This window comes from Mus caroli, chromosome 9, assembly GCF_900094665.2.
Source record: "Mus caroli chromosome 9, CAROLI_EIJ_v1.1, whole genome shotgun sequence".
Taxonomy (NCBI): Eukaryota; Metazoa; Chordata; class Mammalia; order Rodentia; family Muridae; genus Mus; species Mus caroli.
This window is the reverse complement of record NC_034578.1, coordinates 92,432,293-92,552,422: the sequence shown is the minus strand read 5'-3', so window position 1 is coordinate 92,552,422 and position 120,130 is coordinate 92,432,293. Positions and strand designations below refer to the sequence as shown.

General features: G+C 47.2%; 1 protein-coding gene and 1 pseudogene across 4 annotated transcripts; both read left to right on the top strand.

Annotated features, from left to right (window-relative positions):
* Positions 1 to 40,435: 40,435 nt before the first annotated feature.
* Pxylp1 (2-phosphoxylose phosphatase 1) lies at positions 40,436 to 106,312 on the top strand. 4 transcript variants are annotated; one of them, XM_021171888.2, is made up of 6 exons: positions 40,436 to 40,548; positions 72,740 to 72,871; positions 89,652 to 89,810; positions 90,570 to 90,696; positions 100,621 to 100,760; positions 104,044 to 106,312. In XM_021171888.2, the coding sequence occupies exons 2-6, from the start codon at positions 72,793 to 72,795 to the stop codon at positions 104,979 to 104,981; spliced, it is 1,443 nt and encodes a 480-aa protein (XP_021027547.1). In that variant the 5' UTR covers positions 40,436 to 40,548; positions 72,740 to 72,792; the 3' UTR covers positions 104,982 to 106,312. The 4 variants fall into 4 exon arrangements, with proteins under 4 accessions (XP_021027547.1, XP_021027550.1, XP_021027549.1 ...); XM_021171891.2 differs by lacking the exon at positions 40,436 to 40,548 and adding an exon at positions 40,598 to 41,043; XM_021171890.2 differs by lacking the exon at positions 40,436 to 40,548 and adding an exon at positions 66,287 to 66,406.
* An 8,530-nt stretch (positions 106,313 to 114,842) lies between these two features.
* Positions 114,843 to 115,695, top strand: LOC110302300 (annotated as a pseudogene).
* Positions 115,696 to 120,130: the final 4,435 nt, after the last annotated feature.

Here is a 120,130-nt window from a genome sequence, read left to right as displayed (position 1 = left end):
CCTTTCCCCCTTGATCACTAATTGAGAAAATGCCTTACAGCTGGATCTCATGTAGGTATTTCCTCAACTGAAGCTCCTTTCTCTGTGATAACTCCAGCTGTGTCAAGTTGTCACAAAACTAGCCAGTACATAGTGCATCTTGGGTCCAGTTCTCAGCAGGGGATCTAACGCCCTGTTCTGGCCTTTGTGGCACCAAGCACACATGTAATGCACACACATACATGTAGGCAAGAACTCAGGCACATAAAATAAATCTTCTTTAAAAAAAAAAAAAGAATGCAGAGGAACTGGAATAGAAAGTGACAGAGCTCTTTGCAGTTTGGCAATTTCTCAAAAACCGCATATCGTGCTCCCACAACGCATTGCAGTTGCACTCCGGAAAATCCTGTACATTAACATTTAGACAAGCTTTCCTTGGGAAGGTAAGCCGGGGTCCTATGGCGGTGGAAGTTTTAACAAACTGTGTCAATTCCCTAGAATACGGCCTAGCAATAAAAAAGGAATGAGCAACGCTACATGCAGCCACCTGAATGGCTCCCCAGAGAATTTCCTCTGCGGGAACGGCAGTCCTAAATGCCAGGCAACACATAGTTTCACTTATACAACATTGTTACATGACAAAAATCATAAAAATAGAGAGTGGTTTGGCATGGTGGCAAACATCTGTGACCCCAGCAGAAAGGAGGCAGAAGCAAGAGGCTCCTAAGTTCTAGACATGCCTGAGTCACATAGCAAAGCTCCGTCTCAAAAAAAGCTACAGCCAGGAGGTAGTTCAGCACTTTCTTAGGTGGTGAAGGCCCTCGGTTGATCTCCAGCACTGTGAGTAAGAAGTAAAAGAAGCACAGGAGAGGTTGAAGGTGGAGGTGGAGGTGAAGGTAGGTGGTGGGGGTGTGGATGTGGATGCAGAAGGGGCCATCCAGGATCCTGTGTGATGGACTTCTCTGTCTCTTGACTGTATTGTGGTATATTATGGATGAAAGAAGGCTACACCTTCACAAGCAGATTCCAGGAAGCACGGGCTCCCTCTCTTATTTCTTACAACTGCACACGAATCTGCAGTTATCTCAAAACGAACAGTTTAACTGATAAATTATGCATCAGCCTGCTTGTAAGGCCCACTAAGACTCGACCTTGCTTGTATGCCGGTGCCACCACCCAAATCTTGGAACTCATGCCTCCAGGTGACCAGAAGTGCTTGTGCCCCTACTTCCTGCCCAGCCCTGCATTGCTTCTCTGCTCGCCATCCTGTGCGTTTCCCTGCCCTCATTTCTACAGCTCTGTCAAAACCGAACACAGTGTTGAATCTGGCACTCCCTGCCTGCCCAGCTCTCTCCTTAGCGCAAAGAGCTCTATCCCCGACTGACTCCCCAGTTACTTCAGGGAAGACCTTTATTGAGGCTGAGCTCAGCTAACACTAACACAGTCACCGCTGATATCAATGTCACTTGGATGCCTAACTCATTCTAGTATCTTGTCCTTACTTCCTGAAGAGTCAAAACTCTTTGTAGGGATATCTACATGACATGGCTTTGTTCAGGGTTCCTGGCCCAGGGAGCCATGGGGGCAGACAGGAGGATCTAGTCCTTGCAAGATTCTGGAGCTGAAGGGGGTTCTTCCCACCAAGCATCACTGGTAGAGGATTCTCTCTAGACAGGAAGAGGGTTCTGATGATGGGTAGCCAAAATTACAAATGTCTAACCAATACCTCAAACTATCTGCAGAATGAAAATGTAGAAGGTTCCCTAATTCACCTCTCCCTAAAAGGGTTCCATTTCCTTTCTCTTTCATTAGGAATTTCTTGGCATCCCTCAGCTAAAACAGAGATACAAGAGGCCCATGTCTACAAAGATGCTGAAGAGCAAATGGATGAATGATAGAACTGTCCTACCTCTGTCAATCAGGGCCAACAGACATTGGTGGCATAGTGTTTCCATGGCATCAGAACCCATGGACCTTCTCAACCTTCTTTGGAGCTACTCTGGGATCACTTTCAGTTAGTCACTTAACTGTGCTGTCAGGATGAGAGGTTCAGGGGAAGGTGCTGGTGTTGGTGCTGGTAATGCAGGTGGCAGAAGCAGCATTGATAGTGATGGTGGTGGTGGTGGCAGTGATAGCTGATATTGGATGAGCACTTGCTATAACCCCAGCGTGATTCTAAATGCCTCTCATTTCTTTTTTGACTCACAAAAACTTCCATGGCACAGATACCGTTTCCACCCTCGCTTTGACGATGGGGAAGTAGAAGTCTTGAGCGGTTAGAGAGCTTGCCCGAGGTCAGTGAGTGAGGAGCTGAGATTTATCCTTGGCCAGCATGTCACCTTGCCCTTTGAGAGCAGTTGCAATATGAATCAAAGGCTGGAGCATGCAGGGACTGGGCCTGAGCCAGGTTTCTGTAGGATAGCCAAGTGCTTCTCGAGTTTGCATTTTAGGGAGACTCTACTCTCGCTAAGATGGGTCCGGCCTCCTCATCATGGAAGGGGATGAGTACTCCACCTTTTGTGTAGACAGCTGCTCCAGTTGTTTCTTGATCCTACACGCTCAGGCTTCTTAACTCTCTTTTACCATAGGTTAGAAGCCAGTTTCCTTGAATACAGGTGAATAGACAGGAGCAAACTGATAGTAGGTCTTCTTAAAATGTAGCAATCTCATTTGTTTCTAAGAATTCCTGCTCACCGGGAGCCCTGTGGATTGTTGTAGCCTTTGAAGAAAGTGGTAGGAGCCAGCCAGTACTGCATGTTTTAATAATGAACCAAGAGCCACTGCAACCCGAGCTTCTGAAATACCCTCACTGCTTGCAGGCATCTGGATCAAGGTGTCCACAAACCCTCCTCAGCTGTGGAAACCAAGGAGAAATGGGCAGGAGGGAGCCTCCAGATGGTGTGCCCTATTGACATCAAGGGATACCCTCAGGAAGGAGGCTTAGGCCTATTGCCTCCCCCTCCCCTACCACCCCATAAACCTAATCTTCTCCCGCTGCTCCTGTGGGAGCTGCTTCCATGTGCTGGGTATCTAACAGGAGTCGTGCACTAAATACAGCTGCCTCGTCTATTCCTCACGACCTCTAAAGTCAGATGTTTTGAGTCTTATCACGTAGTGAGATAGAGGCTTGGAAGCTTGCTGAAGCTCAGAGCCATCTAGAAGTAGGAGCTGAGCACACAGGGTTAACTCTGTGCAGGGATTGGGAGTGGGAGGTGTCTGGCCTTCATTGCTTCCTCTATAAGAAATGAATTACCCAGTATTGGTTGCTTTTTTTCACACTGTGGCAAAAATACACAGCAGATGCGACTTAGGAAAGATTTCGTTTGGCTCCCAGTTCAGAGGATCACAGTCCATCAGGGCCGGGAAGGCAAAGTGGAATGGCTCCATCCATGGTGGTAGGAGCTGAAGGTTTCTGCTCTTACCTTATGGCTGACCAGGATGGAGCACAGACAAGTATCACCTTCCAGGTTCTCCCCCAGTGACCCACTTCTTGTAGTTAGGCCCCACATTCCCATGGTTCCATGGTCTTCCCAAAAGCACGACCAGCTGGGGACCAAGGGTTCAAATACAGGAGCTTGTGAGGGACATTTCACATGGAAATCATAACACACACACACACACACACACACACACACACATACACACACTTGCCACCCATGGTGTATAGGTGAAATAAAGAGAGCCAGACAACAGGACAATGTGCCCCAGCGAGCGAATGGTCCTCCATCTTAGTCTGTCTTTGGTGGAGGATTGTACATCCTCTTTATTCTCACTAAGAATCTTCTGTAAAGATGCATCGGACCACCTCTGCCTTCCAAGAGTTAACGTGGTAGCTCAGGATTGGCTGAGACACACACAGGTGTCTGAGAAGTTAATTAAATCTGAGCCCTCGATAGCCTGACAAATTTGTTTTTTACCAGCTAGTATCTTACCTGGTAAAATGCCTGGTAACATCTTACCTGGAAAATGACCTGATAAATGAATAACTTCACTTATCCCAGTGGGCTGTGTATCTCATCAAAAAGGGCTTCAGACATGTCACCAGTGTGAGGCACAGGGCAGATTAACAGGGCCTGAGTTAACAGATGGTATTTTTTTTTCCCATAGCTCCTCCTGCCCATTCAGTGGTACTTAGATCTGGACACCCAGGACCCAGTGGTCTTCCCTTTCATAGGGTCCCACTGACTGTGGTGCTTCTGTGAAGGCATGGATGGTCCTCAATCAAAGGTGGACTCCTCAAACCTCTGGCTCCTGGAGTAACAGCTGCCCTTGCTAACTATGAAGGCTCCTTAAGTGGCTGGTGCTTGTCCCTGTTCCCAGCCTGTGTTCTCTAAGTTACAGGTGCCCTGGAGGGAAGGAGATCTCTGGCTCTGTGTTTGAAAGTCGCTGTGTTTGTCTTGACCCTGTCACAAGATCCCAATCTGGCTTTCCCTCTTCTCCACAATTTCACACACTCCGTGTCTTTAAGCGGGAAAGAGACACCTTTCACTTTCTTTCTGTTAATATGACTTTTAAAGCCTCCCTGTAGCCAGGTGGTAGTAGCACACACCTTTAATCTCAGCACTCGGGAGGAAGAAGCATTTGGATCTCTGAGTACAAGGCCAACCTGGTCTACAGAGAAAGTTCCAGGACAGCCAGAGAGACACAGAGAAATCCTGACTTGAAAAGCCAAAATAGGGGCTGGTGAGATGGCTCAGTGGGTAAGAGCACCCGACTGCTCTTCCGAAGGTCCAGAGTTCAAATCCCAGCAACCACATGGTGGCTCACAACCATCCGGAACGAGATCTGGTGCCCTCTTCTGGAGTGTCTGAGGACAGCGTACTTACATATAATAAATAAATAAATCTTAAAAAAAAAAAAAAANAAAANAAAGGAAACTTTAAAAAAAAAAAAAAAAGAAAAGAAAAGCCAAAATAAACCAAAACCAAATTAAAACAAAACCAAAAGATACCCTCTGATGTACCCCCTTCCTTTTCCCCCGCTTCCCCTTGCTGCAGAGATGACTCTTATTTTTCCAATTCCTGGACTGGCCCCTCAGGACTTCCAGAGGGCAACTCACTTTCAGGGTTGTGCCCGTACTTCAGGCTCCCCTTGCGCATGGCTCAGACTATTCTGTGATCCCCACCTACAGAAATGGGTGAGCATTTGCTCCACACCACTGAAGCACAAGAAACGTGCCCTGCTTTCTCCCCAAGGCCAGTTCAGTCTGACTTACCAAGGCAATGCTCAGTTTAACTCAGTGTTAAAGATGCTCTCGTTTCCCTAGAGTCTTCCCGGCCGGTGGTCCTGCAGTTTCAAGAACTCGGGAGAGCATCGCTGGTCTTCAGTTCATCACTGAGACTTTTCATTGTCCATATTATGCATTTGAAATTCCTTTCTCCTGACCACACATCTCTCTCCTACCTGAGTCTGTGACATCTCAGCGGATCCAAATGCTTAGAACCTGCTCTGCGGTGCTTCTATAAAGGCAAGGATGTTCCTCAATCAATCCTGACTATGAAGCAGGATTCAATCCTAGAGGCATCCTTTCCCCAATGCTGAGACTCCCCAAACGATCAATATCTCCAGAGGCCAAGGAATCCAGACCCAGAAAAAAAATGACTTTTTCTTCTTCCCAGAGCCTCCTCACAAGGAGAAGAAAAATAAGCAACATGAGACATCTTTGCATTCGCACTTTTCTAAGTCCAGCCTGAACCCAACCTTTGAAGGGAGGAAGCAGGGGATGGGGCAGGGTGGGGCTGCTGTTGATCCAGGTCCCAGGAGATGAAGTCAGCATCCAGGGTGTAAGAACGAGTCCCTGGGGAACCTGGTTGGGGTCACACATCTCATTCACAGTCTCAGGTACTTGGCGGGGAAATAGGAATACCGCAACTTGCTCCAGGTTAAGGTCCTACAGTCCAACGTCCATGTGGCCAATCACCAGCCAGCAAGGTCTACTGCCCTACTGTGAAAGCTGGGGATCAGAGAGGCTACTTGGCTATAGCATGCCCACATCGGAGAGGACCGATGTGTTTAAGGATTTCACCCAAGTTATTGATGCAGAGGGAGGCAGGCTGTGGAGCTCTTAGGAGGCGGGGACTGGCTTGTGGAAGTAGGCGTGGCTTGTGGAAGTAGGCGTTAGGCTCGGGACTTGGAAGATTAGACCCCTCTTGATTCCAGCTGGGGCTCTCTGACCCCTGGCCCTCCATGATGGAGGTGCCTCCTCAACACGTTCCTGCTGTCTTCTGAGTCTCCATCTTTCACTTGGCTTCGGACACTCTTAGTCTTTAATGGTGGAAGGGTGACACCGCCCCCTTCCCCCCCTCCCCCCATGACGGACTGTAGTTTCTGAAACCCTAAACTAAAAGAAGCCTTTTCTCCCCTCGCATTGTTCCTGTTAGTATTTCTGTCAATAGGATGAGAACAGCAACTAATACAGGAATCCACATGGGGTTCTAGAGAGCAGAGGGAACACGCTATCCCTGTGTTCGGGAGTCTCATTAGTGGGCTGAGGGACCTGCAAGCCTTCTCTTTATACTTTAACAAATAGAATGGGTCAAGTCACTACTAAGGCCCAGAGAAAGGATGTTTGATATTTTCCCCCACCCACCTCGCTTCTTCAAGACATTGTCTGTTTGGAGCTACGCGGCCCTGGCTTTCCCTTCCAAAGGCCAAGAGCTTGCAAACACTGCAATGTGACCTCTGTATTAAACTTTTATATACTAATATATATTTTACTGAACTTTTTAATAAGCCTGGGAGAGATGGCTTTAAATAATTCAATATGGTGTTGGCCTCGAGCTGAACTATGCTACAAGTAAGCACGTATAAAATATGACACTAATATTGCATACCTTAATATCATAAATGTTTATCTTGATAATAAGCCATTTGAATTCAAGCAATGTGTGAGTTACGGTTGCCATGGCATGGCCTTGTTAAGGTTTTAAATGAGACATCAACGGCAGCCGCCACATAAAGGCTGGCGTTCATCTACGTGCTGTTTATGAGGGAGCCGACTGGACGCTGAATAGCTTATTCATCAATAAAAGTTTGAAACGCCCTCATCGAATGGTGAGAGGAAGTTGCAGGAATGTGTGTTTTCCCTCAGAGCTGGCAGTTGGGACTTGACAGGAAGTCTGGCATGGGCCGGAGGTCACTCTCTCTACCTTACAAGGAGGTCTTTGTCAAAGGTGGCACTGACTCATAGTAGGTGTTCAGTAAATTCCTGTCATGACTCCTTGAGTGGCCGACGTAGGAAGGACAACTGAAGGATATACACACCCAACCCTGGCTGAAGATCAAAGTCATCAAGCTGCTGTGTTCAAAATGCAGATCCCCACACCTGCCCTGCAGGACTCTTCAGACCAGCAGCTCGGAATCTCGCTCTCCAATAACAGGAAACTTAACCTTCCTTACATCTCTATTAAAGCCCCAGGCGGAGAGTCTAAAGCTGAAAGAGACCCCGAAGATCACCTAGCCCAACCCCTAAAACCACACAGTGAGATGTGGAGCATCTAGTGGGGCAACCTAACACCCCACTCTAGCCTGGCGACTCCCAGAGCAAAACCCAAACCCCTCCCACTAAGTGTGTGCTCTAAGCTGGGGCCCATGTTCCCAGAGGTTTTGCCTCTTTCTATCTCCCAGCTCAGCTTTCTCTGGTCGGCTCATTATCAGGCAGCTTTTCCCTCCCAGAAGGCCTTGGAGTTCCCTGCGTCTGAGCTGAATAGGTCTTTCAGTTTCAGGAGCAACAGACATCCCAGCTGATGCTCATGGTCTCTGCCTGGACCATGAGCTCATTCCTGGAGGTGTCACTGTCCTTGGAGGAAAGGAACCTAAAGTGTCGGTGAGGATAGAGTGGAGAAAGCTGGTTCCCCCAGGGGAAACTGAGACCAAGAACCAGAAAAGATAAGGAGGGAGGGCAGGGAAAAAGAATAGAGTAGAATTCTCCTCCCCTGGCCCCCTCCAGCAGGATGCAGAAGCCAGGCAAACCCGGGTGTCTCAGCAGAAAGTAATTTAACACATCAATGCTACATTGAAATGAGTCCAGAAGTACAGTGCAGAGCCCTCATGAATTTTTAAGTTGAAGTAGGTAATTTCAAAGAGCCCTCAAGCTTGTAGCAGGCATCTGGGGTTCCTCGGGACTCCCGGGGCTCTCAGTAGAAGCTTGGTGGGCATAGTCATGGTGGGTCTGGGAAACCCAACTGTGGCCCTGAAGTTTTAATTATTCATTATTTATTCCCTTTGTAAGTCTAATCCCAGTTAACCGTGCGCGCGCATGCACACACACACACACACACACACACACACACACACACCTCGATCTTCCTTTGATTAGAAGGATCTGACAGCCCTACTCCCTCTATATCCTCAGACACTTGACCATGCTGGGTCTCACCTGAGAGTAGAGGTAGAGTGATCAGTGTGGCCCGAGCCAGTGTTGGGGAATCTGCAGGTCTGAACCAGCCTGAGTACCCAGCACTGTAGGCCAAGCCAAGTTTGTAGCTCCTGGGTCCTCTGTGTCGGTTGGAATGAGTGTCATGAGTGTGAAGCATCCATCCATCCCACTGAGAGCCCGATCCTGTTATGATGTGTATGGTGGCTTCCTTGCTCTGAGCAAATCATCAGGGCCACCATAACTGATTGTGCAGATTTTTTTTTTAATATTTATTATATGTAAGTAATTTATTATATGTAAGTACACTGTAGCTGTCTTCAGACGCTCCAAAAGAGGGTGCCAGATCTCGTTACGGATGGTTGTGAGCCACCATGTGGTTGCTGGGATTTGAACTCTGGACCTTCGGAAGAGCAGTCGGGTGCTCTTACCCACTGAGCCATCTCACCAGCCCGATTGTGCAGATTGAGAGCTGCCAAAGGCCACAACCCAGAAGACCAGCCAACACTTATTTATTTGAATGCCTGCAGATGCTGTCTGCCCAGAGAGAAAGCATGGAACCAGATCATGGGCTCAGATCCAATCCTGTTCCCAAGCTCAGAGTCAGATATGGGAAGAAAGCTAGGAAGTAGAACCATGGAGGTCTGACACATCAACATCCAAACTGGGTCTCTGAACCCAGCAGTGGGGGAGGGATGGGGTGTCTAAGAAGAACAGATGTCAGAATGCCCGAAAGCCCTGAGAGAGGAGAGATTCTGGGGGAGGGATGGGGTGTCTAAGAAGAACAGATGTCAGAATGCCCGAAAGCCCTGAGAGAGGAGAGATTCTGGGGCACAGTCAAGAGGAGGCTGACCAGTGGGAGCAGAAAAACTCCCCGTTTACCCTGCAGTCAATGCCCTGCCCTGCTCTGGCCACTCTGTGTTGCTGAAAACAGCCTCTCCTTGCTCCTGCAGCCTCTGTTTTTCATGATAGTGGTGTGCAAGCCTCCTTCCTTCTGTCCCTGCCTTTGCTCCACGCTGTTCACTTCGTTGTGGATAACCTTCCTTACCAGGACCTCTTCAGAACTCAGGTTAGGCAACACCTCTCTAGAGAAGCATTTCTCCCTCACAGACTAATCCATCCCTCCCCACCCTGGTCTTCTGGCCCTGTCCTGCAGAAGGACACTGTGGTTCATCTGCCTGCGTATCTGTCTCTGTCCCTGCCCTTTGGGTTCTGAGTGTCGAGAAAGCTGTGTTCGAGTCTTAAATCAGATTCTAGGAGCAGCCTGCAGGTGGAATGCTGTCCTAGCTCTCCACATACTTCACTGCAGTCACCAGTAGGCCATGTTTGCTTTGGGGGTTTTAGCACATGCCCTAGGCTGACTAGAAAGTTGGGGTGAAGAACTGCTGGTGGGAGAGAGGCCTGGCTACCCCCTCCCCACAGTAGAACCACCCTGGATCCATCCCCTCTGTTCCTTTGGCCATTGCTCCAAACAACAGGCATTTAACACATCTTAGACTTAATGATTTTTACCTGTCAGTTTCCTCCTAAGCCTGAAGTCAGACAATCATATATATTATGACAATGCATCTTCAGAGATAAAGATGGGACCTTTTTGCTTCTACTCCCTTCCATGGTGTCTCCCGACTCCTTAGTCAAAATATACTGTATCTCTCCCTTCCAAATGCTAGTAAGCTTTACTTGACATTTTCAAAAGAATAAATGAACCACAGCATCAGGTTCTGCTTCTTGTTTATAGGCTGGGTATAAAAATTAAGAGTCAGACTGGAGAGATGGCTCAGTGGTAAAGAGCACTGGCTGCTCTTCTAGAGGACCTGAGTTCAATTCCTAGGAACCACATGGTGGCTCATGACTCTCTATAACGAGATCTGGTGTCCTCTTCTAGTACGTAAGCATACATGAAGGCAGAGCACTGTATACATAATTAATTAATTAATATATAAACTGAATTTTAAAAACATAATAGTCAAGAAGCAGTGTGCAGTGGTTCTGGCTGGACAGATATTGATGACAGCTTAGCCAACTACTTTATTGTGTTGTGGGCACAATAAAGCTGCCTCTCTTGCAAGCTTCTTGTTTGTTCTGAAGTTTCTATTTGCCACCCCCACCACACACACACACACACACACACACACACACACACACCTTCTTTACTTATGTCATACCATCTTTTTGTTTTTTAACTCAGATATCAGATAGCAGAACCAAAGAGGTATTCCTTGCTTTGCCCACAAAGATGTGAACAGAAACATGTCAGATAGTGAACTGATGACAGCGGGCCAAAGGAATTATTCTACCCCATGTCTAGCCTGGTGACCAATGAGCTTATGTAGGTGACTCACAGGAGTGTAGATGATTTAGGCAGCATCAGTGAAAAGCCTGCCTTAGCATGGGTGACTGACTACTCATGAGTATTTGCACAACTTGCAGGCAGTTCCACCCAAGAGTCTCCTCCAGTGGTTGTTTGCTGATCATTTAACTCCAGGGAGGGACTCATAAGTCTTGCAAATTTTGTGAGCTTCCTGAGTCTTGTGAACATCACATCTTCCTACAGGAGGAAATGTTTCTATTTGGAAGAAAAAGCTACTCAACAACAGACAATAAGACTAAAAACACCAACCAAGCTAACTTGAGTCAGTATATGAAGCTGATTTACAGTAGTAGATGACATTTAGCTTCGGGTAAGCACTGTCATGCTCAAAGTCTCCTATTGCACCAGTCATTGACTTGTCAAAATCTGGGTCAGAGCAAGGTCCAAGAAAAGGGTGACCCATATTTGCTGCGATTTAACAGCTGTCTTAATTACTTCTCTCTAGCTGTGCCCAAGACACCATGACCAAGGCAAGTTATAGAAGAGTTACTGGGGGCTTACCATTTCAGAGTTCAGAAGTAAAAGGCAGAGAAAGAGAGCTAACTGGGAATGGCATAGGCTTTTGGAACCTCAAAGTCCTCCCTGGGACAGTAACACACTTCCTCCAATGAGGCCACACCTCCAGGTCCTTCCCAAACACACCAACTGGGGAAACAAGTATTCAAGCTATTGAATTCAGCTATTCAAGCAGTTTCAGGGAACTCTCTGAAACTGGCCAAATTCACTAGGCCCCTCCATGCCAGAGTAAGAAATAAAAGCTGAGAGTCCCCCTCAGACTGAAGGAAGCTGAGCTAAAAGAAGATTCACAGAGGAGAAAAGCTACAGAGAAGACTCAGGCCAGACCAGCTGCCTTGAGGTAGCAGAAATGTTGCACAGTTGCCCGGAAGAGGTTTAGACCAACGGAGTCTCTTGGAAAGGATACTCTCCCCAAGTGTTAATACCAAGGATTAAATAGCAGAACCTTTTGGGTCATTCTCATTCAGATCACCATACCAACCAATCCTGAGGTACTTTAATGTGTTCTGACTAATGTCAGGCCTGCTGACAAGTCATTCCTCACCCCTCCCCCAGCCCTCTCTCCATCAGCCATTCTGATGTTGCTGCCTCTGGACCTGATGCCCAGCAGCCTCCTGGCCTGCAGGACAGCCAGGTACCCCATATCTGAAGTTCCCTGCTTTCCTCTGTGTTTTGCCCCTCTTGTTTTTCTAAATAGCACACTCAGTTGTGCCATGTGATATTCATTTCAGAGGATGAAACATATATCACCATCGAGTGACAACTTTTATCACTGGGTATCTGATAACAAAGTTACACAAAGATCCTGATGTTTGAAAATCTTATTTTTGTAAAATTAACATCAGTGACATTCTGAAGTTGAAATTGGAAGACAACAGACAAGAACAGGGGCCAAATTAGTCCATCCGCAGCCTAGAGTTCCACCCTTTACTCAAGATCCCTTGGGGGCCAGGCTAATGCAGGATTTACAATAAGCTATCATTATCATTCTGGATATTAAATAGTAGGAAAGGATAATTATTTTCTTGTTATGTAATTAAAAATTAAGTGCAAGGAAAGCTCTAAAATTGTTCTCCAGCATCCTGGTGACTTGTTTTAGAGAATACTGAAGCACCCAGCATCCACTGTAAGAACTGATGCTTCATCTAGCAAGCACTTACTAAGTGTGTCCCATGCACTGGTCTCCCTCTCAGGGACCTGTTGTAACAGTTTCCTTAGAGAACTAAACACACCGACCTGCAGGGAAGCGCCTTAAAGCAAGACGTTAAACAACTTAAAAGAGCTTCAGGAAGTTCCTGAAACTGACCAGATTCACTAGGTCCTACCCTGCCAGAGAAAGGAATAAAATCTGAGAGTATCCCTCAGACTGAAGGAAGCTAAGCTGCAAAGAAGACTCACAGAGGAGAAAAGCTACAGAGAAGACTCAGACCAGACCAGCTGCCTTGAGGAACCTGGAACCAGAAACCAGTGCAGCTTCCTGGAAGAGGTTTAGACCAGCTGGGTCACTTGGAAAGGATAATCTCCCCAACCTGTTAGGCTGCCTTCAGGCTGGGCAGTGAACTCTCAAGTTTTCAAGTTTTGTGAATTGTCACCCATGTTGGGGTGGGCCTTGATGATAAAGCTGTCTTTGAATCATTTCTGCTCCTGTAAGCAACCCTTCACCCATATTCCTATAAGAAACCCCAATAAAACTACTTGGTTCATCAAGTTTAACTTTGATGGTATCAATACTTTGATCTATCATGGATTCCATGTCTGGGGTGAGTATTCATGTATGTTGCATCTCCCCAGGAAAAGTCTTATCACATGACAGGAGCTCTCTGTTGAGAGAGGGATATAGAAAACAGGACCGACCACTATGGCAAAAGTGATGAGCAATGTGACATAGCAATGTACAATGGCAGTGACAAGGGAAGCCCTAAGAAAGGCCCTCCTATAGAAAGAAGAGTCTAAGAAAGGACCTCCCTGCAGGAAGAAAAGCCTGAACAACTCATGGTAGATATGAAGGTGGATGGGTAGAAGATTGGATAGAGAGATAGATAGATAGATAGATAGATAGATAGATAGATAGATAGACAAATGTGGGTGGGTGGTTGGATGGATAGATGGATTCATGGGTGAGTTAATGAGTGGGTGGGATGGCACTGGTAAGTGAAGGCACCGGCCTTTGCCTAATTGGCACACACCCAAAGGTAGTGTCTAGCACAGGACTGATCCATGGTCACAGATTTTTGAGCTCAACACAACCTTTCTCCCTTTTCGGATCTTAATGTTTCCCTGTGGGAAATAGACCTGAAAACCCATGCCATCAGAACTGAGGATGCCGTCGGTGCTGCAGAAAGGACACTGCTCAGGGATCTGCATCACATTTCACTGTAACGGACCTCTGGGAGCTAGCATCCCTTCCTCCACCATGAGCACTCCACTCTCTAAGCCTTGTACATGATCCAACCTGGGACCATTTGCCTCGACTAAGCTCATAGAGGCTATTGAGGTGCAGAGAGTCTAAGTAAGTTTGAAGTCAGGCAGATTGGGCCAAATTCCTAGCTCTGCCCATAAATGTGCATGAGTTACTACTCTATCTGAGTCTCTTAAGAACCTAAAGGTGAAATCAGACAATGCCAAAAACACCCGGCCAATGGGAAGTGACTGATAATAGTGCTCTTTGTGGCCCAAGCTAGGAAGTTGCAGAAACTGAATTCTGTGTTTTCTACCAACCATGCTGGTATTTTTTAATTAAAGTCACAGGAAAGATCCAAAGTTATGGTTGGGATTCAATATATGCAGTGAAGAGTCCAGCAACCGTTCTGGAGTCTGTAGTGTTCAGAATTAGAGTGTCTACATTCTTCCTCAGCTCTAGCTGTGTGAGGCTCTTTCTCAGTCTTTGCTGGCACTGAGCCATTCGTTCTCCCCGCCTGCCCCCTGGTGATGAATGTGGAAATTGCAGCCTCGATATTCCACCTGCATCCCTTCGAGGAAGCCAGGCTCACGGTTACTTCACGATGCCATCTAGTGACGTCTGCTGGCATTTTTGCAGAACAGAAAAGGGAGTTCGTGCTTGGGAAAATGATTGAAGCTGCCATGGCTGGACCTCACTCCTCAGTCCAACATTCACTGGCTGCGTGACCGCGGGCATATTACTTCTTCAAATGCTAGTTTTCTCAAGGGCAAATGGGTATATATCTATCTCAAAGAAGTTTTATGATGGATACGATAACGGAGCTAAAAACACCTCAAAGGGTAGATGCTCTCTTTCTCGCAGGACAAAAATTAAACAGACCACGATTAAAGTTATCAAAACTGGATTTCTAAACTTCAGAGAAAATAAAAGGTCTTGGTAGACTAGAATAGGGCACAGGGCATGAAGAATAGTCGGCGGGATTGTTAAGCTATTCCCGGTGCAGTGAAGAAGAGTTAAGACAACATTCCACAACTGACCTTGACCTTCAAGAGTGACCTCTGCTTCTGTGGCTAGGACTCAGCAGACTGAAGATGGATATGCTGAAAAATGAGTGGATGAAGGATGGGTGTACTGCTGAGGCGGGGGAGGTATGAATGAACAGGAGAGTGGATGAGTGGACAGATGACCTAGTGGGTGGGTGAGGGGCTAAATGAGCAGGTGAATGGGTAGGTGGGTGGACTAATGAACAGGTGACTGAATGGTTGGGTAGATGGATGGGTAAATGAGTGGGTTGGTGAATGAAGAGGTAAATAGGTGGATGGTTGGATAGATGGATGAGCAGGTGGGTGAGTGGCTGGGTGGACAGGTAAATGGATAATGGTAGATGTTCTAGCAGGACCAGAAAGGACTGTGGGCTGGATGTTCTAATCAGAATGCTGTAGAAGAGGTATTAATTAAAGTGGGTTGGTGTTGTGTCCGGCCAGCAGATCACAGCCTGGGTTCTAGCCTGGAAAGGCATTTTGGAAACCTGGAAGAGAAGAGGGGCTAGGCGGCGAGAGAAAGAAATGCAGCTAAGACAGGCATTCTGATCAAAGCTCAATTTTACTGTTCCGCACGCAGTTATGAAGCAGGGGAAGGGGGCCCGATTCCTGCCAAATAATCTCGGGGTCCAGTAGCAGGGTGACCACGTGTATGGCTCCAAACAGCAAAGCGGCAGGTTCCAGCAGTGGGTGTGGCAGAAAGATTGAGCAGAAAGCTCCACCCCTGAGCAAGCAGGTTTCAGGCTGGGGGAGGGGAGACTACAGGTTGGGACCTGAAGGATGAAGAGGGACTTTGTTGAAGACCAGCTGGAGTCATGGTTCTCAACCTCCCTAAAGCTGTGACCCTTTAATACGGCTTCTCATGTTGTAGTGACCATAGCATTGTTTTTCTTGCTACTTCATAGCTATAATTTTGCTCCTGTTATGAGTCAGGATGTAACTAACTGATATGAAGGACATTTTATATGCATTTTATATTTCATTTTATATGAAAGGGTTGTTCAACATCCTCCCAGGGGTCACAATGCACAGGTTGGAAACTGCTGAACTTGAGCAAAGATGGGATCAGGGTCTTGGGCTACAAGGGAAGGAGCCCATGGGAGCACTTGAGCAGAGGCTGATGTGGAAAAAACACTGTGTGTGGAAGCTAGAATGGCTTCTGTGTACAGTCAGATGGGCCAGAAACCAGCTCAGGTTGGTCAGATGCACAAAGTTCAGGCCAGGGTCCGGGAAATCAGTACTGAGCAGACAAACGTAGCATCTCCTGGCATCCGTGCTTCTCAGCCGGCTCCACTGGGGAGTTCTCTTTCATATTCAGCCCATCTGTGTGAGACTGTATGAAAAATTAAATATGCTTGATCTCCTGAATTAGAGTCATTTCCTGGTCAGGGTTAGATGCATTTCTAAATTCTTTCCTAATTTAATTTTTTTTCAATGCTGCAAAGGTGTAACTTGCAGTAAATAACTTGTAAATAAGTAACTCACAACAAATAAAAGTGCATTAACGTTAAATGTGAACCTTTGGACAGAGGCTACTGCTCACAGATAGACGCTTTCCACCATATACAAGGTTCTGGATTCAGTCCCCAGCACGGGATAAACAAGCACCGGTCACATGACTGTCTTTATGCGTGGCTGCCCAGATTGTGGCACAAGCTGTCTGCAGCCTCAGGATGTTTCTTGAATGTCCCTTCCTAGTTCATACTCATTGTCAAGTCACATGCACTCTGGCCTTTGCCCCTGATATTTTTGCCTGTTCTTCATACAGGTGGGATGATTCATATATATGTGTGTGTTATGTTTACATATATGTACACATATTATGTAAATCATATGTATATGTCATATATACACATATAAACATCTCACACATGTTTACACACACACATACACACAAACACACACACACTTGGGTCTGACTTCTTTTGCTGATTATATATCTGTAAGATCAGTCCATGCTGGACATTGGGTTGCTGTCAGTTTGGGGCTACAGTGGAAAAGATTTTGATGAAATCACAAGCCAGTCTTTTACCAGATATATATACTTGTTTCTCTTGATTATATACCTAGAAGTGGAATCTCCAAATTACACAGTTGGACTTCCATAAGTACTCACCATTTTAAAAAAATTATACTCAATTTGTAAATAATACTTAATGACCTAAGAACCTTAGCTACCCTACAGGAGTGACATCTCTTAGAAGTGAACTTTCATGTATTGCTGAATATGTGAGGGAATGCCAGAACTCACACCCAGAAACTGCAGAGGGAAACTGATTTGGCCAACTTAGCGTTAATACAGACCAAGTGGATATGATTAAAGCTCCCTAAAATGGACAGCACCCAGGGGTTGGAGGGATGGCTTGGGGGGGGGGGCTTAGGAGCTCTTGCTGCCCCTGCAGAGGACCTGAGTTCAATTCCCAGCACCAATGTTGGGGATTTTATAGCAGCCTATAACTCCAGGGGATTCAGCTCCCTCTTCTGGTCTTCTAAAGCAACTGCACTCATGTGGTGCTTGCTCATACAGGCATACATACATATAAATAAAAGTGCATCATTTTTTAAGCAGACAATGCCTTTCAGAGTCACCAGTGTCTCAGCAGGGCCAGGCAGCTCTGCTCCCTCAAAATGATGCTTTTAGTAGTTGGCTCATGGTACCCCAGTCATAGGAGATCCATTCATATCAGTAGGGTCCCAGCTCACAACAGAAAGCCTTCATGGCCTTCTCAAACTTCCCTACTAGAGTGACAATACGCAAGCAAGGTGAAACATTCGTCATTCGTTCAGCCTCTCAGGAAGCCTGGCCTAGAACCAGAGAGTCCTAAGATGACTTCCCACCCATAGCAGAAACGCCTCTGTACTGGAAAGACCTCACTCGGACCAGGACCATTCTCCCTTGAACTATATAGCCTCTGTTGGATGTCCAAGTGTTCTCCACTGCTCACTTTTCTTCTTCTGTGTGTTTCTTGGTCTGGGTTCTTCATGTCCCTGAATTTGTACCATCTTTCCATAGCTCCAGTCACTAAGGAGTCATCCTTTGTGAGGCTTATCCACCAGAACATGGAGTTCTGGGGACCTTGCTCTTGCTGTAGCCATAAGAGTTTGACCTCAGGGCTGGAGAGATGGCTCAGTGGTTAAGAGCACCACCAACTGCTCTTCCAAAGGTCCTGAGTTCAAATCCCAGAAACCACATGGTGGCTCACAACCATCCGTAAGGAGATCTGACGCCCTCTTCTGAAGACAGCTACAGTGTACTTACATATACTAAATAAATAAATCTTTGACAAAATGAAAGAGTTTGACCTCAGATAAAACTGAGTTTCTTTTCATAATCTTAGTCCCCGAAGCTGCTATGGACACACTTCTGTATACTCTCTGGCTCACAGACAACAAAGACTAAGTCTGTTTCTCATAGCTCTGGAATTGGGAAGTCCAGAATCAAGGCGCATCAAGATATCTGATGTCTGGTGAAAGCCTGCTTCTTGGTCCAACCTTCTCTTGTGTCTTCGCTTGATCTTGTTAGCTCCAGTTAGGGCTGTAATCCGTTCACGGAAGCTCTATCCTCATTGGCTGTCAGTTCTCAAGGGCAGGCTTCCACATATATATTGGGGGGGGGTGCAGATGTTCAGTCCACACAAACCCCCTTTGGGACATTAAAGTTCATCAGGAAAACAAAAGCGAAGATGAAGCTCTGAGGAGATCTGGTTGGATCAGGATTCCAATTTGATGGCGGGATAGATGCACTCTGGGGGTAGAGAGTCATCCCTGGGCAATATCACAATTTGGGGGCAGAAATAGGGGAACAAGATATAGAAAGAATGTGCATGTGCATGTACTGTGCATGCATGAGCATGCAGGTGCATGTATGTGAATGTTCAGATAAAGCCCAGCAGACAATCTTGGGTGTTGGTCCTCAGGTTCCAGCTATATTTTTTTTCTTTTTAAAACTTGAACCATGGATTCTTACTGCCCTGGAGCTCATCAAGTAGTAGGTTAGATTAGCTGGCCGATGGGTTCCGGGGGTTTGCCTGCCTCTGCCTCCCCAGCGCTCCGAGTTCAAGCACATGCTGTCATACCCACCTTTTCACATGGGCTCTAGGGATCAAACTCAGTGCCTCATGTTAAGTACTTTACCAGCTGATCCATCTCCCCAGACCCAGCCACACAGTTCTGAGAATAACACACTCATGAATCCCTCTTGCCTGTATGTAGTCATTATTCAACACATTTGAGATCTGACCAGAAGCCCTTGGGTTATGATCACTGTACCTCAAAGAGTTTCCTGTGGTATATGTGGTAGAAAGACTTTGATCAGCTGTGGAGAGACTTTAGATCAGATATGGAGATTTCAGCTAATCAGCTCCAATTTGCTGTCCATCTCAGAGATGCAAAGGCCGGCCACGTAAAAGAGGGGAGCTTTGAGCTTTGAGGAAGCCTTTGGGATTCTACTTAAGAATACAGAGCAAGCATCCTGTATGTGTAGGGTGTGTGGAGTGCCTTAGCCAGGCTCATGAGAAGTGAGGGAGATGGTGTTTTTAACAAAGAGACTATGATGGTTGTTCTTGGTTGTCAACTTGACCACATCTGGAATTAACTAAAACCCAAGCAGCTGGGTCCACCTGTGAAGGATTTTTTTTTTTTCTTAATGAAATCATTTGAAGTAGGAAGGCCAGCTTTTAAATCTGGACCTTTTGAAGTGAGAAGATCCATCTTTAATCTTGGCCACACCTTCTACTGGTAGCCTATAAAGGACATGGAAGAAGGCTGGCTCTTTGCTTGCTCTCTCTCACTGGCAAGCCCATTCTTTCACTGGCTTTAGAGCCACTTCTTTGGGATTGTGATGTATACTAAAGACCAGCTGACACATCAGCTTTGTGGGCTGGACAACTACTGGATTCTTGGACCTTCCATTGGTAGACAACCTTTGTTGGACTAGCAGGACCAAAGCCTGTAAGCCATTCTAAAAAAACCACACACACATACATATACACATATGTGTGTGCATATATACACATATATACATATGTATATGTGTATACATGTATATTTTATATGTGTATATGTATCTATATTCATTCAATAAGTTCTGTTTCTCTAGAGAACCCTGCCTAATACAGTAACCAAACTTTGGGTGAAGAACAAAGGCTAGACTATAAGGAAACAGAGGCTGTATTTGGCCATGTTTGATGCCAGTAAACATAAATTGTTTGCTGAATAACTATCTGAATGAGTAAATGAGGAGATGGAGGGAGAAAGGGGTAAATTTACTTTTGAATGATGTTTTGTTTGATGATAATTTGATACACATATGGTGAATTTTAGTCCCATCATGTCAAATCCCTCTCATCCCCTCTTCCTTTTATTGATGAAACTTCTCTTTTTCCCAAGTCTTCTCCTATTCCTTCATCATTTTGTGTGTGTGTGTGTGTGTGTGTGTGTGTGTGTGTGTGTGTGTGAGTTTTGTTAGGCCTGCTAGCATGAGCAAGCTGGGAAGTTATTGACTGGGGCACGAGCTTCTTATCAGTGGCTACACTACCAAAGAGAATGATGACCCTTCCCTCAGGGGACCATTAGCTGCTGATAGCCCCTCAGTAACCGGGACCCAGACCTTAGCACAACTGCCTCCACGATGGAAGTACCATTCAGGCTGTAAATCTCAGCATGTAGACAGAACCACCTGCCAAAAACTACAAAGGCCTAGTCCATCAAAGTCCTTAGTTCCGAGAAAATCTAAAAATGTACTAACCTTGCTTTTTGGCTTCTGTAGTTCCACTTCTGGCTAACAGTTCTTGTTAACTGAAGTATGTTAACCCAGAACATGTTCTTTGTGCTTAAAAGCTCACCCTGAGAAAGTCCTGGGCCCACGCTGGGATCCTGACTACCCAATAGGATGACTTCCCATTGGCTTAAACCCATGTCTGAGCAGTGTTCATTGAGGATTACCCCACAACATCTCAGGGAGAGGTGAGACCTCTCCGAAACTTCAAAAGATGCCCATAAAAGAGTGGGGAGGGATAGGAAGAGGAGGAGGAGGAGGAGGAGGAAGGATTCATGCATATCTACTTTCCTTGGTTTCCCTTTATGCACCAGGACTGCCAGTTTGGTGAGTGGCATGTATCTTTATTATCCCACACTGGAAGTGGTATTCTTACTGGATGGACACTTTGCATTTATGAGGACTTATTGCTAGCCAAGTTAATAATGCATCTAAAGAAAAAAAGAAGCTTGTTCATTTGGCTAGAGCTTATTAATATGATTCAATTTTAAAAGGGCTGTTACTTCAGAGCCCTGATGTCTGGGATGCTGTTAAAGAACCGCCTTTTCTCCCTGCCCCCTAAGAGTCACCATGACAACAGAGAGGTACCTCATGCCCTGAGTCAATCACAGATTTGTCTACATAGGGGTTCAAATTATTCTTCTTTGCCTTCCTTGGCAAAAGTCCTGACTTCAGGTCCAGACTGAGCTGGAGTCTCAATCCATCAATATTTATGATGATGATGTCGCCATTCATTAACAGAAACTCAATTCGCAGACATGAGCTGATCCTGCAGGTATGAAGCACTCTGGGTACTTGGGCACCACTGTCTGGGAAGCTGAGGAGCCTCTACCACAACAAGTCATAGTCACTCGGAGTTGAAAGAGTCACGTAGTCAGCCTGCATGGAGGACCCAGGGCCTGCACGAAGATCTCAGGCGAAGAATCATGATACACATGCATAGACTTCATGGCTCTGTACTGACAAGCCATCCCAGACAGGACTGGGAAACCACAGTTGGTCTCAGTTTTACATAAATTTGACAAATTGCTGGGTCACCTTGGGCATGTCACTTAATTTCTCTACCCTTTACTCTTATCCTTATATGAAACGACATGAAGGTTTCTCCTTGTTGTGTGACAATACTTTCCCTGGGTGGAAGCAACATATAGGTCGACTCACCCCAGATAGAGAGCGCACAACAGCCCAAAGTACAGGTAATAACACACCCAGCTTGGTGAAGCAATAAGTTTTATTGGGGTTACTTGCAGGAACATGAAAGAAAGGTTACTTATAGGAACAGAAATGACCCAAAGAGAGCTACATCACCAGAGTTCACCCCAGCTCACAAAATCTGGGAACCTGGAGCTCACTGCACGACACTGCTCATCTGCAGACAGCTCAGGGGTCGGAGGATGCTCTTTTCAGGAGGCTTAGTGGGTCTGAATCTCTTCCAGGCAGTTCTGTTGGTCTCTGTGTCTTCTCCCAGGTAGCTGGGCTCCTCTCAGTCTCTACCTCGCACATCCTCTCAGAGAGCAAACGCTCAGCTGGTCTTTATTGTTTACTCTTGGAAGGGAGGAGCCCAGTGAACATATTTCAGTTTCAGGGACTTCCTGAAGCTGTTTTGAGTCTTTCAACTTCACCCTTAAGGAGTTTCGCTGCAGGATGGGGTGTTTCAATCTGGAGGTAACTACTGCAGGACACCACTGCTGAACCTTAAAGAATAGTAAACACCAAACACCAGGAAAATGGAGCTGTGAGTTGGGGGAGGGGAGGATAGCGCTCCTTTCTCAAGGCCAAGGAAGGTGGACATGGAGGTGGGTTCCCCTGGGCTGGGCAGAAGGAAACAGCTGAAGGGCCTTCCCAGCCTGGAGGAGCACAAGAAAGGAATTTAGGAGAGAAGCCAGCTGAGTAGTTTCCCACAGTGCTCCAGACCTGCACCAATGCCCGTTATCTTGAGCAAACTCACAGCAGCTGTTCCATGAGCCATCCATCAGCCTGTCAATCATGCAGGCACTCCACTGCCCTGAACCTCATGGTTACACCTTAAAGCAAAGAATTGCTTGATGTAGGATGGGGAATTGAGAGATACTGACAGGGACAGGCCTGTGGCTTCCTCTTCTTTGCTCCCTTCTGTCACTCTCCCCATCTCTCCTTCTGTCCTAGATTCCTGTTCCACCTCCATTTCTACCCCAACTTCCTACAGCTTCCTACCCAGTCAAATGACCCAGAATTTCCTTCAGCCATTTTGAGACCAAAGGCACCTCTGCTAGCATCTACTGTATGTTCCTGGCATGGAGCATTCACTATGTTGGGGAGCAATGTGTTTTAAGCCTACATTACAACTGGAACCATCCTTACACACCTTGAACTGGGTCAGCCACTCATTAGATTGAAATAACCAAGGTACATACATGCACCCCGAAACAAGGAGTCACCCAGTCTCAGGCTCTATGTCTGAGAAAGTAGGTTACTTATGCCCACCCCCATTCTTCTCTTGCCCTACCTGTGTCCCAGCCTCGATCCTAAAAGCAAATCTCTGTGTAGATGTGAAATGTGTATGTCAGCCAGTGCTCTGGGGTGGGAGCTAGCCTGGCTAGTGCACAAGCAGAACTTATAACTCACTGTCCTGTGCTGATGGGATCTAAGCAGGAGAGAGGAGAAGAATCAGGGGCTAGGAAAGGCTCAGCATTGAGGGACCTCATACTATCATGCCTTTAACCAATCAATAGGAGAAACGTTCAATAGAGTCCTTTAGGCAGAAGAAATGATACAAGGCAGAAGTGCCGATCTGCACCACGCATGTATAGAGAACACTAACAATAGCAAATATACATCTTGGCTGGCTTCTAGACAACTTACTCCACAGTTTTGTACGCAGGGAAGTTCAAGATCAAGGGACTAGCAGATTCACCGAGGTGGCTGGACTCATTTACATTCCCGCAATGTACAATGGGCTCTCTTGACCCCAGGTCTTCGCTAGCATCTATTTTTTTTTCCTTGATGTTAGACTTCCTAACTGCAGTGAGGTTGGGAGTCTCGATATAGTTTTTGTTTGTTTTTACATTTTTATTCAATGAAAATCGTGTACTTAGGGCTCACATGTGTCCTCTCCCTGTGTTCTTCCATGACAGAGGAATAAGGAAACTCTCGGTTTTGTATTTGTTTGGTTTTCTCTTTTATTTATTAGTGTATACTTTAGCATTATGTGTTCTGTCTGCATCCGAATCCCCACTACCCCATCTCTCTGCTCTGCCCATTTGCTGCCCCATCCCTCTCACTGCCCCTCCTCCCCCTCTGCTGTACCCTTCTTCCCAGATGTGTTTCTACTTTCATCTTTTTTTAAAAAAAATCTAGATTATGCATATTTGAAAACACACATGATATCTGTCTTTCTGAATTTAGCTTATCCCATTTAATCTGATGATCTCCAGTTCCATTCCTGAAAATGACATAATTTCATTCTTCTTTATGGGTAAATAAATCTCTGCATGAGTCTGTCTTGGTCTTTCATCTGTTGACGGACATCTAGGCTGATTCCATAACTTAACTATTGTGATTATTACCAGTGATGGTTAGGGATTTTTTGGTGGGTTTGCTTTTGGCAACTTGACACAAGCTAGGATCATCTGGGAAGAGGGATCCTCAATTGAGAATACACTGCTATCAGATTGGCCTGTGAGTGTGAGCATTTTTTTTTTTTGATTGGTGATTGGTATGAGAGGGTTCACCCCACTGTGGGCAATGATACCCTCAGGTAGTCCTGAGGGTATAAATAAAACAAGCTGAGAAAACAACCTTGAAGAGCTAGCCAGTAAGCCGGTTTCTTGGCTGGCTTCTGCCTCTGGTCTTGCCTTGAGTTCCTGCCTAGACTTACCTTCATGACTGTAACTGGGCAGGAAAGGGTTGACTTCAGTTAGTCATTTTTTTTTTTAAGTCACAGCAACAGAGAGCAAACTAAGATATTGCCATAACAAAGGAGCTATGTAAGGGTCTCTGTGATATGGTGGTTTGGAATCCTTTGGGTATATATACAGCATAGCGGGGCGCATGGTCGGTCTGTTTTTACAGTTTGGGGACACTTCCATATGAATTGCCATAGCAGCTGGATTGATTTTCATTCCCACAGGGTAGGAGGATTCTCCTGTCTTCACATCCTCTCTGGCATCTGCTGTTGTTTTATTGAGAAGCCTCTCTGGCTGGGGTATCTCCGATGGGAATCCCCATGGAGTTTTTGTTTGTTTTTTTAAATGTCTTTATTCTTTGAAATTTTCATTCGTGTAAGATACAATGTATCTTGAGCGTAGCCACTACTCATCACTTAGTTTCTCTAGCCTTTACTCTTATCCCTCTATGAAAGGACATGAAGGTTTCCCCTTGTTGTGTGACAAGACTTTCCCTGGGCTGAAGCAACATATAGGTCGACTCACCTCACAAAGAGAGCGCACAACAGCCCAAAGTACAGGTGATGCTCATCACGGCTGCTGGCCAGCTTCAGAGCCTCCTTTAATGATTTTTATAGATTTCTTTAAACTCAGAGTCCACTTAGGGATGCCCTATCTCATAAAACCAATAAGTAAATAATAAAAAAATACATCCTGTGGGTGTTTGTCACAGTGATGAAAGACTAGCACAGGGTAAAGGAAGAATGTTTACAGCCTAAAGACTCTCTGCCTGCCAAGGAGATGGCACCAACGGAGATGAGCCAACCTGTGTCCTCACTCAGCTGTAGACCATAAACCCTGCTTCCTGGTTTATAGCTCTGTAATAGTTCTCCTTCCTGTTCAGCTGTGTGCAATAATCTCACCTCTCTGTTCAACCAACCCTATCCGATAAACACACAGAACTTCCAGAGTGCCGTGCTTTCCCGATCTGAGAGCCCAGACCACCTGATCCCAGTATTTCAGTGTCTCTGTGTGTCTGTTTATCTTTTCTTAATTCCCTTGATGCCCCAGTAAGGTCCATTTCTGGATCCCTGAGGGGATGTGACAAGGCACATATGTTGAAGACTGGTCCCTAAGTAGTGACATTATTGACATCTCCTAGGTGATTGGAGATTGAGTCAAGTTGACAATGCAGATTAACAGTCACCATAGGAACATATTTATCATTTTATGAAACTGACTCTTTTCCAGACTGCTTATCCCACTTTATGATTCCATTATCAATGGGTGGGAATTCCTTTTATTTATATCCTCACTGGCACTGGTATGATTGGCATTTTTAATTTTAGCCATTCTGGCAGGTAGATAGCAGTATCTCATTATTGTTCTAATTTGCATTTCATCAATGCTTAATAAGAGGAGTGTCTTTTCATGTGCTTCTTTGCCATCTGTTTATCTTCCTTGATGAGGTATCTGCTCAAGTGTGCCTTCAATTTCATTGGATTATTTGCTATGCTAATGAGATGTGAGTGGTTCTTATTTCTTCTCCACCATCCGTGTCTGTCAGATATAAAATGTATTCTTTAAGCTTCTATCTTAATTTATACTAATATGTTTTAAAGAAAAAATAAGTTTTGATGATGTACTACTCATTATTCTTTGTATTTATGGTCCTTGACTTCTTTTTGCCCATTGAACAAATGTTTACTTAGCCATGTGCCACTAAAATTTTTTTTTTTTTCTTTCTGTGTAGCCCTGGCTGTCCTGGAACTCACTCTGGAGACCAGACTGGCCTCGAACTTAGAAATTCACCTGCCTCTGCCTCCCAAGTGCTGGGATTAAAGGCGTGTGCCACCACGCCCAGCTGGAAAAAAAGAGTGGAAGTGTATAATGCCACTAAAATCTTATGCTAATCTTTTCCAGGAGTTGTATAATGTTGGATGGGTGGTGATTTCCACCTGTATGGAACAGAAGGTGTTTGATCTTGTCTCCTGGACAGATATGCTCCTCCCCACAGCTACCTGGCAACAGCAAGATAGCCCAGCCCACTATAAAAGGGGCTGCTTAGTCCCTCCTCACTCTAGTTAAGCTCTTACCTTTCTTACTCTCATCTCTAGCCCTCCTTCTCTCTCTCCCTTCCCACCTCTCTCCACGTGGCCATGGCTGGCCTCTCTTTCTACCTTCTCTCTTTCTCCCTGCCTTTCTACAATAAAGCTCTAAAACCATAGACTGTCTCTGCTCATCAAGGCCTGCCGTGCTTGAATGATGGTATAGGCTTTTCCCTAAAGAGCTGTGTCTAACCTCCCACCAGAAGGCTTTCATGCACTCCAGCCATGGACCAGACCAAGGACTCTCACCCACGTGGGAACCCCCCAGCGCCCCCTCTCTCCGTGCCCTCTCCTCCCTTTGTCCCCTTTGTCCTCAGCTCTTCCATGGTGTCCAGCGGTGTCTGTGATGCCCAAAACTGAGAACTTGTTACCTAGAACTGCCCCTTGTCCACTCCCCAGCGAGCTGGGGTTCCGTGGCTTCCCACAGCCAGACACCCACCCAGGGCCACGTGGAAAGCGTGGGGCAGTCCTTCCGAATCCGCCCGCGCAGAGCACAGGAACCCTGGCAGGATGCGGGTTTTTTCCCACTCTCTTTATTCCCCCTCGCCCACTGCCCAACAATCCACTTCAAGTTAATTTTATGTTTAAGGTGTGAGTTAGAGCCGGGCGTGGTGGCGCACGCCTTTAATCCCAGCACTCGGGAGGCAGAGGCAGGCGGATTTCTGAGTTCGAGGCCAGCCTGGTCTACANGAGTTCGAGGCCAGCCTGGTCTACAAAAAAAAAACCCTTTTAAAAAAAAAAAAAAAAAAAAAAAAAAAAAAGGTGTGAGTTAAGGGTGGAGATTCACTTTTATATTTTGTTATCAATTGTCGTAGAGTCAATTATATGTAAACATTGTTTTCTATACATTAGTTTGCCCTTAAACCTTTGTAGAAAAATTAGATTTTGTTATTATATTTATTTATTGGGGGAGGGAGGAGACACGTGCTATGATGTACGTGTGGAGGTCAGGGGACAGCTTGTCACAGTCTCTCCTTCTACCGTGCGGGTTCCAGGAGTCGTATAAGGTTGTTGGCTTGATTTCAAGTGCCTTTTTCAGCTTTTGAGCATCTTGATGGCTCTCCTTTGTTTAAAAAAAAAAAAAAAGTAATTACCTCCCCTCCTGCTTTTCAAAAGAAACAATCTCTGGTGTTGCTAGTGCTGGACTTAATTAAACTGGTAATCCTCCTGCCTCAGCCTTCTGCTGGAATTATAGGTATGTTCTTACCATGACCAAGGCCAGCTGTCTTGATTGGACAGCATAAGTATTCCAATTTCATCTTTATTTAGAGTGATTCCAATTGTTCTAGGCTTTGGCTTTTTTGTTTTCATTTCCATATGAATTTTTAGACTTAGCTTCTAAATTCCTAAAACTTTCTTCCTAAGAATGTGGTTGAGGTTTGATGGACTTCATGGGCATTTTTCGAGCCTATAGTCTCTAACAGTATTGGTCCTCTGGCCTGTGGAGTCGTTCTTTTGTTGTGTCAGTTCTTCCCATATTTTTTGATTTTCATTGTGTAGGCTTCACACAGGTTTCTTTGATAAATTTACTACTAAGGATGCTGTTATCAATGATTTCTTGTTGCTATTTTGAGTCAGGGTCCTGAGTCACTCAAACTGTCATCAAACCCAATAAGTATATAAGGATGACCACTTAAAACATTCTTTTTGAGCTGGGTGATGGGGGTGCACACCTTTGATCCCAGCACTTGGGAGGCAGAGGCAGATGGATTTCTGAGTTCGAGGCCAGGATGGTCTACAAAGTGAGTTCCAGGACAGCAAGGGCTACACAGAGAAACCCTGTCTCACAACACAACACAACAAAACAAAACAACAACAACAACAATAACAAAAACCATTCCTTTTACTTGCTAAATGGCTGGATCAAAACATCTTTTTTGTTGTTATGTTTGCTTGATTGCTTGTTTGTTTGTTAGTTAGAGTGTGTGGCCCTGGTTATCCTGGAACTCTGTAGACCAGGCTGGCCTCAGACTCAGAGAGCTGCCTGCCTCTGTCTCCAGAGTACTGGGACTAAAAACCTGTGCCACCACCGCCTGACTCATCTTCATTTCTTAAGCAGTTAGTATCTTACTGTAAAGAAATGTATAGTGGAGCAAAGTCAGTACCACCAGTGAGCACTGCTTGTATATGCTAAGATGGCGAATTCTTCCCTGCCCCCTCCCCCTCTTCACGAGGGTCTAAGGGAACACAGAGATTATGAGCTGCCAGCCACTCTGCTCCAATATGGTACTGCTGGAAGCTCCTCAGAGGGCCCAGAGATGGAAGGTGGGAGAAATGGCCACATTGTGTATCTTCTTTTCTGGATATCTCTTCTTTCATGTAAAAAGATGGAATGGGAGGCAAGGCTCTCAAAACCCACAACTAAGTGGAGACTCTGGGGGGAACCCTGCTTTCTTGACAGCCATTCTGACTGGCATGTGAAGAAACCTCATCACTGGCTTGGGTTTGCCTTCCCCTAATGGCTAAAGCTGTGAGAAGCTCTCACTTACCCATTGGCTACTTGTGCTCCTTCTTCTTGAGACTCATCTAGACAGCTCATTTGCCCATCCTCCGACTGTATGATCTGTCCTTTCCTGATTAGTCTTTGAGTGGCATGTGTGTTTGACATATTACTCCTGGGTCAGATGACTAGCTTGCAGATGTTCTATTGTGTAGCGTGTCTTTCCAGTTGTCCCTGGCTCCCTTTACTGTAGAGAGCATTTTAGTTTGGTGTAGCTCATTTGTTAGTCCTTATGATTTCTTGAGCCAACAGCATCCTGTTGGGGAAGTCATTGCCTATAGCTATATCCTGAAATGTTTGCCCTACATTTTCCTGTAGTAGTTTCAGTTTCAGATTGACTTTTTCTCAACTTTCTTTTTTTTTTTCCAACTCTGTCAAGAAGTTGTAGATAGTGGGATTCATTCCAGGTCCACTCTTCTATGGTCTACCATGCAAGTATTTGTTGCAGATTTTTCACATATATGACAATTGCTTTATTTTTATTATTTTTTAATTACTGTCTAGTTGAGGTTTTATATTTCTTGTTTAAATTTTGGTAGGCCATATGTGTCTATAAGAATACCCCTTTAGTCCAGATTTTCAGACTTATTGGCATATAAGTGTTTTTACATCTATTTATTTAGTGTATGTATGCACACAGACATGCAGGCATGTTGCCACACTTGGGACTTGTAGATGAAAATGTGTGTAAATTGATTCTCTCCTTCCACCTCCACATAGGTTCATGGGATCAAATTCAGGTCATCCAGACTTATGATAAGTGCTTTTATCCACTGGGCCCTCTTTCCTACCCTTTGATTTTTTTTTTTTAACACAAAACCCTAATAGCTCTAAACTTTCCTCTTTTCCTTGCAGAATCCCCCAGATTATTATTATTTTTTTTGCTATCTTAATTTTTATTTTCCTTTTATCCTAGCATTTTTAAAAATTCCTACCCATTTCTTCAATATTGAAGAATCTTTAAAACAATATTGGGCCACTAAGAGAGCTCAGTTGGTAAAATACTTGCTGAGCAATTCTCGTGACCCAAGTTCAAATCCTCTAAACCCACAAAAAGGTAGAAAGAACTGACTCCACACAGTTGTCCTCTGACCTATACACACACACACACACACACACACACACACAATAATAATAATATTAATAATTCCAATTTTAAAATGCATTGCTAGTCTCCTTGTGTCCATATATTTATATAGTTTATACGATTGCCTTTGCTATCCATTTCTAGGTTTATTCTATTATTATCTGGTAATATTAGAGCACTTGCCAAGTCCGTTAGAATCTCTTATTGGGCTCACAAAAGCATCCAGCTTTGAATCCTTCCCTGTTCACTCTCCTTTGCCCTCCAAGGCTGCTCTGCAGAGTGATGGGCCCAGGATCTGCTTGGAGGCCCCTCAGTAGCTTTTGGAGCAGCTGGAATCAGCATGAGTCCCCCACTTTCCCCCCAGTAGCTTCTAGAGAGGCAGAGAAAAGAACCTTAGCTCTCACTTCCTTCTTAGGTTAAACAGTAGTGGTCCTGTCTCTCCTGGCTGGAGGCAGCTGCTGCAGGGAGCTGAGGTCTGGACTCACTCCAGGGCAGCATTTGTCTTATCAAGAAGAGAATCCTCAGAGAGAGATGGCTGTTTAGACAACGCCCCCTGTGTAGGCAGTGCGACCCCTCGGACTGTGGAGGGAACACGCCCGCCATTTTAGTGGCTGCCTGTACTTTCCTGCTGGATGTTGTTACCACATAGGTGGCCAACATTAGTCACTTCCCCCTCTTTAACTGCCAAGGTCAGATGAGGACCTGGTCCTCAGGACTCACGTGGGCTTGAGAGGAGCCTCGGGCCCCTCCAGCCTTCCTTTGACCAGTTGTTTCGTTGCCATGAGGAGGAGTTAAAGGCCTTGCATAGCTGTGGTCTCACTTGAAGGCACAGGGGAAAGATTTCTTCTGTTGACCTTCTTCTTTGGACACTTGGTTAGAGCTGGGGTCTTCATGGGCTGCTTGAACACTTACAGGACATTTTAGAGATGCCCCACCGTCCCGGGGGGCCTAGTTGACCTCAGAGGACAAGGTAAAATATTCCCCCCTTTCAATCCCTCCAACCACATCAGTGTAGGCCTCCAAAAATGAAAAATGGCTGCCGAAGCCTCAGAAGGTTGACGACAGCAGCCTGGTACTGTTATTCATGGTGTGATATTAAGATAAAGCTGGGGCAAAATCCAACCACTTTACAATAAGCATTGCTTTGACATACAGTTAAGCAGGGTTTTGACAGCACTATGTTGAACTTTGACCTTAGAGGTGTTAATATCGTATATAAAGCCTCATCTTTTATAGACCTCTATGCCACTTGCTCAAACCTTTATGGCTGGCTTCAGACTTTCCAACTTTTTCCCATTCTGGAAAAAAAAAAAAAACATTCCAGGCATTGCAATCTTTATCAATAATCAACAAGGCCAGCTGTGATGATGTTTCATAAGCAGGCACAGCTGGAATTATAAAGTCAGTAATTGTTTGGCTTAGAGCTGTGGTTCTCAACCTGTGGGTTGCAACTCCTTTGGCAAACCTTTATCTCCAAAAATATTTACATTATGAATCATAACAGTAGCAAAATTACAGTTATGAAGTAGAAATAAAATAATTTTATGGTTGGGGGGGTCACCACAACATGAGGAACTGGGTTTTTTTATTAAAGGGTTGCAGCATTGGGAAAGTTGAGAGCCACTGGCTTAGAGGCTCAGAGGGTGCAATACCACCTTAAAACACAGTACAGTCAAAAATTTTTCTGTTTGTGCTTTGCACAATCCGGGGAATGATGTGCTTTTGGCAAGGAGCAGGCTGAGGAAAGCAGAAATAACACAATAAAACATCTTCACAGGGATGTTTGCAATCTCCCGCTGACTCAGCGAAGGAGGCTCCGTTAAAACTGTGAGGCTGGAATTCTTGGAAAGGGATGTCATCGACTTGGTCTTCTTCTGTAGCCTGTCAATGTCACTGTAAGTGGGAAGTCAAAACAGAAGCAAGGTGCCCGGGCCTTGATGTGGAGAAGCAGACAATAAACATGGAGTAAAGGGGTCTCACGAAGGGTAAGAGCTCTATCTCCATCAGAGAAAAATAAGCGTGGAGATGCCCAGCAGGAAGAGAAGGCCCTAATACAAACCACAGTCCATCCTCATCTCCAGCCTCCCATGCTGCAGGCTGAATCCCCTTTGCCTTCAGCTGTGGGAGCTATGCTCTGGCAATCACCCTTCAGTGCCAGTTGGGATTTGTGCTTTTCCATGGTTCTCCCTGGGCTGCTGTAAATGTATAGGTGCTTTCCAAGTATGTATAGCTCCTTCAGTGTCTGCTCCGTTTTGTAGCTGGCTAGTGCTGGCGGCACATAGCTGGGGAAACCTTAAATGCCCCCTGAAAACCAGCAAATGTATCATGCAAAACCCAGCCAAAACAACCCACTGTGGCAGTAAGGTATTGACTCCCTAGTCTGATTAAAAAGTGCATTGACCTTGGCCATGAGAGTCCATGCTGGAGTCGTCTCTAGGTCTCCCATTTCCACAATTCCATTAGGCACCCAGGAAGGTAAAAAGAAAAAAGAAAAAAAAATGGGGAAGAAGACGGGGACATGGCAGAGGAAGTTCTAGGGATGGAGGTGATTGTCTGAGGACTCAGCCGTGGCAGGAAGTTTTATGGGTGGTGAAGTCATTTGGTCATCGTCATCTTCATCTTGATGATGTTACTAACCAAGATGGAGGTCAGATGGCATGGTTTATGCCATCTTGACGACATCACTCAGGATGGCAGCCAAGTCACATAGCTGTCTCCACCTCAATGAGGTCACTAGTCAAGATGGTGACAAAGTAACATAGTTACTTTTTTATTGTGGTGTGGGGGAATCTATGATAAAATGATCCCACCCCCTACCAGGGAACTAGTCTCTGTGGGATCCATCCATCTCCCAGGTTAAATATGGACACTACTCCCTTCTCTTTAAAACAATCACCAGAGTTAGGTTAGCATAGCTACAGGGGGAGATAGTCCACATGGCTTTAGTATTTTGGCCTCAAAAGAGCAAAGCAAATAAGCAGAGGGAGGAATTCCATGGTCTCAACCTCAAAAAAGGGAGCCCGTATGTCTTACCACAAAGGGAGTCCGTATGTCTTACCACCAGTTGTAAATAGTAAATGCAGAGTAAAGTCATCTGGATCCTGTTTCAATTTCTCCTCTGCTCATAGATAAAGGCAGGTGTTAGGAAAGGGAACCCAGGAAAGAAGCAAAAGGAATGCAGGTGTGCCTAACACTCGTAGGTGGCGCTGTTGCTCTGGGAACATATTGAGACAACAGGGAAGTGACCTTAATGTCATTTTGTCCCATCCAAACAGGGCATGGGCTGAGAACACACAAATCTGTGACCTTCTATGACGGCTAGAACTTAAGACCCTTAGAAAACCACTTGTTAAAAATAGTTAACCCTGACTTAAAACTTTGGTAACCTTGTGTCTTAGTTAGGGTGTCCATTGCTATGAAGAGACACCATGACCAAGACAAGTCTTATGAAGACAAACATTTAATTAGGGCTGGCTTACAATTGCAGAGGTTCAGTCCATTATCATCATGGCAGGAAGCAATGCAGCCTGCAGACAGACATGGCTCCAGAGGAGATGAGAGTTCTACATCTTGAACTGAAGGCAGCCAGGAGACTACTACTTCTGCACTGGGGGTGGGGCAGGAGGGGACCTTGAGCACTAGGAGCCCTCAAAGCCCACCTACACAGTGACACACTTCCTCCAACAAGATCACACCTCCTAGTATTGCCACTTCCTGTGGGCCATGCCACATTCAAACATTCACATATTCAAACCACATCTTGTGTAATGCTTTTGCGTAATTAGAGGGGCACTGCCTGGGTATCATAAAGTCGACCAAAGTGTAGGGCTTAACCAAACCAAGTGCTTTCTCTTCCTCTAAACGTGTTTCAAAGTGTCCCAGGCCCTCCAGGGAACAGTCTGGAGAGGGCACAAAGAGAGAATCCATGTCTAGAGAATGGCGTTGACATAGGCAGGTTGTTGAGCTTGGGTCTTGGAGGTCCCTTTCACATTGTTCAATCTCTCCCTAATAGCAGGAGAGGTATATTCAACAGGGTGGGGGAATCTCTGGGCCAGCCAGAGAAATTGGTTTCCCTATCTGAAAAAAAAAATCTGCTTCTCCTTTTTGATACATTGTTTCCCATCTGGGTTTCCTGAGTGTTAACCCTTCAGGGAGCCTCCATCCCCATAATGAAGGTTTCTCTCACTTTGACTTCCAATGCTTAGTCAATCTGATCAATTCCTTTGTAGGGTGGTGGTTGTGTCAGGTGCTTCTTATCAGCAGGCTTATCATCAGAGATCACCAAAGACACCTACCGAGCTGTGGATGAGGATTCTACATCAGCTTTGTATAAATGTCTTGTGACCTCTCATCCAACCTCCAGAGTGACCAGACAACCAAGGAGGGCCTTGCTGTTCTTGGCTCTGTACACAAGCATTACCTGGTCTCCTTGGTGTTTTTCCTGGACCCTTTTTCTTGTTGTAAAGAAACATTCAATTCTGCGGTTGTGACTGATGTAAATAAAAGAGTAGAGTTCACCCAAGAACCACTACAGCATGGCATGAGACACGTCACCAAGGGAAGGGATCCGAACGCTCTCCCAAAGGAAGTTGAAGTCCAGGACGAGCCCTCATATTGAAAGAACATTGAAAGAATGATTTCAGTGTGGCACAAAAAGCCACACAGGTAAAAGTAAGGCCATTGGCTTCTGTTTCTTCCTGGCCCAGAAACAACGACCAGCTTCTGAACCCATGAGCATAAATCTCTCTTTCCTTTAATTATTTTTTTTAATCACATTTTTCCAGGTAGAATGTTACACAAAAAGAGCTTAATGGATGATTCTTTTTTAAAAAAAGATTTATTTGTGACCAAGCAAGGCCATTTCTTTTTGCAAAAAGGGTACACTAGAACCCAGACTGAGTTAGCAAGCAGCCATGGCAAAGATGGCCTCCATCTTTTAATCCTAGCATAGGTGGAGACTGTTTTGCATGCCATTTGTGAGAGCACAGCTTATGGCGTTAATACTGACTAGCCAGTAGCACTGAGCAATCTCTAGGGTTGGACAAAGTCACATCACAAAATAGGGAAGGGGCTTAGAAAATATGGACCCTTGTTGGGTTAACTACCTTTGGTAGAGGGACATAAAAGTTTCTTACTTTTCTAATGGCTATTAGAATCACTCATTAAGGGCTGGAGAGATGGCTCAGTGGTTAAGAGCACTGACTGCTCTTCCAAAGGTTCTGAATTCAAAATCCAGCAACCACGTGGTGGCTCACAACCATCCGTAATGAGATCTTGTGCCCTCTTCTGGTGTGTCTGAAGACAGATACAGTGTACTTACATATAACAATAAGTATATTTTTGGACTGGAGCGAGCAGAGGTCCTGAGTTCAATTCCTAGCAACCACATGATGGCTCACAACCATTTGCACAGCTATAGTGTACTCATATACATAAAATAAATAAATCTTTTTTTTAAAAAAAGAATCATCCATTAATCATCTTTTTCTGTAACATTCTTCCTGGAAAAATGTGATTTAAAAAAAATAAGTTTAACGGAAAAGTGATTTACGCTCACAGGTTCAGAGGCTTCAGCCCATGGTTGGCTGGTCATTGTTTCTGAGTCATGAAGAACCAGAAGCCAAAGATCAGGGAAGAAGAAAACGTGGCAGAACCAGATTGCTCAACTCATGGTGGCCAGGAAGCAAAGAGAGGAAAAGATCTATCTTTCAAAGGCACACCTCAGTGACATATGTCATTCATCTAGGTCTCACCTCCTTATTGCCCATTCAATTATGAGCTCTTCAGTGGGTTAATTATCTGACCCTCATAATCTAATCACCAATAGCACTAGCAACTGGGGACCAAACCTCAGCCCATGATCCTTTGGGGCAGTACTTCATATTCAAACCATGACACATGGTTCTAGCATACAGACCAAGGGAGGTAACAGGAATGCTGTCCCTCAGAGGAATGCTGTCCCTCAGACAGGGAGCACCAGTGCAGCTCTTGACCTGATTCTGTGGTGCTCTGTGTGTCAAGTGGAATCACTGAATAAACACCCACACGTTCTGGTCTATTGCTCAACAGAGAAGGCTGGGGTCAAAGAATGTTAGAGGCCAACTCAGCCAGTGCCCAAGCATATAATGAATGACCTGGACACATGGTGGCTCCGTATCTGGTTTTTTGAAGAGTTTCGAATAAAATTTGTTTGACTCCTCTGTGGAGCTTCTGTGATGTTTTGTCTTTTTGTTTGTTTGTTTGTTTGTTTTTGTTTTCATTCTGCAAACCTAGGACCAGTGAAAGCGCCCTGAAGCGTCCAGAGGACTGGATTCTAGCCCTCACTATCTCCGCAGCCCACTTGGTGGGTGACTTTGGGGCAAGTTGATTATTCTTGGCCTCAGTTCTCCTTTTGGCCATAGACTTCTGCATGAATTGGCAACAACGCCAAGTATTTTAACTATTTTAGCTTCCATCTTGCTACTTTGGGCCCTAGGGGAGTTCTGTGGTCTGTCTTTCTCATAGACTCTCAACTCCAGTTGCTGTAGCTCATGTCACTGCGAAGTTCAGAAATCTCCACTGGGTCCTTTCTGCATAGGTTCTTATTGTAATATGAGAAGGCAGGACTCAGTTCATCTGTCCATTCGCCTGGCTTTTATAAAGTGCTTACTTTATAAACTTGACCGTTTTTGATACACAGCTTGCCACAGTCCTTCTCTTTTTATGATTTCTAAATGTGATTCCTGTGAGTTCATTCAATGCTTCCTTCGGTTGTCCTTAGATCTTTCAGTTGGGCTGAGAGTTTAGAGGACAAAAAAAGAATATTTAGATCTATGATTCATTGAATTACTCTAATTTTTTTTTTGTGATTTTTTTTTCTTCTTCTTTTGGCTCACAGTCAGGTTCAGAGCCCTCTTTTATCTTTATTTAATATGGTTATTTTGTGTTCTGTTCTTCCAGATTTGACTTTATAATTAAATCTCCCCCAGATAGATGGGAAAATGAGTTCACCCTCCTTCGTTGCTCTCAGGAGTGGGAAGGGGCTTTTATAATAAGCTTGTTGGGGGTGGGGGAAGGGACCACAGCTGGTAGGAGGGACAAAGAATCATGCATGCATAAATGAGAATAGACCACCCTGGAGCTGGGGGAGGGTCTGCCTCTCTAAAACAGGAGCTTGTGTTAGACAGCGGCTCTGCAGCCACCTAAGAAACAGACCTTTAGCCTTTTGCAAGGTATTTCTCTCTCCAAGGTGCTGGGGTTGCAGATGTGGGGTAGACAGGGCATTTTCCATTTAATATAAATATGCCAGTCAGTCTGATGCTCTCTGCTCTAAGAATCAACAAGAAATCTATCCTGAATAATTTTTTTATCTTAACCTTTAATATTTGAGCACTTAGTATTTCTCCACATTCCTGTAGTGAATGAACATTCTAGCTATAACCAAAGAAAACCAAACCCACGGTGAAGAGAATTTGGAAATAATATTGCCCATCTGAATATGGTGGTAGGCAGCACAGAAATATTTTGTGGTGTCAATAGATTTGGCAGTAAGCCTGAATTGTGAGCAATTCAGGTCCTTGCAATGTAGAAACTGGTTCAAATAAAGCAACCTGTTCTTCTCCCTAGGAAGACCGTTGGCATGGCAGTTTGTTAACTCACACTAAGCACCCTGTGGCAATGTGGCCCTGTAAGAAGGGAGGGGACAGGGAGCAGGTTTTGTAAGTCCCAGACAAAGGAGGCTGTGCAAATATTTGCAGGCTTTTGCTCCAGAGGCAAGATGGCCTTGAAGGTGTTCATCCGCTGATGGCTACTCCAGTCCAACTAGGGATGCTGAGGCAATGTGGCAGTGTGTGCTGCCTAGTAGACTATTCAAGACTTGGTGCTGCCCAATGTTTTTAGAGGACAGGTGGGCTCAGCTTTCATTCAATAAATGGTGGGTGTTTTCCTGTAGCAAGGACAAAGGAGCAGGCAGGAAGCAGTTCAGGGGGGAGGGTGTGAATCCAGGCACCATGCTAGTTCTCTGTTTTATGGTCATCCAGGGGCACAGTTTGCTGCTCTAGCAAATGAGTAATGAAGGTGACACACGCTGTTTTGCAGGAGCGGGGGACACTGTGCTGGGTGGGGGCTTGTCCTAGTCAGGACTCTCTTGGTTGCCAGGGCCAGAGAAATAGAATTTTTATTTTACTTGGAGGATAATAGGGGATAACTTGGATCATGTATTTGGATAACCAGTATTATGTTGGTATCTGGCATGAGAGAAATCTGCTCCTCCTTCTTGCTTGAGGATATCTGGGAGCTACACTCGTTGGCACTGCCTCCCCAGCCGTTAGCCAAGTGGCTCCAGCTGCTTCGGACAGATATCCTATTTATCACTGCAGAGGGAGGCTTGCCATTCTTCCCTGTAGGAACCTCTCCTTTTCCCTTCCCTGAAAACCCTTCCACCCTTAAAGACCCTCAGGAAAGGAGGTGGGATGCTTTCTCCAGAGTGGGAAAAATGTCGAAGTGTTCAGGGAATAGAGGTTGAAGGAAAGAGGGAAAGATGATTGTGGTATCAGGAATTAACCTGGATTGTAGGAAGGTGCAAAGATGGAAACCCTAAGTGCCCCATGGAGGAAGATTCAGGCAGAGGAGGCCTGTTACCACTTGCAGAAGAATACCCCAGTCGAGTGGGATAGTGGCAAATTTTTGTAGAGAAATGATGCCCGAGTCACCTTTCATCCTCTTGTGGTCATGCTGAACCTAAGACTGTCCACATATCCCATGGGAAGGGTAAGTAAGTAGCCAAGAAAGGGAACAGATGCCTATGGGTTACAGAAGATGTGGCACAGACCCACAAGGGCTCCATCCAGAACAAAATCAGACCTGGGTAGTTTGCAGAGAGAGGCTGGGTTTGTGGTGGAGGCAGAGTTGTGAGCCTGCGACGACGGCTGGAGACTCCCGTGGTCCTGAAAGGGAAGTAGACTTGAGAGAAGCAAAGCTGAGCATCTGAGGTCAAGTTCCAGGCTTGAAGCTGACAAGCCCTGCCCTAACCCCCTTTTCTGATCTATCTATCTATCTATCTATCTATCTATCTATCTATCTATCTATCTATCTATCTATTTGCTTGTTTATTTATTTTGCTTTGGGCTAGTGTGGATGGAGTTGTTTGTCATCTGCAGCCTGTGTGACTTGTGAAGGAGTAGAACTTGGAATTAGAGCAGAACCGTCAAGAGTCCGTGGAGGGAAGGAAGAGTCTGTGTTGGATAGGATGCCTGGACTGTGGTGGTCCTTGAGGGCCAGCCCAAGTAGGAATCTAAGGGGGAGTGAGGTTTCATGCTCACTTATTGGAGAAAGCTGTCGCTAGTACTGAAGGGATAAGCAGGCTGAAGGTGGTGTTGAGCCTGGGTAATAGGGTGAGAGGGATAGTAGCTAGTGTCCTCAGGCAAGTGCCAGCTGGCCATCAAGGCATTGGACAGAGAACGCATTCCAGATGGCTGGACCACGGGGGTAAATGGAATGCAGGCCAGGGAAGTAGAATCTAGCTGATTTGAGGGGAGAAATTGGAGGTAGATAGAAATATGGATAAAATATAGAATGTTTTGATTTAGTCACTATCGAATGAGTTAGGGAAAATCAAGTGATACGCTCCCTCAAAACCGCATCTCTTTTGCTCCAGGTCAGTTGAGAGGCACACGGGTGTCACTGTAGTCCCAGAACTGAAAACAAAGGCAATCTCACAATTGTGGATGGTGAGATCCTTTTTTACAGCATTTGAAACAGCAACAGCAACAACAACAACAAAAGACCCACAAACAGAGCTTTATAGAACGAGTGCTGAGCGGGTCTGAGGCTGCCAGCCCTGGGGTCCTGCAGAAACGCCCCCGTGACACAGCCACGACCTCTCAAGGGTGCCTGCCTGCAGGCCTTTAGGGACAAAACTACTGCCAGGCAGGCAGGCCTTTAGGGACAAAACTACTGCCAGGTCTAGAGTAGACACAGGCCGGATGTGGCCCGCGCCGGAAGAGAAGCGCGGGACAGGAGGTGGCACGGTGGCTAGGATATGCCAGTTTTGAGTCCACAAGGCACCGCAGGACCCACATCCGCAGCTAGATCCGCGGCACGGAGTTAGGCACGCAGTCCCAAAGCACCCTCGCCAAGGCTGGGACGGGTCCAGGGCAGTGTCCGGGGGCCATGGCACCCTCCAGGGTCCTAAGTCCGGCGTAGGGAGGAGCACAGGCCCTGTGCGCTCCGAGTGCGCGCTCTTTCCCCGACCCGGACGGTGCGACCGGAGCTTGTCCGGATGACTGTTTGGACACTCCGGGCCATGTATGCTTCCAAGGCCCGGGATGCGGGTCGCCGCAGCCTGCTGGTCCCGCACGGCCGCCTGCGGGGCGGAGCTCCAGGGCGCCCTGAGCCCGTCGGGCCGGGCAGGGACCCGGCGGTCCCGGCAGGGGGCGCTGCGGAACCCCGAGTTTGGCGGCCTGCGCGCGCCACCGCCGCCTGCACTCCCGCCAGGAGGAGCTGGCTGCGGGTGGAGATCCCTACGCACAGCGACGGAGGCCGGGACCGTAGGCGGTGAGTGTGGTGCGCGCCGGGTCCCAGCGGTTGTGAGGCTCCTCGCAAGGCGGGCTTGTGTCTAGGGTCTTGGGGGGCGACCCCGGAGAGGTGTCCGCGATGCCAAGATCCGGAGGCAGGGGCGGGCTTCCTAGCAGCGGGTGTGAGCCCTGCCACCAAGCTCTTTTCCTTATCTACGCGCTCCCCAGTTGCCACCTTTCCCCATACCCTCCCCGCGTTGGGGGGGGGGGTCCCCGTCCTCCGATCCGTCTCCCCTTTCTCAGCCCTGCACCCTAGAAGCCTGCCCGCACACCCCCTTTTCTCCCTTAAGCCCTCCCACGCCTACCTCCTCCGGGTTGCCGGCGCTCGCCTCTCCCTCCCAGCTCTGCTCCTACGGTCCCTGCCGCCACCCCAGCGGGGTCCCATTCTGCCTAGGCGCTCCTGCTGAACGATTCAGCGGGAATCTGAGCTCCGGGGTCCCCCTTCTCCCGGCTGTCCCGTAGCAGCAGTGTCCAGGTAAAAGGGGGCTGCAACTTCAGGGCCTGCCCCGGGGGTGGGGCTGGTGCTTCGCCAGCTACCTGCTGCCTGCGGTGCAGGAACCCTGGGCCCAGCCCAGGGCCACTTCTCGCGTGCAGGTTATGCTTGCTCAGTGTTCTGTTTAGGACAGTGTGGTTACTTCTTTGCTTGCTTTTGCTTAGTGAACTTGGACAGGTTGCGATTTCTTAAAAAGAAGCCGGCTTTGCTACCCACAAATATGGAGCAGGTTTTCTTTGCTGCTGCGACTGGCCGTCAGTAGTACCTGTCGGGGAAGATTTAGCAATGCTCGGGAAATGGAGCCACATCCCCACTCTCTCACCACAGCTCTGGGAACGTAACTGTCCCCTCTTGGGTGGGCCCGTGTCTTTGTGGAAAGGCAAGGATGCTTCCTAAACATTCAACAGGTAAAAACCAGTTAGGAATCTGGATCAGATCTGGTGCAGATAGGGAAATGTGAGATGAGTGAGTGACGGAGGAGGGGCTCTGGGAGAGTTCCACCGCTTAGGGACATTTGTTGCTCTTTGCGGCAAGCCCCAGGCTGGACCCTGACTATGGACTAGACAGTGATGAGCCCAGCCTACCCTCTGGAACTGTCGGTCGGGCTTGGCACCAGCCCGCTCCTCAGAGGTGTTGGTGCCCTGTGGTGACATCTGTGGGAAGAGGATTTAAAGCAGATGGCTTGGAAAGCCTCATGGTCCCCGGAGAGAAGTGGAGATGGCACGGTGACAGCCCAGTGTGTGCGTTCACCCCTTCCCTTCTGGGGTCTTTCATTAAATCTTAGATTAAATTAATTGCCTATTCAGAGAAAGAACATATAAAGGGTATTTCTCTTTTAGGATTGGCTCTGGGCCAGTCTGCCCTCACATATACCTGGGGAGGCTGCAGATGGGAACCCGTGACAGAGTGGACCACCTGGAGCACAGCACTCTGGGCTGTAGGACTGCCCTGTCTGTCTCTGTGGTTTCTCTTTGATGGCTCTGGTAGTGATTAGTTCAATATTCCTTTTCTATTGAATAGATAAGTAATTAGCCAAGAACACAGTGGGGCTCAGTAAGGCCCTTCTGAGTGTTCTCAGCTTCCTGTATGAATCTTCCTGTCCTCACAGTGATAGGCTGCTCTCAGGAGTCCTTCTGGCTAGGATTGAATAACTGCAGGGCTAGGGTGACCTTTAGGACCTGGCCAGGTGCCCCTGCCTGTTACCCAATGTTTATTTAAAAACAAAAACAAAAAAAAAAACAAAAACAAACTTCATGTATCTGTCTTGAGCCTACAACCCATGCCTTCCACTGGGCTGCAGTATTTTCAAAATATCTCTCAGTCCAACAGATCTGAATATACATGTATATAAATGTTAAAGTCTCTCCTGCTGGAGACAAGTTCTCTGTCTGATAAGACGGGGTGTGAAGGGGAAGAGACAGGATAGAATGTTCAATTTTGAGGTCAGGCTGTGACAGCTAGACTTGTCTCTCAGTGGAGATTCCAGACTTTTACAGAACGAAATAGTTCTCTTCACCCTAGAGATAGGAATGGGAGGATAATGGGAGTTCTGGGGAGGCCTCAAGGCTGTCTACTGAGAGGCGAAAAGTCCACCAAGACTTATCCTGCAGACCTTGGGCTGAGGCCCTAGCTTCTGTATACCATTCTCATTCATTCATTCATTCATTCATTCATTCTGGCTGGCCTGGCACTCTGTGTATACTAGGCTGACCTCAGGTTCCAAGTGCTGGGATTAAAGACTTGTACCACCATGGTAACCCTGGCTTCTTGGGACATCCTCCACCCCTGCCTGCTGATGGAGGAAGCTGGTAGGGAGTTGGGGGTCCCTTGTAGAGCCCCACCTTCCCCACTTCAGGCTGTGATTATCTCACTCTGGTGGGTGCTGCCCACTTCAGACCTGGTTACCGTGGCAGCCTGGGAGTGCCCTTGCATGTACATTCCTGGCAGTATGTTTTACAGTTCTGCTGGGGCGGGGGGGGCGGGGAATCCAGTGTTTGGGGGAATTGCTTTGGTCTATCAGGAGTAGTTTTTCGCTAGGTAGAGAAAGCAAAATCCAGCTTTTTGCCATGTGAAAGGCCAATTTGAGGAAGAGCATACCCAGCGTCCCTGCTCTAGGGCCTCTATCCACTTCTCTTAGGAATCTGGGGACAGCTGGAATTCAGAGTGCCACTTGTTTGTGGGGACCTGTGCTGCCCTGGTTGTCATTAGCTTATCTTTCTCACCCAGACTGTCTCTGTTCAGGTTTGGCCAGAATTCCTGCAGCTGGCAAAAATCTTGTTTTCTAGAAGGGGTTTAATTAATGCCTGCAGTTTGAGAGTGAGAAAGGAAGTGGGGAGAGAAAGAGAGATGCCACTGTAAGAAAGGGGTGGGAGAGAAGATAGAACAGTGGAGCTCTAACAATCCAGAAGAGAGTTCAGCTCCCGGTTCTGTCCCGACAGGACTCTGGTTGGTAGGTAAGGAGAATGCCCACATTCTGGTGTAGGGGTTACCGCTTAGAGGCAGAATCGCTGAGCTAGAAGAAAATGATCTCACAGTGATCGAAAGAAAAGTTTTCTGGGCTCTTCTGGTTCTTAAAAGGCCTGGGAAGCTGTCTACGAAATGGTCATGGCCAGATGGGAAGACATTTGGCTGTTGTAAGCTTGCGTCCGGAGTGTACCCTGGGGATCTGGTCCACTGAACCAGGTTGGTCAGGGGGTCTAGCCTTGGGGAGCCACCTCACTCTAGAGATGCTATAGGCACTGTCTAGAAGAGCCCTGTGCACCCAGGGAATGAACAAGAGACTAGCCTTCAGAGGGAGAGAGCCAGCCACCCAGAGCAGGGTCCAGTGGTCCAGTGGTACCAATCAGCTTAGAACTACCTCAAGTCAGCCTCTAGGGGGCACCTGTGAACCCAGGATGCACTGCAGGGTCTACTCAAGGTCCAGAAGATGAGACCCCCTCGCTGCTCACCAAACCAGAATCCATTCTTGTGTCACGTTCCTTCATCCCTAGCGCCTGCAGGCTTCCCCAGCCCATCTCAGATGAGGAAGCCACTGTCTTTAGTGAAAGACCAATCTCTTATGAAGGGAGGGACAAACCCAGGAGTATGGAAGAATTTGATGATTAAAAGTCAACAATACAAAGCTTGGTTGAGCCTAGTGCAGTCGTTCGTGCAGCAAAGAGGCAGCCTGCAGTGTTTCCTTTTGGCTAGGACATCCCTCCACACACATCTTTCACTCATGGCTGCATCCCTCCATCCCCTTCCCACTTTGTACTTTGCTGGCACCTACACTGTGTTGGGAGCTCTGAGTTGGAGGAGAGTTTGGGGAACTCAGATATCTAATATTAGATGATAGTTGGGGTAGCCCTAAAGTAGAACACAAACAGTCTTCAGTTCCTGGGGCGAGGATTTGTAGGACTTGGAGTAGTCTCCTATTCTTTCTTCGGCTCCCTCCAGAGAGTAGGGAACCATAGAAACGTACAAATGCACTTAATATTTACAGTCACGCTCTCAACATGCACATTCATGGTTCCATCTGCAAAGCATCTCTTTGTCATCTCCTTGCCACCACCCTCTGTGTCACTATGTGCGACCACCTTTCTGACGGAGAGCTGTAGCCATTAGCATGGAAACCAGACCTTTAAAGGACAGAGTATGCTCAGAATTGTTATGCTTGGTGTCGACCCGCCTCTCCTCCCCCTTCTTTTCTTTTCTGCCTGTGGGGAAGGACATCATTTATACCAATTTTATAAACAGTCTGATACTGTTTATCCTACCCGCTTTGCTTTTGAGAGACCCGTCTTTCCAATCAGCAGACTGCAGCTTGCTTTCCTAAGCTGGCCGCATTCTCCGATCCAACACTGACTCTCAGAGATAGGATGATATTATTTTGACCATTTTAACTGTAACATAAAATGAACATCTTGCCAACTTTATCATTTGCAAATACAGAAGAATATGAGGAAAAATATCGTTAAGTCTTTGCAGCTAAAATCATAAAGTTGGGTTGCATTAAAGCTATTAGAGTTGTAGCAGAATCGTTTAAAAGTTAGTTTGTATGCTTTAAAAGTTACTACTAAAATGTAGGAAAATATACATTTGAACTTCCTTGAAATCTAAACAATGGCTGGATTGCTGGGTTAGTGATTAAGAGCACTGGCTGCTCTTCCCGAGGACATGAGTTCAATTCCCAGCACCCACACGTCTGCTCACAACCATTTGTAATTCCAGAGCTAGAGAATTTGTTGGCCCTTTCCTGCCTCTGTAGGCACTGCACACACGTGGTACACAGACATACATGCAGACACAACATCCATACATGTAAAAAAAATCTTAAAAAATATAGGCAAAAAAAATGAGACATTTGGACCAATACAGAAGTTTTAGGCCCCTATTTGTAGGTTCATGATTGCATTAGAACTCTCTGGGAATCATGTGATCTATATTGAAATGGCATGCGATAGTTTTGATGGTCAAGTCGACAGGATTTAGAAGCACCTAAGAGATAAGCCTCTAGGCATGCCGGTGTGGGATTATCTAGATATCTTCATTGAGATGGGCAGACCCACTCTAACTCTGGGCAGAAGGGTTGTGTGGACAGGGTCCAGCAAGCTGAGCACTGATGTTCACTAACTCTCTGCTTCTGCCTGAGTGTGAGCAGCTATCTCCTGCTGTGTATCTCTCCTACTATGATGGACTGCATACCCTGGACCACTAAACCCAAGGAAGCCCTGCTTCCCTTAAACCACTTCCTGTCTGGCATTTGGTCTTGGCAAGGACAGTAATAAATATGGGAGGAATGGGATGTCAGGGCGGCTGCAAGGCTGCCCTTAGAACTGGCACTGTGAGGCTCCTACTTGGGAGGCTGAAGTTGCAGGGTTGCAGGTGTGGGGAGTCCCAGTCTAAGCTACAGAGAGGGACCAAGTCTCCATATCTTTTTTTTTTTTAAGTCTTCCCTTAGAATTCAGCTCTCTTCAGCAGGGAATTGATTTGGATAATCCTGCTACCGTTGCTGGATAATCAGATGTGATTACACAGCCATTTGGAGATTGCAGGTGGCCTCTTATGTCAGGATAAGTGGGTATTGGCTTTCCTTCGAACATCCTGCAAGTCAAACAAAACAGCCTGCATTCTCATAACTCCCTAGGAAGATTTCCTGGGTGTGTGGATGTCAGATTCTCCGTTGATGGTCTCCTACTCCCTCAGGACTTGGTTTTGGTTGTAGAATTCAGCACAGTGCAGTGGGTAAGAGTGGAGACTCTGAGCCCAGGATGACTTTGTATCCTCGGGCAAGTGACTTAACTTCTAAGCTCCAGTTTTCTTATTCATAAAATGGAGGTGATGCTGATGCCTACTGTGTGGTATCACAGAGCTTGGATAATGTATATCCCAAGGGTTTAGACCCGGCACCTGGTACATGCTTAATGAATATTAATTACTATTGCTCTTCACGTGTCGTTTTAGATTCGAGCTGTCTATGTGGAGATGCTGAATTTAGAAATGGCTCTTAAAACATTTAGGTGGGTGCTGGGGATTGAGCTCGCCTCACGCATGCCAGGCAAGTGTTCATCTACTGAGCTCTAACCCAAGAGGATAGCTATAGGATAATGGACAAAAGATATATGTCTGTCCCTATGGAACAAAGGGGTTTAAGCCTGTGTTCACAGCAAAGAGCTAGTATGACAGTGAAGAGCTAGCTCAGGCTCTGCTGGCTGGGGGCCAGCTGCGATGGCTCTGAGCGCCTGAGAGCTTAGGATGGAAGAGGGAGCAAGCGCCAGCTGGTGCACACTGGAGTCCTGCGATTGCCTTGCCAGCTGTTTAAATAAACTAGAAACTCATTTTCCTTGTTCTGTGTCCAATGCAGGCTTGTGATTAACATTTTAACTCATTCTTGGATACATGTCATGAGTGAAAAGTGGGGGTCGAGAGACCGTAAGGCCAGTCAGTCAGTATCTGCTCACCTGCCAGTATCTCCAACCCTATTCTCGTCCCCAGATGACAGAAAGCTGTCCCCACCCCTGTTTCAGATCAGGTCTTCTTCAGCTGCCCTAGAAGCCTCCAAACCTTGCTGGAGACCCAGTGCTCACTTAGAATGAGGAGCTGCTTGGGCAGCTGGAAACAGGTAATGGACTAGCCAGAGGCAAGGAGCCAGACCTCCAGGTCTCTTACATCTGCCACAGCCAAGCCTTCTTCACCAGGCAGGCTGGGTTGATAGGTTTGGGATTACTAACTGGATCATCCTGCAGCTGGCTTGTCCACCCTGCACCTTGGCAGAGCCGACAGGGGACCTGCAGTCATGGGCTGTGCACTGGGAAAATTCTGTGATGGACTCTTAGGAACTGAGTGCTTCCTGGATTGGTCTAAGTTTGAGCAGCACACCTATGCCAAGAGCCTGGTGGCCATGGCTCCTACCAAGTAGCCTGTTCGTTTCTGTCCGTTTTTTTTAAACTGCTTAAATTTGCAATGAATGAGGTTTTGTCTTAAAAAAAAAATCTTGCCTCATACTTGGACAGCGGAAATGGCAAATGATTTCCTTCATGTCCAAAGAATTGAGTTAAAAGGGGGCAACTTCCCTGGCTGGGAGCTCTGACTTCCCTGGCTTCCCTCTTGATCTTCCAGCCCAGTCGTCTTTTGCCGCCAAACTGTCTGTCTCTGTCCCAGTTCTTAATGGAGACTCAGACCTGAAGAAAAAAAAAAAAAAAGCTTGGACATTAATGATTGAAGGTCACGGCCTAGATGGTTCATTTTTTTGGCTCTGTCTCCAAGGTGAAAAATTACTGACTTCTAGAGAAAGTGTATTTTAAAGGCTGACTAACAAACAACCAGCAGGCAGAAGGAACCCAGCCCACTGTCTCCAGCCTTCCTGAGCTCACGGCGCCTGAGTTTTGATCTTCTCCTCTTGAGTATTCTTGATCTAATGACCGATGATTATCCTGGTGCAGCTGGATTAATTGATGGTCTTGAACGACTCTGCTGACAGTGGGTAAACGCAGTTGGCTCAGCTGAGGACGGTGCTCTCTCAGCTGGAGGAGTGTTAACTTTGGATGTGCCACGCCAGAAAGGAGTCCAGACTGGCTTATCTTGGTCCTGATCCACTACCCTGTGCCCCACAGGATATTATATGGCCTCTCAGTCTATGCACACAGACTGCTCAAGGGTCCGTCTCCCCAAGGTGTCTGAGAGTGGAGAGCAGAGGCTGCACCCAACACATCTCAGAAGCTTTCACTCTTACCACTAACGGGCATGAAATGGGGCTCAGTACAGACTGGGCGAATCGGCAATGAGTGTGCAAAGCGCTTGTTGATGGGTGAGCACCCTTGGCTGCAGGGAGTAGGGAATCATGTCTCAGTGGTCTTAGCAAGTGGTGTTGTGTAACCAAGTGTCTGAAGGTAGCAGGCTGCTGTTTTCAGCAGCTGTTGTGACGATTCTCATGTCCCTCCCTTCTTCTTGAGTTCAGTATAGGTTACAGTATAGGACATCTGCAGTGTCCTTCCTCCCTCTGAGGAAGCACATCTGCTGAGCACTGTTCTTATTTAGATCCAGTCCCCTCAAGCTTGGGGGATGGCTGGCAAGGAAATGGATGTGGGCCTGGAGTGTTGATGTCCCGGTATTGTGGGAAGCTAAGGCCTTGGTCCTGAGGTTGCTCAGGATGGAGGAAATCACCCATCGTCATGCACGCCATCTGCTTCAGAAAGGAGGAGGTACTAACCACGTTTGGTAACTTTCATCAGGAAAGCAGACGGTTTTTTTTCCTGAAGACCCCAGCAGAATTCTCTGACTTGATGACCAGAAATGTATCACATGGTTGCCCCCCAGTTAAAGGGGCCGTGTGGGTATTTATCAGGGTACACCAAAAAAAAGGGTCACACAAACACAGATCAGATAGCTTTCATGGCTACAGTGTGATAGGAATATACTTTCTGCACACATGAGTCTTAACACCGGCTGTTCCTGATAGTGTGGGAGACTCTCTTCAAAGAGATGACTTAGGGTCATGAGGTCTATAGGAATGAGTACGCCATGCTCATTTGTAGAGGTAGGAACACGGTGGGGGCGGAGGGCGCGGGTAGTGATGCAGTATTTTGTGGGCCAGGTCAGGGTGAGCTACTGCCGCTGGTTGCCCCAGAGCTTGTTCACAGGGAAGGCTGGTAAGTGTTGTCTGTGGAATACTTAAGAGGGAGAGGAGATGAATTGACAATTAGCCACTCTTTGCTATGCGGTCTTCTCCAAAGTTGGGACTCCATTAGCAAGGAAGAAGAAATGAATATTATAGGGAAGTTGAGGAGGAAACTCCCATAGGAGGAAAGGTGCTAGGAAGGCTCTGTTTTAATAATTTATTTCTATTTTATGTACATCAGTGTTTTGCCTGCATGTGTGAGGGTGTCGGATCCCCTGGAACAAGTGTTATAAACAGTAGTGAGCTGCCATGTGGGTGCTGGGAATAGAACCTGGGTCCTCTGGAAGAGCAGCCAGTGCTCTTAACCATCGAGCCATCTCGCCAGCCTAAAATGTCTATTTTACATGGCTGCTTCTTTGCCTCCGTTAGGAATCACCAGATGACTCTGGAGGAGAATGGAAGGTCTTACTTGGCCCGGTGGCTCATGGTTGGTTCATCTCAGTAGTTGGAGGTTATCCCAGGGGAAGTGACTTTCAGTTCACCAAGACCAGAGGAGCCTGGGACTGCTTCTTGCCCCTGAACCACCCAGCATTTAAAGTTTCCCTTCATCTAAAGCCCACTCTTAGCCCACACCTGGACACAGCAGAGAATGACCAGGATCCCTGCTCGTTATTGAGGGGTCCTTCTTATTTTGTGACCATGATTGTCAGTAAACAGAGCATTGGTGAGAAGTCACTGACTTATGGGGTTCAGTGCTTTTTTTCAGTTTGTCTCACGTCACTGTGACAGGTGCTTTTCTAGTCACAGTGCTTTCTGGTGCCCTCTTTCTCCACACCTCCTGAGTACTGCAGCTTACTTAGCTCTGAGACACACACATGTGCGCGCGCGCACGCACGCACACACACACACATACACACACACACACACCCTCTCCAAACACTGGAAGAGGCCAGAGAGGAAACTGACAGGAACCCTTAATGTTGATGGGCACCAGAGGATGGGTTGACCCTGGGCACTGAGGCTGTCCAGTATTGAAGGATATCAGGGCAGCCATCAGAGGAAGGTGACAACTATGCCAAGTTTAAGATAAACCAAGTCAAGAGAATGTCATGGCCATGACAGTGACATGGGCCCAGAGGCTAATTTATGTAAAGAGTTGTATGAGGTTCTGTAGACCGTGTGCCATAGCTGGGGTGGGCCAGTCACTGGTTGGGCACTGTTGGGCTTCAGCACCTGAGGTGGCAGGAGCCAGTGCATGTGGCAGATGAGGGATCAGCTCCAGTGGCACTCAGGACCTTGCTGTGAAGTGGTGGGGATGCGAGTTCAGGTCAGAGTTGGCGACTTGCTGTTCGGAACTCGGCTCAGAGGGTTTGTGTTGGAAGCTGAGGAGGATACGGGCTTTGTCACTTGTGCCGTCACCTCTCATGCCCTAGTCCTCTGTCACCAATGCTCGGCTGGTCCTGTGCCCAGGTATTACTCAGGCTGTAAAAATAGAGCCTGGCAGAGAATGCCATCGAGAAGCTGGTGAGGAGAGCTGGGGCTGTCACCACCTTTCAAGACACTTAACCAGTGAGAGTTTGATGCAGGGCTTTCTTATGTGTTGTGGGGATGAGGTTCTAAAGCTGGCTTACACCGTCCCTGTAGCTTTGGATTCCTATCAGTACTCTGTGCCACAGACTCAGGTTGGCACCTACCCCGACCTCAGGCTCATACCCACACACTAACTCTAAAACCCACCAAGTGGGCTCGTCTTGGGAAGTCAGCGCTCCCGTGAGGCCACCCAGCGTTCTTTCAGGTGCCTCCATCACTAGGTGAGAACCTGGCCAGTCAGATAGGTATCGTCTGCCTGTGGAGGATGGCCCCCATGGGTACTGCATAATAGCGTTGAGCTGCTTCTCCTTAGGGAACTGAGGACTGAGCTGAGAGCTGTCAGCTGCCCTCATTGTGATGAATGGCCCCCAGGGCGATTTCCCTCATTCTCCCTCCCAAGCCTTGTTTATTGCAGTGGATTTGATGGGGGTGGGGCCGAGAGAGCGACCTTCACACAGCTGATGAGCAGCTCTTCCCCTTTGCCTCCAGGGAGGTTGGTGTGAATCCATAGATGCTGTCCCTGGCCAGTGGTCCACGTGCTTCAGGGAATCCGATAATGACAAGGAAGAGGTAGTCACCATCCTGTCTCAGGGCTCTGCAGGGTGCCTTGTCCTGACACAATCCCGAGAGGCGGGTGATGCTCATTCCGGAGGACACCAAGGCAAGGATTTGAGCTGATTTGGCTCACATATCTCCATTTCTGCAAGTTTGATGGGTATGGCACAACTGCCCATAAGTAGGTATTATGTGAATACTGGAAATCCTCACTGTAGGGAGAGCCGACTGCAGCACAGAGAGACGAAATTGGGAAGAGGTGGAGTACAAGCCTGGAGCTGCGGCTTGTGACCGGAGCCCTCTGTCCCTGCATCTAGGAAGATAGAGGGCCCAGAAGGCTGGAGGATGCCTTCTAGCTGCTATGCCTTCCAGTGTGTCCCTGGGTCGCCTCAGTGTGACCTTCCTGTAGCTTCACTTCCGTACTTCAGGCTGTGCCCAGATATTCAGTGGCTCCCTACTCTTGTGGGAGTCCAGTCTGGGTCCATTTGTTCTCTCTTCTGTTCCCCGATGAGCCACTGTTTAAAGCTTGTCAGCAACAGCAAAGGAGTGAGCTTCAGACCCCTCTTTAGCTCAAAGGAGTGAGCTTCTCTGTAGCACTCTGCCTGTCCATGCCCCATGGGAGGCCCTCCTGTTCGGCCCCACCGTTGAGTTTAACACAGTGCCTCCCTCTTTAGCCGTCACAGCTTACGGTGCTCCCCATACCCATAGTGCTCCCTGCTCCATGTCTCTGGGCCCCTGCAGTCCACAGTGCTGCCCACGCCCACCTCTGTGGGTCAGTGTACCCCACACCCACCTCTAGGCCTCTATATCTCACAGTGCTCCTCTTTCTGCCTCTGTAGTCTTCCTCTGTACAGCACTTTGCGCTTTGTATTTTACATTTTACTTCGTGCTCCTCGGACCTTGGCTCTGCCAGTGTCGGGGTGCTCAGTGTGAACTGCAGAAGCCCTGTTATTGTTTGAGTCACACTTGGGCTCTGCTGCCTGCAGTGTTGAAAGGAGATACTATTTCCAGACTACTGGCCTTTTTATAATTTATGAGGTATCTGCCTTTGAGGTCTTGCTTAACTACATTGTTTTAAAAAACCAAAAGGATAATTTAAGTAAATTTCACAGCATTTCCCCTTAAGTTTTAAGACCAATACATTTTTATTTTTATTATTATTAATTTGATTGGATATATCATTGCCTAGGCATATATACAAGCATACATAATGCCTGTGATCCCAGCACTTGGGAGGCTGAGGCAGATGGGTTACAAATGAGAAAGAGGCAGAGAGAAACTGGGACAGGTAAGAGAAGCATGTTTCTAAGATTACTGCCATCTTCTCCAGGAGCATATGAAGCCACTGCAGTGTGTTTAATTTACCTGTAACCATAGACATGGCCACTGGTAACATTTAGGACACCTCTTTTCCTTCTAGGGAATTTCATTGTTCACATTGTTACTTTTAAAGTCATGTTGGAGAAGAACAAAGGCAGAGGTACAGATCCTGCTAGAGCAAGGCCTTTGTCGGTGTTATTCCTAATACAGGTGGTGACTATGCCCCAGCCCACTGACAGGTATCGCCATCTGACATGATTGTCTAATAGGCCGGAAGTCCAGAGAATATGGGCCCTGGTCAAGCTAACCACCTTTAATCGAAAAGAAAATACTTTTCACAGTTTCCTTACGTGTATGTGTGTGTGTGTATGTATATCTTTCATATTTTTTCCTTCAAATTTAGCCAGCATATGCTGTGTTTGTGAGGTCTCTAAGCATGATTCAGGAAGTTTCTTTCTTCCCAGGGGAGCTGCTTTTGACTGGACAATTGACCTGGCCCAACTGGAATGTTAGGTTTTCTCCCTGGCCAGAGAGTCTGCTCTTCTGAGCAGGTTTCTCCTCTGAACTGTTTCTTACTGCTTACTGCTGTTTTCCTTGGCTCCCCCTCTGCAGAGGTGACTCAGGAATGGCTTATCAGGCAGATTAGAAAGATCAGGGCTCACAAAACACTTCTGGCATCTCTGACCTGTGACAAGGAGGCTGCCAGGAGGCCCTAGGGACAGTTTTAGCTTTAAGACGTGAGAGAAACTAGTTACATTTCTTATGAGTCTTTACCCTAAACCATCTAGCACCCCCCCAACCCGCCCCCCCAAACACACGGTAACCCGGAGTGCCATTAGATGAGGTGATGATAGAGCTGTTCTCTTTCAGCTGAAGGTGGTGTCAGGCAGGGCAGGCCGAATACACTCCCGCCCCCACCCTGTGACCTATCTAAAAGGCCCCTAAAGAGCATTGGGTGCTTTCTTTTTTATAACAGCAAGTCCTTGAACCTGGAAAGAGGAATGAAGCCAAGGGTTATTAACATTACAAGTTAGGCAGAAGGAACCAGGAGAAGTCACAACACCAGTTTTTGTTTTGTTTCGTTTTGTTTTGTATTTTAAAGTTCAAATCAAAGTCTCTTGATGGGTTTACGGAGCATCCATCTCTTGACTGGTTTCTCTTCATTCACCTCCCTTTGGCCTCCAGGATCTGCTTGAAGGCCCCTCAGTAGCTTTTGGAGCAGCTGGAATCAGCATGAGTCCACGCCCCCCACGCCCCCCACGCCCCCCCCCTCCCGCTCCAATGGCTTCTAGAGAGGCAGAGAAAAGAACCTTAGCTCTCACCTCCTTCTTAGGTTAAACAGTAGTGGGCCTATCTCTCCTGGCTGGAGGCAGCTGCAGGGAGCTGAGGTCTGGGCTCACTCCAGGGCAGCATTTGTTTTATAAAGAAGAGGATCCTTAGTGAGAAATGGCTGTTTAGACAGAGCCCCCTATGGATTTAAGCCTCGTGTGTGGGCAGTGCGACCCCCCCCCGGAGTGCAGAGGAAACGTGCCCGCCATTTTAGTGTCTGCCTGTACTTTCCTGCTGTATGTTGTCACCACAAAGGTGGCCAACATTAGTCACTTCTCCCTCTTTAACTGCCAAGGCCAGATGAGGACCTGGTCCTCAGGACTCACGTGGGCTTGAGAGGAACCTCGGGCCCCTCCTGCCTTCCTTTAACCAGTGAACAACTGGTTAACATCGCCATGAAGAGGAGTTCAAGGCCTTACTTGACCACAGATTCACTTGAAGGCACGGAGGAAATTCTTTGTAGACTAGACATGCTTAGAGTTTGCTGGGTGGGCCTTGTTGAACAAGAGAACTGGTGATTCCCCACAGGACATTTTAGAGATGCACCACAGATCCCTGGACAGGGGAAAATATTTTCCCCTGCCAATGCCTCCGACTGCATCAGTATAAACCTCCAAGTGTGATGTCTTAGTCAGTCAGTGTTCTGTTGCTGGGAGAGGACACCAGGACCATGGCAACTCTCTTAAGGAAAGCATTTATTTAATTGCGGCTGGCTTACAGGCGTTAGAGATTGAGTCCATTATCGTCATGGTGGGGAGCATGGTGGCCTGCAGGCGGACATGGTGTTAGAGAAATAGCTGAGAGTTCTACACCCAGATCCACAGGCAGCAGGGAGAGACAGAGAGACACAGAGACACACAGAGAGAGAGAGAGACAGACAGACAGACAGACAGACAGACAGACAGAGACAGACAGAGAGACAGAGACAGAGAGACACAGAGAGACAGAGAGAGACACAGAGAGACTGGGCCTGGCTTGGGCTCTGAAACTTCAACCCCCACCCCCTCCACACCAGTGACACACTTCCTTCAAAAAAGCCTCACCCAGTCCTTTTCAAGTATTGCCACTCCCTGAAGACTAAGCATTCAAATATATGAGCTTATGGGGGCTGCATTCTTATTTAAACCTACCACATCAGGCTGGTGAACGCCCAGAAGGTTAACAATATCAACCTGGTACTTTTAACTACTGTCTGATCCTCAGGTAAAGCTGGGGTAAAAACAAACACTTATAAATAAACATTTAGGAGACATATATTTAAACAGAATTTTGACAGCAACGTGTTCAACTTTGACCTTAGACATTTTAATATCATAGATGAACTCATCCTTTGCATATCTTCATATCACTTCTTCAGACCTTTGTAGTTTGCTTCATTCTTTCCAGGTTTTCTTTTTCCACTCTGAAAAAAAAAATATTCAGGCATCATAATCTTTATCAATAATCAACAAGGCCTGCTGTGTTTCATAAACCAATATGGTTACTTTGTGTTTGTAGAGAGCTCAGATCCATATTAAAATAAGCCCATCTCCCATTGTGGCACAAATTTCTGTGGGGTTACATGCATACACAGAATAAGTGTGGATACTCACCCCTTTTAGACCACACACACACACACACACACACACACACACACACACACACACACGACTCACAGTAGCCTGGGTATAAGGAGGAGATAGTGCAGGTATGCAGCCTATGTATATGGCAGGTATGCAGCCTATGTATATGGCAGGTATGCAACCTATGTATATGTGCTTCCCAAGAAAGGAAAGCAGGAAACAGAAGAAATTCCATGGTCTTAACTTGTATCTGTTTCTTTTCTGTTGCTGTGATACAAAGCACCATGACCCAAAGCAAGGTATACAGAGGAGGTTTATTTGGGCTTATGGTTCCAGAGCCTAAGAGTCCATCATGGCAGGGGTGCACTGCAGCAGGCAGCTGAGAGAGATTACATCCTCAGCCACAAGTGTGAAGCAGAGAGAGTTCACTCAAAGTAGGGAGAGCCCTCCCCCAGTGACACACTTCCTCCAGCAAGCCTGCAGCTCCTAAAACTCCCTAAACAGTACCAACAACTGGGACCAGGTGTTCCAATGCCCGAGCCTAGGGGGACATTCAAACCACCAGACAACCCAAGCAGAGGATGCCCTTATGCCTCACCACAGATTGCAACTGTGAATGCCAGGCAATGCCATCTGGGTTCCATTTGACTTCCTCTGTGTTCTTAGAGACAAGCTGTTGCTCAGAAGGGAACCCCATGAAAGAAGAGAATAGAACGGAAGGTGTGTCCAGTGCCCATAGGTGGCGCTGATACTCAGGAAAGCACATGGCGGAACTAGGAAGAAGAAAACAACCTTGGTGCTGGGTTGTTTGTTTGTTTGTTTGTTTGTTTTGGGGGGTGGGCTGAGGTTTAATGGATCTGTGATCCTTTTTGTTGGCTGGAACTTACTGTCCAACTTGTTAAAAAAAAATAGCTAATTCTGATTTAATCCGTAAGCAGCCGTATGGTGGTCCCACACGGTATTCAGTACCCTCTGTAGTCAGGTTAGGGAAATGTATATTGAATAGGGTTGGGGAGTCTCTTGATCCACCAGAGGAGTTGGTTCGCTCCTGTCTGGGCGAGTCTGCTTTCCTAGGGTTCTTTTTACCTCAGTGATTTTCTATCCTGGTTTCTGAGGGTTCACCTCTCTGAGACTCACCCGAATGGAAGTTTCTCACACCCCAGTTTCTAGTGTTTCCTTAGTCTTCTGACTGCTTCCTTCGTGGGGTAGTGTCCTGTAGTAGGTGCTACTTAGCAACAGGCTTACCAGAAGTCACCAAGGACAGCCATGAAGCTGTTGTGGATCAGGGTTCCGTATTCACCTCAGGCCAGGAGCACATCTTGTTCACTCTTATCCAAACTCCAGGATGACCCAACCGCCAAGACGTGCGTTGTTATTCTCTGTGTTTCTTACCTCTGTCTTGTACACAGCAGTTACCCGGCCACTGAGCTATTTCCCAGGGGCATCTCTGCATTGCTGAGAAACTCTCCATTCTTGGATCAGTACCCATTCAAAAGTTCACCCTATGGAAAAAGACCCTATGGAAGCTACTGAGAACATGGTGTGGAGGACATTTCTCCCAAGGGAAGCCCCCCCCCACACTCTGACAGATGGGTTTGAGATTCAAGATGAGACCTCAAGTTGTTGGAAAAGAATAATCTTGGTGTTGCATGAAGGAACACATGAAGCAAAAGTAACTCAGCAAAGCAATTTATTAAAATATATAATGCCCGTGGATGTTTTGCTTGTGTTTATCGTCTGGGCCCTTCATGCGCACAGTACCTAAGGAAGCCAGAAGAGGGTACTGGATCCTCTGGAACTGGGCAGCTCTTAGTTGCTGGTTGGATGCTAGGAATCGAACCTGGGTCCTCTGCAGGAGCAAGTGCTCATAATCACCGACCCTTCTCTCCAGCCTATAGTTTCTTTTTGCAAAAATGTCTGGGTGCACCAGAACCCACACTGGGCCAGTGAGCATGGGTCATGAAGATGATCCCTGTCTTTTATTCCTAATGCAGATGGCGACTGGGTCTCATCCCATTGCTGGGAGTTTGAGCTCACAACCGGCTGATGGGCTGATGGGTGTGGGTGACTAGGGAGGTTCAGGGCACACAGTCCTGGTCAGGTTAACTACCATTTCTCACAGCAGCAATTACATAAAATTCATCTTTAACAACACACACAGACACGTACTTATTTACTTTATTTGTATGGGTGTTTTGTCTGCATGTACAACTGTGTACCACATTGGTGCCTGTTGCCTGGGAAGGCCAGAAGATCATTGGATCCTTTGTAGCTTGAGTTATAGATGTTGTTAGCTGCCAAGTGGATGTGGGATTCAAACCTGGGTCCTCTGGAAGAACAGCCAGTGCTCTTAAGCACTGATCCATCTTTCTAGCCCTTAAGTTCATATTTTAAAGTAGCACTAGGTTCTGAGTTCTGTACAGTATACAAATAAAGTCTCCCATCCTTGCCTTAAAACAAACAGAACCCAAACAGTCTGCCCAGCCTTTGTAGTATAGTCTTTATCATCGCACTGTAACCTGCCTTGTAGTCTTACTTTAACATATAGTCTGACTTAACATAACATTTTCCTGTTATTGTTGGTTTTGTTAGTTATTCACAGTTTTTTATAGAAGGCATAACACATATAAGTAAACTCTGAGAAATCGTAGTCTTTCCTCCTGTGCAGCAGAAATAACAACTCACCTAGGCTGTCTCCTGCCAGTTTTTTTTTTCTGTAAGTTTTACCTAAGTGAAACGAGAAGTTACAGCGTCCTGTATGGCTCGGTCCTGGAAACCTGACTGGGGCAACAAGGGAATGAAGGAATGATAGACACACAAACACGTACGGAAAAGCTGGGATAGGATGGGCTGAGCTCACTCTAATGGAGGACACCCACTACTGTGCAGCAACCTGAAACTTAGCACAGAAAGAGGCTGTAGCTAGTCCAGGTAGGCCGTCTCATAGGGGAGCAGCCTCGGGTTGTAGTCACCAGAGAGGCAGAAGCTGCTTGTTGGCTTTGCACATACTGTCAGCATCCTCACAAGGACCAGAGGCAGGCTTTCCCAAGTCCCTCAGCCTCAGCTGGGAAAGGCTTTGCCAATGCTCACGGTGAAAAGATTTTACAGAGTAAGGTTAAAAGAAAAACCACACCACGAAACAAACACCACGCAAAAGACTTATTGGGGGTCAGGAGAGACACAAAAGGGTTTCTCTGAGCAGGGATGTAAAATAGAGAGAAACAGAAGCAGAGACGCCAGGCCATGATAGTGTGAACTTTAGAAGGGATATGGAGCATGCGCACCGGGAAAACACGTGACTGTGGTGCCGTGTGGAGATCGTGCTGACAGAGACGGAGCTGGCGTATGGAAAAGTGCCGTATTGGTTTTTAGTGAGGATGGGGGACTTGGTGGTGAGCCATAGAAAGCAAGAGAAATCTGGGTCTGGAATGTGGGCGGTTCTTAGTTGACTAAAGCACTAAAGCACTGGGGTCTTTCACATGGCTGTGCTAATGGCCACAGCACAAGTTCTCTTTGAGAATTTCACTATACACACAATGTATTTTGATTATACACCTATTCCAAACCTCCAACTCCGACCAGTCCCCATCACTATGGCTCCCTCCTAAGTTTATGTCCTTTAAAAAATCCATTGACTCCAAGTACTGCAGTTCATGTGCACATGGGTGCAGGGGCACCCACTGGAACACAGATTACCAACCACCAGGGGTTGTGCCCCTGAAGAACCCTGACTCCTCCCACCAGCCACCAGCTGCCACTAGCTCCGCAGCTGTGGGTGGGGCCTCGTGAGGACCACCCCTACTCTTGTTTTCCACTTGGCAGTATTTCTTCAGCACTCAACTTCCCCACTTCAGCCCAGCCCTTTCTTTTTTACAGCCGAGGCCTGTCCCAGTGTGTACTAGAACTGTTTGTCATCTTACCCGTTCTCCCACAGATAAACAAATGTCGCGATTGTTTCCAGGGTCTCTTAGTAACGTCTATAGCCTTGTTTGCCCGGGAGAGCGGCTTTTTGTAGGATTCTGACCTCTGCTGCGGTTCTCCAACTTGGTGTCCTGTCCTCAGAGCTCTGAAGCAAGTGAGCAACTAGGCAGAGTCTGCATAGACTTTTGTGACTTAGCCTACGGAAACTTAGGTAGCATCTGCCTGTCACATTCTATTAAACAAGAGAGCCCCATGGCCTGCTCAGAGGACACACAACACTTCTAATGGAAAGAGATGACAGGTTGTGGATACGGTTTAAAACCACACTTTCATACTCTCCCTCTTGCTCTCTGTTTCAGCCTTGGCTTCAAACTTCCCTCCTTGTTGTGGTTTGAATAGCAGATGTTCTCCACAGGCTCAAGGGGTGAATACTTGGTCTCAGGGAGTAGCTCTCTTTGGGACCAGGGTTCTGAAAACAAGGCAGAGCTTAGCTTGAGAAACAGTGACCTCACTGGGGTGAGTCCTTATGTTCTACATCTTGTCCTGGGCTCCTTTCTAGCATCTTCTCTGCTCCCTCTCACTCCTCCTTCCTCCTGTCCACTACCACATGATAACAACTCTGAGCTCTTCCGCCTGCGTGCAGGAGGCCAAGTGATCACAAGTAACCTTGTGTTATGTCCAGGATGTTTTGAGACTTTCATCTCTCTCCTTGGGCATCTCTAGAGAGCCATGGCTTCCCTATCCTACGTTGTTTTCTGGCGGTAGGGAGGATATCCCTCCAGGTTTGGCACCTAGTACCTCCTTGTTGCCCTAACTGGGTATACGTGGAACAGAGTTTCCCAAGTCCCCAGGGAGCAGGATGTTTCTGTATATTAAGAGATGTAGAGAATGGGATGCATTATGGGGCTGGGTCAGAGGGTGGGACCTTAGAGTTCATGAACAGTGTTAGCCAGTAGGCCTAGAGCATCATGAAAAACAGAAGTCCAAGGGAGATACTTCTTCGAAGAACAAGATCTCTCTCTCTCTCTCTCTCTCTCTCTCTCTCTCTCTCTCTCTATTTGTCTTACAAAAGGAAACTTCAGTATATACTGAGGTCAGAGAGAAATAGCATAGATCTTTATTCTGATTGAATCACTTAAAGCAAGGTCAGTGATAGGGACTTCTGTGCTCAGAACAGTGAGTCGTTAAACACACGCTCTAGCAAACACTCGTCCTAGTTCACCACACACATCGGTGCCCAGGCTGTAACTCAACAGAGCTTGGAAGCATGGTTTCTTTTTTTTTTTTTCTTTTTTCTTTGTTTTTTGTTTGTTTGTTTGTTTTTGTTTTTTGAGGCAGGGTTTCTCTGAGTAGCCCTGGCTGTCCTGGAACTCACTCTGAAGACCAGGCTGGCCTTGAACTCAGAAATCTGCCTGCCTCTGCCTCCCAAGTGCTGGGATTAAAGGCAGGCACCATCACTGCCCGGTGGAAGCATGGTTTCTAATACAGTAACCTCCAGCTATGGCAGGAGCCTTCTTTGCCCAAATAATATGCATTTCTAGAAACTCAGCTTCCAGTCATGATACAGGCCACCTACTTTCTTATGTGGGCTCAACTTTGTAGGAGATGAGTTTAAGAAGGATATCTGCCCAATCCCATTGCTTTATATTCTCCACGTGACTTATGCCCATAGCTCCGCTCCCAGGGTTTCCGCCCTGCACCATTGACCTTAAGCTTTGTGTTGCAATATAGCACCGAGTTAGGCCGATTGTGTCCGTTTGAATAAGAAATGTCTCCCATAGGCTCATGGAGTTGAATACTCAGGCCCCAGTGGCTGTTTGTAGAGGTTGTAAAACTTAAGGAGATGAAGCCTTGCTAGAGGACATGCATGATTTAGGAAGGGATTTAAGGATTTCCAGCCTTGCTGCACTTCTTAGTCTCTTTCCCTCCCTCTCTCCCCGTCCCCCCTCCCCCTGCTTCCTGTGTATGAGGCAGAATGTGCCCAGCCAGCTTTCTGCTCCCTTCCCTGCCACCATGGGTTCCATCCCTCTGGAATTGTCAGCTACAGTAAACACTTTCTTCTTACGTTGTTTTTGGTCCTGGTATTTTATCACAGCAACAGAAAAGCAACTAAGGCAGGGATGGAAGTATTGGGGTGTACAACCGTGCTAGTCCCTTCTTTCCTGACTAGGGCCTGAGACCAAATAACAGTTTGTGTCCCTTCCTAAACTTGACATCTGTGAGTCTGTGTCACAATGCTTTAGCACCACTTAAGATGCAAAGGACACACAAAGTGTTTTTGAGAACCTTTTTTTCGAGCTCTGAATCAAAAATCCATGGGTCCCGATACATACAGGACACCTAGGAGTGGCTCTCCACCTGTCCTGATCCATGAGCAGGAAGGCTCATTCTGTACTGCCAGTCACTGCCAGGGTCGGCTGGGGTGAGGCTGCAGCTTTCTGAAGCATAGTCTAAGGCCATTGTGTAACTACCCCCAAGTGCTAGCAGTGACCCATGGAGGACCTGGTGTCGAGTCCTTTCTTGATCAGGGTACAGATGGTCTGGCAGTGAGCCGAGAGTTTGCCAGAACTCTCGATGTGCTTTCTGCCAGAAAAAGGCCTCATGACACAGAACACCTTTCCGTGGCCAGGATGCATGCTCTGGTCCAGACATCCAGCAAAGCAAAGCCCTGGAAATGCAAGTAGCAAGAAACACAGCATGCATGGGAGCCCGCTTCCCCATGTGCCAGGTTCACTTTGCACATCTTAAGATTTGTGAAGGTTTTTTTTCATTTTGTTTTGTTTATTGATTTATTTATTGCTTGAAAATGTGGCTTTTGTCACTTTGACCTTTGTTGTGCTCCACCTGCAATTCCAGCTTTACAGCCATGATCTTTTGTTGTTGTTTGTCTGTTTTCTTTCTTTCTTTTCTTTTCTTTTCTTTTCTTTTTTTTTTTTAGACAGGGTTTCTCTGTGTAGCCCTGGTTGTTCTAGAACTCATTCTGTAGACCAGGCTGACCTCTGCCTCCTGAATGCTGGGATTAAAGGTGTGCACCAGCACCACCTGGATTTCCTTAACATTTTAAGAGACTTTCAATGGACTCAGTTTGCTTGCAAAATACAATTTAAAAAAAAAAAAGCAGCTGTTTTTAAAGAGGTTTTGGAGAGGTAGCAATGCCAACTGTATGCTGTCTCCTCTCTCCAGGTGCGGTTGGCATTCTAAAATAAGAACACTGGTTTCAGTGCGGCTGCTCCCAGAGCTTCAGGGAGAGCAGAGTGATACAGTTGGCTGAAGCAGACTTCTCCCAGAATGTCGGAAAGAGAGAGCTGAAGTGTACTGGAAAGTGGACTAATAGCTTGCTGAATTCCTTGTTTCAGTCTTGAGAAATGACCAGCTGCCTGGACAGTTTAACTGGGGGAGCTGGTGGGAGAGGTTCTGAGAGAGACCTTGGAAGTTGTAGTTGACAAATTTAGGGAAAAAAATTATTGGGCTTGAAGAGATGGCTCAGCAGTTAAGGGCAGGGCACCACTTGCTCTTCCAGAGACCCAGTTATGATTCTTCGTATCCACATCAGATAGCTCACAACATGTGTGGGATGCACATGCACACACACACACACACATATAAAAATAAAATAAATCTTTAAAAAAAGAAAAATAAAATAAAAATAGTTCATGCTTTTAAAAACACCAACTCTAAATCACGAGCTTTGGAACCTTCTTGGAAAGAAATCACAGATAAATAATTCATTGCTGCATATTTTAGAGAAGCAAATTTTGGAATAAAAGGTCTTGTTGGTAGGACGTGCAGGCTGTGGGAAATGGGGTGCCTGGTTTGCCGCTGCTGGATTATACCTGAGCAAGCCAGCACTGAGGTTTTGAAAGCCTGTAATTATGACGGGATGTGCTTTGATGGCTAGATCTGAAAAGTGCAGGTGCCGTCATCGCTGGCTGAGCTGAGGAGTAATTGTGTGTGTTGTCAAACCTTCTCCAGGTGTGGGCTGTGACAAAACCTCCTGCTCCCTCTTTCTATTCAGGTCTATACCCCAGTCCTTACTGCGTGGGCCTTTGCCAAAAAGTGAATCCTGATTGGTTTTACCCAGCTGTCAGAATCCGTTCTTACATCATTGGTTTGGGCTTTGACATGTAGCTCATTTCTATCGAGGAGAGGAGGGAAGGTCTGTCGGAGAGGCTTCTAGGAGATGCTTAACTGCTCTGGTGAAGTAGAGATGCAGAGGATTGTCCCTGCCCACTACTAGGTGTGACGTGATGCTTGGGAATATGTCATCAGTTTCTGATGCTCTTGGGAGAGCACACGCACAGGAGGTTGCTAAGAGCGGAACATATAGGAAGAGCTTGGCTCTGCAAGTGGTGGGTGCTTCTGAGCTGTTCCTTGCGTGCTGTGACTGTTTGCTGACAGTGTTGCTGTGTCTTGTTGGGTTAGCTAGAGGTATTGCTGTTGTTGTTGTCGTCTACAGCCAACCCATCTTCATGGCCTCAAAAGTAACTTAGAGTTAAAACAAAACAACAAGGTTATATATATCATGATCATGTCTCCTTTAGTGTCCAGGAGTGACACTGAGCCTGGTCAGTAACGAGGTGGGTGTCTACAATCTTCATAGTCCCCAGAGGGGAGTCCCTTGCAAGGGCTTGGTGTTTTGTAGTGCTGACGGTAGACATTTGCCTACTTTAACAGTAGTAAAATAATGCCGGCTTTAAGAGGTTGTGAAATTGGCTGGGATGGGGATTGGGGAGAGACTGAGAATCTTTTAAAACAATTGGAGCTGAGAAGCAATCAAAGAAATCAAGGTGATAGCTTTGCTCCCTGGGGTCACCTAGGGTTCGTTTCATCCACTAGGGTGGTGTTTCTTATCCACATGTGATAAACGCATCACTGGGGCTTGCCACTTGGGAAGGGAAGGCATAAGGGGAAAGGTCCAGGATGCACTGGGGCATGCAACCTCCTGTTGACCTGAAGCTAGCAGACTGCTCACTCATGGCTCACTGGCCAGAACTGGATTTATTACCTGATTACTACGAGTTACAAACGAGTTTGGAAAATACTCTCTCTGGTGATAATAATATGTCCCATTAAGCCTAGAGAAGTCTGTTGGTAAGGGGTACAGTTAGGGGTGCCTGGTCACATAGTGTGTCTGCTGGGGTGCCCCGGAAGGTTACAGGGCAGAGTGTTGGGTTCCACTCTGAATGTGAAGCAGGGTGGGAGCCTTATAGGTCAAGTTTTCCAAACGCACTAGGGCCGTGTGCCAATTTTGCTCTGCCCTGACCTTGAACGAGAAGACATTTTTTGTTTTGTTTTGTTTTGTTTTTCAAGACAGGGTTTCTCTGTGTGGTCCTGGCTGTCCTGGAACTCACTTTGTAGACCAGGCTGTCTTCGAACTCAGAAATCCACCTGCCTCTGTCTCCCAAGTGCTGGGATTAAAGACGTGCGCCACCACGCCCGGCTACGAGATGACATTAAAACCTCTCCCGATTCTGACTTTCTTTGCTATTCTCAATGGGCGGGGCTCTTGCTAGGGGTGGGGAAAGAGTGAGCATAGAGGCAAGGAAGAAGCAGAATTGGTGCCTTGGGTGAGCTGGTGGGCACCAAACTATGTGAGAGTCACAGGGCTGGCACTTACAGGCAACAGTGCTGTCACACTCTTCACAGCCCAGGGCTCCAATTCCTCATGGGGAACCATAACTCACTGAGGGTTAAAACAGAGCCCCTAGAATTATACCTCTTACACACACCCGACTCCCTCCTGTGTGGAAGGGACCGTGTGAGAAGGGATTTATTGCCAGATCACACTGCAAGTCCAAAAGCGTGGAGCACACTGGGCCTAGTGTAACTTTTTACTCACCCAGGGCTATGCTTGGGGACTGACCTACAGTACTGATCTGTATTCTTCTTCTTCCTGCACCACCTCGGGCTGCACCTTAACAGTTGACACATCTGGACATTATATGGTCATGGGTTATGTCACCTTCCCAGGTACCCTAGGTGAGAGAAGTGTTTGGGAAAGCCAGCTATAGGGCAGATCACAGACAGTCAGAGCAGACACCTCCCAGGGTTCCTGGGTGTCACGTGAGACGGCTCTGCTGCACGGAGGGCAGGGGACGCTCTGGGCTTGCTCCTGGAGGAGAAGAGCTGCAGGCAAGAGATTACATCTTAACCTGGAAACAGGGGCCAATCCACAAAGCAAGCCTGTCCGGCAAGCGGGCACTGCTCTGTGGCATGTTTTTGTAAATTACAATCACAGAGACACCAACTCCAGTCTACTCTTCAGGGCAGTTTCAGTCGCCTCTTCCAGGGAGCCCTCCTGCTGTCTCTTAGTCTGGGTATGATCTCCTCTGTGCCCCTCTTTCCCGCGAGGCCATGGTTTCCTGTGGCCCAGTGTTTGGTTTACCCCTTGCCTCACTGATTGGACAGTAAGCTTACTTTTAAGATTATTATTAAATAAACTCACTTTATTACGTTGGACTCACAAATAAAAGCACCACAGAGCCAGATTAAAGTAGCTATTCTAACAAGCCCTTACCCAGGATCAATCTCACTGAACCTCTGTACAGTTAGAAGAGCCCTTCTGAAGCCCTGGAACTCCGCTCACTGTTTTAAACTTTGATTGTCAGTTACATTTTTTATGCACTTACTCAGAAGGAAAAGCCTCGGCAGAATGGAGACGAAAAGCAATTAGCCCTATACCCTCTCTGGTGACTCACGTTCCCTTGCCTGCAGTCTATCTACTTTTTGAAATAAAACTTTTTTTTTTTAAAAAACTGGTTTTGTTTGTTTTTCCACTTTGAACATTGGACATTGTGGAAGCAGAGAATCATGTGATGATCCTTGAGTTTCCACCACCCGGCCTCAGCAGCAGGCAGCATTTTGCCTGCCTCCTTACTTATCCTACCTCAGACATGCAGGTAGTGCCTGCAGAGGCTGGAAGAGGGCGTTAGATCCCCTGGAACTGCACTTACTGATGGTTGTAGGCTGCCAGGTGGGTACCTGGAACTGAATTCAGGTTCTTTGAGAGAGCAACCAGTGCTCTTAACTGCTGAGCCACCTCCAGCTTCACCTCTTGTGGGGTTTGTTGTTGTTGTTGTTTGTTTTTACAATGAATCTTGGTCCTATATCCTTTCTTCTATAAATCTATAATGAATTTCAGCTTTTTTCAAGGTGCCTCCTTTTACCACTGCTCCCCCCACCCCCACCCCAGAGTTCTATGCCTAAGGTCTTTTTTATTTAGAATCTGTTGATGTGAGGAAATACTCTGTTCTGGAATGAATTGTACATTCAGGGGTGAATGAGTGAGTGGGTGGATGGATGGATGCATGCATGCATGGTTGGATGCATGGATGGATGGATGCATGGATGGATGGATGCATGGATGGATAGATGCATGGATGGATGGATAGATGCATGGATGGATGCATGCATGCATGGATGGATAGATGCATGGATGGATGGATTGGCTTCCTCTTTAGAAGCATGCTTACAGTTTAGCTGAAGAGCTCTGGACCCAGACTAACTGTGGTGAGCTCAGGGCACCCCATCCCAGGCTGTTCTCTGTGCTTTGCAGGCAACTCTACAATCCATCCGTCTTCATCAGTCTCCAAGGTTGGTTTATTCTTAGCCGAGCCGCTTTGATTTTGCAATTAAACTCCATTCTGCTGTGACCTTGGAGTCCCCTTCAGATGCAGCCTTTGCCTTGCTTGGCTCGAGCTTACTTTAAATTACATGATTCTTTTTAAAATTATAATGCTCTTTACTTAGGCCCAAATGATCATGATCAAAATGAATCAGTATAACATCTACCCGGAGTATTTTCTTTATTTAATTCTATCTTTCTATTCCTGGTAATAGTACTTCAGCTGCACATATGGAAGATAATTGAATGCATATTTTCTTTCAAGTAGCCATGGTCACATTTCAAATCCTAAATTTTGTATCCTTTGAAGAAGAAACCAAAGCCTGTGGCCTGATGTGGCATTCTTCGTTCTTACTAGGTAAAAAATAGTTCAGGGCTCAGCTCTGGAAGCCTCTGGTGTTGGAATAGTAGCTTAGAGAGATGCCTTTGCCGTGTTTCTCTCCCCTTTTAATTTAGAAGTGGTATTTACCGTAGTGTAAGGGGATCTGCTTATTATCTTGTGCTGGCTCAACTCTGCGCTTCTGCTTTTACTGCTCAGATTTATAGTAAAGTCAAAGGAACTTGGCTGGGTTTTCCTGTTTGTTTAAGCAGAAATTCAATGTAATAATCCTAGGGTTGAGGTATTTTTAGCCAGGGACTTGAGCTATGCCGAGCGAACATCTCATAACAGGTAATACATCAAATGGCATCATATGCTGGAACGTGGGCCGGTTGTTTCCACAGGAGTAGTTTGGTTACGATGCATGTTGGACCAAGAGCATCTTTTGCACGGAAGGTAGCAGGACCTGGGAGATGTTGGAGAACAGGGCATGAGGGAGCCACAGTCCCTCAGAATCACGTCACCCAGCCAACACAGCAGTGAGTCAGCCTGTGGATTTGAATTTCTGTGCTGGGCATAGCAGGCCATGGGGCTTCCCTGTAGGCTTAGAGCCATGGCTAGGACCATTGCGATCTGTGTGAGCGGCTGAGGAGCTAGCTGCATGCAGTAGCTGCCAGCGGTAGGCAGAGAGCTCCAATGGAGACACGGGCATGAAGATTGCAGGAAGGAAGCCCACATGACTTACCATGCCTCCCTTCGCCTCCTGGCTGGCACAGCAAACAGGAAAGAGAGTGGTGGATAACTGAGGCTGCATCCTGGACTGTAGAGCTGAACAGTGAGGCCACACTGGTAATCTTTGGATTTTTTTCTGCTGTGGGAACTTACAAGGTGAGGCATGTGTTCCAGGATGGAAACCCTTGGGCAAGGCTGGACACAGCAGTTGAGCTGAAGTCTCACCATGGAAGAAGACCCACAAATGTGGCCACAGATTTGGGTGCCTGCCCGGATGGCTAGAGATGTGGACCAGTGAACAGGGACGTGCCCAGTGGCCAGGATTGTGGGAAGAAAGTACTGCATGAAGCAGGAGTCACAGTTCTGGAGAGAGAGAGTGAATCCTTGTGTTTAGGTAGGCATGGTGTCTGTGTAACTCCACCAGAGCCAGTGAGTCAGATGTGGCAAGTCTCTTCTGTGGGCCAACTGCTCTGTCTTCTATAGTGTTGACTCCTTGACATCTCTGCTCGCTCGGGTTGTTACCCCCAGGTTTGCTGAAGTCATAATCTCACGATTCAGAGAAATGAAGTGAGTCTCTTGTCTTGAGAGTGTGTGGAAAATATGTAAAACTAGGAACGGAACATAGATCTATGGCCCTCTGTAGCCTAGCCCTCTCTACTCCATTAGGGTACCTTCCACTGAAGGAGTGTCCCTGGCAGGGAATCCTTGCAACAGTAATACTTTTGGCAGAGCCATGCTGCCCGGTTCCCACCGACGAGCATCACTGACCTTTTGGCTTCTTAGCTGTAGACCACTATCTTCAAATCCCTGCAGATTTTAGGCTCTGTCAACATTATTTAGCCATTTTTAAAATGAAGAACAAAGCACAGTCTCCATTCCCACATCTACCGAAGCGGACTCCAGAGAATGAAGTGGACCCCAGAAGCTGTTGTGTGGCTATCTCACGGTTTAGGCACCCTCAAGCTGGACTGTGTGCTGAGCTGTCAAGGATGTGACCCAACAAGACTCTGATCCTGCTGAAGAGTCAGATAGGGCACAGGAACCTGGGCAGGGGCGTGGAAGAGAAACACAGGGCATGCTCCCATTGAGCAGTCAGGGTAGGCAGGAATGACAGCAATCCAGAGATTAGAAGCTGCAAGGTAGCTTCAGGAGCCCAGCCATCTGGTTGACCCAACGCACCCTCTGTTTTAGGTCTGGGCCTAAATACGGTCCTTTCTCCAGAAGTGCTCAGCATGTGGAGGACTATGGACAGGATAGAAAGTAGTACTGAGGGTGCAAATCCTGACCTGTTCTCTGGGAAAAGATGTAGGACATTTTTTTTTTCTTTTCTGTCAGTAAGTATTGTATCAAGTCCCGAGCCTACTGGCTTAAAACATCAGTCCTTATTTTTGTGTGTGAGTTTGGCCCTGAGTTTCCTGGACTGATTCCGCCGATCATCGATGGCTGCTGGCTTGGCTGAACTGGGAGTCTTAGGTTCCCTCATTCACGTACAATGAGTGACAGGCTAGTTGGTTGGAGAAAGCCTCTGCAGGCGCCGTTGTGTTGGTTCCTCCAGCGGATAAGCCTGGAAATCCTCTCAGAGCCCAGTTCTAATGCCGTTCAAGCCCCTTCATGCAACCCATCTGCCACTTTCCCATTATCTGAAACAAATCTCTTGGCTAAACTGGGAGTCAGTTTGGGTGCTTGTGTGGTCAGTCCAAGGACACAGAAAAAAGCCCCAAGTGGAAGCCACTGCTCTAATGCATCATGCTGCAAACCTGGATTTAACTCGGCAAGTAGCAGTTGTTGCTACCTGCTGCCCACCTGAAGAGAGCTCTGAGCCATACTGTGGGGGATTCCTTAGGAAACATCAGCATCAGGCAAAACTGTGGGCAGCGCACAGCAGTTGTAGCAGCCTGTGTCAGTCACTGAGGTGGGAAATCCCCCAAGGGGCTGGGGCAGAGAGCTAATGAAGGGCAGGCCAGCTGGAGTCCAGAAGCCAAAGGAAGTCATTGTCTCCTGCATGCAAGCATGGGGCTGCCAAACAGCAGATCTAGCTTAGGACTGGGGCAAGAGATGCCATCTGGACCCAAGAATCAGGAAGGACAGAGAGTTTTCCTGGGCCAGCACAGTGAGATTCCAGCCCAGAGCGAGAGTCCTGAGGACCAGATTGGAGTCAGATCAGCAGAGGGAGAGATGTGGATAAGAACACAAGAATGCTAAGAATCCATCCTATACTGTTCCCTAGAGGAAAGACTCGATCACAAGGCGCATAGATGAAATGACTACTAACAGCCATCTTCTCTGGAGTGTCTCCTGCATGCCAAGATTGTACTTAGCCTGGATTTTGGTCCAGACAACACCCTGAGGCAATTAGTCCAAACTTCCAGATGAGAAACTGCCTCGGGGAGGTTCAGTAGCTGGCATCGGTCACCAAGCTTGTAATGTGTCTGACCCTAAAGCACCTAGCCCTTTCTCTGCAGCAGGCTGCTGCTGATGTTGCACAAGACAGCATCATTAGGCAGCCAGGCCTGAAGGATCCTTCTAACAGCAGAACTTGGGAAGACCCTAGCACTGCCTCCGGGGCAGGAGCTCTGAAAGACAGGCATGTAGAGGAAGAGAATGTTCAAAGATGGTATCAGCCACAAAGGATGTCCGAGGAAACCATGAAGAGAAGCCCCGGTTCATCTACTTATACAAAGGATGCTCTAAGCCTTCCTTCCCATCCCACAGTATTTGCCCTCTTGCTTCCAGAATTAAAAGGATCACCAAGGCTTGAGTGGTAACATTCAATAATGGTAAGTTTGAGGCCAGCCTGGGCTACATGGTGATACCCTGTAAAAAACAAAAAAGCAAACAAATGTCCACATCAGAATCATTATATTAGGTCATCAGTAGGATCAACCCAGTCAGGAAAGATTAGGCACCAAGGGGCTCTGAGACCCATGGCCATACAAGGAAGGCACAGAAGTTCTGACACTGAGAGTGAACTTGGCCTGTGCTGTCAACAGGCTTTGATGAGAATCAGTGTGTAGATGTTGAAGGAGACACTGTAGCCCCTGAGAAAGAACTCTAGAGCTGCAGAAACGTCACCTCACACCCTGCACTGCCCACTTAGGAATCTCTCAGTCACAAGCTTCAGTTTCCTGTCTGTGCAGTAGAAATGCACTCACCAACCTAGCAGAGTATGAACAAGATGACAATCCGGGTGCACCTGGACCCCACTTAGTGAATAGAAACCTCTGGAGATAGATGGTTGTGAGCAGTTAGAAAACCCTGGTTCCTGGAAGAATGCAACAAAGGTTGGCTGCTGCCTGGCTTCCTGGTGCTTCCTACAGATGAGGGGCGCTGGTGGTCTTCTGTGAGGGGTCAGTGGATTTTAATTTGTCTTGTAGCAAAAAGATGTCCCTTTGGTAAATAAAATTGTGATAGGTCCCTTCCTAAAGGAATGGTGCAGGTTTGTGGGATGAGGGTGGGGATGGAGGGGTGCAGGGCTCTGGCTCCTGCCTCAGTCCCAACAAATCTACTTTTTCATGAAGGAGCTTATTGAGTCAACCCTCATGTGCTGCGCCTCACCCCAGGGAGCAGGTCAGTGGCCCCTGGAACACTCAGTCATGCCATCCTCACACTAGCAGGCGAGCGTCTGTCTGATTCTGTCTATCCAGGCTCTGTGGAGATTGTAATGGAAGTGTGTAAAGATGCAGGTTTGTAGCAGCTATTATAATCCTATTGTTAGAATCTTGAGACTGCTTTCAAGGAAGATACAGTTTCTAGGTTCTGCTTAAAACCCCAGTGAGAACCAGAAGAGAAGCCTGATCTGCTGGTGAGACAGCTCAGCAGGCAGAGGCGCCCCTGGTGGCCTGAGTTCAATTTTCAGGACTCCCGTCAGAATGGAAAGAAAGAGGTGACATCACGAGGTTGTCCTCTGACCTGCACAAATGCACTATGGCACATACACAAACGCCCCACAAACACAAATAATAAACAGAACCTCACATGTAAAGTTGGTAGAATAAAATTACAGTTTTTCATGGATGGAAAATTAAGGATCTTACTCAGTATTATAAAAGTAAAACTTCTGTAACATATTTCTGATATAGTTGGAAGAAATTAGAATGTGGGAGGGGGACCTGCAGGAAGACCCCAGACTGCAGACTCTCAATGGTCTGGAGTGGGTGATGCCTCTGAGTGGCCCGTGAGGCTGGTTGCTATAGGAGCACACCCAGCATCCCTGAAAGCAGTATTATGGGACACACTGCAATGGCTGACATCCAGAATGTGATGCATGGCCAGGGTCACGTTGGCAAACAGTTCATCCGAAGGTTGAAGACTTCAGTGTTTGAGGTTATAATGGGATGAGCTGGTCCACCTGCAGGATTTGTTGTCTGTGACGTTGTCCACGCTTTCATTCCTTTGTGCTTCTCTCTGGACTGTCATGCCTGTAAACATCTCTTCACCTATTGATGGCAGATGAGGGAAGGGCTAACAAACCCTTTCACTTGGAAGAGTGTTCTCATCGGACTTCATCTCGGGGCAGAGACTTGTTTGTTCTTCTGCTGGGATGCCAGGGGATGGGCTAACTGGATTACTTCCAGGTGACACGCATGACGTTCTCCTTGAACACGTGTTCCTTGCATTTGTGTCTTCCACAGGACGGGTTCCCGATTGGAGGTGAAACCATGAAGAGAACGTAGGACACACAACAATGCTTCACCGTAATCGCTTCTTGGTGCTGCTGGCCCTGGCTGGGCTGTTGGCTTTCCTGAGCCTCAGCCTGCAGTTCTGTAAGTATAGAGGGAGCTTGAGGATCACAGGAGGGTAGGTGGCTTCACTGGCAAACGGAGGGTCTGGGTGTGTGAGCAGTGAGGAAGCCCTGGGGCTTTTTCATCATTGGTGCCCATGGTGAAAGTTGCGAGCAGGAGTCCTAAACTGGCATCTTTTCTTTTTTTTGAATCCAGGTCTCTCTCTGTAGCCCAGTCTAGTCTCAAGATAATGCCCTCCCCCTTCTTCAGCCTCCTGGGCGTGTGCCACCACACTCACGCCAGCCTTGGGATACACTCTTAGAATATATGTGTTCTAACTGCTTGCTTATTACTGCAATTTTCTTTGCCATACATCGCAAGGTACTGGGGATCCTCCTCGCTTTCCCATTCTGAGCAGAGGCATTCGGTTCCTTGAGGACCGGGTGGCCATTTTATATTCAGTCACTGATGGGGCTGGAGTAGATCAGGATAGGGTGGGGAAATTGGGTCACTGCTGTGAATCCTGGCTCCTTGGAGGCAGAAGCTGCACACGGAAGGTCCCAGGTAGCCAGTAAAGACTCTCTGGTAAAGCTTGTCCGTGGGCCTCACCATCCCCCATTTTTCACTGAGCCCTTATGCTCACACTGTACCCCAAGTCTGTGCTGCCCACACTTGCCATGAGAGCTCAAATCCCGCTCCAGTATCTCATTGATTGCAGCCCTCCAGTGGTGGCCCCACTGTCACCTGTGTCCCACCCTCTACTTGGTCTTCTCCAAAGAACCAGTCTTGCCCTGTGCTCAGCCCTACCACCCTGCCCCAGCCGGCTGTTCCCCTGTCTTCTTTCCATCCTTTCAGTCCTTGCCTCACCTCCTCCAGATACCTTCCGTTGCTCACAAGGGTTGATGCTTCTGAGGTGAACATCAGGAGTTCCTGAGCCAGCTCCCTTTTGCTGCTTACGAAGCCTCCCTGTACTGTTGCCCTGTGTATCTCAGAACCCCACATGCCCAGTACAGAGTGGATGTCTCTGAATGAATGAATGAAGAGTGTATGTCCACTCTGAAAGCATTTTCCTTTCCTTTGTTTTCTGTGTACCGGAAACTGAGGAGGTGCTGATAAAATGCTAAGAACTATGTGCTCGCTGTCGCCTGGCTTCTCTGTTTTACCACCTCACCCTGGTGGGTGGGAGACAAGCATTTGTCACCCCCCAGGAGTTCTGTGAGGAGGTGCCATTTCTGTTTCACTTGGAGGGGCAGAAAGAGGAGCAGGTGGCTCAGTCAGTGGGATGTGGTGCGTGCACAAGAATGTGGGGAGAGTTGTCCTCAGGAGTGGGCGATTTGAAGAAAGGAAGCTTTGAGTAGGCTCGCCTGACTTACCTCCAGGGTGGTATATGGTTAGGCTCACCTCTGTGCACGTAAAGAGCTATTCTCACCATGAAGAAGCTTAAAAAATACTTATTTCATCTTTCCAATATTGGAGGTGGTCAAGAGAAGGTGACCAGAGACGTGCAAAAATACTCCAGATGGCTAACGACCTGCAAAAATAGAATTCCTTCCCAAAAAAGGTGGCTTGTGGCTTTCAGTGGTTTCATTGTCTGTAGTTTTTCACACTGGAAATTTTCCATCGTTCGGTGAAGGAGGTGGGACCTGCAGTCAGCTTGAGATTTATCCTGAGCCCCGGGCGGGTTGCGAGAGGCGAATGTGGCTGACTGGTGTTCCCCAGACATCTCGCATGAGCTGGCCTGTGAGGACTGAATGGCCCTGTGTGTCTTGCTTGGGCTACGCTTCTGAATGTTCGTCTGTGTTAAGAGGGCCGCTTTTCAGCCACATTTTTTTTAAAGGAAAATTTTGCAGGATAAATTGGCCTGGCTGGACCTGAGCTCTTCACTCTGGAGTACCTTGCAGTTGAGAAAGCTTAAGAAATGGACGTCCGTGCGGCCTTTCTCCTTCTGGGTAAACTGCAGCTTTGACACCTGCCTGCTTCTGTAGAACTGGCACTCCATCGCTTTACTCATTTGCTTGCTTATTATTATAGTGTGAGAAACTTCATGGGTTCACAAAACAAGGATTGACTCATGCTTTTGGTCTTGCCCTGAAATACGCAGGCTTTTTCTTTATTGCTCCAAAAGAGTGACAAATCTTTTGAATACCATGTTGGAGATATTATTTGAAACAATATAGTTGAGGTTATCAACTATAATGTTTTGTGTGTGCTTTAAGTAAAAAGTATGGTTTTCATTCTTCAAAACTATTGCGTATCTCATTATATGTTCTTGGTAAATTTTCTTGTTGCTGTTTTGGAAATGGAAATGTTTTGACGCAGGTTAGGATTGAGAAACGGGATTATTAAAACAAGCTCGTCTTCCTGTGGGCAGAGAACGTGAGTCTTCAGGCCACATGCACTATTAGGTATGTGGTGTGATCAGCACTGTGGAGGCAGAGGCAGTGGGGAAGGGGACAGTGGAGCATAACGTGCTGTCTGTTTGTAGCTTCTCCACACATGTCCGTCTTCTATGATGCTAATGGCCTCCATATGCTGAAGGTCCTTACTAAAGTTACTTGGGTTTTGTTTGTTTTTCTTTTGAAAAAAAATATTTTCAGTTCCTTAGTATGTACAGTGGGATAATGGCTTCTCAAATTCAAGGATCCTTTGTTACGCAGTGGAAGATAATTAGGGGATGAGGACTTCTGAATCATTCATTTCTGCTTTTTCTGCATGCTTACAATCGCCCGTCCTTCCTCGGCAGCGTCCCTTTGCTGTATGTTTTGTGCCTGTTTCTCTGTGTTCTCACTGGCACTCCCCAAATGGCAGTGTGACAGGCACACAAGGCTCTGAAGTGGTGGCCTTGCTTTCTTTGAATGTTAGCTTCCTCATCCAGCAGCTGGGTCCTCTGCAGACAGTTAGTCGTAATTTTGCAAGGCTGGTGTGAGAGGAGACACTTCAGGAAAAGCCATGGTTCGTGAAAGCCTCTTAGATACCTACTGCTGCTTTGCAGAATTGGTAGGAGAACTTAGACTTTTAGGAGAGCCCCTGGCTCGTGGAAGCTGATGTTTCTTCTGTAAAACAGAGCTGATAATTATTGTCTTACAAGGGTGGCTGAGAGCTTTTGGGAAAACCCTTGGCCCACAGAAGCATACTGACCATAAGTCTGTAAACTAACCAGAGTATATGATCATGGTATTCTGGCATCCCAGAAGGTGGTCAGGGCTTATGTTACTTGAGCTGTGTGGTGAAAGAGAACTTAACCCTAACACTAACCCTAACCCTAACCCTAACCCTAACCCTAACCCTAGCCCTAACCCTAGCCCTAGCCCTAGCCCTAGCCCTAGCCCTAGCCCTAGCCCTAGCCCTAGCCCTAGCCCTAGCCCTAGCCCTAGCCCTAGCCCTAGCCCTAGCCCTAACCCTATCCCTAGCCCTAACCCTAACCCTAACCCTAGCCCTAGCCCTAGCCCTAGCCCTAGCCCTAGCCCTAGCCCTAGCCCTAGCCCTAGCCCTAGCCCTAACCCTAACCCTAACCCTAACCCTAACCCTAACCCTAATCCTAACCCTAACCCTAACCCTAGCCCTTTTAATCAGAGTGCATTGGCTGACAGTTCATCTCTATGGTGCTTACAGTACTCAGACCTGGGAGGCATCCTCTACCTACAGTAGTGAAAGCCAGTATTGTCTTAGGCATCTATGGCGTCTGCAGTGTCTTCTCTGCAAGCGGCGTTAGCCTGTTGTGTATAACCTGAATGGACACACAGACACATTTGCACTAGGCATGGCATGGACCTTCTGAGAACTCAGTGCCATGTCAAGGTGGCCTGGGTCATGTGTTCTCCCCACAGGAGACACACCCTGACGGTCACTCTAAGGAGTATAGTGTCAGGACGGTCATTGCGCCCAATCACATGTTGTGCCTTCACACTCTGAATTCTCAGGCTTACTAATTTTTCTCTTTCTTTATTGATGCATAACAGCATATGTGAGCTTGTTCTTTAGCTAACATTCTTGAGTTGTCCCAGGGCTCAGACCTCCTGGAACCACAGGCAGCTCACTGATCAGTGGAGGTGCCTCGGGAGCAGTGTAGTGCTGGCCAGGCAAGGGGTAGGGCATGGTAGAGGGGACAGAGCGAGGACCCTGCAGCCTGACTGCAAACCAAATCCCTGTCCTGTTGCTACCCAGATTTCTGAGCTTAGAGGAGCGATTTGCCTTCTCTGTGCCTCAGTTTCCTCTCAGAGAAGAGGGAACCTTGAGTTGGTAAGGGCTTCTGTAATGTGGTACAGTGCCTGGCACAGAGTAATCCTGACATGTAGTAATTAAGATCATGTCTGTGTGGCAGGGTGCTGTAGCAGGATAGAGGACAAGAATCCTGTCTAGTCCAGGGAGTCAGGGAACACTTGAGGCCATTCTTGAGGGAAAGTAGGGCAGAGGACATCTTGCTTGAAGAAGAGTGAGATTTGTTGGGGAGGGCACTGGAGAAGACTGTCCCTGGCAGATGGAGGCTGGGCAGAGGCAGAGCAAGAGGGGGCCCCAGCCGCAGAGACACCACCGTACAGCTGGCATATTGGAGAGTACACGGCCCAGTTCTGTTTTCCAGAATGCGGATGTCTGAATGCTTAGATCCTCGTTGCCTTGGGTCTTGTTTAAAATGCATATTCCTAAACAAGCGGACAAAAATGCTCTTGATCCTGCCTACAGAATCTGACTCTTGGTGGGAGCAGAGCCCAGAAATCCATGTTAAGAGGCAGCACCCGGCTGTGGCTCATGTAGTGTGAACTGGTGGGAGGTGATACTGGGTGATGCAGCTCAGCAAAGACTGGGGGTGGCCCAGATGCAGGCCTTGGCCCAGGAAGGAAGAAGCAAAGCCTGAAGGGGCATGGTGTGCATGGGCTTCATGGGCATGGTGTGCATGGCTTCGTGGCTCCTTGGAGGGATACTGAAGCAGAGCCACTCTCCCCGGAAGCCTCGGAGTCTAGCTTGAATAGTCACTAGGTGCTGTGCATATTTGTATATTTACACAGAGGGCTTCTGCAGTGCTGTGCTTGGGAGGAAGACAAGAGTTGAGGGAAATGAAATGTCCAGATCATAGGTGAGGAGAGGAAGAGGGCTTAGGACATGACACATCGTGGACAGAGCTCACGAAGGAGAGGTGGGCTGGGGAGCCAGTAAGCAAGGTGCACAGGGTGGCTGGAGGCATCTGAGGGCTGGCTGGATACAGTGTCCTGCCCAAAGTGGGTCTTGGTGGAAAGCCTAGGAAAGGGCAGGTTTGTCCAGCCACCGTTTGTGGCTTGCTCACCACTGCGCAGTCTGGGCTGGGGAGGGCTTGGATCATGTAGACGCTGTGAACTTGTTTGGTTTGGCCCAGCCAATGCTTTCAGGTTTTAAAAATTATTTACCAGTTTCACACAAATAAACTTTCAGCTCTTGTTTGAAGAATCACTGGCCCTGGCACAGGCGACTCTGTCCCATCCTGATTCGTCTCCACTGCAGCAGTGCTTTTCCCCGGAAAAAGAAAGGAGGCAAAGTTGAGATCCTGGGGAGACGGCGGAGAGAGGATGGAGGCAGGACATCTGGGTAGGGAATTTAGACAGGAGCTGTGCAGAAGCCAAGGAGAGAGGGTACCCTTCCGGAAGGGGTCAGGAGGACAGACTTGGGAAGTTCCACCAGCTCTGTGCATGGGGTGGTGTGTGTGTGTACGGTGCAGTTCTGTTGGTTTTTATGATCAGAACCAGCATTCTTCCTGTCATCTCCAGACGCCATACTCTGTCCTTGCCTGGTAGAGATTCCCCTGTCTACTGGGAGAGAAAATGACAGCACGTGGTAGAACCCTGAGAATTAAGCTGCCTCTGCATAGCGGGGCCAAAAAGGACGCAGTCGCTTTGCCCTTGGTTACGTAGACTTCTGAGCCCTGTGTGCTCCTTCTAGCTGGCTGTTGGTAGGTGCAGCATCAGTTGCATGGCGGACCCTGGAGGCCTGCTGTGCATGGCATCACATGTTGGATAAAGGCAGCTGAGCGTAAGTCCCTTGGCTGCAGAACAGTCTGGAGCCTGCACCCAGGCAGGGGACCGCACTGGCCTCTGCTCCTTGTCTTGTGTACATTTTTTTTTTTTAAAGAAGGCATGAAATACATCCAGTGTGTGAACTGGTGTGTTTGGAAAACCTTTGTGTATTTCCATGGGCAAGGTTTAGAGACGGATTCCTTTAGAGAGCACAGAGTCCCGGCTGGCAGAGTGGCTCAGTAGATAAAAGTGCCACCAGGACAGCCTGAGTTTGATTCTCAGAACCCACACGGCAGAAGGAGACAACCAACTCTCACAGGTGATCATTTCAAGTCTGCATATACACTTTGGCATGAATACACACACACACACACACATCTTAAAAGTGAGCTAAGGGTCTGATGTGCTACACACAGTTCTTACCATTCTTAATTGAAATGCTTAGGAGCTGAGTGTTTCTCATTTAGGGCTGCAGAATATTTGCATATACATAATAGAATGAATGTCTTGAGGATTGGACCCAAATCTGAACATGAAGTTCATTTGTGTTTCATATATTCTGAACCACCCACCAAAGAGCATATAGGAGCTGGTCCGAGACGCCCACCCAGCACATATGTACCAGAGGGCTGCCGTGTCTGGCCTCAGTGGGAGAGGATGTGCCTAGTCCTGTGGAGACTTGATGTACCCGAGTAGGGGGCTGGGGGGCTGCCTTCTCAGAGGCAAAAAGGGGAGGGGGGAACTCTTGAAGGGAGGAAGCATTTGGGATGTAAATAAATAGACACCTAGCTTGTAATGGCTCCCAGCCTGATAGGACCTGCTCTTCCAGCCATGCTCTGCCATGATCCCCCGGCTCACGCAGGCAGCCAGCTCAGTGGAGATCCTCAGGGACTTGCTACACCAGGTGGCTCATGGTGAGGCAACATTAAAATGGGGGAAACATGAAAGGCAGTGTATTGTGGCTCAATAAGTTCACAAAGAGACGTGAGGTTCGACCGTTTGATTGGGCTTCTCTGTTAAATCCAAGCAACCGAATCTTCAGTTGTGGTTTTGCCCTTCCCCACCTCTCCTATAAACAAGACCCAGCCCAGCCATGAACACAAGTGACCAACAGCAGATAACAGAACTGCAGGCTTTTTCTTGTGGTTCTGGTTCTCATGGGCAATTACAGCAGACTTTTTTTTTTTTTTTTTTTTGATCCAGCATAGCATGGAGACAGGAGGTGGGCATTTAAGATAATTTCATGGTCTGAGGAGACCTGAGGGAATTGTGGGAACTGGCTGTTAGAGGAAATCACTATTATTCCTTGGCAGATGGATGAAAGAGAGAGAGAGAACTCCAGAGTCCTTTAGATGATGGAGAGAACCTGGAGCAATGTGGAGGCAGGATGGAGGCGGTACCCTGTGCTCAGAAAAGATGCTAACTCAGGGGAACTGAATGTCTGCACTGCTGCTGCTGCTGCTGCTGAGGTGGCTGAGGGGTCGGGAGATGGGCTCACTGTGCTTCTGGGGATGTGGACAGCAGCACTCAGTGTCCCCTCCTGGTCACACGTTGAAGAGATTATAAGGCAGGGGGTGGGTGTGTCTGGAGAGATAGCTCTGTGATGAAGAGCACTCTCTGTTCTTGCAGCAGACCCAGGTTCACCCACATCGAGTGGCCTCACAACCACCTGGAGGTCCCAGCTCCAGGGGATCCGATGCCTCCTGGCCTCCATGTCCACCTGCATGCCTGTGGGGTACATTTACTCACGCAGGCTATGTTTATATATAAATACAAAATAAACCTTTAAAAGAACGTATAAGGAACAGAAATAAACATTTGGAGGCCAGACGTGGAAATACCATGTCTTGATCCTTTAGCATCTTCTATGCCCAGGTGACCCCAGGTCATCCACCACGGCCACCCTAATGTAGGTCCACTTTGCTTTACAGAGGGAGGTTAGAAAGGTAGAGATACCTGCCCAGAGCAGTCCTGGGTCCCACACCTTGCTTGCTGAGCCCTCCCCAGCCCAAGCTGCCTCTCAGCAGTCAGAACCAGACAGACTTTAGTGGAATACCAGTCAGATTGTGGTCCCTGAGAAGGTGACCAGCCCAGGTTGAGGTCCCAGTGAGGGCAAAGCAGGCCCTGGAGCTAGGACGGTAAGATATAGATGGCAGGCCAGATCTTGGTCTCCATGGAAACTATGCTGGCAACATCACTAGAGTGTGGTTCTTTTTTTTTTTTTTTTTTTTGGTTTTACGAGACAGGGTTTCTCCTGCTTGTGGACGTTGTACATCGTGGTGCGGAGCCTAGTGCGCACCACGATGTACAACGTCCACAAGCAGTTGGTCTCCATGGAAACTATGCTGGCAACATCACTAGAGTGTGGTTCTTTTTTTTTTTTTTTTTTTTTTTTTTGGTTTTACGAGACAGGGTTTCTCTGTATAGCCCTGGCTGTCCTGGAGCTCACTTTGTAGACCAGGCTGGCCTCGAACTCAGAAATCCGCCTGCCTCTGCCTCCCGAGTGCTGGGATTAAAGGCGTGCGCCACCACGCCCGGCTCTAGAGTGTGGTTCTTAACCTGTGGGTCATGATCTCTTGGGGGATGTGTGTCAAGGGACCTGTCCTCAGAAGGTTAATATCAGATATCCTCACATCAGATATTTACATTATGTTAATAACAAATTTACTTTAATAATACTAGAAAAATTACAGTTATGAAGTAACAATGAAAATAATTCTGTAGGTTGGGGTCACCACAACATGAGGAACTGTATGGAAGGTTACTGTATTAAACTGTAGAGAAAGGTTGAGAGCCACCGTACTAGAGTAACTTGTGTGGCAGCTGAGCCCAGAGACAAAGTTGAAGTGACACTTTATCCTGATCATGTGTACAGTCCCTGGGATGGATACCTGTAGTTTCCAGCATGGAACTTCAGTCTTCCAGGTGTCTGCACAGAGGAAGAGAAGCAGACAGATCAGACATGCTGAGGGGATGTTGGGAGGGAGAGCTTTGAAAGCCACCCCACCTCCACCTCGAAACTGTCTTCCTTTGGGGGCAGCCTGTCTTTTCTGGAAAGGGACCTTGTTAGCCTGCATAGTCAGGTCCCTTCCTTGGGTTAGTTGGCAGGCAAGAACAGGGCATGGAGGAACAGCAAGGAGACCAAACTGGACCATAGTGTTGGTATAGCGTAAAGCTGCTTGTCTTAGTTAGGGTTTCTCTTGCTGTGATAAATCGCCATGACCAAAAGTAGCTTGGGCAGGAAAGGATTTATCTTAGCTTACAACTGTAGTCCAGCATGAAGGGAAGTCAGGGCAGGAACCTGGAGCAGGAACTCGGGCAGACGCTATGGAGGAATTCTGGCTTTCTCCCCATGACTTGCTCAGCCTGTTTTCTTGTATACCTCAGACCCATCAGCCCAGGGGTGGCACCATCCACAATGGGCTGGGCCCCCTTGTGTCATTAATCATGAAATGTCCCACAGGCTTACCTGCAGGCCAGTCTGATGGAGGCATTCCCTCAGTTGAGGCTCCCTCTTCTCAGATGACACTCACGTGTGTCAAGTTGACAAAACACTAGCCAGCACGTTGCTGTCCCCAGGTATGGGGTTTCCCTACAGGAGGAAAGGGAGTGTTGTCATGGATGCAATAGTGCCTGCCTTTCCCATGCTCCATCAAAGTCAGCCCGAGGTACCCGTGAGATGCTCGCACAGGAGGCTAAGGCTCCAACAGGTAGAGGAGGGCCAGGCTGTGAGTTCCCTCTGCATCACTGTGCTCATCATGCCACACAGAAACAGCTGACAGGGCAGGTTTCAGAGAGATCTGGGTTCCCCATAAAGGGAAAAGCACGGCACTGGGAGGTTGTGGCTGAGATGGCGTGGGATCATGTTCACATGGTAGCAGATTAGGAAGCAGAGAACTAGATAGGAACCAAGGTAGACTGTAATCTCAAAGGACTGTCCCTGGAGCTCTGTTTTCTCCAGCAAGATCCTACCATTTAAAGGTTCAACAGTCTTCCACCAGCCAGGGAACAATAACATGAGCATGTGGGGACACTTCAGATACAAACCATAACAAGGGATCAGTAGATTTGTCTTCTGCTCTCGGTCAGGACCTTGAGATGAGGAAGTGAGCTGACACTATATAGCCACTGGCTTGACACTCCGGAGGAAGGACACTGGCGGTGTCTGTGCAAGTCAGAGGTTCCCAAATATTGAGCTGGCCTCAGACACTTGGCTGAAACATCCCCGCTGACCCATTCATTACTGTGGCGGTAGGAATAACTGATGTGGCCTGAGGCCCGAGGGCCAGCCACCAGACTGTGCTGGGAAGTTTGACTAACTGATTCTGGGCCACTTCTTCCATCCTGTGGGACTTGGAAGAGAATCAACCAAAGTCAGAACCGAATCATCAGATGTGGGTTTTGCTTCAAAGAAGTTCATAGCTCTGGCAGCTGGGCCAGGCTCTCGTTAGTTAGCTAGCATTTGCCTGAAGATGGTAGTGACCGTTCACGGCACATTTCCTCTGTAGCAGAGTCTCTGTGGTGCCCTGAAACCAGTGACCAGAGGGTGCAGGAGGTGTCATGACTAAGGACCTCCCCCTTCCCCTCAAGGTTTAAGTGGTTTCCGCTCTCATTTATTAGTGGTTGCTGGACAGATGCATAGGCTTCAGCCTGAGGAGGTAGGGCCAGGGCTTGTAGCTCTCAGGAAGCCCCTTGGCTCCCTCTCCACTACGGCTTATGGTACACTTTCTGGCTGATGGCTGGATTAGGGCCGGTTGAGCCTAGTCAGCACTGCCTGCCCGTGAGGCCTGGAGGCCAGGTGGAGAGAGGGAATTGGGGAAGGGAACATTTTTGTCATCCTCCTGCTTTCGAGGAGTTTGCTCTTTGCTTCTGAGAGTAGGGGACTGACTTGGTCAGTGTGTGAGGAGACACCATGACCAAGGCAACTCTTATAAGGGAAAACATTTAATCGGGGGCCGGCTTAACAATTTCAGAGGTCTATGGTGGGAAGCACGGTGGTACATGGGCAGACACGGTGCTGGAGAGGTAGCTGAGAGTTCTACATCTGGATCAGCAGGCAGCAGGAAGAGAGAGAGAGGCACCGGGTCTGACTTGAACTTCTGAAACCCCAAAGCCCATTCCCACTGACACACTTCCCCCAACAAGGCCACACCTCCTAATCCCTGTCAAGTAGTGCCACTCCCTAATGACCAAGCCTTCAAATATATGAGCCTAGGGGGGCCGTTCTTATTCAAACCACCACCAAGCTGTAAAGGGAGGCCTTGAAGGGGATGCTCAGGCCTTAGATGCTCTCTGTCATTTCTTTGAGACTCTGTTAGCATCTTCATTCAGGCATTACAGGGGTGTGGACAGGATGAAATGGGATGGAGGCTGATGGAGATCTTCTTTCTGCTTGATGATCACATGACAGAGAAAGTGCCCGTGGATAGCCAGTTACCAGGGAGAACTTACTGTGCCACACATGTCACCCACAGTGGCATTGTGGCCCCAGGGCACACACCGAGAATTGAGCATTTTTTCCACCTACACAGCAGAACTCATGAACCTTCTATCTGCCCTCTGTCTCTGTACACATGCCCCCCCTCCCCCGCCCCCACAGTCCGTTTCTTCTTTTCATCTAAGCAGCCATCATCTGATTTGGAACAGCAGTGTTTCTAATTGGCCTGGGAGGGAGCGGTGCTGCAGCCGAATTGCAGGAGACATGGGCAAGGGCTGATGGGATAAGTGTGTCTCAAACGCAGGCTCCAGATATTTCCCAGCCTCTGAGCCTGTCCCTGTACTCACTGCCTACTCCAGAAGAGCCAGTCCCTAAGAGCTCATGTGGCAAGTGGCACAATGCCAGGATTAAAACATCCTCCAGCTGCAAGGACCTGCCCCTCCAGGCCCCGCCTCTGCCAGCCCCTCATAGGGCTCCCTGGGTGTCATTCATCCCTTCTGGGTCAGTTGGACCAGTTCTCTCAGAGTTCTAAGACAAGGCCTGAGTCAGGCTGCTGACCACAGCAGGGAGCTACACACCAGCCTCTCAGAACCGGGAAAGCCTGTCTCCAGCCATCCCCTCTCCAGGCTGCTTGAGTAACCCAGATTCTCCAGAGGACTCAGTGATGCACAGGCTGCAGACCAGAGTATGACTCAGAGCAGACCTTCATCAGCAAGCATTTTTGGAAGAGCTGTCCTCTGCCAGCCATTAGTGTACATAAACACGAAAGAGGCATGATCATGACCTTCTAAGCGTTTAGGGTGATGTAATTACACACGGGGCACCCCTGCTTACATGCACTCTAGTATGAGCCTCACAGCTGAAGCTAGACAGACTTTTGGGAGAGGGAGGTAGAAACCACGTGTAAACTCAGAGTGGCCTTCCTGGAGGAGGCAGCTCCTGGCAGATTCGTGCAACAGGAACTCGGTGGGCTGAATTACAAGTGAGCAGGACCATTGAGGGAAGCATACTAGAGGGTGCTCTCTGAGTGGCACAGATGCCGCCAGGGGATGCCACCGGGATGAAGAAGAGCTGAGACTTCAAATACACCCACCTGAGAGCCTCTGGGAGTGCCTGGGATTTAAAGGACTCCCCAGAGAGCCCCTGAGGGTGGAAACCCTGTCTGGATGTTCACCTCAGCAATAATGAACAAGACTAAGGAGCCCCAGTGACAGAGGAAGCAGCAAAGATCTTTCCAGATGTAAGCTCTCCTTCTGATTGCAATATTTTTCATTTGTGGTCTTCCTTGGAACCATCCACCAGGTCCCACTGACCCCCCACTCCCACCCCCACCCCCCAAGGCCTCACAACGCGTGCTTTCGGATAACCCAGGACTCCACACACTCTATTCTCTTACCCCTCAAATATCTGCTTAACTGCACCCTGCCTTGGCCTAGAGGAAGTGAACTATAAGCCGGCCAGGGAACCTGAATTTGATAGACTCTGTATAAAAAGCACAGTAAAGACCTGCAGAAGCTACGCAGCCAGGAGGGCGAGCCATCACAGTGCCACCATGGGACATCTGCTTCGCTCCCCCTCCCCCACCCCCCACCCCCCGCCCCCGACAGTAAATTAGCTCCAGGCACCCAAGCTGTGCGTTGGCCTTTAACATTTCCCAGCTGTGGGGAAGAGAGAGGCTCCAGCTGCAGGCAAGTTCAGAAATGGGGAACGGTCAACTCCAAAAGTTTTTTATTGTTGTTTTATTTAGTAAAGCCTACAAATACGTCTATGTCTATTAAGACCTGGTAATAAATGTTTGTTCTTTCCCATATAGAATGCACATAACATGTGACTACTATAAATATATTTATGTTAAATTCACACAGATATTTGTAGGAAAACAAAGTACTTGTTGGCATGCGTTCCTTCTGCTCCCCAGATGGAACGCACTGTGGCATTGTGGGACATCTGATGCGTTGCTGGGTTCTCACCTAGGGAACAAATATCTGACTACTCCGTGTGATGGTGAATCTTGTCAACTTGATAGGATTTAAAATCACCATGAGATCAAATCTCAGGGTGAGTCTGTGAGGGGCTACTATCTAGACTCGGTTAATTGAGGTACAAAGACCCACCTAAGTGTAGCTAGTACCTAATTCCACGGTCTGGGGTCCTGGAAAAGGAGAGAGGGTGATAGATACAAGAATGGATTCCTCTCTGCTTCCTGAGTGGGGATGCAGTGTGGCCTGCTGGTCTTCTGCTCTTGCCACCATGCCTCCTCTGCCATGATGGAATGTCTCTCCTTTGACTGTAAGCCAAAATAGCTTGTGCCTTCCATAATTGCTTCTGTCAGATATTGTGTCCTAACCATGAGACATGTAACCAATACAGAAAATCGGCACTGAGAAATGAGGCCATCGCTGGGATAAATCTGACCTTGTGGCCTTTGGAACTGTATAGAAAAGTCTGTGACTATTCTGGTGAGAACTTGGAATACAGGGTGCTGAGAGATGCTGAGAGTGGTGGCCTGGCTCAGGGAGGCCTCAGAGGGAAACAAAGACTCCACGAGGAACTGGGTTAGGGTCATAGTCATGTTATATTCTGGCAGAGAGTCTGGCTGCATTCTGCCTGTGTCCTGAGAACTACGGTAGAGTTGAATTTGAAAGCAAGGGGCTGACTTTTTTCACAGAGGAAGCCTCAAGATGGGGTAGCACTCAAGGTATGCCATGGCTACTGCTCATTGCTTCTATCCAGGTCTATAGTGAGAAGCGATGAGTGGAAGGGAGAAGAGCTGGAAAACCTGATGTTTGGTCAGGAGGGAGGGAAGTAAGAATCAGCTATAGTTGTTAGGGGCCATCACCAGGAAAGAACAACCCCTTAATGTGCAGGAACAACAGAGAAGGCATCCTGAGGACCAGTCCTTCAGGGAAGCCTGGGAAAGCCATTGTAGGAAACATGAAGGTAAGGCTGAACTTGCAGTGGAGTTCCCAGGAGGTATAAGAGCCATAGGATGTCATTTGAGGGATGCTGCAGTGTGTGGGGCCAGAGGGGTGAGGCCTCTGAAGAGCTTTGGAGCCCAGACAATTCCATCCAGAACTCCAGATGCTGGATACAGAGCTGCAGCATTTACAGTTGTCTTGTTCAAGTTCAGTCTTGTTTTGGCTTGCTCATTCCTTGCTGTATCACAATTCTTCCCTTTTGGAATTGTATTCTGTGCCACTGTACATTGTAATATGTAACTTATTTCTTGTTTTGTTTGAGTTCAGTTAAACGATTGCTCTGAGTCCCAGGTGATATTTTGGACTTTGGATTTTCAAACAGTGTTGGAACTATTAAAGATTATGGGGACTTTGAAGTTGGACTGAATGTATTTTGCATTGTGAGATGGCAATGAGTCTTTGAGAATAAGGAGAGAGAGGTTTGGGCTTCCAGGTGATGTGTTTGGATATCAAGTTGACAATGAGTAGAGTTGTAAGGGTTAATCTTTGTTGTCAGTTTGATGGAATTTAGAATCGCCATGGAAACAATTCTTTGGGAATATATGTGAGTGATTATCGAGGTTAGAATTGAAGTGGGAAACCCCACCCTATATGTGAGTAGTAGCACTCTGTGGGCTGAGGTCTGCATCAAATGAGAGGAGAAATCTAGGTAAGCACATATGACAATCTCTGCTTTCTGTTACTGGATGGAATGTGACCAGCTCCCTCCTGCTGCCATGTCTTCCATGATGGGCTGGTCCTTCAAACTGTGAGCCAAAATAAACAACCCACCCATGTCTTAGGGTTTCTATTGCTGTGAAGAGACACCATGACTATGGAAACTCTTATAAAGGAAAACATTTAATTGGGGCTGGCTTACAATTTCAGAGGTTTAGTCCATTATCATCATGGTGGACATGGCTGCATGCAGACACGGTGCTGGAGAGGTAGCTGAGAGTTCTACATCTGAAAGGCCCCAGGAAGAGAGAGTGACACTGGGCCTGGCTTGAGCATCTGAAACCTCAAAGCCCAAACCCCCCCAGTGACACACCTACTTCAACAAGGCCACACTTCCTAATAGTGCAACTTCATTATGCGCCTGTGGTGTTACTGTTCAAGTGTGCTTTTTCAATCTGGGAGGCATAGATCTCGTTGGTAGTTTTCTTTTGCCTTTGTGTAGTGACTAGCTTGCGCATTCGTTCGTGTTTTGTCGTGTTGGCATTTACACTTTGCCTGTTTGTATCCTGTACTGAGTCTTCAGTTGTCGTGTTCTTCCGTACTTGGGGCATCAGTCACTTGTCTGTTATGTATGTTGCAGATGTTTTTCTCTTAGTGTATTCATTGTCTTTCATCTTTTTTTTTTTTAAATAACATCTGTTTGACAAGGGAATCTATCAGATACTTATGTAGAAGAAATTAGGGAACTTAATCTGATGTAGACTAGTGATTAGTTTCTGTTTCAGCTATTATTTGGGTATGTGTATCTACATAATATTTGTGAATCTATTTTTGTTATGTGGTTGGTAAACCTTTAGTAGTTAGCCAGGTTTGTGGGCTCACTTGTTTGCAAGCATAACCTACCTTAGTCGATGCTACAAATGTGACTGCTACTGGTGGGGGTCTCTAGAAACTCTGTGAAGCTGCAAAACCACTTCCCAGTCGTGGAAGGACTGGGGACTACTGAGATAGGCTGTCTGTGGACAGACAGACAGATGGCTGCACAGCCCCAACCTGAACAGGGAGAGGCCCTCTCAGTCACAAGGAAAAAGTGTAACAGTTGCCCTCTCGCTGCCTTCACGGATTCTGGTCTCGTGTCCACCCTGCCAAGATGAATACTGTCACTGATAGCTTAGCCGGTCTCTCACGGGGCCCAGGGCTCACTGATAGAAAGATGGATGCCAAGTAGACAAGCCATTACACATTGCATGACACTCAACACCCCTGGCGACTGGGGAGAGCCAGCCCAGGGAGATGAGTAGGAGCCAGTCAGGGGTCCATTCACTGCATGTGTGGACCTTAGTCTCAGGCTCTCCTCTGTGAAGCGGTCTCATGAGGACTAGTGAGCAGATTCCCCATATAGGGCTCTAGGGACCACGGAATGTGGTCGGATGGTATTAATTGAGGCGTGACACACACTCCATTTAGCACTTAACAGGCGCCAGTGGACAGTGATTCCCCCGCCCCTTGATATAGTTATGGGAGCTAAAAGCTTATTGAGAAGAGAGGCTGTGTCCTCATGCACAGTTAGTTCCAGTAACACGAGAGTGAGGAGTAGGTTCTCCTGGCCCACGCTGAGGGGGGTCTGTCACTCAGTTAGACCCAGGCTAACTTCTAGTTCCGCTAGGGTCCACCCTAACTGAAGGAGAGAGCACCCCTGTGACATCCAGCCATCCTCGGCCACGACAGCTGATCTAGCATCTCCTTTAGTCACTCTTCTTTCTTTGCAGTCCACTTGATCCCAGTGTCCGCCACAAAGAATGGAGGAAGCAGCAAAAGTCGGAAGAGGATCATGCCTGACCCAGTGACAGAGCCCCCCACGGTAGACCCGGTTTATGAAGCTCTTCTGTACTGCAACATTCCAAGCGTAGCGGAGCACAGCATGGAAGGTAGACCCAGTGTATGACCTGTCGCAGTCTGGGTAGCCTGGGCCTCAGGACCCAGGTAGACACCCTGGGGACAAAGTTCTCTAAGCAGCATAAAACAGTGATAAGAAACTGGCTGGCCTGGACTCAGATCCTGCAGCCACCGCTGCACTGTGCCTAGGATGGGCTCCTGGTCTTAGCACACTGCTCTGAGGCGTGGAGGTGTCTGGTGTCTGGTGAGATGTGGGTAAGGCAGACAAGAGCTTGAGGCTGACCCATCCCTTTGGCAACTCGGGTTCTCAGAGCAAATCCACCGTATGCTTAGCATGTGCACAGGGCCTACAAGTCTTGCTATAAAGGAATGTGAAGATATTATCCCCCATCAAGTTTGACTTTCCTCAACGTGTGCATTTGTGTCCTGCTGTGTTTCCTGAAGGACTTAAAGCAGAAGTCTGTTGCTAGGATTTTTGTGAGCCTCCCCCAGTCTGTGCACATGAGACATTAGTCACCACGTTCACATCTCACTGGCCTTCAGCTGATGGCTTTAGGGGCTCTGGGGCATGTCAGCCCCTCCCATGAACCTCTGTCTCAGCTTGTGGGGGTTCTTCAGCGTCACCCACCCAGCACAGCGACCTTCCCTACAGGTCAAGGCCCTGAGTAGCAGCTCTGCCATTTCTGGGTTGCCCTGGGTTCTACCTCCTCAGCCCCCCAGCCTGGGCATAGCCGCCCTTGCTAAAACACTTGCTTGTTGTGTGGTGACTGGAAGATGTGTCTCTCTCACAGGTCATGCCCCGCATCATTATAAGCTGGTCTCCGTTCATGTGTTCATTCGCCATGGGGACAGGTACCCACTGTATGCCATTCCCAAAACAAAGCGGCCAGAAATCGACTGCACTCTAGTGGCTAGCAGGTAAACTGCACTTTTTTTTTATGAGTCTTCATAAAAGCCTTCTGCTGTGTTCCGTGCAGCAGAGCACTATGGGAGGGAGGTGCGAGCTACGCTTTGGTGGGCACCAACTGTTCAAAGTGTTCACCGTCTTGCATTGCACGCTGTTGTGTGACTCCCTTGGGAGACACAAACATCTACTCAACCCAGAGAGGGCACTGATGACAGATCAGAAAAATGACTCCGCCCAAACCCAGCTTTGTAAGCCCGAGATTTTATTGGGATTACTTAGAGGAGCACGGGTGACTCAGAGGCCACTGCCTCACTGAAAGCCCACCACAGCATGAGTGATCATGCAGAAGGCCTCATCCCTGGAGCCTCCCTCACAGCTTGCGGGTGGCTCGGCCTAGTCACACTTTCTCTCCCCCACTCTCTTAGTGGTTATTTCCTGCTGTTAAAATCTCGGACGGAGCCTTATGAGCCTTGTAACTTTCCGAGCTTCCGAGTCTTAAGTTGCGTACATACTTGGCGTCCCTTCTCCCTCCAGGAGAGAATATCTGGATTGGGAGAAGAGAGCGAAAGACAGTCCCAGAGCAGAGAGGGTATCAGTTTTAGGCAACTCAGAAAACGCACTGAGGCCTGGGCCCTGTTCAGTCTGAGACACAGCCTCTCATTCTGATGTTCCAAGCAAGAAAAAAGAGAAAGCGTGAGCACTGGGTTATCCCCGCCCCACCCCCACCCGACCCCACCTCCACCCTCGTAGAGGTTCCATGGAGGCACCAGGCACATCGATCCATCCCCTTGGTCTAGCTGAGCTCAGCCCTCCCACCTCTGAAATGGAAATGAAAGCTCACGTGGGGGGGGGGGGAGGGTGGATGATGCCCGAGAGGGCATGCTCGCAGCTGCCGAGGCCTGTGAGTGTAAGATAATGTTCAGCCATTTAATTTTTCACACATTACAGGCAGCACTGTCTTAGTTGAAAGCCCTTAGGATGAAAAATAATTGAACGGAGGATGGAAATTGCGTGCATGGAAATTAGAAGCAGTTAGCAATAAATGATGCCTTGGCCGTAGCCAGCGTGTCTGGGGCCACGTAGCATCCATCCAGTCCGGCGTTGAACTGCAGGTCTGAATGAGACCTGTGAGGCATAGGGAAGTGCCCAGCAGGGGAGACGTTTTGATGGAGTGTTCCTGGGGTGCCAGCCTGCCTCAGAAGCAGGACCAGCCCCATAGTGACAACGTGGATTGCTTGCCCACAGCCAGGCCTGCTCTCTGAGGATGTGAAGCTGGGGGGTCTCAGATAACTCTTGATGTCCCAGACACCCTGGGGTTTGGGGAGTAGTCAGTGAAGCATTTTAGGCAGAAAAACTGTGAGGTTTTGCATGTTCTCTGTTATGCTGGAAGTCTCCAGCATAACATTGCTGCCAGCCTGGGGGCCGTGTTTTCCTTGCTGCATTGAGTAAACAAGATATGTACCCTAGTGTCTACTGTTAGGGGTCCGTGAGCACCCTGGAACCCTCACTCTCCAGCCTGGCATTCAGACTTTCCCCTGTGAGTCTCTGCTCTCCAGCACCCCACTTCTCGCAGCACCCCCTCCTTCATGGCTTTGTGTTAGCTGTGTCTCCCTTACTGCCCACCCCACTTCCACAGTATCTTCACAACCTCTTTAGAAGTTCCCTCTTCTGCACAGCAGCCGAACCCCCCCCCCATCCCGATCCGTTCCATATATAAAACACTGAGGTGACTCTGTGGCTGTCTAGGGAACTGACAATACCCACCTCTCACTGTAGAGGTATGGGGACAACATATAGGAAGGATGTTAGAACAGGTGAGGGAAGTCTAGTATAAAAGCCATCCCAGCTGGCGTAGAGCCAGGGCAAGGATGGAGGCAACTCGTTATACTGCACTTTAACCCCGTGGATGGTGGATGGAGAGCAGGGAAAGGCAGCTCAGAGGAGCCATTGTCCTCTACCGGGGACAGCCGGGTGTTGTGTTTACAGCTGGTACTGCTCTGCCCTTGCCTGCTAGTTGTCCTTTGAACAGCCTGAGGAAACGTGGGCCACTGGGCTTCTGTGCTACATCGGGCCAGCGTGGCTGTGGGGTTTTGTGGACTGTCACATGCTTCATTTCCTTAGCTGTAGTCTCCTTCCTCTTGCATGGATACATGGAGTTGCATTTCCACTACAGGAATCCAACTGGTGCAGCTCAGACCCCCATGCAGCCACTATGGGGTCACTATGGCTGTTCCCAGAGAAGGGGCCTATTTGCCTGGGCCACCTGAGCGCCCTCCAGCTTATCTTGCCAAGGGGACTCAGCTCTGCCATCCCCAGGCCTGACTGCTCCCAAATCACCAAGCTGACCCGGGCTGATCCAGTGACTGACAGCTTTTGGATTTGATAGCTGCAGAATGAATTTGTAACCTCTGCAGGGACCACAGGACACATTGCCTGTTGTATGTTCCTGTCACCATGCCCCTGCCGATACAGTTGAACCTTTTGTATAGTTGGCTATTGTATCCCTGAAGCCTTTCCAACCTGTGATGCTGGACAGATCCAGCACCATACTCCATCCTGGAACAAGGGATGTCCTGCCTTCCTTATGTCAATCAACCTTATATGTTTAAATAAAGGCGTGAACAAGTTAGTATGTGGCTTTGTTCACACAGAAGCTTCACCCACAGTGATGTGGCATCGCCCACAGCAGCCTAGAGGCCACCATGCCTGTGGTGGTTTGAATATGCTTGGCTCAGGGAGTGGCACTATTAGGAGGTAGGGCCATGTTGGAGTAGGTGTGGCCTTGTTGGAGGAAGTGTGTCACTGAGAAGGTGAGCTTTGAAGCCCTCCTAGCTGCCTGGAAGCCAGTCTCCTCCTGTTTGCCTTCAGAACAAGATGTAGAACTCTCAGCTCCTGCAGCCCCATGCCCACCTGGAGGGTGCCATATTTCTCATATGATAATCTACTGAACCTTAGACCCTGTAAGCCAGCCCCAGTTAAATGTTGTCCTTTATAAGAGTTGCCTTGGTCATGGCGACTCCTCACAGAAATGGAAACCCTAACAAAGACACTGCCCTAGGCTTTCCCTGAGGTGGGTCATCTCTGGAGCCAGTTCCATCCTTGGGAGCTCCTCTTCCTGTGCATTTTGAGTTCACAGGAGCTGCCGAGTCCTCTGTGGAAAAGACACAGTGCACATGTTTAACTGCAACAGCCCTCTTCCTGCAACTGAGTTTCCTTTCCTCCATTTCAGTTGCCTCTGGCACAGCCTAGTACAGCAGTCTAGCCACATTGAATGGAAAACTCCATTCACATGGCTGCAGTGTGTTGTGGAACCTGCTGTATGTTATCATCAGTCGTTATAATCTCTCCTCATGCTTTAGAAGTTAAACCTTATTGTGGGTATTGTTTGCATAGGAAAGAACAGGGCAGATGCAGGGGCTCAGGCTATCTCTGGCTCCAGCACACACACACACACACACACACACACACACACCAGATGAACGGAGTCACTACTCAACATTGTTTAATTAAGTCCATTCTTAAACACAGTAAGGCTTGTCTTATCACTGCAAACATGTACTTAGGGACGGAGTGAGCAGGCATGCAGTGTGTAGACCTGCTCTGGGCCCCCACCCTGGCAGTGCCCGCTGCCTTCCCAGATGCTGTTTTTGGCTCGTAAATTAGTAATTTTGTGGTTTCCTGCTAGGCAGTAAGGCCTGGAAGGTACCCATTACTTTGGTCTGTCATTGGGAATGTCTGATTCAAGGGTGAGAGCTAGGTGTGTCCATATATGTCTCTCCCTTAGAGTGCCTGTGCACAGTGCTGGGCCCGTTGTCTGCGTAGTGGAAGATGGTTCTCCCTGACTGCTATGCGCTGTGTTAGGAAAGGTTCTCTCTCACACTCATACTATTACAGTTAGTCGGTATTGAAGGTATTGACCACATGAGTGCCATGGTTTTTAAAATGTATGTATGTATGTATATACACTGTTGCTCAATTCAGACACACCAGAAGAAGGCGTCGGATCCCATTACAGATGGATGCTGGGAATTGAACTCAGGACCTCTGGAAGAGCAGTCAGTGCTCTTAAACCATTGAGCCATCTCCCCGAGGGAGAGAATGCTGTGTTTTTAAATGCCCTATTTACATTCATAAAGATGAGCGTGCTTTTCTACACCCAAGAAGGAAAACAGTCCTTTCAAACACATAACAAATTTTAGAGTTATGCCCCTTTCCTGGGCCAAGTTGCATGATAGCACACCAGCCGTCACTTAAGTGCAGTGGAGGAGAAGTCCTGTGAAGAGTCCTAGGGAGAGAATGTTCTAGATAGAAAGACCAGAAAGAGCAGTGGCCCTGCAGCTTACAGAGCTGTGCATGCATGAGTAACACTAGGACCAGTCTGACTGGAAAGGTAACAGGAAGTGGGTACCTCAGGCATCGCAGCAGGTGGGCTATCCTGCTCTCAGGGACCCACTTCATAGCAGGTGGACTATCCTGCTCTACGGGAACCACTTCTGTCTGGAGATCCCGTCTCGTGCTGGTGGTGGGTCAGTCACACAAGTGGAAGTCAGCACAGGTGACTGCTTTAGCCCAGAAAGAAGAGAAGGAAACCTGGAGTGGAAGAGGCTTTGGTAGTGCATTGAGGCCTGAGCCAGCAACCCACAACTCAGCTTATGAGACTGTCTTAGTTTTATTGCTGTGAAGAGACACCATGACCCACAGCAACTCATTTAATTAGGCTTACTGTACTTACAGTACTGGCTTACTGTTCAGAGGTTCAGTCCATTGTCATCATGGCAGGAAGCATGGCAGGGTGCAGGCAGACATGGTGCTAGAGAAGGAGCCAAGAGGTCTACATCTGGTATCCCCAGGCAATTGGAGGAGAGAACAAGCCACTAGACCTGGCTTGAACATCAAGGTCTTCTTTTTTATTTTTAAGATTTATTTATTATTATAATATTTATTATTATATCTAAGTACACTGTAGCTGTCTTCAGACATACCAGTAGAGGGTACTGGTATCTAAGATACCACAAGTAAGATATCTGAGTACACTGTCGCTGTCTTTCAGACACACCAGTAGAGGGCATCAGATCTCATTACAGATAGTTGTGAGACACCATGTGGTTGCTGGGATTTGAACTCAGGACCTTCGGAAAAGCAGTCAGTACTCTTAACCACTGAGCCAACTCTCCAGTCCCTTGACTAGAACTTCTGAAATCTTAAAGCCCACTCCTCGTGACATGTTTCCTCCAGCAAGCCACACCCACTCCAACAAGGCCACACCTCCCAATTGTGCCACTCCTTATGGGCTGTGGGGGCCATTTTCATTCAAACCATCACAGGTAGTGAGGGAATAAGAAGGGAAGCCACTCTGAGAGACCAAAGGTTGTGCAGGAGTCAGGTGGTAGCCAATGAGAAACTGCTCATTAGCAGGTCGCCTGGGGTGCTCAGCAACTTGGCAACTTGGGGGTTTTCAATCTCAGCTCGGTGGAGTGAGTGTAGCACTAAAATGGGTCCTTCAGACTGCACCGTGCTGGGGAGCCTGGGTTCTGGCATAATGGAGGAGGGGTGAGGCAGTAGAGATTTCTGGCAGCCACAGAGTGTATGAGAACAAGCTGGTGTGATAGTCATGCTGTTGTGGAAGTGATCTCAAACAAGGCCTCATTCAGAGGCAGAGCCCATACCCTGAGAGCTGCCTCCCTTGGCCCTTTAATTCCAGCCTCATCAGCCACCGTCCTTGCCCTTGGGCGGACTACTTCCAGCTTACTTTCCACACTTGAGCATGGCTTCTTCCTGTCTCCTGGCTCAATCATCACCTCTGAAAGATCTGCTAGGACTCTTCACTTAAAATGACAGAGTGCTCCTCCCCCACTCCACTCTCCCCTCTCTTCTCTTGTTATAGCATCTGTTATTCATTCTCCGTGTCTGACTCTGTGTCTGTCTCTCTGTCTTCCTCTGCCTCTCTCTCTGTGTATGTCTTTCTGTCTGTTTCTCCGTCTCTTTCTCTGTTGCTCCCTCTTTCCCTCTGTCTCTCCCTCCCTCCCCCNCNCNNCCCCCCCCCCCNATGCAAGCACGACTACAGTGTTTCTTGTGCAGTGTGTTTCCCCAGACTGGAAGGTGCGCTCCCTCTTTGAGTCAGAGATTTCTCTTACTTGTGTCCATTCCTGTTACCACCCAGGTACCCAGGACACATGTTTCTTATTAAATGAGAAACTGGCAGAGGCTGAACCTTGAGAATGGCCTCAGAGATGGAGGGGTGACCTTGGAGAAGGTCAGGTGGGGTGAAAAAGCAGAGGCAGGGCCACATTGCTGATGGCGCTGTCCCTCCAGGAACCAAGGACACTGCTCTGATGTCCGCTCTAGCATGGCCTGTGAGCTGTCTCCAGACACTCTAAGAAGAGTGTCTGCCAGGCAGAGGGCTGTGCAGTTAGGGCTTAGCATTGGCATGCTGGTTTATTTGAGCGTCTTTAGCATGTGGACAGCAGATAACGCTAAAATGGTCTCAGGCAGAATGAAGAAAGCAGACAGTTGGCCATATCAAGTTTCACAAAAAAGGCCCAGAAAAGTACCCTGGGATTGTCTTTTTATAAGCTTGTTTTGTTGAAATTGGAAACAATCTATTCTTTACTTGGTTTAAGATTTTTAGATGTGGTATAAGTTCCTTCTGGTTTTCAGCCAGGTGAGCTTTTAAGATTACACTTTCTGGTAATAGCTCTGCTGTCCCAGCTCCAGGGAGCCAGCTCTGCAGAACCCAGATCACAGCTGAACGGTCAGTTTTCTCTTGAATGTGATTGGCCGTGGGATTCTTCCTTGGGCATTGTACGATAAGTACACTGAAACAGAACATATAAGAATGTGTATAAGAACTCCCAAGTGAACAATTTGAGGTGATGTTTTTTATTCTCTCAGTTGTCAGTGAGACAGCAGATTCCCAAGGAGGCCACAGTCGTATGAGTTATGCTGAGGAGAAATACACCCTCAGCTAGTCAGGGCAAGTTCAGGCTTTGTGACAGAGATTCAAACGTACCTTGCCCTAAACAAGGAAGTTTACCTCTTCCTGTGTAAGGAAGGCTAGATTCACGCCACTCAGCCCCATCTAGCTATTCAGGGGGAAGGTCCTTCCAGGTTGTTGGCCTTCACCACTCTTCAGCAATGTCTCCACAGCTGGCCTGGGGTGCTGCTTTGCCTACACAGCTGCCACAGAAAAGAACAAAGCAGGAAGATGCCAAACTTCAGCATATTTCAGCAGTGGGTGCTAATCATGTTGCCAAGTAGAAATAACAGAATTTGGCATACAATGGTACCCTCACCTACCACAGCCTTTGTTTTTAATGTTTCCATCAAAACCAAAGTATTATGATAACCACTGTGGTGACACGATATTTACAATATTCATTATTCTGGGTGAAGGAAGATATGGACATGATGTTTTCACTGAACATCTAAGAACAGGACATGTCACAGTTGACTTTATCCCCACATGTTTTTGGTGCATCTACCAGATATGCTCTGGAGTCCAGGGATGGAGGGAGGGATGAGACCTGGGTGGTGGGATCCAGGTTAGGCTCCAAGGACTCAACTACCTAGTCCTCCGACTATGGAAAAGATACAGCCACTAGTTATCTTTCCTGTAAATGTTTTTCTTCCATGAATCTTCATATTTGTGTCCCTTGAAAAAGGTTGTAATGAGAGGACTGGGCCGGTAATTTGGTGGAAGAGCTTGCAAGACAGGCTCAGCATATCCAGGGCTCGGTTTCCATCTTAGTGCTGCAAAACATAAGAAGGGGAGAGAGTTGTAGTGAATATCATTAGATAGCGCAGCATCATTAAACAGTCAGATGCCCTGAGAACCTGGAACATCTCGGCAAAACACATTCAGTAGTGAAATTCCATTGCTAAAATTGGCAGCTGAGCGTTTTCAGAGCCTCAGAAGTCGCCAACCGAAATAATGCCCCAGAACAGAAGATTTGAGTTGTGTGGATGGATAGCCAGTGTTGATGTGAATTCATGTTGACAGCCGTGTTGTGGGTCTGGACATTTTATTTCCTGGTTTATAAACATTTATGTGCTCAGCCTCAGGCAGAATACAATGTGCTCTGTTTTGTTTTGTTTTTTTTTTTCTCGACCGACAAGATTCCCGGCAGCCATCCTGGGGGCTTTATTAGACTCTCTTGCATGTCTAGATTAGCAAACTCTAATTTTAAACATTTTTTAAGATGGATTTTTTTAAGCTTTCTGCTTGTGAGAGATGTAAATCCATTTTGGCGTCAGTTTTTAAAGTATTTCTGAAGTTAATTGGTCCTTCAGACAGCAGGGGTTTGCCGTTAGAACAATTTATCTGCTGCTTTCATGCCAAATCGTGTGCATTTTTCCTACCAGTGGCTCTCTGTCCACTTCTGTTCAGCTGGAAACTGCACACACACACACACACACACACACACACACACACACACACACACGTTACACAGAGAAAAGGCGTATGTATCCACAGGTCATTTAGTTACACAGAGAAAGGTGTGTTGCTCATAGTCCTCATCTAGGGAAACTGTATTAGTGATGGATAAAGTGTCCTTGTCTTTGCCACATCTGCTCTGTCATCTCACAGCTCACAGCTTTTCTAGGTATTCTTTTTTCTTTTCTTTTTTTTTTTTTTCCTTTTTGGTTTTTTGAGACAAGGTTTCTCTGTGTAGCCCTGGCTGTCCTGGAACTCACTCTATAGACCAGGCTGGCCTTTAACTCAGAAATCCACCTGCCTCTGCCTCCTGAGTGCTGGGATTAAAGGCGTGGGACACCACCGCCCAGATGGTATTCTTTACTGCCTAGCATCAAGTGAGATATTTTATTTGCAAACTGCACACAGCCACCTATACAGGACTGGAGAGATTTGGGGCATTGGTTATCTTATTCAGTTAATGGTTTTCCAAAGGGAGTTTGTGCCAGAAGTCAGAAACAGTAAAGATGAGACAGGTCTTCCATGAGGATGTCTAAAAAAAGGGATGGAGATGGGAAGGGATGGAGTGTTATACGCTGGGAGAAAGGAAGATGGCTGGCTCCCCATGTCCAGAACACCAAGTCAGAAGGAAGGGTGTGTGTGTGTGTGTGTGTGTGTGTGTGTGTGTGTGTGTGTGTGTAGGCGGCCTAAAGCAAAGTGACCAGCTGTGCACGCCCCTCTCCAGAAGGTGGCGCTGTGAATATGTGAGCGTGTATTCCTCTGGCTGTGGAGCAAGGTGAGAAGGGCAGGGCTAAGCTGAGGAAGGCCAGTAAGCTCCACCCCACCCCCACCCTCACTCCCCATACCCCCCTGCCCCCCACAGCCATCCGGGGGGGGGGGGCTGTCTAAAGTCAGGACCCAGGGCGTAACTGTGAGGGTGATGGAGAAGAGATGAAGAAACAATAGGTTGAAGAATCAATAAGTCTGGCAGGTGATAAGTGAAGAAACCAGAGCAGCTTCCTGCCTCCCACAGGACCCAGAGGCCACAGGATGTGGGACATGCTGGTGGAGGGCAAAGCCAAATCCCAGTGTATTGTAGTTATCAGAGGTTGGGGACTCGGGCTGACCTCCATTGTGTGTATAGGTATCTGTGGTCAAGTCAGAATGAAATTGTAGCCATAGAAAATGTTTTTCCCTTTATTTTTATGCTAATGGGTATTCTGCCCGCATGTATGTAGAAACACCACGGAGACCAGAAGAGGCCATGGGATCTCCTGAGGCTAGAGTCACAGATGATTCTGAGCTACTGTAGGGTGCTGGGAATCAAACCCAGATCCTCTGGAAGAGCTGCCAGTACTCTGAACGGCTGAGCCATCTGTCTGGCCTTGAAACTGGAACTTTAGAATTACTGAACCCCAGAACCTGTTTTTCAGTCAGAGGAGATCGCGATACACACGGGCTGTGTGTGCTGATGAGTGACTGTTTTGGAGTGTTCTAACTACTGTTTCTGTTGTCCCTTTAGGAAGCCGTATCACCCTAAACTAGAAGCTTTCATTAGTCACATGTTGAAAGGATCCGGAGCCTCTTTTGAAAGCCCCTTAAATTCCCTGCCTCTCTATCCTAACCATCCTCTGTGTGAGACAGGAGAGCTCACGCAGACAGGTAGGTGCCATGTCGACAGCTGGCTGGTCACTGTCCCTCCCACACACCCCTCTGTTTGTATACATTAGGAGATGATAGATAGGTAAAGCCCTCCAGACGCGGGGCGCATGTGTTACCAGTTCACAGTGTGGAGCCTGCCTGTACCCAGACAGAAATCATGAGTTGGTGAGAGCTCTTTCAGGGCTGGTAGTCCTGGACCTTGAGTGCCCAGCATCCAGGGACTGGTATGCTAAACACAGATTTTTAATCTCGAAGCCTTAAAAACTAAGAATTTACTGCTCTGGGCTTCGTTGCTAACAGTCCCAGCACTTGGCAGGCACTGTAGTCCCTGGCTTCTAGCAGCACTGAGTGTCAGCAGCAGACAGAGCAAGCAGACAGTGCAAAGCAGTTGTTAAAACTCGCAACCCACTTCCCACTTACAGTGCAAGGACTCCAGGCCTTGTAGTGACTGTGTTATACTTTCCAGCAACCTGGGTCCACAATTTCTGTCCTGGGGCTCTTGAACTCTCTCTTTGGCTCTCCACCCTCTCTTATCTGCTCTCTGTTTCTTCAGCTGTTGTCCCCTTTGCAGTTGCCACTGCCTGGGTGGCTGTGTTGCCACCTTGGCCACTGCCACTGCTCTGTCTGAAGTGATGAAGACAAGGGAAGGCTGTTCAGAGCCTTTCCTCAGGCCTTGCAACACGAGAGGGCAGTGCAGGAGAGCTGGCTAGAAAAGCAAGCTGAACAGCCAGGGAAGGAGATGGGGGGCGTCTCAGTTAGGGTTTTACTGCTGTGAACAGACACCATGACCAAGGCAACTCTTATAAGAACAACATTTAATTGGGGCTGGCTTACAGGTTCAGAGGTTTAGTCCATTATCATCAAGTTGGGAGCCTGGCAGCATCCAGGCAGGCATGGTACAGGCAGAGCTGAGAGTTCTGCATCTTCATCTGAAGGCAGACAGGAAAAGACTGGCTTCTAGGCAGCTGGGTTGAGGGTTAAATACCCATTGCCACAGTGACACACCCACAAGGCCACACACACCTCTTAACAGTGCCACTCCCTGGGCCGAGCATGTACAAACCAACACAGAGGGTACGGCAAGCATGTTTGCACTAATTATAGCTGTTTCCCCACAAATAAAGGACTGCTTGTGCCGGTCAGAGGCCTTCCGGGCCACCAGGAGAAGCCCTCTGGCCTGAGAAAATGGCTGCAGGATTGGCTAAGACTCATGAGGCTTGTCTTGCTTACAGTGTTGTTTTTTTGAGGCTGCAGCTGACTGTTGGTCCTCAGCTGTGTTTGTAGTGGTCTCCTGAAGCTGCGGAAGTGTCCTCAGGGTGACTGCAAAGTGGACAAAGCAGCCAAGCTGCCATGAAGGCCATCTGGCCAGTCAGCAGGAAAGGGGCTCTTGGCTGACAGTTCCTTGCTCAGGCTGCTGGGCAGAGGAGAGCCTGTCAGACAGCCTGCTCCTGATTTTAGTCATTCAAAGAGAGCATTCAAAGACCGTTTAGGATTAACTTAATAATCAAGACTTAACAAAAACTCCACACAGAACTAACTGTCTTAATAGCATTTAATGGTACTTAACGACATATGATAGTGTTTAAACCCCTACGTCAGTGCCCCTAGGGAGAGGTTGGTCTTCTGATCTATCTCATATGGACTGGGACTCAAGGAGCTCAGAGACCCCAAGGTATCTATTTAAACATCTGCTTTCTTAAAATTAAAAATAACTCTACAGGCAAGATGGTTGTCGTGAGTAAACTGGGTCTGCTGCCAAGCCTGGTAACTCAGGTTCACTCCCCGGGTCCCACGTGGCAGAAGGAAGGAACTAACCGGCTCCTGCCAGCAGTCTTCTGACCCCTGTGTGCACTCTGCCATACACATGTGCACGCAGTTAGGTAAAAGGAAAAGGTTACCTTCCTTCTTGCAGAAGCATTGGCGCTCATGAGTATAAATTACAAAAGGCAGTAAAAGGAAAAAACACCACCATTTCACTGAAAAAATAGACTAGGTTGCTGGGGAGGTGGCTCAGGGGTTAAGAGCACTGGCTGCTCTTGAAGAGGGTCCAGGTTCAGTTTGGTTCCCAGCACCTTCAAGTAGGCTCACAACTATCTATAACTCCAGTTCCAGGGGATCTGACACCCTTTTCTGACTTCCTTGGGCATCAGGCCCACAACTGGTGCACATACGTACGTACAGGCAGATGTTTTTTTAAAGAAACAGACTCTTGATGCTAACCTTTCTTCCTGTGCACATGCTGTGGTATCCTAGTGAGCCCTCGATTCCCTATCTTATCTCATGATCTAAGAATATATCAGGAGGTGGACAGGATAGCTCAGCAGGTGAAGGTATCCACCTCATTTACCCCTGGGACAGCTGCACATAAATGTCTAAGTTGGTCATACCGCCTGAGGGTAGTTCACATCCTTAGAGGATTCCCACCCGTTACTGAGATGCAGACCCTCACATGCCGCAGGCTGGAGGGCAAGCTTGCTTTTTTTTCTCTCTCAGGTTGCCCTCTCCTGCTTACAGATAGATAAAGCTTTCTCGTTTCTATAAAAAGTTTGTTTGTTGTTGCACACTGGTGTGCAAAGCCCAGGCAGTGTTAAAGGGAAGGTAGAAGTCTTGCTTCCACTTTCTACCCGCCTCCCTCCCACGCCCTCTATTCCGGAGCCGCTGTGAACACACGTTCTTGCTTTACCTTCTTTTTCTCTTAAGTGTGATAAACATATCGTCTCCTTTATGGTTCTTAAGATGCTCTGGATATCTGAGATTGCAGAGGCCGAGCTAGCTGGCTGAGCTTGAATAGCTCCTGCAGAGCTAGAAGGCCTGCCCCAGAGGTTAACAGGGTCCTTCAGGTAGGCATTATAATGCAAACAGCGCCAGGGAGGGAACTTTCCAACTGTAAGGAGACTAGGCAGAAAGCAGGTAATGGCAGGTAAGGCAGATTTCGGTCACCATCCCTGCCTGAGGATGCTGTGTCCCTGGGTAGTACACCGGTCCTTAGGTCCTTAGGTACTTGCTAATTACAGTCTAGATGCAGGATTCCTGGTCTCTGCTGGCTCTAGGGAAATGGCCAGTCCAGAGGGGAGAGGCTTGTGACAAAGTCTGTTCTCCACACCCCATCCTCACACTAGCTGACACAAACCTGTTCTCACAACTTGTACTTCCATATTGGGAAACAGGCCCCATCCCATTAACTTTGACTGGATTCGAACATGCTGGAGACAGGCACTGGTCGTGTGTGGCTCTTTTGTTAAACTTGCAGTAAGAAAGTCTTCTGTGTCCTCCGGTGTTGCAGGAGTCGTGCAGCATCTGCTGAATGGCCAGCTGCTGAGGGACATCTATCTGAGGAAACACAAACTTCTGCCCAACAACTGGTCCTCAGACCAGCTTTACCTGGAGAGCACGGGGAAGAGCCGCACCCTGCAGAGCGGGCTAGCCCTGCTCTACGGCTTCCTCCCAGAGTTTGACTGGAAGAAGGTTTATTTCAAGCACCAGCCAAGTGCCCTGTTCTGCTCTGGAAGCTGCTACTGCCCGCTGAGAAACCAGTATCTGGAGAAGGAACAGCGCCGCCAGTACCTGCTCCGTCTGAAGAACAGCGACCTAGAGAGGACCTACGGGGAGATGGCCAAGATTGTGGACATCCCCACGAAGCAGCTCCGGGCGGCCAACCCCATCGATTCCATGCTCTGCCACTTCTGCCACAATGTCAGCTTCCCCTGCAGCAGAAGCGGCTGCCTTGGCATGGAGCACTTCAAGGTGATCAAGACGCACCAGATAGAGGATGAGAGGGAGCGCCACGAGAAGCTCCTGTACTTTGGGTACTCCCTCCTCGGGGCCCACCCCATCCTAAATCAGACGGTCAACCGGATGCAGCGCGCTGCCTCGGGCTGGCGGGATGAGCTGTTCACCCTCTACTCTGCTCATGACGTCACCCTGTCACCCATCCTCAGTGCCTTGGGTCTTTTGGAAGCCAGGTTCCCGAGGTTTGCCGCCAGGCTGGTTTTTGAGCTCTGGCAAGACCGTCAAAAGCCCAGTGAACATTCCGTCCGGATTCTTTATAACGGGGCTGACGTTACCTTCCACACCTCCTTCTGCCATGACTTCCACAAGCGCTCTCCCAAGCCTATGTGTCCTCTTGAGAACTTGGTCCGCTTTGTCAAACGGGATATGTTTGTGGCCCTGGACGGCAGTAGTACTAACTATAACGATGCCTGTCATGGGGAAGGGGCCTAAGAGGTGTTCAGCACTGCAGTGTTTTCTTGCTGGTTCTGTCTGTTGCTAAGATGTCAAGGTATGGAGTTCTAATGGATGCAGATTAGGTAGGGTCTTCATGCTCATTGGTTGAGACAGACAGGAAGCACATAACAGGATGTTACTTGCTACAAAATAGCCGGTTCACAGAGGAAAGAAGGTACGTTTTCATGGCCGTGTGCAGCTTAGAGTGCCGGCATAAGGCTCAGAACTCAACAGCCAACCTTATATAACTTTTGACCTGCCACGGAACCAGCAAACCTCTGCCAAAAATCTTCTTAATCTCCGACATTTACCTTAACCTCGTCGAGTGGAAATTTTTCCAGAGTGATGAGTTCACAGTGTGCTTGGCTTGGCAGCCTTTCTCTGGGGCGGGGACCAGAAGGTCAGTATCTTAGACTCTGTAGACCTAAAGGTCACAGAGAATCTCTGTCATATCTTCTCAGCTGTGCTCTGGTGGTGGACATGTGTGAGCAAACAGAGTGAGTGGCAGCCAGCTCGGGCTCTCTGGCCGTGTCTGCTGACTCATCTTTAAAAGCAGCCTGTACCGCTGTGCTTCCAGCGCTTTGAAGGCCACCCGACAGCTGTTCTTCGGGTCCTTCAGTAATGTCTGCTAGAAGCACAGCGTTGGGTCTGTATCTGGCGTGGTAACACGCCCAGGGAAATGAACACCAGGTCAGAAAGCACGCAGGAAATTACTACAGTACTTGATGCTCGTGAGGATCGTGGCACAAAATAGCTTTAAGTGTGTCTTAGATACTTGTCTGCCGTAGTCTATTGGCTGCATATGCTGGAATTTTTGTATTCCATTTAGTATTTTTATAGTCTAGGGAAATATTTTCTGAGGCCAGTTTTAGATGTGTTTGGATTCCTATAGAAATACTCGGTTTACTGCACCTGCTTGGTGGTTGGAAGGAGGCCAAAGCTCAATTCAGACACTCGTTTTCCCTCCAAAAATAAATAATGACTTGTTCCCTTTGACAAGCTGTAGAACTGGGTCCATTTTTAAACCATTTTCATCAATTTCAAATGCCAATTTCCAATTGATTTTTAAAGAGATTTCTAGAAAGAAAAAAAAAACAACTTTGTTACTCCATAGTTAAATAATCTTTCTAAAGTGTTTTCTACATTAGGCGTGATTGCAGCTAACGCCGTGGTTCCTGGGTTAATGGTGCTCGTTCGTTCCGCAGACGTGGCCCATGCAGGTGGGATTTTCCAGTTTCAGCATTCCAGCCTTTCTCTTCCTTTGTGTCTGGTGTTGCATTCGAACACGTTTTGTTTTTAGAAATAAAAATTTTGGAATTCTTAGCCTGTACAGCTTCCGGTGTGTATCTGTCCGTCCTCGGGTTCTTTACAAGGGAGAAGCTGTGTCTTAGAGTTTCACTTTAACTGCTTGATGTAGTGCTGAAAACTCTCTCTCTCTCTCTCTCTCTCTCTCTCTCTCTCTCTCTCTCTCTCTCGTATAAGCCTATTCGGGTTTCTTTCTCCCACTCACAAGCTGTCAGATTTAGAACTGCTAAACACAGCTTGAAGATTTAAAATTAAAAGCAAAAAAAAAAAAAAAAAAAAAAAACAGGAATTTTCAAAGCCCCAGGTCGTGATGCCTGTTGTAAGAGTATTTGGGGTAAGAGGCAACATCAATGTTGAGAGAAGACGGTTTTCCCTCCCGAGACACTGGCAGCGCGAAGGGCAGAGTTCTGAAAGCCTTCGTTCCACAGCAGATTAGTTTTAATGCAAAATAGGATGCTGACCATATTCATGTGTACTCCCAGACCTTGGAATTGATCTAATGGCATCGCTCATGACCGGTCTGGGAGTGTACATATATGTAGTTAGCTTCATGATGACTCCAGTTAATAACAATGTATTATGAATCTGAAAACTGCTAAAAAATATTTTAAATACCATATAATAGTACATTCCCACCACAGGTCAGAACGTAGTTAGTTTACTCCTTGCCTTACCCAAACGGGCTCACAGTTTCAGGATATAATCCGCCATGGTGGAGACAGAACGGTGGGGGGGGGGGAGTTCTTTGTTGGCCATGGCATCAAAAACACCAGTATGCTTGCTCACATGTTCATACATTAGGTATACGACCATATCTAGAAGAGCTATGGGCAATTAATAACTAATAAGAGGGAAACCAATCTTTTCCGGAGATGGGTCCTCCCTCTAATTGGTTGCCCAATACTATGTGATCAGCCCTAAAAACATAATATATTAACAACCTAAATGGACTCAGCAGATTGTATTTATGTATTTATTCGTGTGTGAGTGTGCGTTGTGTGTGTGTGCATGTGTGTGTGGTGTTTATGTGTATGTGCATGTGTTTGCATGTGTGTGTATGTGTGTGTGAGTGTATGTTTACATACATGTGTGTGCATGTGTGTGTGTTTGTGTATATGTGCATGTATGTGTGTATGTGTGCATGTGTGTGTGTGAGCGTGTGTGTGTGTGAGTGTATGTTTACATACATGTGTGTGCATGTGTGAGCGTGTGTGTGTGAGAGTGTATGTTTACATACATGTGTGTGGATGTGTGTGTGTGTTTGTGTGTATGTGCATGTATGTGTGTGAGTGTGTGTGAATGTGTGTGCATGTGTGTGTGAGTGTATGTTTACATACATGTGTGTGCATGTGTGAGTGTGTGTGTGTGAGTGTATGTGAGTGTGTGTGCATGTGTGTGTGTGTGTGCATAAAGTGAATAAATACACTGGAAAATAATCCCGAGCAACAACTTCCAAAGTGAAGTTCAGCCTTACAGGGATGAAGCAATCTGAGTTTCAGCCTCAGCCTCAGTTTCTCCCACTGTGTTCTCTCCATACACTTGAGAAGGCGGGTGTGGATGGGCTTTTCTGCCACACAGAGCGAGCAATTGGTTCTGCAGCTGGATGCCTTCCGGTTCAGTCCTGAGATACGTATGTACCTATGGTGTCAGATCCCTCAGGTTGAGCACTCAGAACTGTCACACACGACTGTGCTTGAGTTGGCAGGTTTTACCTGAGCCTCTTGACCAAACTGGCCATGAATTTAGGTCTACCCGCCCCCATCCCCTGGGCTCAATTTGCTTGAGTCATCACAGAGCTTTAGGAAAACACTAGTTTATTACAAGGGATGCTCCAGAGAAAGAGATGCATATGGTGTGGTGGAGGGGCACAGAGCTTCCAATACTGTCTTGCTGAGCCACAGTCCATTAATTTCTTGTATCTAGCTGCCCAGCTCTCCAAACTCTGTCCGTTAGGTTTTTATGAAGATTTCATTGCATAGGCATAATTGATTATGTCTTTGGCCACTGGTGATCAATATGACTATGACATCCCTCCCATCTCTGAAGGTTGAGTGATGGGGCTGAAAGTTCCACCCTCTGAGCATGCCTTGGTCTTCCCACCAAACAGCCCTCAACTTGGAGCTATCTGGAGACTACCTGCATCAGGATACTTATTGTAGCATGCAAAAGAAATGATTTTTAAAAGCCTAAGGATTTTATAGGGAAATGGACCAACATCGGGTATGTCTCGATATACATCTTCTGGAAGCAGTACTTTGAACTGTTGGACAAACATTGCTCTGAAATTTTCTATGGGGATGTCCAAATATGGATACCTTAAAAAATAGGAACAAGATCGTCCTAGATCTTTTGTTCCAGAACTTGATTTTAAGGGTATATTTTTTAGGGGGCTGGCAAGATGGCTTAGTGGATAAAAGCACTTGATGCTCTTCCAGAGGACCTCAGTTCAATTCCAAGCACCCACATGATCACCTGGTGGGTGTTCGCAACTCTGGTTTGGGGGATCTGACACCCTCTGACCTCTGTGGGTACCAGGCACACAAATGGTAAACATATATTCATCCTAGGAAACACAAAAATAAAATTGATTAATAAATTTTGTTTTGTTTTTTGAAATAAGGTTTCTCTGTGTTTCTGGAACTTGATCTTTAAAACAGGTTGGCCTTAAACTCACAGAAATTCACCTGCCTTTGTCTCCTGAGTGCTAGAAAATTTTTTAAAGAATGTATTTTTATTAAATTGCTTCCTTTAGCATCAACTTAGAAGTTTTTCTCATTAGTTTCTTCAGCAGTATGTCTTGGAGATATTTCCATCTTGAGATGTGTAGATAGAGACAGACTGCTCATTTTATAAAATACAGATTAGACTAGTATATTTTATAGAAACAACAAAAATTAAATTGTATAGAACATAGATATTTTTATATTCTTTTAAAAACACATTTTATTTATCTTTTTATGTGTGATGTGTTTATGTATGTACATGTGTACATTTCTGTCAGTACAGGTTCAAGAGTGTTATGACAGACTTTTTTTTTTTTTTAGCTGTTTTTAAAACATTTTTAGGGCTGAAGAGACGGCTCAGCAGTTAAGAGCACTGACTGCTCTTCCAGAGGTCCTGAGTTCAATTCCAAGCAACCAACCACATGGTGGCTCACAACCATCTGTAATGGGATCACATGCCCTCTTCTGGTGTGTCTGAAGACAGCAACAGTGGTCTCATATAAATAAAATAAATAATTCAAAAATAAATAAAAAACATTCTTACTCTTTGAGTATTTCATATAAAACTTTTTACCATATGCAGCCCCATCTTCCAACTTGTCCAGATTCATTTCTGCCTCCCTACCTACTCAACTTCATGTCCCACCCCACCCCCCCCCCCCACCCCACACACAGACCCCTACCCCCCCCCCAGCCCCCTTTCTTGGCTCCTTGCCTCTCATTTCTTCCTGTACTGGAACTCCAAGTGGCCGTTACCACGCTGGGCTGAGCATTCTTTGTCAAGCTTCGCTTTGAACAGACTTAACAAACTCAACTATATGCTCTTGGAATTAGAGTTTACTCGTTTTAGTGGCAGGAATTGAACCCAGGGCCTCGCACATGCTAGGTAAGCACTCTGCCACTAAGAGTGGTTAGTGCCACATCCACAACCGTGTTCCTCTCTCAAGAGAGGAACTCAGTAACGTGCCCAGGTGGCCTTAGCCTCCTATCAGACCATAACCTCAAGGTCCTCCTGTCTCAGCCTCCTGAGTACAGGCCTGTGCTGCTGCCCTGGTGGTAATAATTAGCAATAATAAATGGCCTTCCAAGAAAACTACTAAACACCTAATCGAAGGTCTTTCATCATAGGCTCAGCAGAATTAGATTTGGAGGAAGACTTAGGTAAATCCCTTTTCCAGAACCTAAGAACTAGTACAGGAAAGGTGGGGATACACGCCTCTCTGAATCTTCGGAAACCCCCGCGAAGCAGGTTCAGCATCCCAGGCTGGGTAGGTCACCCTGATGTGTTAGATAGAATGTAACTGCAGATCCACAGTGTAAAGTAGTGGCTAGTGGGATGCCAGCCCGATCCTCATGGCTCAGGACTTGCAACTGAGTATTACGAGTGTAGCCCTGCGTTCACACCTACCAGGAGCTAGCTCAGTCACAATCTGTTCATGAGGAATCAGCCGAATACACAGGCATGACCAGGCCCTCCTGGCTGCTAAGGCCTGGCTAACAGCTGGGACAGATGAGCATCTGTGAGGAAAGGGTCACCAAGAGGAGCAGAACTCCTCAGGGCTGCAGTGCCCTCAGCAGAAGGATACCCTTGGGGCTGACTTCAGATGTGCCAGCCGAGTGAGAGTCCTGCCTCCCTACATGGGCTTCGTGAGTCTTCCAAGAGAGGAGAATGCTTTTCTAAATAGTCTGCCCTGAGTCCAACCTAGGTAGGCACAAGGGCTCTGGCCACTATATTCCCTGGAAGAGACTGAGAGGCCTTAGTAAGGGGCTTTTCCTACGGCCTCTGCAGCAGTCCTACCAGATGTTATGGTTGGTGAAGGATGTCAGTAAATTAAAAATGGGGGTCGCTGCAGTTACAAATTTAAGTCTACTCCAGCCAATCCTGGCTTATTTTTCTTTAAGTAAAACAATGTAGTGAGCGATAGTGTATTCAACCACTAGAGGGCAGCATCAAATAAGCTATTGGTCTTTAGGGTTGGGTCTGCCTTATAGAAAGGTAGGTTGTGTATTAAGAAGTTGACAAACTGCCCTGGTTTGCCTGTCATGGAGGAGTTTCCACAGGCAAGCTTTTCCATGCTAACATCTGAGAAAGCCTAAGGCAAAGTAAAACAAGCCAGTGACTCTGGAGTTACACATTCAAACAAATGTATTATATCGTTCACATTTTATAGAAAAGTTTGACTGGGTGATTCACAGAGCTAGCTGGTGTGAAGCAGAATTGGGTTAAAGGAACATGTTTTATTTGCTTGTTTTGTTTGTTTTGTTTTGTTTTGTTTTGTTTTTCAAGACAAGGTTTCTCTGTGTAGCCCTTGCTATCCTGCAACTCACTCTGTAGACCAAGCTGGCTTCAAACTCAGAGAGCCACCTGCCTCTGCTGGGATTAAAAGCATGCACCACCGCCAGGCTAGGACCATGTTCTTAAGCAGGACACCTCATAACACTCCCCTGAACAATCTGGGTCACTGTTAGGTTTCATGCTACCCAAACCTGATCACCATGGCTTAAGCAGTAAAGTCGTGTATCAATCATTTCAAATGGGTCCAGCATGCTCTCGGGATCTCAGGTGCCTGCGGACGTCACATGGGCAGAACAGGGGCTCCTTGATTCCAAGGAAGCAGTGAGTTTATTAGACACATTGCTGTTCCAATCAAAGCTGCTTTAATCTAAGTGCATTAATTAGTTTTCTATTGCTGAGATCAAGGTAATTTACACAAGGAAGAGTTTATTTTGGGTTTGTGTTAGTCAGGGTTTCTATTCCTGCACAAACATCATGACCAAGAAGCAAGCTGGGGAGGAAAGGATTTATTCGGCTTACGTTTTCCACATTGCTGTTGATCACCAAAGGAAGCCAGGACTGGAACTCAAGCAGGTCAGAAAGCAGGAGCTGATGCAGAGGCCATACAGAGGACAGATGTTACTTACTGGCTTGCTCCCCCTGCCTTGCTCAACCTGCTCTCTTATAGGACCCAGGACAACCAGCCCAGGAATAGCACCACCCACAAGGGGACCTCCCACCCTTGATCACTAATCGAGAAAATACCTTACAGCTGGATCTCATGGAGGCATTTCCTCAAGGGAGGCTTCTTTCTCTGCAATAACTGCAGCTTGTGTCAAGTTGACACATAAAACCAGCCAGCACAGGGTTCCAGGATGGTGGAGCAGAGGTCGCAGGCAGCAGGTAGCCACAACAACAGTCGAGGACTCATATCTTGAACTACAAACAGAAGGCAGGCCGGGCAACCAGTAAGCTCACCACTGGCTTTTCAAACCTCAAAGCTTGCCTCCAGACACAACTCCTCCAACAAGACCACATCGCTTAATCCTTCCCAAACAGTTCCATCAACTGGGGGCTGCATATTTAAACATACTAGCCGATGGGAGACAATCTCATTCAAACCAGCACACTGAGGAATCGTGGGTGCTAGGTACAGAGCTAACAGTGAACATCCCTCCCCCAGTCCCTCCACCAGAGCTGAGGGTGTGCTGGGACTGTGCCACACAGAACCCCCACTTCAGGACTTCTTTCTATACTTGCTGGCAACACTGGACTCTCAGCCTTTCAGGAACTTGCTCTGAAAGAGAACACCATTGACCAAAGGACAAACCTCTTTCCCAGGACAGCCACACATACTGACTGGTCAGAACAAGAATGCAATAGCCAGGGAATAACTCAGAAATCCATGCCCAAATCAGAGTTCTTGTGGGGGGCAGCAGAGGCCTTGTAACTTTCAAAGTCCAGCATCTGTTTTGTCACCCCCATTTACAGCAGTCACCCCCTGTAAACTTCCTGTGTTCCCTCCAAGGCTGCTTCCTGGGACTGCAGAGGGCAAGCACATTCTAGATGCCAAGGCATCTACCTGGAGGGATAGGGAACTGGAGTCACTTATAGGAAAGGGAGAATTTATTTATCACAGATTTCTCTACTATGGGGACATTTATTTACTTATTGTGGAAGCCAAACACAGTCGTATACTCAAGTTCCATCAACAGAGGAGAGAAAATATTTGGGAGTGGGGTGCACTTCTTCTGAGCATATGTAGATGTTTTTCCTTGTCATTATTCCCTAATGTAACACTGCTTATCATCCAGACTGTAGAGGAAGAGTCATCTAGAGATGTAAATATAGAGAAGGATGTGTATATATTATAGGCAAATGCAAAACCATCTCCTATGAGATTTGAGCGGCATCACATTGTGGCATCTGGGCTATGGAGGGTCTTACAACCAATCCAATATGTATAGTGACTACTTGCCTTGCAACCAATCCCCCATGGTTATTGTATAATGACTATTGATCTCACAGCCAATATGTATAATGACTATATATACAAATTAAGCACTAGAAAATTTTAATTGTGGACAGTTCAAGGGTAATGGCAGAAAGGTTGTTATACCAAAACTTACCATTTACTGAATATCTACCATTGGCTAGAAGTCTTCCACTGCCATAGACTGTACAATCTCACAAAATAAATAACCATTAATTAGCCGAAAATAAAAGAGAAGATCCAAATTAATAAAATTAAAAATGAACAGAGACACAAAATAAATCCAGAAAATTACAAATGCATACTTTTAAAACTTACGTCCCACCAAGCTAGAAAACATTAAAGACGTGAATGAACTTTTAACTGCATCTGACTGACCCAAGTTAAACCGAGATATGATCAATCATTTCAACAGACCTGGACCCAGGAAGGAGATCAAAGCAATAGTAAGAGCTTTCCACAAACAACCACAACCCCCGGGCCCAGATGTATTCACAGCAGACATCTATGAGATCCTAAAACAAGAACCATAAGCCCTGCTTCCCAAGCCTGTCCATAAAATGGAAATGGAAGTCAAACTTACAAACTTTCTCTTTTGTTCTGAGACAGGGTTCCTCCATATATCCCTGGCTGTTCCAGGCTGGCCTGGAACTCAAAGAGGTCTGTCTGTCTTCGTCTGCCTCCTTCAGTGCTGGGACTAAAGGCGTGCACCACTACCACCCCACTTCAAACTTCCTTTTTAAAGCCAGTATTATGCTAGCACTAACTAAAATAAGATAAAGACGAGAGAAAGAAAGGAATGATAGAAAGAAAAACTTTAGGTCAATATCCCTGACGAACATAGATACAAAGAACATAAGGCAAAATAGTTGCAAGCTCCTTAGTTAAGGTTTTATTATCGCCGTGAAGAGACGCCATGACCAAGGCAACTCTTATAAAGGCGAGCATTTAATTGGGCCTGGTTTACAGTTTCAGAGGTTCAGTCCATTATCATGACAGCAGGAAGCAAGGCAACATGCAGCAGACTTGGCGCTGGAAGAACCAAAAGTTCTACATCCTGATGTGAAGGCAGCCAGGAGGATACTGCGTCTCTCGGGCCAGACTTGAGCATCTATATGAGACCTAAAGCCCTGCCTCCAAGGTGACACACTTCCTTTAGCAAGACCACACCTCCTTCAGCAATGCCACACCTCCTAATACTGCCTCTTTCTATGGGCCAAGCATATTTAAACCACCACACAAACCAAATATAGAAACCCTTTGAAAAGTTCACCACCAAGACCAAGTTGGCTTTATTCCATGGGTACTGGAATGATTCTATATCTGCAAATCAATAAATGTAACAACTCATATAAATTGGCTTAGAAACAGAAACTGCATGGTTGTTGGAATAGAGGCAGAAAAGAGCCTTTGATAAAATCCAACATCTCTTCATGATAAAAGCCCCAGGGAGACAGAGATGGGCAACATACTCCAACATAATAATGACTACAGATGACAAACCCATGACTAATATCCTAAATGAAGAAAAACTTGGCTTCTTCTTTTTTGGAAAACACCAAATGGCGGATGACGCCGGTGCAGCGGGAGTGCCCGGAGGACCGGGGGCCTCGGCGGCTTCTGCGGAGGATTCTGCAGCGATCTTAGGGGCCGTGGCCGTGGTCGAGGCAGCGGGGCTCGCGGAGGTAAAGCTGAAGACAAGGAGTGGATCCCCGTCACCAAGCTGGGCCGCCTGGTTAAGGACATGAAGTTCAAGTCCTTGGAGGAGATCTACCTGTTCTCCCTGCCCATTAAGGTGTCTGAGATCATTGACTTCTTCCTGGGTGCATCCCTAAAGGATGAGGTTCTGAAAATCATGCCAGTGCAGAAGCAGACTCGGGCTGGCCAGGCCAGAGGACAAGGTTCAAGGCTTTCGTCGCTATTGGGGACTACAATGGTCACCTTGGTCTTGGTGTTAAGTGCTCCAAAGAGGTTGCCACTGCCATCCGAGAGGTCATCATCTTGGCCAAGCTTTCCATCGTCCCTGTGTGGAGAGGCTACTGGGGGAACAAGATTGGCAAGCCCCACACTGTTCCATGCAAGGTGACAGGCCGCCGTGGCTCTGTGCTGGTGCGTCTCATCCCTGCCCCCAGAGGCACTGGCATTGTCTCTGCTCCTGTGCCCAAGAAACTCCTGATCATGGCTGGTATAGATGACTGCTACACTTCAGCCAGAGGCTGCACTGCCACCCTGGGCAACTTTGCTAAGGCCACCTTTGATGCCATCTCCAAGACTTACAGCTACCTGACCCCCGACCTCTGGAAAGAGACTGTCTTCACCAAGTCTCCTTGTCAGGAATTCACTGATCATCTAGTAAAAACCCACATCAGAGTCTCTGTTCAGAGGACCAAGGCTCCAGCTGTGGCTACTACATAAGGATTTTGTACAAGAAAAATAAAAGAATTAAGTCTGCTAAAAAAAAAAAAAAAAAAAAAAAAAAAAAAAAAAAAAAAAGGAAAGAAAAAGAAAGAAAAACTTGAAGCAATTCTATTAAAATTAGGATCAAGACAAGGCTACCCACTCTCTGCATTCCTAAGCGGTAAGAAGAGAATAAGACAAGAGAGGGAAATAAAAGGGACACAGATAAGAAGTGGGGTCCAAGTAACCCACTCTTCGGATTGTATGATTCTGTACATAATAGACCCTGAAAATTCCACCAGAAAACTCCTAGACCTGACAACCACTTTCATCAAAGTAGCAAGATACAAAAGCAACACACACATAAAAAATCAGTAATTTTTCTATTTACCTGTGAAAAACACACAAAGAGAGATCAAGGAAAGAATTCCATTGACAATAGCTTAAAGATAACAAAATAGGAGAAAGCCTAGACAAGGAGATGAAGGGGACCTCTGCAATGAGAACTTTAAAACAAGGAAGAAGTTGAGGAAGATGTTTGAACAAGGAAAGATGCTCACGGATTGAAAGACTCAGTATTGTGAAAGGGCCATCTTACTGAAAGCAGCTTAGAGGTTCGTTGCAATCTCAAGGAAAACTCAAGCGATATTCTTCACAGAAATAGAATGAGCAAGCTTAAAGCTCACAAGGAGCCAAAGCTATCCTGATCAAAAAGAAGGATTTCTTGTTGTAATGGAGGCATTACAATACCTGCTCTCAAGTTACACTCCAGAGCCATAGTGATAAAAAAACAAAAACAAAAAATGAACAAACAAATTAAAAAACAAACAAACAAACAAGGCACTGGCACAAAACCAGATAGCTAGGTCAATCAGAAATAACAAACAAGCCAGTCATGAACCCATACAATTATGGCCACCTGAGAGGAAGAAAGCATCTACACTAAATGGTGTTGGGAAAACTGGGTATCCATATGCAGAAGAATGAGACTAGACCCTTAGCTCTCATCCTGCACACAAATTGGCTCCAAATGTAAGAAAACTGGTGGAAGAAAGGGGATGGAGTATGCCAGAGGGAGTAAGGGGGAATGATAAGGTCATAAGCCCAGCACTGACAAAGGAGACCTCATGATCCTGAAAAGCTTGTGTACAACAAAGGAAAGAATCAACCAAGTGAGGAGGCAGCCTGCAGAATGGGAGGAAACCTTTGCCAGCAACACATCCACTGCAGGATTAACATCAAGAACACCAAAAAGAACTCAAGGAACTAAACACCAAGAAAACAAACAACCCAGGCAGCACATTTGATCCAGCTATACTGCTCCTGGGCACATATCCGAAACACTCTATAATACTAAAGATACTTGCTCGTCAGTGCTTTTTGCTGCTCCATTCACAATAGCCAGAAAATGTAATCAGCCTAGATATCCATTAGCAAATGAACAGATCATCAAAGTGTGGTACATACTCAACGGAATTTTATTCATCTGTAAAACTGAAATTATGAAATTTGCAAGTAAATGAATGAAACTGGAGAAAAATATACCCAGGCTCAGGACAAACGCCAAAGGTTCTTTCTCCTTTCTGGATTCTAGCTTTGACTCTTTAGATCTATAGGTTTAACTTGGAGGACCTGTAGAAACCAGAGACCAGAAAGGGGCTGAGGGAAGGGATAACTGCAGGAGAACACTGAAAGCGGAGGTTTAGGCAAAGTTGGGAGTGGAGAAATGGGGGGAGGATGGGGGGAGGAAGGGTTAACCAATAAAAAACACATGAAGAAGCCATACTGGAACCTATAAGAGGTAGAAGAGAGATATCTTACTCAGCTGGCTAACTGCTCCTCGAGGCCATGGTTATTAAACAAAAACCTCAGGCCTAGGTGTGAGATATCTCCTTACACCTTGTTGGGCAGGCAGGCCCCAGAGGCAACCAAAAGACACAGGATTAGCTGGACATGATGGAGCGCTCCTTTAAACCCAGGTCTATGAGGCAGAGAGGAGAATCTCTGTGAAGTTGAGTCTAGCCTGGTCTACATAATGAGTTCCAGGACAGCCAGGGTTACACAGAAAGACCCTGTCTCAAACAAAATAAATCAAACACCCCAAAACCCAAAACCATACAAGCAACACCTCCCCCGCAAAACCCCCACAGACTTTTGTCATAGCTCTTAGGTTCCCAGCAGTGCTAGGTGAGACCCCATGGCAGAAGACACCAGACACCGTGATTAGAAGGTATAGAGAATTCAAGCTGGGGTTGACTGGGAAGCCGGCCTGCTTTCATAATGCTAGAAGATATCAGCTGCTGTTTCCAGCTGAGAACCCACCAAACTGCAATAGCAATCCACCAGGTAAGATGTGCCCACGGCTACAATACTGCCATGATGATTACAGGCACAACCAACGGCTCCCTGATTGTGTTCAAACCTGACAGTGGAAACTCAGTCAAAAAACCCATAGGAGGGAAGGTGTTAGGCCCTAAAGAGGACATTTTTACTACCACCACCACCACCCCCATGGACAAGAGAAGAGATGGAAAGAATAAAAGCGCCTGAAGCTGTGGAGAAAGATGGTAAAACGCTGCCTTCTGCGTAGGACACAGTCATTGCAATCAGCATCTGTGGAGGCCTGAACTAGACCCATGCAAGACTGGACCTCAGTAGCCAGTTATGGATTGGAGAGGCTCAAGGGGTCCTACCCTTCCCTTCTGAATTGGACTATTGAAGGGCTCTAGGGAAGGGAGAACCACTGTGTTCAAATATGTACCACTACGCTAGTGAGTCCACCAGATTCCATCTGTTGAATTCCGTTTCAAATATGACAGCTGCTGTGTTACTCCTAAAAGTGCACCCACCTCCACACTGAGAATCATCCAGAAGACATCTCCATAGTAGAGTCCAGTAGCAGTGCACATCCACCACTGTCCCTGGTACATGCCTGCTCTGCTGGGACTGCACATCTGGACGCTGACGTCTGTGATCTCTAGGGGCTCTAGTGATCTCACCATCACCACGTTCACATGTCCAAACTGGTCTCCCCAACATATTTAAGACAAACCCCTGGAGGCCAGGCCTCTGCTCCAGAATTCGGGATCCACCAAGTTTTTATGAACTGGGTATCAGGGGGTATTGACTCCCCTACTCCTATGGTGCATCTTCAACAAAGGACATGGAAGGCACACTGATATTTGGGCTCTCGAAGTCATAATAGACGCCAATTGTAAGTTCCTGAGCTATGTGAAACCCAGTCTCAAATCAGAAAAGGCCAAGGCAGAAAGCAAAACGCCACTTGCAACTTCTTTCTCAGAAGAGCTATTTGGTTAGCTGCTCCTAAGGAGCCACGCACACAATCTAGAGTCCTCCAAACAACAGCATCTCACCAGGGCTGGTTCACAGCTCCAGTGCCCACCCACACCTGCTTGGTACAGAACTCAGCCAGGAAAGACCAAGGGCCTCGTAAAGCCAAAACTTCAGATGAGTGACCTTACTTTAAGTCACTACTGATAAGTTGTTGGCAGGACTGCTGGGGGACAGATTTACAGAGCTCTGTGACAGTCTATCCTGATCTTGCTTGCTTTACTCAGGAACAGGAGCCCATGTATTTTTGCTGATCGAGTCGAACTCGGAACCCCCAGGGTCTGCTAGGTTGTTTTCATCTGATTGTCGGTTCTTTTGGGGAGAGGCAAACGGGTTGAAGTTTCCTTCTACCTTGCGATGTGGCTGTGTGTTGAATTCCGTTCCTTACTTGTGGTCACACAGATGGCCCTGGTAAACAAAGTGGGCACAAAGCAAAACGAAAAGACATGTAGAAAGAAAGCAAACAGGGATGTGGGTATTTAAAAAAAGAATAGGAAGTGAAATTAATCAAATGTATTACATACATGCATAAAATTGTTAAGGAACAAACTTATAACTAACAACATACATTATTATTCACATGTATATGATATATAACTAGTATAATATATCATATATAATATGATTAATGTGTAATGTATAATATATAATATATGATATAATATGCAACATACAACCTACAACCTACCCCACAGATAGTAAGTCCTGTCTCTGTGGGGTCTGTCAGGAGGAGGGCTTGGGAAGCATGACCGTCATAAATTTATTCATATATTTGTATAATATATAGTCATATATATTACAATATATGTCACATCTGTGTGTGATGGTTAACCCTTTATTGTGCTTGCTTACTTTTTCCCTTACACAGATAAGCCAAACACGCCACATCTCCCAACTTTCGGAATCGTGCAATACTAACACAAGTCTCCAAAGGAAACACTGTGAATTGCATTAAATGTTGCTTTAATTATGAATACTTGCAATAATAAAAGAATGTTTTTCTAATGTTTTTCTCCCCCCCACCCCGCCCCTAAGAAGCTTTGTTTTGAAAAACTAAGCAATAGGAATAAATCTTTTTGTTTGTTTGTTTTGGGATTTTTTT

Excerpts from the sequence above, each read along its gene's own strand:
- Pxylp1 (XM_021171888.2), top strand. The coding sequence starts at position 72,793 with ATGCTTCACCGTAATCGCTTCTTGGTGCTGCTGGCCCTGGCTGGGCTG. Across the intron at positions 72,872-89,651 it reads GAGCCTCAGCCTGCAGTTCT|TCCACTTGATCCCAGTGTCC; the intron begins GTAAGTATAGAG and ends CTTTCTTTGCAG. Across the intron at positions 100,761-104,043 it reads AGGAGAGCTCACGCAGACAG|GAGTCGTGCAGCATCTGCTG; the intron begins GTAGGTGCCATG and ends CCGGTGTTGCAG.